Raw genomic sequence first — 143451 nt, forward strand, 5'->3', positions numbered from 1 at the left:
CAATCCTGCAAACTTTGGAAGCCAATCTTAGCCAATGAGGATGGAATATGGAAAATTGGACAGATGATCACATGACTATAGAGATACTGTGTACCGATTTGCATGATGTTTGGATCAAATCTGTAGGAGTAATACCAAATAATGGGTTTTGCACAAATCGGCCTCCTGGTGGCGCTATAACAGGCCCATGTGAAAAATTTGGGGCAGAGGTTCTGAATTGGCATCGAGGGAGTGTGTGTGCACACTTTCGCAGCGACCGGGCCAACGGTGCCGGAGATTTGGTGCTAACGGACGGACAGGCACACGGACACACACACAGACACGCACACGGATGGACGGACGGAGGGTAAAACATACTCTCTCGCCATGCCTTTCGGCCTGGCGGAGACAATAAGCCAAGTGCTTTTATGAGCGATCCAGTTTAGAGGACCTTGTATTGTGAATTGTACTTCCATGTACTTTTTATGTCTTTCTAAATAAAGTATTCAATCAATCAAACTAGGCCACTTTACTGCCGACCAGCGTGTTTAATGTAGGCCTACTTCTAACGTTACCAGTGATGGACTACAACTAAGTACATTTACTTGAGTAGGCTATGTACTCCCTACATTTTTGGAGGGTTGTTGTTTTTTGTTTGTTTTTTTGCAAATGGAGTGGGTTCCATTTGTACTCTCTTCCAGAGTTAAACGAATGAGGATTATATTGTGAAGCTGTTTCTGAGGTGAGCTCTCTGTAGCCTGGCATTGGCCAGACTGATAACATGGATTCACTCACAAGTTCCTCCTCCACAGTATCGTGGAGGAGGAACTTGTGAGTGAATCCATGTTATCAGTCTGGCCAATGCCAGGCTAAGCTCTATGGCCTTGGAGAGGATGGGTTCTCTGTCTTTTCAAATCTAAGTAGTTTCACTACAACAGAGGTTTGTCGCTATTCTTTAAAAAATAATTTCGATGAGCTCCCTCAATTTTAGTGGCTTTGGAATCCAGTATGAGATTATTTGTCAGCATCTCATAGATGCTGTGCTCTGTTTCAGCCACGTTGTCTGGGTCTAAAACTCTCTATAATAATATTGTTTTTCCAAAACAATCCATCTTTGTTCCAACATTCATTGTGTGAGGGGGGCTTGTTTAGGACAGTACTTCTCAAAGTTGGGTCCCCAGGGGCCCAGCCAGAGAGTCCCCAGCAAAATGAGTTTATAGCATTAACCCTATTTTATTTCTTCAGATTTTGAAAAATAGTAATGCAGAATCTAGCACTATCTGCATGAAAGAAGACTGTGCTGCCTTACATTTTACAGCTAGTGTGCAGTAATTGCATCAGTGGATGTTATGTATTGACGTCTATGGTTTTGACACATCAATTTTTTTTAATCAAAATGACTTCAAGTCGTTTCTTGACAACGAGTAACATGAGGGTTAGCTGCTCTGTATCGAATGGTGATAGACAGATACAAGCTGCTTGGATATTTTTGTGTTATCTTTTAGCATAGCTTTTGTAACTGTACTGCTGTACTGTTTGTTCCCAAACTTGCCAATAAAGTATTCTATGTTTTCTCTAAAGGATGCTGACACCTTGTGGCGAGTTAATGGTAAGTGCATCTGAATGTACACGAGAGTGTGAATGAGGCAGACAAGAAGGTAAAGAGTTACACAGTCTCTTCCCTTTATTGATTAATTCATGAAAATATAATAAAATATTTGTGCATTTTTTCAGTGCTGATGGGAGAATTCAGGCGGCTTTCGTCTCCAGTTGGATTCTGCTTCACTATTTGGCTGCAGAGAGAGCGAGAGGGAGAGAGGGAGGGAGGGAGAGAGAGGAAGAAGGGAGGAAGGGAGAGGAAGAAGGGAGGAAGGGAGAGGGCGGGGGGGGGGGGGGGGGTTGATTTGATTTATTTAGATATCATGTTAAAAGAAAAGTACATGAAATACATTTCACAGAAATAACACATCAAGGATAAAACCACAATAAAGACTAAGACTTATTTCCATTGTGGTCCTTGGTCTTGCACAGACACACATAACAACAAATAACAGACATTGTTACATAAGACACTCTAAAAACTATAAAACCATATAAACCATAAAACTAAAAGCTGATTCACAACCTGAATAAATACAAATAAATTAAACAAACAATCATGCTATATACCGCAACATTTTCTAGAAGCCATGATTTGACCATTTTCTCAAACAAACTATTGCTCTTTTGGAGCATGCTCTGGGAGAGACAGAGACAAAGACGGAAAGAGACAGATAGAGATAGGCAGAGTTCCAGGATATCAAAGTGCTACCATAGTGGTCACTTGTACTTGACACCCTTTGATAAAGATAACAATGATGGTCATGAGTGTCAAGTTCAACTCAGGAGTTGTTCAGTAACCGTTTCACTGTCATTTAATATAGGCTACACGCAGTTAAGTCCTCTCCTCTGTGTTAATGTGTCCATTTGTAACTGTGTGAGAGTGACCCTTACAGGTGGTTACATTTGCACACGCTCAAGGAGCACTTCACCAATTTTCAACCTTATCTTCATATAATTGGTCCTCAATAATGCTCATTATGAGATGGCACATTGTCCGTCTACTCACTCTGTGTCTCATTGGTGGACTATGGACAGTTGGGAAACCTGCCTACCAATGACATCACCAATGGGGATTCTAAGATAATAAAAACTACAGCCTTTATCTTCCTGCCAAGTCATGAATAAAAACTATTTTTGAAATAGTTAACCCAATGTAACAAACCTGCCTACTGATGATGTCAATGGTAGCCGAACCAGTTATATGAAGATAGGTTGAAAATGGGTGAAGTGGTCCTTTACATGAACACATTTACTGTGTATTCACACACTTGTACCTTTTTGGCTCTCCTCCACTATTTCATGGATGATCTCTTCCAGTACAGGGGCCATGTTTTCCAACTGTTTTGCTGACAGGCGAACAGAAACCTCCACCGTTTTATCCTGAACACACATACACACACACAGACGCACACACACATGGACACAAAGGTGACAAACAGATTCATTCAACAGTGTGTGTGTGTGTGTGTGTGTGTGGGGGGGGGGGGGGTTGCGTGTGTGTGTGTGTGTGTGTGTGTGTGTGTGTGTGTGTGTGTGTGTGTGTGTGTGTGTGTGTGTGTGTGTGTGTGTGTGTGTGTGTGTTGGGCCCCCAAATAATTGGCAAAAGGCTACAATTTGATGGATAACATAACATTAATAGACTACAAAAAAAAAAAATCTTTGAAAAAAATAGTTTTCATTGTGATACACCGATATGGGAACTTAAAGTAGGCCTATACTGTTAGTTCCATTGACCCAAGCCAGGACCCAGTTGATTGCTTGATCATTAAAAACTGAAAATGCACACGGCCCAGTGGGTCCACCCATCTGACCCATCTGAACAACACAGCCACAAACGCTTTTTCGATTTTCAAGTGGGCCCTGATCCCAAAAAGGCTGAGAAGTTGAGAACCGCTTCTGTAGAGTGCATAATGTATGTGTGCATGTGCAGTGTAATATCACACCACACACATGTGTGTGTCTTACAGGATGATTCCCGCCAATTTCTGCCTCAGGAAGTTGCTGGATGGTGACGTCTTCAAACTGACCGTCCTCTGACCGGGGCTCCATGACTTTTTTACCCTCACGCTCCTGAAACACACAACACACACACACGCACGCACGCACGCACACACGCACACACGCGCACACACACACACACACACACACACACACACACACACACACACACACACACACACACACACACACACACACACACACACACAGATGTTGTAGATGTTGCGATCGTTGACACTGCGTTTCACAGAAGTACAATAACATGTGTCTGCTTCTCATCTATTTCAGGATTCATTTTGATTACATAAAAGAAAAATAGAAAGTATGGAAATAATATAAAAGATTATATAAATATTAAAATGTTATGGTGGAGTATTTACAAGATATTGAATTCAATCTAACCACTTAAACCTTATATGCTCAGTTGACCGGGGTCACCCAGGGCTCTATATTCGGTCCACTCCTTTTTTGTTACCGCAGCACCAAATCTCTTTGCTGAAAATAGCCCATCTACAAGCTTGTAGATCCGTCATTTTAACTGAATGATCAACCCAGAATGGGGATAAATAATTATTTGGTTGCCTTGGGGTGTATATTTGATTTCTTCTGTACAATAAATACTACATCTTGAGCGTCAATTTAATTCAAAGAATGTTAAGGACAAAATGTGTCTACACTCTCAGAGTTAAGTGAATGCTCAGGATGTTTGCTGTGTGCTTGCAGTGTTCCTCTTACTTTCATCTTGATCATCTCGTTGGGGCTGAAGAAGGTGATGTGTCCCTCTGTGCTGTCAGCCAGCATGGCGACCAGGCACACCAGTCCTACACAAACCACAACTACACTGTGCATCTTCATTCTGCTGGGTCCTGAGGATGCACACAGACACACACACACACAGCACATTTGTAGACTTGTGTTAACCACTTAAAGACTTTAGTAAACTGGACCTGAGTTAGCTCTGTACTTTGGACCACTACTTTGTCTACATGAATCTCTTCACCAAAAACAGACGATCTACAAGCTCACAACGTGTCGTGAGCTTGTAGATCAGCTATTTTTGGTTAATGTTCCCCCCAGTATATAGATGCTGGGGTCCAAGTGGTTAAAGTGGAAATTCAGTTTCAGCTTCACCCAGATGATGGCTGCTTAGATGGTCAGGATAAGTGGATATGTGTCTTGCTCAGGGACACTTCGACACATGGGCAGGCCGGGAGGAAAACCGGTGACCCTCTGATTAGCAGACGGCCTCTATAGCAACTAAGCTACGACCGCCCCTAAACAGATGCTACATAAACAGATATGCATGTGTATGCATACAAGCACACACGCACACACACAAGCACGCGCACACACACACACACACACACACACACACACACACACACACGCGCACACACACACACACACACACACACACACACACAAACACACACACACGCACACGCACACGCACACACACACACAGGCCCATTCATATTAGCACATTTAAACCCAAATATGCCTTATATATTTGCTGTACAATGATATATTTTTTACATATTTTGTTGAATAGTAAAAAAAAAAAGGAAACAAAACAAAAAAAAAAATTTGAAAATAAATTGACATTTTGTGTCTACAATGATGATAAATTAGGGACACCATGGTTGAAGGGTTTATTGTGAATAGATTTTCCCATACAAGTGAGTGAGTGAGTGGCATACTGTAGAGGCTAAACCACTTCCAGAAAGTAATGAATGTTTGTTGCTGCTATGAAGAGAAGAAGCCAGGAGATAACACTCAAACTAGGTCAGCGTGCATTACAGCATTTGACACAAGATACAGCGTGACTCAAACACTACTGAGCCCACCAGAGTTCAGAAGGGGTCCCATATCATTATGCAATGGAGGCTCCGAAGGAGGGAGTGAGAGATAGAAAGGCAGTGATTGAAAGATAGATACTGTACAGAGAGTGAGAGCGAGAGAGAGAGAGGGGGGGGGACTTTTTTGCAATACAAGAGTGATAAGAAATTGATGAGAACTGCACTTTTAAAACTCATGCTTACAAAACTCTTCCACTGTACACAAAGGTGACAGAATAAAGAATAGCATTACAAACATAGTACACAGGGAGAAATAGAAAGAAAGAAAGAAAGAAAAATATACTCACGTGCTGCCGTGTCAAGCCTGGGTCAGTTGCTTAGGGAAGTGTGTTCAAAGGAAGAGCTGCTGGTGTGAAGAACAACTGTCCCCCGAACTGCCTTTATATCAAGTCTTCTCCTGATGCCTGGATTTTACTGTCCTCCCTGACATCCACTCCTTCAAGTCCTCTATACTACACCACTATGGAGACACAGATATTCCTCTGGAGTCCAGCTTGTGTGTTTATGACTGTAGTTAGCTGTCCACTCTGCGTCTGCCCTTCCCTGACGGGGGTTTTCTCGGACAGGACACGCTAGTATCTCACACTATACTGTACTGTATGTCAATGTATTTCAGCGGTATCTGGATGTTGTTCAGTGGTTTCGTGGGTAGATATGCAATCTACTTTTGATTAGGTGTAATACTTTATTGTTGAAATTTGTGGACAGAATGTTGCATATAGCTACGGTATGTTGTATGTCACAGTGGATTTGGATTTGGCAAACCAGGGAGTTAGTGAGCCTTAAACGCTGTTGGATTTCCAAATCCACCTTTGAACAAATCCATATATAAATAAATAAATGTCAACAATTAGCAACAAAGGTCTTACTGTGTTTAAAAATACATTACTGGGAAATATTTTCTGCATGAGTGCGTGCCTGCGTGCACGTGTGTGTGCCGTGATTTTAAAGGGAACATGCAAAAAAAGGAAAAACATCATCTGCTCAATGGGAGGTCACTCATAAATTCTTAGCTCTCGAGTAATATCCTGCATACTGTGACATTTACGACCTGCCAGTAATTTCCCTTTTGAGCAAACAGACCCACATGCCTCCATTCCTTGGGAACACATGAATCTCTGGAGAGCCGTTAATGTGCTCTTTCCTGATATGACACTTAAACGGTTCCCCGCATGCTGTTGAAATGTTATCTCATGCTCTCTGGCCAGGCTCAGATGGTTGAAGGCACGGCAACATGGACAGTTACTTAGTTATTTGTTGTAACCCGGCCTTTCTGAATGAATGGTTACCACTGAAATATTTAGCATAACGTCACTGTCAGGTGGAAACCTTGTATGTCCAACAACGTTCCTTTTTTATTAAAAGAAAAGTAAACAATTGTGACAATAGCAGAGCTACAAGCTCACAACGCGTTGCATTGCAACGTGTGTAGATCTGGTGTTTTCACTACTTTTGTGTGACACTCTTGTATGATGAAATAGGGCATTAATTTGCGAAAAGACATAAGAATAGATCATTCTTTGATGGCTTGCCATGGAACGTTGTGTTATCAGTGCCTTTGCTACCCTAACAGTATGACATATTGAGAGATGCCAGTGATCTACTCACACAATTACAATTCCAACCATTGCAAATGTCCACATTACTTTTCAGTCAGAGGCGTTGACCAACTGACCAAGTAACTTTACGTTTTACAGCCAGTACGTGGCGTGGGATGTGCACAGTGTCAGTCTGCATGCTACACAGTGGTGAAACACCACATATGAACAGTCAAACAGCAGATATAATGAGCAAATATACAGTGAGTCTACAGTGAACATAAGCAGTATACAGTCTGTACTGTGTAGACCATGGGTCTTCAACAGGGGGTCCGGGACCCCTAGGGGGTCCTCAGAGTTACTACAGGGGGGCCGCAAAATCTTTGTGTGATAGGATTTTCTTTTTACATTAACCACTTGAACCCTAGCATCACTATTACTTTTAAGAACTATTAAGAACTTTAGGCAAAAATAGCCGATTTACCAGCTCACATCGCCCCGCGCTGTGAATTTATCTATGAAATCTATGAAAAAGTTTATTCCGTAAAACAATTGTTTGTTTGTTTGTTTGTTTGTTTGTTTGTTTTTTTGTTTATTTTCAATTACAAGAAAAGATTCAGTAAAAAATGTGAAGGAGAATGCCTAAAAACCCTCCAGGGGCTTGAAAGTGGCATTCTCCGGGAATATTTGTACATTTGTAGGAAAACATTACATCAATGTGGAATATACACATTAAATTACATTAATTACAAATTAAACATTTTATAGACATGTAATACAGATGAAGAAACAAAACAAAAAATATCAATATGGACAATATAACAAAGAAAGAAACAGCAAAAACATATTGGAACAATAAAAGACAAAGGAACAAAAAGTAAACCTCTAGGGAAAATATTGTTATATTATATTAGGCAGACCATATACCATATACATATACTGTAGAATGTATTTGGTGGTTAAGAGAAGCGATTTCAGAACCTTCTTGAATTGGTGAGAAGACAACTCCCATAGATGTAATGGCAGAGAATTCCATATTTTAGACCCTCTGAATCTTATATTAAACTGAGTTTGAGAGGTACGGTCCTTTGGGGGTCTGAGGTTATTTGAGCTGTGTTGGGTAATTATGGACCTGAAAATTATACTCAAATATTATGATGAAAAAAGGAGGGAAGGGTTCTCCCCAATGAGCCATGAACAAATAGACCAATTTGAAAATGGTTCACTTGGTAAATACTGAGGACACCTAATCGAATAAACAAAGGCTGAGATGGATGTACACAACTTATTGTTCTTACAGCTCGTTTCTGAAGACAATATATGGGCTCAAGTTTGGTCTGATGAGTACTAGCCCAGACTATATTAGAATAATGAATACACGGATAAATCATAGAATAATATAACATAGTGGCTACCTCAGAGCTAATCAAATGACGGGTTTTACGTAAGATACCAATACTCTTAGCAATTTTTGTGGATATGGCCATAATATGTGATTTCCATTGTATACAATATGTAGTGGGGGTCCCTGCTTCATCTCTCTCTCTCAGCTAGGGGTCCATGACGCGTCAATGTTGTCAGTTACTGGGAAGTCGGAGGTCAAGAAATTCCACAGAGTAGGGAGTTAGAATCTCAAGAAGGGGAAGTGTACCGGATTGCCTGATTGGGTCATTATTATTAGGAAATGTGCCCATATAATCACATGTGTCTGCTCACTCATGCATAAGATACAAATCAGTTAACATGAGTTTAATGGAACATTGGATAAAGTAAGAGAACAGAATAAGGGTAACCGTGGGATAGGAATAGCAGTGGTTCTTTTTGTTGCTCTGGACCACTCGCATATTTCAGTTAAATAATGTCTGGGCTTGATATGATTTACATGCAACAAATCAAATCAAGCCCTTAACAGTCATTATTTCATTTCAAGCTGACAAAATACTGCTGAAAAGTGAGTTTCTAAATCGTTTTGAATGTTAGGAAGTGTGTAAAACACTGGAAGTTTAGCATGTTCTACCTTCATGAAATCATGTGCACTTTTGCTGAGATCGTCATTATCCAGGATGTCCTTTTCCATGGATGGATTCCTGAAATTCTGTGGTGGGTTTTTTGTTTTGTTAGTTTTTACAGTCATTCGATTGTCTCTCAACTTCCTTCTCACCCCCCTTATTGGCTGGTTTCATAATAATTGCAGTGGCCTTTTCAACTCCATGAGGGCCTTTCCTTCAGCTTGTGTCATGTTGTATGTATGTAGGATGAGCGTCGTGCTTGGTACAGACATGCGCAGAGCAAGTTCTGTCAGGAAACTCAGTGCAGTTGTTGGCGGCCGACCTACTCATCCCTGCTTGCTTTTGCTGCTGCTCTCACCACTGCTATCTTGCTCAAACACTGCTACATCACCCTCCACCACCCCAGCTACCACCTGTCGTTTTGGATCTGCTGCTTGTGTACGGGCCGGGGGATTCAGAGTCCCTATGGTTGGGAGATGCGCTTTATCAGAGTGCCTAAAAGCAGATCCAATTCATTGCCAAACCATAATAAATATATTGCTCATTTTATATTCAATAAGAATATTTTATCCATTGACAAGTTGTCCTGACTGAACTCTGTATTCTCCTTTCTTGTTTAGGGCTGCATTAATGTCTCTCTCCACCAGACGGCAGTATGTATTAAGTGAGACAGCCTTGCAGGATATCAACACATATTCATTGACAGTATGACTGTCATACAGTTGGTTGTGGGTAAAGAAATAAAATAAAAACCTAGGCCTTCAGTTCACGCTGAGCTGAAATGTCCGTGTGTGTAAAACATAGCCTGATTGAGATATTAATCTAGGAGTGTATCATCATCTTTATCTCCTGTCCTGTCCCCTATAGGGGCTCAGTCCAGGCATTGTCTTAATCACTGGTTCTCAACTTTGGTCCAGGGAGCTGTAGGCTCAGATTTTTCTTCTGGTACTTTAAAAAAGAGTTATATAAATAGTTAAGAAAACGACAGTGAACCAGAGCGTGGGCAGAGAGATTGCTCTTAAGACAATAGGCGCTGAAAGCTGCTCTGCTTTGTAGACTGCACAAAACACCCAGATTCTTTTCAACCTGCAGCCAAAGTGTGATTATTGTTTGGACACCCCCCCCTCAAGCAACCCTTAGGGCCTGGACCCCACTTTGAGAATCACTGCCCTAAGGCATTCTTCCTAATTAAGACTAATTGTGCAGAATTGTCCAAGCTTCATGTGTAATATAGATCAGTCACTCTTGTCAAGTGTCCATCTGCAGCTGTCTTCAATAGTGTTCGACCTTTACCCTCAATCAAATATTCATGCTGTTGACATGGAAGTGGCATTAATTAAGACCCGATTCTACAAATGTCTTCTAAATCCTTAATAGTTTTCTAAAAAACGTATGTCGCTATATCAGTGGTTCTTTTTCATACTAAGGACCCCCAAAATTGTATGTATTTGGCCGCCGACCCCCATCTGAAAATGTTTTGTGCCAGGGACCCCCAGGAGCAAAGACTTGAGTTAACGCTTGCTTTAAAAATATACCGGTATTCAAAGATTTGCAAACATCTTCCCAATTGTTCAAAAATAGTAGATCTACAAGATCATAGCACGGCACGAAGTGACACGCTATGAGCTTAAATATCTGCTATTTTTGAATAGCCAAAGTTAAAAAAATGCTTTTTAGCCAAATCTAAAATGACACAGATACTTTCCCGGTCTTAATGGGTTAATTTAGCTTTGTACACCTTGTATGTTGATGTCTCAATGTGTGTGTGAATGGAAAGATGGCTAGCAAGACACAAAATATGTTTTGGCTTACATTGCATCCTGTATTCTGTTGTCCTACTACATAATGGAGTGCCATAAAGGAGCACTTCACTCATTTTCAACCTATCTATCTTCATATAATTGGTCGTCACTAATGCTCATTATAAGATAACAATTATTTCCGTCTACTCACCCTGTCTCTCATTGGAGGGCTATATGGACAGTTCAGAAACCTGCCTACCAATGACATGATTGACATCATCGATGGGCATTCCAAGCTAATAGGAACTACAGCCTTTTTCTTCCTAAAAACCTAGCATACTGAAATAGAAGCCATTGTTCTTTTATTGATATGAAAAAAGAAGACGTTTAAAATGTTTGAAATGACCAAACCTGCCTACCGATGATGTCCCTGGTAGGTAGGTTTCTGAACTGTCCACAGACCTTGACACAGAGTAGACAGACATCGTGCCATAATATGAAGATGGTGCCATAAGATGAAGTGATTATATGAAGATTAGAGTTATAGGTGAAGTGGTCCTTTAGGAGTATTTTTGTTTTGGTCACATCATTCTGTGTTCTGTCCCAGGGCCACTACATCAACACTAGCCCTGGTCCAGAGCGTTAGTGAGTTCTGGACCAGGGCTACAGTACATCAACACAAGAAGTGTGTCAAGCCAGTTTTGGGCTAAATACAGTCACTATCAGTAGTATCTAATTGTAATTGTTAAATATCTTTATTTGGGGTTCTTTTATGGGGGATTTGGCCAAATCCAGAGTGTTCATTTAACTCAGAAAATGTCAGAGTTCACTTTACCGTGCAGGTGGAACATCGATGTGAAATTGCAGCACATCTGGATGGAAGTTCCCCCGGTGCCACCTCACGTCCACAGGTGTCTCAGGCAGGAATCACCGGATGTCTCGTCAGTGACGCACGTCTAACTGCGTCATGGTGGCACGTGAACCAATCCCCTCTCATCATCTGACATCCCGTGTCACTGCTAAAGCCAGCAGTTCAACTAAGTCAACAACAGCGGGGTCACCTTGTCAAACTCTCCCTGAACAAGGTACTCGACCTGCGTCTAAAACCACAGGAAAAAAAGAGCGTGTCAATATTTTAATCGATTCATTCACCAGGAAACGCCTGATTGAGAGGTATTAGAGGTATGTGTGGCGGCCAGTGCCGGAAGCTGTGTGTTTACTCCTGCGGCCGCCCTGACCCAAGAGGTTAACCGGAATGGGTCCGTGCGATGGTCAGAACAAAACATGGTTTGATCTGATGCTCTCACTCGCTGGTAACCGGAAGTTACTCTGGGCACCATTTGTTTTATATTTATTTAATTTGTATTATTACTTTTTATTTACATTTATAGTATGAATTGGGGGCCAAATACATAATCTTTTTTGATGACAATTCTACAATTGCTACAAATTGCTACAGACCTGTGGATATCCAGTCATTTTGGGCATAAACAATAAGTTCAAGGGTAGATTTAGGCCTGATAATGAGGTAGCATTAAAACAATTGTACCATAGGCCTGATAATGAGGTACCATTAAAAAAAAAACGGAAACAATGTTACTTTAGGTGCCCGCTCTACCTGTATTCCTCTATGCTGGCACCAGACTCATTGGCAACAATGCCATTGCCAAGGATTAAAGAAGATCAATGTGAGCATGTCTAACGGATTTGTTTACATTTGTACACTCTCACAGTTAAATTACCATTCTGTGGAGAAGGTTCGGTAAGCCTGTATGGTGTGTGGCGTTCGCTGCGCCGCGTGTCTTCAGTGTGTTTATTGGGTGGCCATGAGAGTCCGGTGGTGGGTGGGTGATGGTGCAGGACAGGTGATGTTTGAGGGTGGAGGAGGAGGGTGCGGAGACGGCTGCGTGTGAGGGGATGAGAGGCAGAGGCTTCCCAATGGGGTCAGCTCTGTTTGCAGATGATAATTGGAATTTAGTGGATCTTATACGCATCCGTTTGTCCCCCCAAAGACCACTCACCTGACCACTGGGAATGAAAGGAGCCAAGAGGTCAGGGTGGACGTATTGTGACGCAGGCTGTGAGGGAAGCACTTTGGTCCCGATGGGAACATATATTGAGAGCTTGTGAGGATCACTAGAATATAAGCTGCACTATAAGAGGAGGTGAGAGATACTTGTTGGCTGCAGAAAGACAGAAGTGAAGCGATCTCGTCGAGGCACATCAGGGTACGCCTGCAGAAAACCAGAGTGAAGTGAATTCCTTGAGGAACATCAGCGGACACTCACAGGGACAAAACCACCAGATATACGAGCAATAGCTGGAACTATAAGGTAAGGTACCACTGACCATCTGAGCAGCCATGTGAAGCAGCTGGGACTTAACAAAGGGACTTAACAAAGGTCCCCCCTTTCTCTCTATAGGTGAGAATATGACATGTGTATCTGGGCTTGTGTTGCTGCTGGGTGTGCTGCTGTGTCTGGGGGCTCAGCTGTCCCATAGCCAGCACTGGTCCCATGGTTGGTACCCGGGAGGCAAGAGGGACCTGGACTCATTAGCCACTTCAGAGGTAGGCCCGTCACGATTATCACATAATCGTCTGATCACAATTATTTGAGATACTCGCAATTATTTAGCAAAATCGTCATGATCGTTACTATGTTGATTTTTTTGGTACAATTTGAACATGTTATTTCCACAATTAGTTTTAACTTATTTTGAAAGTAAACTTCAGTCATTTCTTGGTATAGGGCTATTTTAGTTATTTGACATATCTGTCCTATTGAATTTGTCTTTACGGAACCTAAAAGGCAAACAGAAATGTAGTTTGTTTTGTAATATGTATTCAATGTCCAAAACACAATTAAATCGTTAATGGCAATTATTTGTGTGACAATTAATCGTCAAGTAACATTCATGATCGTGACAACCCTACTCAGAGGCAGGGCCCTGGGCACATTTATACTTCATCTTAGAGAGAGAGAGAGAGGCAGGAAAGGCAGGAGAGCAAGGGGGGGGGATGACAAGCAGTAAAATGCCTTGATCAGATTCGAACCGGGGTCACCTTCGAGACGGAGCATTATGTGTTCTGTTCTGTTCTGTTCAGTTCTGCTCTGCAACCCCTTTGGGGAGGGCTTGATAATTGAACTTTACCATGATCACACAAGTACATACAATTAGAGAATGTACAGTAAAGAATGGCAGAATGTCTTTCTAACAACAGTTTAGACAATCATGTTATTCCAGAACAAATCATATATAACAATAAACTCGTCTTGGAGCGGGGTACCAGATACAGGCACCTATCCCTTATGCCTAATCTTATTAGGCATTTTTTGGTATTTTGAAAACCATTTAAAAATAGGGAAAACAGCTGATCTAAATCTACATGTTGTGAGCTTGTATTTTCACTATTTGAAAACGTTTTTCAAAATACAAAAAAAATGGCTAATAAGATTAGGCATAAGGGAAAGGCGCAAGATAGGGCCCAAAGTCTTATCAAATGAGGGCCTAATCCTAATGCATATCAATTTGAGGGTTGTTGACACAAAAAAGGTTGAGAACCACTATTACAGAGGACCCATCTTGATTCTCTACCAGATTGCACAAGCCTTCCCTTTACCTAACCTGTCTTCGTTTTCTCAGATTTCAGAGGAGATTAAGCTGTGCGAGGCAGGTGAATGCAGCTACCTGAGACCCCAGCGGAGGAACATTCTGAGAAACATGTTTGTAAGTGAACACATGAGCACTGGATAATCACACTTAGGGTTGGGCCAATATATCGATGTTATATCGACGATATCATGATATGAGAATAAATATCGTCCGGGATTTTTTATATTGTAATATCACAACATGGCATAAGCGTTTTTTCTCTTCCTGGTTTTACTGACTTGAGCCTTATTTTATACTTAGACAACTTGTAAAAATTAGAATAGCCGATAAGCTAATGATGTCGGGTGAGCTTGTAGAGCTGTTATTTTTGCTTTTTTTTTTTAATGCATGAAAAATTTAAAAGAAAATGGATATTATGGTCACAATACAATTTTATCATGACAATATCAATGAGGTATTTGGTAAAAAATATATAGAATTTTGTTCATTTCGCCCAGCCCTACCCTGCATAAGTGAAATAATAGCATAATAGCTAAACAGAAGAACTACATCTAATATTGTATGTGATAGGCTCTAATATAATTATCTTCACAGTTGGACGCCATGGCCCGGGAGTACCAGAAGAAAAAGTGATAACTTCTCTACCTTGCTTTTCTATCTGATCCAAATGAGTTGATCAGCTCTCCACATATGTTTTATTTTCCCCTTGCATATCAAATTAATTTTGGTCTTTGCTCTAATCTATTATGAGTCAATGGTGTGAAATAAATGTGCTTTCCAGCATTCTGTGCTATTTGCTGTTGTAACAAATGTTTCAAAATATGTTATCCTGTAATAAAGTATTTATTTTGTTATCTATGTGTCATCTTTGTTGATTTGGCTGAGTGTAAAACAAGTGAAGACAATTCATAAATGCTCAATCTAATTAGGTCTATCATTTGGAACACATAAGTTTCATGCAAGGCCTCTTTCATGAGCCAGTTGGAATAAGGCCTTTATGGTTATTTAAATTGGGGTAATATAGGTACGGTAGGCTACTGAAGCACTGAATATTGTCAGAAATGTTTGAACTTGGGCAAAATGTGTGGTGTGCAAGTCCAAGTTAGGTCTCAAATAATCTGAGATCATTCTGAGTCTAGTTTCAAGTGGTCAGAGCAAGTCACCAGTCAAGTGTTGGAAGTCTTTCAGGGCTCTGAATGCTGACTGCCAATTAAAATGATATGGCACCAGCTCTAGTGGATGGATTTTAATTTAACTTTGCAAGTGCTGCAAAAGGAAATGTATATACATTCATTTGCACACTATACTTGTAATTCAAATATGAATCGTGATCACAGACTAGACCGGTCTGGTAACTTTGCTTTAAAACAGATTTCACAGATTTATTGTACATATATTTTTTTCCCCTCTTTTTTATTTTTTTGTTGTACATAGTGTTATTTTTTTTGCTGTTTATTTTGTAATGATATTTGAACTGTGGTGCCACTATATATGCCTATGAATTGAATACCAAGGCCCTCATTGGAAACAAGTCCGCAAGGACTTTTATGAACGGACCTGTTAGACAAAGTATTTTAAATGTAACTGTGCTGTTTTACATTTTTTTGCCCAATAAAATATTCAATCAATCAATTGAAGGGATAGCCCCTTGAGATGCAGCATCTCATATTTGAGGGGGTCCCATAAAAACATGAACAACAGACATAGATACATACAATACAAGTACACAGATACGTTTAATCACAGATAGCTTGCTCACCCTCTCCCACCAACCATCATCACACCATCAGCTGTTAATGAACAGAAGAGAAAGAAGGGTACAGTACAAATACATCAGTGTATCCCTACAAGTACAGTCAATTTAGAAGCATTAACAAGTCTATCATGTACTGTCATTGTGGCATAATTGTGTGGAGGGTGCATGGAGGCCCTATCATACCAGCTGGGTACAATATACAGAAGGAAATGGCGCCAGTAATATTGAATAAATTCCAAAAACAAAACAAAAAGACAGCTCTATCAAATAATAAGAAAAAGCAGTCTTTCGGTCAAAGTAAAGACTCAACTCTGTCTCAAATCCAGACTAGGAAACATAACCAAAACCAGTAAAACCAGCTCAATTAATCATTTTCACAGCAGCTATTTTGAAAGGTAAACACAACTGATAATAATAATATTAATTATGCATATATTTCATTTAGGTGTCACTGTGTGCCATCTTGGGCACCTGCTGTACAGGCAACTGCTTGCACACAGAAACAAACACACCTACAATTAACATTATTACCTTCAGCTGTGTTTACCTGTCAAAATGGCTGCTGAAAAGGGTTCATATACTAGAACTCATCTAAGTCTTGGCTGTATGAGGTAGTGTGAAGGGCTGAATATCCTTATCTTTTTGAATGACCTCTGTTCTCTGGGTGCAGTAAACAGCTGATTGTTGTGTATAATTTGGGAGTACAGAAAACGGTCATGGACGCAATAATGAAGGGGATGTCTAAAGCAAAGGATGGGGTCGTGGCAGCAGCAAAGAAAACCAAGCAGGGAGTGACTGGTGCAGCTGAGAAAACCAAAGATGGGGTTATCTATGTTGGTGGGTATTAGGAAATCAATCAATCGGTGAATGATTCTAAAAGTCTTTAAAAATATTGAAATTATAGAAAGTGGGTTGAACTTATCACAATGAGCTATTATTGCCACAATAAATGTGCATTCTGACACTCAAGTGACAATTAGTTTAATACTTTTTGCAATTTTGTGGGCTGTCAATTTTGTGCTTTAACTGCAGCTTCATTTGCATCTATCAACAGGTACCAAAACAAAGGTCAAAGTCACAACAGTTGCAGTTGCTGTGGCCCAAAAGACCGGATTGGCCAAGAAAGAACCAGCAAAACAAGAAGAGGATGCAACAGCATTTCAGAATGAAATAGAATTGCCAATAGATGCTGCACCGGTCCAGAATGCAGTAGGGTCACCAGTAAAGGATGCTGCAGCAGTCCAGAATGCAGTAGGGTCACCAGTAAAGGACGCTGCAGCAGTCCAGAATGCAGTAGAGACACCAGTAGATTCTGCAGCAGTCCAGCATGCAGTAGAGACACCAGTAGATGCTACAGCAGTCCAGAATCGTGTGCAGAATGCAGTAGAGTGACCATGACAATGCTGATGCTACATTTGAGAACTCTTGATGATAGAAATGTAACCCAAGTGTTTTTTACCAAGTTATGTATGATGATAATTGTACACCAGTGTATGTGTGTACGTGTGTGTGTGGGTCTCTTAATATTTGTATCTGCCACCTCTATTCCAGCTGTTAACACTGACTCCCTCCCAGTGGGAATGCAGCCTAACTCCTGTAGGAGGTATGTTTATGAGTTCAGCATTGTGGCTTTGATGTAATAAATACTATAAATATTCCACGATTCCCAAATAAAAAGCATTTGTCTATATAAAATGAACAGTGTACATACATTATTTCTTGAAAAGGAAATCTCTACTCTTGTACAGTATGTGTATATTGCCACTGTTATGCAATGGACTATACAATGTTGGAATATACAATCCATCAGTGGCGGCTGGTGGATTTTTCCCCGGGTAGTGCAACACCAAACATTAAGCCAATAACATGTACTATGTTATCACACTCGTTTATGTTGATAGGCCCTGCCCTAGGCTAGTAGTCATTCATTTGTGAAAGACAACTAATGAGCTATGATTATGCAGTACTACACCTTTTTGTACTTAGGCTAATAAGCTGCTGAGGGTAACCACCGTGGGGTGCAGTGCTCTGCCCTTCAGCATCTCTATGATCAGAGGACAGCGAAGAAAGCAGCAATTTAAGATCGCAAGAGACTCAACTCCTAACCTCAGCACCTGCTTCGAGGTCCTTCCCTCAAGTAGGAGATATGGTGCCTCTCTATTCAAGAAGGCAAAGGCCAGTGGCAGTTTCATCCCCTCTGCCAGTAAGCTCCTGAATAAACATAAACCCCCTAATACCTGATCCACCTCACCTGGTCGAACTGAACTTGCTGCCCCCCCCCCCCCTCCACATGAATATGCACACGCACACGCACGAAGGCAGGCGCCTGGATGAGCTGGACTCGGTGTGCTATTAGCTTCCATGGACATGCATACATAGTGTACATGCACACACACATGAAAGCATACACAAACACATTATGGGCGTTCCAAGGTGTGGAGAGGACATTGCTTTCTTTTAAAGACCCTTTAACATTTAGAATTAACTTACCTTTTATAGAATTTAAGTACTTTGCTGGGTGTTTTAATTGAGGTGTATATTTATTGTCTTGTCTTGAATGTATGCATTGACTTGAGCAAAACGATTTTTAATAAAAGACGATGGACATGATCTAATCTAATCTAATCTAATAAAATGCTGCTGTATTATGATCCATATCCCTTCACTGCAATAACAACAGACAAAACTTATTTTGTTTTATAAGTTAGGATATATTATTTTTTATAATCTATGTACACATTACTTAATCCTCTATCATACAAACCAAACCTATGATGTAATAAATACTATAAATATTCCATGATTCCCAAAGCATTTGTCTATATAAAATGAACAGTGTACACTATGCAATGGACTACAATGTTGGACTATACAATCCATCAGTGGAGGCTGGTGGATTTTTCCCCGGGTAGTGCTACACCAAACATTGAGCCAATAACATGTTCTATGTTATCACACTAGTTTATTTTGATAGGCCCTGCCCTAGGCTAGTAGTCATTCATTTGTGAAAGACAACTAATGAGCAAAGATTATGATTATGCAGTACTACACATTTTTGTACTTAGGCTAATAATAAGCTGCTGAGGGTAGCCACCTTAACCCATAACGCTCTGTGGGGTGCAGTGCTCTGCCCTTCAGCATCTCTATGATCAGAGGACAGTGAAGAAAGCAGCAATTTAAGATCGCGAGAGACCCAACTCCGCATCTGCCTCGAGGTCCTGCCCTCGAGTAGGAGATATGGTGCCTCTCTATTCAAGAAGGCAAAGGGCAGTGACAGTTTCATCCCCTCTGCCATTAAGCTCCTGAATAAACATAAACCCCCTAATACCTGATCCACCTCACCTGGTCGAACTGAACTTGCTGTCCCCCCCCCCCCCCCCCCCCCCCGGCCCCCCCACATGAATATGCGCACACACACACACGAAGGCAGGCGCCTGGATGAGCTGGACTCGGTGTGCTATTAGCTTCCATGGACATACATACATACATACATACATGCACAGCCACACACACATGAAAGCATACGCATAACACATTACACAAAGTGTGGAGAGGACATTGCTGTCTTTTAAAGACCCTTTTAAATTGAGAATGAACTTGCCTTTTATAGAATTGAGGTACTTTCCTGGGTGTTTTAATTGTGGTGTATATTTATGTATTGTCTTGTCTTAAATATATGCATTGACCTGAGCAAAACGATAGGATAGGTGGGCACTGGGCAGCACTGGGCACTATAGGACATCTGGGCACCTCAATGTAAAATTGGCTATTTTGTCCAAAATGCTAAAACATTTAACATTTGAAAAATGGGCTTAAGTAATGTAAAGTAGCCTATCCATGATGTGAACATGCACGGTACATCATTATCAGACTTAATTGTATCCCACAATGACTGGATATACAGGTTTTGTAGCAATTGTAGAAATATTTGACCTTAATTGTCGAATGTTTAAGCATGTTCTAATCATGTATACTTTACTTTACTTAAAAAACATTTTCCGAATCTTTTAATTTTTAACATTGTGGAAAAAATACATCTACATTCTATAGCAGATTATACATTCTACTCACAAGTCATTATCATTAACTATATAATATTTACCGTGTCAGTTTGATAATTTAAAATATATGTAGAATGTATTTTAGAGTTATATTTATTCAAGGAAGATCTAGGTTTGGGAGAGCGCCCTCTTTTGACAGGCCGCGCCTGCAATCCACAGCTCCTGTATTGGCAACTTGCACAAAAGCACTTAAATAAAACACACCTACAATTAATGTTAATTAACTTCAGCTGTGTTTACCTGTTAAAATGGCTGCTGGGTCCATGCAGGAACTCAGACTCTGCTGTAACTTGTGGATTGAAGGACTGAATCCCCTCCTCTGAGAACAGAAACTTGCATTCAAGTCAAAAACAAACTGTAATAGGCTAAACAGCTGTATTTAGTCAGAAAGCAGCCATGGACTCATTAATTAAGGGGTTCTCAAAAGCAAAGGATGAGGTCGTGGCAGCAGTGGAGAAAACCAAGCAGGGAGTGACTGATGCAGCTGAGAAGACCAAAGATGGCGTTCTCCTTGTCGGTGCGTATTAAGAATCAAAATATAAATCAGTAAATAATTCTACCAGTCTTAAACCACTTGAACCCTAGTCCTAGCATCCTTCTTCTGGGGGGGGGGCACTGAAAATAATCCCATCTACAAGCTCACAATGCATAGCACAGAGCTTGTACAGACTAGTAGAACAGCTATTTTCAGTTGAGGTTTGGTGTAGAAGAGGGTAAAAAGGGCAGACGAAAGAGCCAAAGGTAAACTTTAAGTATTGAGGGTTTAAAGTGTCATGAAACCCCAGGCTGGTTTTTAGTTTGTTTTCTACAGCAGATTGAAAACATGGCAGGCTAGTAAGCAACACAGCTGCACCAAACAAATTAATAAGTGTTAGATTTTTATTGTGTCCAGAGCCAAGGACATGCATGCCTATGTTCAAGCATGATGGAAGGTTTGACACACTTAAAATCTAACCCACCCATTATTCTTGATTAGCTGCAGCTGTGTTATGTCACTGCTTTTAAGGTCCGTGTTATACAGCCTGCCATGTTTTACCCTGCTGTAGTTTTTAAGTGGAAAACTACGAAATCGGGTTTCATGACATGCCACAATCACTATTGTCATGCAGCTAAGTTAAAAGTAGTTCAAACAATTGAACTGATAACGATAAACTTTTACCACAATTAAGTAGATTTCAATTGATGTAGATTTTGACACTTGATGACCTCAAATGACAAATTCTGCTTTTTGTAGTTGTGTAAATTATGTTTCAACTGTGCTTCCTGTACATTTTTCGACAGGCACTAAAACCAAGGATGGAGTCACAACAGTTGCAGATGGTGTGTCCCAGGTGGGCGGAGCAGTGATTAACGGGGTTGCTGCTGTGGCCCAGAAGACTGTGGAGGGGGCTGGCAATATTGCTGCTGCCACAGGATTGGTCAAAGAGCCATCAAAACCAGAGGAGGCTGCACCAGTCCAGAATACTGCGGCGTCACCAGTAAAGGACTCTGCAGCAGTCCAGGATACTGCGGCGTCACCAGTAAAGGACGCTGCAGCAGTCCAGGCACCATTAAATTACGCTGCAGCAGTCAAGACACCAGTAAAGGACACTGCACCTGTCCAGACTGCAGCGGAGTCACCAGTGAAGGAGGCTGCACCAGTCCAGAGTGCCACAAAGTCACCAGTGAAGGAGGCTGCACCAGTCCAGAGTGCCACAAAGTCACCACTGAAGGAGGCTGCACCAGTCCAGAATGCAGTGAAGTCGCCAGCAAAGGACGCTGCACCAGTCCAGAGTGCCACAAAGTCGCCAGTGAAGGAGGCTGCACCTGTCCAGAGTGCCACAAAGTCACCAGTGAAGGAGTCTGCAACAGTCCCGACTGCAGTTGAGTCACCAGTAAAGGACGCAGTGAAGTCATCAGAAGAGGCTGCTGCGCCAGTCAAGTCCTCAGTAGAAGGGGCTGCACCAGTCAAGTCCTCAGTAGAAGAGGCACCAGTCCAGAATGCAGTGAAGTCACCAGTAAAGGAAACTGCAGCAGTCGAGAATATATAGTCCCCATTAGAGAATGCTAAAGCAGTAGCTATTAGAGGATGCCACAGCATTGCAAACGTAGTAGTCGCCATGGTGACACTGATTCTACATTCATCTACGCCATCTTTTTGTGTACTGTATATTGTCACTGTTGTTTTGGGAAGTGCTAAGGTATTCATGTCTATTTTTAATACTGTTACCATTCCTGGCTAAACAGAATAAATATGTAACAAGAGCATGGAATCAAATTGTGGGTTTACCTGAGCTGTTTAATAAAATGACATGACAATGTTCAAGTCTCATTTGATATTTCCTTGATCAAAGTGTTCTGCTATGCAGTCCAGCAGCATTGCCAAAATGTATGGTATTATTTACTTAGTTCAGAAGTGCTATGCACACCAAAGGTGCCAGAGACTTGCTTTATTGATGACGGGAGAGATTGAAAAACGCATGTTTCCGCAGGCAAGCTGCCTTATCAGGATGAAACTTTTTTCACCAAGGTCCAAGAGTTTAATAACCTTGAATACATCCTGTGCTTTAAATATCCCTTTCTCAACAAATCTCAATGTCTTGTGACTATAACTTGAATAGGTCAACAAGAAAATCAACATTTAACGGCACAAATCTTGTATGGGGGTTCATGGCACAAAATATTTTCAGATGCATGTGGCCGCGAATATTGGGGCTCCTTGACATAGAAACTAAGCACTGCTGTGACTATCCAAGACCCTCTTTTCGCAGCATTTCGCTCAGGCTATAAAGCTTTATTTATATAGCACCTTTCGAAACGAAGTGCTTCACAGATAAGCACTTTGTAGACCCAACTATATACAAATAAACATGGACAGTCAGTGTAATTTTCTGTATGCCTTCATACTTGATATGCATCAAATCTCTCATATTGTACTATAATTAAATGATGCAGTCCAAGCTTTAGAAATAAAACTAGCCCAAAATGGAAGTTTGAACTCATCAAAATATATTTGTTACATTATGTTTATTTAATGCATATCAAGTAAGAGTTTTTTTTACACATTACACATTACTATGATGGGAGAAACGCCGTGAAAAGAGTTGTCTTTCTATGTACTTGGCTATGTGCGCATGCGTGAGCTTTTTTTGCCACAGCATATCCAGTGGCGTAAAGTAACTAAGTACATGTACTCAAGTACTATACTTAAGTACACTTTTGAGGTATCTTTTACTTTACTGGAGTATTTCCGATTTACAACACTTTTACTTCTACTCCACTAGTAGGCCTACATCTCAGAGACAAATATTGTACTTTTACTCCATTACAATTATTTGAAAACTTTAGTTACTAGTTACTTGCTAGATTAGTAGATTTTGAATATTATTACAAAACATACATTAATCACCTCGATCAGGCATATATTTTGGGCATTTGAAAATAGACGATCTACAAGCTGACAATGCAATTGAGCTTGTAGATCTGCTATTTTCATAATATTCGTATTTTGAAAACTTTAAACGGAACTTTCTACATAAGCAGTACTTTTACATTTTGTACTTTAAGTATATGAATACCTTTGTGTTTTAACGCAGGCCTACACATTTAGAATTCCGGACTTTTACTTGTAACAGAGTATTTCTACATTGCAGTACTTGATACTTTTACTCAAGTAAAGAAATGCGAGTACTTTTTTCCACCACAGTTCATAATATGAGCTAGGGAAAGATGGACGCCAGTGTCTGCGCTCCGCAGGCTGATAATAACAGTATTACTACTGCCCCTAACGCGGCCTCGTTACGAGACGCCTGCAAAGTAATAAACACTAACATAGATAGTGCCCAGAATGAAGGTGAGTTTATTTAGAATGCGAGAAAGAGACCAAAAAAACCCGAGCCGTCTACTCCTAGCGATGCTAACGTTAGCTTTCTAGCTAATTGGCTAGCAGTGCTAGCTCCTTAGCTAAACACGCTAACGTTAGCTAGCTAGCCGTCTTGTGTCTGTTGGGGTTTCGTGAACTGAAAACCCTTTTTATTTCTCCCACTTCAACCAAGCCTACCTCTTAAATTATTAGCATTTGTCATTTTGAATTGTTATAAATACATTTGTTCTTTCAGTTTGAAAGCCGGCTTTCTAGGCTGCAAGGCTAACACTGTAAAATCCTGAGCTTTAATTTACAATTTCGAGGATGCTTTCGGGCCCATGTTTGCACTCTTAAGGGTTAAATGAACACTCAGGATTTTACTCTGTAGTCTCAAACTCAGACCCAATGTCAGGCTGTCTGGCAGGCAGCTTAGCTGGTCCTAGCCTTGGATCAAGACTATCATGCAGACTCGATACAATACATCTATGATAGTCTTGATCCAAGGCTAAGTTGGTCCCTGTTCTCAGAATAGCTAGACTTTAGATTAGTTTTTCCAACATGCAAAGTAAGTACATCAAGGTGTGTTTTAAATGTATCATCTGGATTTCTGAATGAATCAAACACTTAGGCTGATGAAGACATTTTTCATCAGAAACTTAATTGATTCATATTAGAAAAAGTCACTGTGGGTCTGCTTTTTTAAGTGATTATTACTGACTGCATCCATTTTTACCATCTTTGTAATTCAGAATGGCCTCAAACAACCCCAAAGTCAGTGATAGAGCAGCCTTCATTATGTGCACTTTTAACACAGCACCACAAGATTAGAACGCAAAAAGGGTGCAAAAGTAGTTTAAGCTGCTGTGGTCATATTTATGGTATTTGCTTCATCCTAAAATGTAGCTTATTTTTTCAGAACGCAGTCAGGGATTTACCAGCTAGTTGAAGTACAGATAAGTAATGTTTTACAGAGCATAATGCACTGGATCAGTTTTACTTTACAACCAGTTGAGTGCATTGAGATGCATCCCTCCCAACATAGTCAAAGTCAAGTGCTTCTTTGCTGCGCTACCATATCAAAACAACAGGTTAGCCATTCACACAAATCACAAGATAACTTCAATTATTTTTCTCTCGTAAACTACTGTGTGTGGTAAGTATAGTATTTACTTACAGGAAGATTATGTGAGGATTTATTTGTGTGTGTCTGACCATATTGCAGATGTTGGTTAAAACTGAGCCTTTACTTACAAGGTACATGGCCAGGACAGTAGAAGCCTAATATTTAATGCTGTATAATGTTAAATTTCAAGTAGTTTTCCATCAATTAGTAGTTTTCCCCCCTGTATCGTAAAATAGCAAGATTAGAAAGTCCCTATCTCCTATTTTTAACTATGAACCAACTATTATTGATATGATTGCGTAGTTTATCCAATCGTGACAGCTAGGTGCCTCAATTTAAAACATTGTACAATTGTTAGACTGACATTGATTCATTAGATTGCTTAGCCTTGTGCCTATCCTCAGGGGGGTAACAGTTCTGTTAACTTGATCACCCCCATTTAGCTTTCTGAAGACTGGTCTAAAATGACAGTGCCTCCATAGTCTACAGCAGTGGTTCTCAAACGTTTTCCATGTCAAGGATCGGCAAAATAATAACTTCATCATGATCACAAGATTTATGTTGTTAAAATGTTTCCAAAATATTCCCAACTTTTCAGATTTTGTCAAGAGGTTTTGAAGGCCGATGTATGTAGGATTAAAGTGGTTAAACTCATTTGATGCTATATTAAAGGTAGGGTAAGTGATTTTCTTTGGTTATAATAAGTGTTGAATAGCGCTATATTCTAATAGTACTCATTGCTATAGAGCGTTTATTCAGTAATGGGAGTCTCCATGTCTCTCCAGCTCTATTAAACTGAAAATTGATTTTCAGGTCGGGATACCAATTGTATCCAATCAGGATAGAGAACTCAGTTAGGATACAGATTAAATAAGTGAAAGTGGAAGAAATGACAGAAAAAATACAAAATTGGAGCTGGAACACTATAAAAGTTGATAAATGGGTATTCTCTCCCGATTGGCTGAAATTTTGTCACCTACCTGAACATTTATTTTCTCTTTATTAAAGGGATGGGGAGACCCTGTTACTGAACAAACATTATAGCAATGAATACTATCAGAATATAGTGCTTTAACCTTTTAACAAAAAACCTTTAGTTGTAACCAAAAAATATCACTTTGTGCTGGGGATCGCCTGGAACCCCCCTCAAGGACCCCTGGGGGTCCCTGGACTCTACTTTGAGAACCACTGGTCTACAGTACCGTTAGAGTTATCAGTATGAGGAAAAAAGCCAAAAGACTTGCGATATTCATTAAGAAAAATGATTGTTGATGTAGAATCTTTTTTTAATATTCTTTACAGGAATGAGTTTACATCAGCGGACAGTTCCCAAACTTTTTAGCTGGAGACCCAAAAGAGAAATTTGAGAAACAAACTAGTGACAATAGCCGATCTACAAGCTCGGCTATTTTCACTACTTATTAAGTGTTTTTTTCCCCCTCTAATTAATGGATTTTGTTTGTATTTTTTATATACATATATCATCTTTTTAATGGAATTCATTAGAAAAACGTTTGAATTAGTGCTTGAACTTATGAAAAATTGGGATTTTTTGGGGGGAAATATTTTGAAAATCCTTTGAAATAATAAACAAAATGGAGGAAACGAACAATGAAGGGGTATTTACTCGCGAGTCGTCGCAACCCATAAAAATTGGTCCCCGACCCACTTTTTGGGAAACAGTGGTTTACATGATCTAATAAATAATTAATTGTATTTTAAATGACAGCATAATGAAGGCTTAGGGGCGCACTTTACAAAATAATTGTTGGCTTAGCCTAATTCAATGCAGGATGAGAAGACTGGATTAGACGGAAAATGTAACATGTCCCTTTTAATTGAGGAATTTAACAGTCCTATATTAAGATGTAAAAGGTTTTCAAGTAAAGTTTTGTGTTACAGGTACAGGAGTCTAGATAAGGGTACACAGATACTTGGAAAACAATCATTGTGTGGCCAATGTTTCAAAACTATACATTTTGTGATATTCATTTGAACAAATTCCCCAAACACACACGCAAACACAAACACTGCTAAAATACATGTATAGACAATTAAAGCTATTTATATATTATTGATGAGAATTTTGGAAAAGTGGTCTAATGAATTCCTAATATGTTAAGTTAGTAGTTGTTATGCACTTTGTTCCATATGACCATGACCATGAACTGTTACACGGTAGAAACCTCTTAATTTACCCATTCTGTAACTCCCAAGCGTGCGAATGGAACCAAATGGATCCCTACAGGTCCATTTGGTTCCATTTGTACATCCGCATTTAATGAACACTCAGGATCTTACTGTGTATTCACTGTGACACTGTTTTGTATGTTGACAGTTTCTAGTGCCACCACAGGAGACAGTGAGCAGGAGCTCCTGAAGGGTCTCCTCACCGATGATTACTGCCATGTGTGCGAGGCCATTCTGCTGTTTGAATCTCAGAGGCAGGCCCACTATGAGGTGGGACACTATGAGCTAGCCCAGTCCTATTTCAAACAAACGGCTATTTTCACTATTTTTGCATGCCACCATTGTACTGAATTATACAGGGCTTAAAGGGATTGTGCACCCCTATGAATTACACACCCCATGAAGCCTTGAATTCATGCAGATTTCCTTTGTTTTTGTCGCATTCCTAAGCCAATAATTTGATGACCGGCGGAAAAATGCTAATGTCTCCGGTAGTAGAGACTCAAAGTTGACACTTTGAGTCTCCTGGTGGAGCCAACGCCAGTCATCAAATTATTGGCTTAGGAATGCGACAAAAACTAAAATTCTGAATTCAAGTCTCCATGGGGTGTGTAATCGATTGGAAAAAAAACATTTTGGGGGTGAACTGTCCCTTTAAGTGGCTAATCGTTCTAGTCATATTATCCATTTGTTGATATATGACCTTTTTTTAAATTATCACATAATCCTGTTTCTCGATTAATCAATTAAACCTACGATTAAGTTGGCTATTGGTTCTAAATTTCTGTTTCAATGTATGCATGTATAATTTCTCAGCCCTACTATGAGCATTGTCAGAAATCCGATGTTGCAGATGTTTTGTTCCTTAGACGATAGAACCTGTAACATACTGTAACCATTCTTGTCTCCTGTGTAGGGTAAAAAACATGCCCAGAAAGTCAGGCTGTACCTGCAGACCAAGAGAGCTGAGAGGATGAATAAAGACTCTGTTGGCGTGATGATGATGGTTGGTATTGCATCATCGCTCTGTTGCATTTGATTTCTCAACCACGTGTGTTGTCTTTATGTAGAGGAGCTTGTCCCTCGTTAAACCAATTCTATGCCTTTTGTTTTGAACAGAGGACACTGGCTACAGACAAGGATCGTTTCTGTGAGTTATGCAACATGGTGTTCAGTTCCCACGTGGTGGCTCGCTCACACTACGATGGCAAGGTCCACGCCAAAAACCTGCGCAAACAAGGTCTCCAACCCCCAGGCAAGTGCAGGTTGAATTAATTTCTACTTGAATTGACATCATACTAGGTCAATGCCTTTTGGGAACGCATGCCTCTTGGGTTATGCAAACACATTGTACCCATTGTCAGAGCACTTAGTGCAGTGCCCATTAACAGTGTTGGAATTTCAGTATTGGACAACCGGTGGTCAAACCAAATTCCGACTCGGCACAACACACCCTCGGTTCCACGGCGCTAATACACGCCAAGTCGATCGGTTATACGTTATGCATGAGATAAACACGCACACACATATTCCATGTATTATAGATATATTCAAATTTGACTTTGTTGCGTTTCCGTAGTTCACAGTGGCGATGAATGGTGCTATCGCCATTTATTGATGTGGCATGCACATTTTTACATGGCATTAATGACCCCCACCCCCATTGCATTTATAGACAGCCCATTTCCAAAGAACCTGGAGATGACAGCTCCATCAGCTCTGACCCAGGTTGCGGACCAGAAATTTGCCAGAGATGCAGCAGAGCCCCAGGACCCTGTAGCTACCACCACGTCCACCTCAGAAGTGGATCTCAAGGACCCCGGCAAGTACTGTGCCATGTGTGCTGCCTCGTTCAACAACCCCCAGATGGCCATGCAGCACTACAACGGACGCAAACACCAAAGGAATAAAGCCAGGCAGGATCTGCTCAAAGAGCTGGGAGAAGACGCTGAGCAAGGTGGACCAAACTTATATAATTTAGTTTTAAGTCAATGGTTCTCAAAGTGGGGGATCCCCATGGGTCCTTGAGGGGGTTCCAGGGGGTCATTAGCCAAATTGGTTAATATAGCATCAAAACAACTTTTAACAACTTTAACCCTATATATACATTGGCTTTTTGAAAATGGCCGACATACAAGCACAACTCTTGTAGAAAAAACTTCCCTGGAACAAAATATTTTCAGATGGGGTGTCCGCTGCTAAAAACATATTAATTTGGCGGTCCTTGACATGAAAATGTTTGAGAACCACTGGTTTAAGTAATGAAGTCAAAGTAATGTATATAGGTGAATGAAAGTGCTTGAGGATTTTGTTTTATGTTTTCTCAAACCCTCTGTTTTTCCCGCTGTCTCGTGTGTAGCCAACTCCCTGATGTGTCAGATATGCAGCGTTCAATTCTGCTCGGTGGAAATGTTCCAGGCCCACATGCAGGGAAACAAACATCAGACCAAGTAAGCTCAAGGAAATGGACCTTCAGGACCACTCATTGATATGGTGCAATTAGCGGAGAAATTCTCAATAACTGAAATGCCAGTCCTTTGTTACTTACTGTACTCAGTCAATAGCAACAACAGAATAAGCTGTTTGTCATTGCAGAGAATATGTTTCATGGCCGAAACCCATATACTTTGCTCTGCTGCTCATCCCACAATTGGATGTTCCTTACAAATGGGGCACCATTTAAGAGGGAAATAAATATGCTTTCTAATGGTATAGAAAAGGTATTGCCGAGAAGCATTGTTACCACAGAGAAATGATGTACCAAGTAACAATTTACAGCCTTTTTGCTTTATGTTTATGACACGCCCAAACTAGTGGCGCCAGGTTGAAAGTGGTTCATTCCTGTTAATGCTTTACCTCCACCAGGGAGAAGAAGGTCAGCGATCTGCACAAGTCCCAACCCAAAGTCTACAACTCCTATGATGACGAGCTGGCCAATTACATCCGGGTCCAAAAGGCCCGCGGACTCATACCGAAGACCAACGTCCCTCTAGGTGACAGACATAAGGAGGGAGAGGAGGGGGGTGAAGAAGACGAAGGTGGTTTTCTGCAACCCACCAATCTGAGGCCAATTCTCCCTCCGGGCATCCTCCCTCCTCTTCCTCTTCTCCACCCAGGCACCAACTACCCAGGAGGAGCTACCTGGTGCCCTCAGTATCCAGGCCCCCTCACTAAATATAGTTACCGGGGAGAGTCCTTCCCTCCTGATGCCCAGGTCACAGGTCACTGGTCACCGGGCCTCACCAGGCCGAGGCGGAGGCGCAGAGAACGCTCAAGCTCTTCATCTTCCTACACGAGCTCCTCCTCATCTTCCTCATCTTCCTCCTCCTACAGCAGCAGCAGCACGAGCGACAGCGAAGACAGACGTCACCAAAAGAGGAAGAGGAGGATGATGATGATGAGGAAGAGGAGGGGGGCGCGAGAGGAAGGTTCAGCCGAGGAGGAGAGGAGGAGGAGACAACGATGGAAGAGGGTAAGAGGCGACGGCGACTCGGAGGAGAGGAGAGGCCGGGGGGAGGAGGCACAGTCTGAAGGAGAAGAGAGGAGGAGGAGGAAGAGAGAAAGACAGAAAGACGGAAGAGAGAAGGACAGAAATCCCAGCAAGAGGAGAAGGCCAGAGGAGGAGCGATTGCGGGGGGTGGAGGGTGAGGGTGAGGAAGAGCGAGTGGATAAGGCGGCAGAAGTGGAGATTGCAGACGAGGTGGCAGAGGAAAAAGACGGGAGCGGGCTTTTGGCATCTACAGCTGAGAGCGCCGTTGATCACAGCGAGAGAGAGCAGGCCAAGACCTTCAAACCCAAACATAAGAAAGAGAAGAGGAAGGGGAAAGTGGACACCAGGACAGAAGAGGAGAAGCTATGGGACGAATCCATCCTTGGCCTTTGAACTCCAGTTGCACACCTGGTTTAAAGGGATATTTCACTTTAAAACATGTTTAGGGTCATGATAATGTCTACTCAGGCTTTTGTTAGCACCCCAGACTGGTTTGGGAAAATAAATAAAATAAAAAAGCAATTGGAAAAAGTACGACCCCCTCACGCATTAGAAGGAAAATATCAGTTACCAGAATCAAAGACAGGTGTTTCTGAAGAATCTATCATAGTTCAAATTGAATTTCAAGTGAGAATCAGTTTGTATAGGAAGGAGGCGTGTCTGATCAAATTTATATCAAATACTGAATCAAGCAACTTAAAAACTGTCTGGGGTGCTAATAAAAGCCTGAGTAGATGTTAAAATGACCCCAAACATGTTTGAAAGTGAAATATCCATTTAAAAGGATCCCTGGCTAATAAGCAATATGTCTTAATACATTATAATTGCCCTCTATAACTAAAATTAAAAACACTTTAAATATTGTATTTATTTTATAAATAGTTCATCTTTTACTCAAGCGGGACAAAGTTGATGATGTCATTTGTCCATATGTGGTCCAGCCCTATGGAATGTACAGAATGCATGTGCTAATAAAACATTATTTAAAATATTGTTTTGATGTTCATATTAGGAAGTATTAAGTCGTTTTTTTTATTAAGACATGCTAATAACATTGCTTAGGGCTGGACCACACATGGACAAATGACATCAACTTGCGACGGGCGTTGTCCCCCTTGAGTAAAAGATTAACTATTTATAAAATAATAAATATATTTCAGGTGTTTTTAATTTTAGTTATAGAGGGCAATTATAATATATTAAGGCATATTTGGTTTATTAGCCAGGGATCCATTAAAGTGTTGTTTAGGCGTAAACACAAAGTTAACGCAACGCATGACATTTCAGAAGGAAAAAAAACAGTAACATTTAAAGCTATACTAAGTTAATAAGAACACTAGTAAATAAGAACTATATACACCGATAACATAGGAAAGACATAATTCTCAGCAGGCATGCTAGCTGGCTAGCCATGTTTTGTTCTTTTTTGTTATGATTGAACTGAGTTTCAGCTCGTGTTGGGGCTGGAGGGTCTTACATACCTAAAACAATGTACTGCGTCTTTCCACATGAGTATACACGCTGTAAATGGCTGGTATAATATCCAACACCCAATATGAACTTATTTTTTAGATTTTCTCAAAGCAGTCTTTCCACTTGTCTCAGAGTAAAGCCATTTTCAGTTGTGCCACTGTCTTCCTGTGATTTCATGGCTTGTGATCCCTTTAACAGCCTGTGGGTGGTGCTGTTGAACTTGAAACTGAGTGTGTCTTCTAAAAGTAGTTCAAGATCTTTCAAAACATTTTCAAAAATAGCAGATGTACAAGCTCGCTTGTAGATCTGCTATTTTTGAATAGCTAACGCTAAAATCTAAAATGACAGGGATGCTTTCCTGGTTTTAATGGGAGGATTTGTCTGTATTTTTGTGCACTTAAACAGCTCAAATAAATATGATTTATAGATGAGGCTCTTGGGCACTATTGGGGTGTAGTGTAATGTTAATAGTTCATGCAAGTGTTGGAAAAACCTGTTCTATACAGGTAATGTTTTGCCTTAATGCATACTTTTATATGAGACCACGAGAGTGCTGAGAGATGCCATACACGGTTTTATTCACATGCAATGTGTTTTTGGGGTTAGCCAGGTGCAAGTGTTGAAATGAGGACACAACACACACTCAAAATGACATTTTCAGATGCATGTAATGCATAGCAATAAGGTGAATGGCGATAGCTGGAACAATGCTTTTTTAAATTATATATATATACGATTTTGGGTCATTTTGGAAAAAAATACGTATACAGTAAATGGTCTTCCGTAGTTTAGACTCTAAACTACGGACATTATGATTCATATGTGGTGTACAGTCTTCCACTGAGATCCTTCATACCAGACTTGTTCATAATCAGTGTCCATGCCATGGCTTGTTGAGACAGGAGAGTTCCAAGTTGTAATAAATGTGTCTGTAAAAAGAGAAGTTGATGTACTCTTTGCAAAGTTGGTAAGAAAATATCTTAAGGATATTTTTTTTTTCCAGTCTTATCCCACTGGAGAGAAATTTGGGAGTCGGGTTGGTATGAGTACAAACAATACACAGACATTTAAAACTGTACAACAGGTGGAATACAGTCCTCAGCAGCAAACAAGAATCATGAGGCTCATAATGAAACATGGCAGACACCAGACGGCATACACAGTCATAAGAATGGAGGACTTACTCATTTTGCCTTTTAGTGGTGGAAAGTTACTAATTACTAAGTTTTAGGTATTTGTATTTTACCTTATACAGTACTTTACATCTCAGAGGCCAACGTTGTACCTTTTACTGCACTATAACTATTTGAGTTGTAGCTTTTGTTAACTAGTTACTTTGCAGATTTATATGATTAATACAAGACATTCATTAACTGATCAATAATTATGTATTATAGGTTAAAGCTGCCCAAAGCCACAAAATAATATAAAATCAACCCAACCTTTACCAGCTGCAACATTTAAGTGTTAAACCCATGAATGCATTACTAATAACAATCCAATAATGTGATTGTGAGATTTTGCATGAGTAGTTTTGTTCGGTACTGTAATGTTGATGCAAATACTTGTGTACTTTTATTTTAGTAACATTTTGAACACTCTAACTTGTTTTTATACATTGTGGTATTGCTTAAAGTTACATTTGTCATTGCAGGTTTAACTACTGTTAAAAATCAAAACATCTTCCTCCTCCTGTAGCCAACAGTATTGAGATCTGAAAGGAAGACGGACCCTTGAATGACAAGCTTAAGGTGCATTTTGTGTTAATATGTGGAAACAATGTTTATATATATATATATATATATATATATATATAATTTATATACTTTATTATACTCAACTACATATAATTTATATACTTTATTATACTCAACTACATCTCAGAGGCAAATTTGGCCTTTTTACCCAACAATTACTGTATTTGACAGCTTTCATTATTGGTGATGTTGCTATAAACATAATTAACTAATCAATTATGTATTATTATATGTTAAGCTAACCAGCAGCACAAAGTAATTAAAATAAGCCCCAGCTACAACATTAATGTGATGTACACATTAACGCATTAATAATTACAATTCAATATGATAGCAAAATGTTCATTTTGCATAATGAGTACTTTTACTAGTATATCTTGATGCCAATACTACTCAAGACACTTTTTGAATAGAGGACTTTTACTTTTATATAGGAGAGTATACAGGTATGTTCTGCATTAAAGGAGTAGTTCACCCAAAAAAAATACTTATTTTCTATCAATTACACACCCCATGAAGCCTTGAATTCATGGAGATCTTTTTGTTCTCATCGCATCCCTAAGCCAATAATTCGATGACTGGGTGGCTGCTTAGTAGGAGACTCAATTGAGTCTCCTCCAGTCATCAAATTATTGGCTCAGGAATGGGACAAAAACCAAAAAAATCTCCATGAATTCAAGGCTTCATGGGGTGTGTAACTGATAGAAAATAAGTAATTTCTTGGTTGAACTACTCCTTTAAGTAGCAATCTAATATAGCCTACTTTAAAGGAGGAGTTCACCCAAAAAATGACTTATTTTCTATCAATTGCACACCCCATGAAGCCTTCAATTCAGGGATTTATTTTTGTTTTTGTGGCATTCCTAAGCCAATAATTTGATGACCGGGTGTATTTCCGGTAGGAGACACAAATAATCAACTTTGTGTCTCCTACCGGATACATTAGCCGGTAGGAGACGGGAATCAAATTATTAGCTTAGGAATGCGACAAAACCAAAAAGAAATCCATGGATTCAAGGCTTCATGGGGTGTGCAATTGATAGAAAATAAGAAATCTTTTGGGTGAACTACTCCTTTAACCATTTCTCTTAGTCTTCATGGAAGATGCCCTGAAATGACAACATAGCAGGAGCTCCAACTTCTGGTTGGAGTGGTTCTCAAAGTGGGGTCCTTAAAGGGGGTCCCCAGCGAAATGAGTTAATATAGCATCAGAATTAGTTTAACCACTTTAACTCTACAGTATACAGTATATACAGTACATTGAATGCCTGGCTATTTGAAAATAGCCGATGTAGAAGCTCATGCGTTGAAAATTTTGGAATATTATTTCAAACATTTTAACAACACGAATATTGTATGAGGGTCAGCCAAACACACAATTTGTCCTTGACATGAAAATGTTTGAGAAACACTGCTTTAAAGAAATACTGTGCTGTAGATGTGTGGCATAAATGGCTTTTTATGTGCTTTTGTCTTAAAATGCCAAAAGCAATGTGCGTGACAGTTTTGAAACGTTGGAGCATCAAAGCAGAGACACCATCAAAGGCGTTGGAGCCCAGAGAGAGAGCTGTAGAAAGCTGCCGTGAAGTGAAGCCCCCCGAGATGAGATCTCCTGTTTTCAAAGAATCCTGTGGTCGCCGTCTTCCATGTCACTCGAACCCTCGACCCCCGTACAGCTACACACCGCTCCCACATCCTCCACTTTCAAGACCCCCCCCGTCTCACCATTCTATACCATCAACTAAGCACACACATTTCACCAAGAAAATGTTAGAATACAGTGGTTGTCAAACGTTTTCATGTCAACGACCCCAAAATGTATATCTATTTGGCATGTGAAAATATTTGATGCCAGGGACCCCCACACAACATTTGTGTTGTTAAAATGTTCCAAATTTGTCATATTTGTTTGAAAATAGATCTACAAGCTTGTGATGTGACACGTTGTGAGCTTGTAGATCAGCTAATTTCAAATAGCCAATGTATAATGTATATGGTTAAAGCGGTTCAACTGATTTTGACGCTCATTTTGCTGGGGACCCCCTGGAACCCCCTCGAGGAGCCCTGGGGGTCCCCGCATTGAGAATCACTGTTATAATTTATGGTGTCACTTTTTTTTTTTTTTACTAATTCAATTTTTTTCACAAACTTCTTTAAAAGAAAATAGGTCCCCTGAAGGAAGTCAGATGATCGAAATTAGCCATTGATTGGAAATCTTCACAGTAAAATGGTAGGTTTGAACACAGTAAAAAAAAATCCCCACAATTAAAACTGGGGATTTTACTGTGTAAAAGATTTAATGTTCTGTCTGATATTTGGCAATCCACTGATTTGACATCACCTCTTAGGTAAGAAAACAGCCACAGGTGAGAAGAATACTGTTGAGCTAAAGAATATCTACCTAATGAAGCATTTCCCCCACTAAAAGTATAAGAATTTGTTATTCCGTTTGTTGACATACTAACTACACAGTAAATTGTGCAGTGTTAGGGTAAGTGATATTTTTTGGTTAAAAAACGAATATGTTTTTTTTGTTAAGTTGGTTAAAACTCTATGTTCTGATACTTTCACGGAAATTGCACACTGCGTTCATGTTGTGCGCACGTGTGTAGTGTTGCTTCTTTGCCGTGCTCATACGGACGGACGGACACACAGACGGACACACAGACACGGTCAATGTAGAGCGGCTGGCACCGCTAAAAAGTGCTTTTCTTCAAGGAAATGAAGAGCCCAAGTGAACATTTATTATAAAACACTATTTTATTTTTGTGTCTGAATGCAGGGAATTACGTTTGCATAAGATGCAAAAGTCAGACTAGATAAAATACATATGATATTCTTGATCCAAGGCTAGGAATTACAGGAAGAAACAGACACGTGCAAAAGATGACATTATATAGTAATGTTGTCTCTTGATATTTTAGATTTTCCAGGGGATGATTGCGTCCATGAGCACCAAGAGGTGATGGCTTCATTTCAAAAGGACTTTGAATGGTGCAACTATAGCTCAATTGAAAATATAATATTTTGAACAAAGGCCTTTGACACTGTTAAAGTTTGGGCACTAAGCATTCCGCATCTCCTTGCCAATCTTGTAGCTGTGGTCGAGGATCTTGCTCCAGTCAATCTTGGTGCGTGTGACTGGGAGCTGTCTACGTAAGTCTTTGAATGTGGTGTCGGACATGGTTTGATAGTTCTCACTGATGGCCGTCTGGTATTCATTCTCTGCATCTTCAACAATTATCACAAACTCCTTTGCTGTTTGATTCTCGTTAGATATGGTCAGTGCTTGCTGCACATCTTTACGGCTGACAAGCTGGACATTTCCATCCTCATAGTAATGTACCTGTATTTTCAGGACTCCTCTCACTTGCGCTTTAGATTGGGAAATGCTAAACTTCCATTCAGACCGACATCGACCGTTCCAGAAGTTTTTAGGTTGAAACTGACGACCCTCAATACACACAATAATGGTCTGCTGGCCATCACTCGTTTTCCCATAAACAGTGCAGACTCCACTAGGGTAGTGCTTCTTGACGTAGGCCCTCAGTGCAGCATCACAAGCATCTCTCCATGGCCCGAGGGTTGCCTCGCCTTCATGGGGCTGGGGGTCACTGGCCTCCTTGCTCAGGTGGTCAAACTTGAAGGACACCTTGTTGTATGGATCAAAGAAGCGCCCATTGCCCAGGTCTCCATGCTCCGTGATCAGCACCTGATCTTCATAGCCATCAATTTTGGCAAGAGTGAACTGATCCATGATGTATTGAGTGAACACAATCAGATGCACACACATCAAGGAAAGACTGGATACTGAAGGTACCAACAAAAACTGCACTGAATGTGATTTCTCTAATGGGGCAGCAGGTGAAACTAATCACATCAATTGGCCCTGGTTAGGTGGGATGTACCATTAGAAATGGGGAGAAGAAAGGGCCATAATACTGACATGGGCCGTACCATTAGAAAGGGGGGCAAACAGTAAGGCCTTTTGAACAAGCTTATTAGGAGAGAGCCTGATACAGTTGAACAATTAAGTAATATGGTGGCTACAATAAATGAGGGTAAACAAAGAAACAAAATAAGACACAAAAACAAACATGTACATTCCACATCCATACACATATAGACACACAATCTAGTAATGTATCTTAGTTTATCTCTTCATTTAGAAGATATTATCTTGTGTGTGTATCTTATAAACTGTTCATTTGTTTACATGTACATCACTCTGCTTCGCTATGAAATGAGGCATATAACCATTTGTTTTGTTATAATTATGTACAACTTGGTAGACCTCTGGGTCATGCACCTGGGCAAAGGAACACGTGAGATCAAGACCTCGTCCTCAACGCTACAAACTGCACATACACAGTCAAATCTTTAGTGTCAATTTATCAAATTAACTCAGGGAGTATACAAATGGAACCAAATGTACCTGGAACCAAATGTAGTATGTTAAATTGACAGAGGTCAATACTGTCCTTTTTTTGAACATGTGCTACCATGTCAATTATTTACAGTTTTAATGTGTGTGTGTGTGTGTGTGTGTGTGTGTGTGTGTGTGTGTGTGTGTGTGCGCGCGCGCTCGTGTATGTATATATGGCCGGCCGGTCCTCCCTTAAGCCAATTTTAATATAGGATATATATATATATGTATATACTGTTTATATATACTGTATATATTATTTATGTATTGTAAAAAATAAAAAATAAAAGTATATTCCGATCATTGCTATATAAAGTGTTTGTTCAGTAACCGGGGTCCCCCCATCTCTCCAGCTCTTTAGTATTAGGCCAGGATACCAATTTTATCATTTTTCTTCCACTGTTTCCATTAAGACAGGCCTGGAATGGAGTTGTTTTTTCAAAGACTGATATGCATTTATGAAATATGTAACATCAGTTTAATATACTACAGTTTATTATTATACTTTAGCTATATTATATCATATATTTTCTATAGCTTTTTTGTATTGTGTATGCATTCATCTGAATCATTGTACTCTTCGGTGTGTGTGTGTGTGTGCGTGTGTGCGTGCGTGCGTGCGTCTGTGTGTGTGTGCGTGCGTGCATGTGCATGTAGGGACAGAAAGTTATGTGTCTGTCAGCAGTTCTGTGCATGGCTCATGGTCTTCTTTGATAGGCTGAGTGCATGTTATCATGTAGGGGTGTTACCCTGACAACCCAGGGCCCTGTCGGTTCAGTTCCTCCCATCCTCTCTGACACACAGAGACCAGGAAAAGAAAGTAGCATCACAGACCTCCAGCTCACACACAACAACACACAGACACACACACACAGACACACCAGCCACCTGCCACCATGACCCCAGCCATGCTCTCCTGGACAGTAGCAGCTGCATTGCTCTGGGCATCAGGTAAGACTTGAACAATTTCTGTCCATCTGGCCTCCATACGCCTGGTCACGGCACGGAGCTTTTGCAAGACGTATATCGCCGTTCTACTCTGACACTGCTGAGCGTATTTTATTTGAAGTTAAGGTTACATTTATGTTTCAAATCTAGACAATATAAAAGTAAATGTTCTGGTGAAAGTTATGTGTATGTACACTTTGCTACACTTTAATTTAAAAAGTGTATTTTTAACAAGGCCAGCAGGCCTAAAAGAAATGTCAGTGTTACAGGGATGATAATACTCTGTCTGTGCACCATACTGTCCCATGATAATAGATATATACTGTAATATATTGATTTATTATATGGATCATATATTTCACATTAACTTTATGACATTTTATTTGAATTGGTTTGCATTGCAATGCATCTCATTGGGTCGAGTTTGCCCATTGTGATGAAATCGTTTTACCATTTTAAAAACATACTTCCCAAAGTCCTAATTCTAAGAATATAAATTTCAGTCACAACTTTTTAACATTTACATGTATGTTACAGTACATTGTGTCAAAACATTGCGTAAATCCTCAGTCTCAGCCGCCCGTTTCATAATGTCATGTTCAGTCTCTGTAGGCCTCCTGATGAATATTCTTGCAAAACTGTGCTTTTGATGTTGATTATTTCTGTTCCATATTGCAAAGGTTTAAGTTTTTCCCCGATATTCCTTGACATGTGATTAGGTAACCTTGGTGCTCTTAGTTAGAGTAGTTTATAAGTTTTCACTTTAGACGGTCAAGTCTCTACACTGAAATTCCATTCATATAACACAACCCTTCTGTCTCCTTTCACAGCTTCTAGCCAGAGCCTGTCACCTGTCCTGTCACAAGAACCGGTGACTGTTAGCTACCCTGCCAACCTGACTACACCCAGTATGGTTTGCGACTGTGCCACCTACACATGTGAGTCTGTCTCCTGGTTCCGTGTGTTCCCTCAGAACGGCAGCGTTCTGTTCCTAGTTACTTTCAACAAACTTTCCCGCGTCGTTGCCAATGGTCCAGGGATGAACATCCGGCTCAAGCTCACCAGCGCAAAGAGTGGGGCGTCCTTTACGCTACGCATTGAGAAGGTGACCATGGAAGATGCAGGGATCTATTCCTGTGTTCTGAAGACCAAAGACAAGGTGGAGGTGTGGAAGTCAGGATTCCTTCTCCTACCCGGTGGTTAGTATACTAAATTGTAAAACTGAAATGGGCTTGAAATTAATGTATCTAATTTGACCTGACCACCATACACTGGACCTACTTACCAACACCTGGCACAGTAAAAAACCCTTGGATCAGTGGTTCTTAAACATTTTCATGTCAAGCACCCCCAAAAATGTTGATCGTCTACAGAAACACAATTGGCCCGTGTTCGGGGAGGGAAGCTAGGCGGGGAGGGAGATATTTGTCTCTGCACATAGTCCTACGGCTGGGGTGGCCCCTGTCAGCAGGGAGTGTTGGGCGGGAGGAGGAGGGCGAAGGCTCTACGTCCTCCCGGTGGGGACTCCTCACTCACTGGCAGGTGATCAGTAGGATACAAGCTCAGCTTCTACAAGCTGAGCGTAGATCGGCCATTTTTTAGTATAAAATATAGTTAAAGTGGTTAAACTTATTTTGATGCTATATTAAAGGAGGAGTTCACCCCAAAAATTACTTATTTTCTATCAATTACACACCCAATGAAGCATTTAATTCATGGAGATTAAAAAAAAAATCGCATTTCTAAGCCAATAATTTGATGACCGCCGGACAGATGCTTATGTATCCGGTAGGAGACTCAAAGAGTCTTCTTTGAGTCTCCTACCGGAGAGACCACCGGTCATCGGATTATTGACAAAAAGAAAAAAATCTCCATGAATTCAATGCTTCATGGGATTTTTTATTGATAGAAAATAAGTCATTTTTTTGGGTGAACTACTCCTTTAAGTAATTTAGCTGGGGACCCCCCAGGAACCCCCCCAAGGACCTCTGGGGTATCCCCCGACACATACTTTGAGAACCACTGTCTTACAGGTCAACTTTCAGAGTTAAACGATCACTCAAACAAAGACTGATGAAGACATGCTAATGTAGAGTGCATTTACTGTGTGTGATACTGAGGCAGCAGTGTGCTTGGTATTGTTAAATTACATGTAGTCGGATCATAAAAATGGCTACATCTGACTGAATTCAGGCGCCAGGTGTTTGATTGAGGACATTTTCAAAAATGCAAGATAGAGATCTAGCACAGAGATCTGGCCTAAAACTGATACAGCATGCTGTTATAACTGAGTATGGAAAGATGATGGTAGCATGACTGCAAGATCAAACTATATCGGCTCTATCCATTCTAATCACAACATTTTAAACGTGCTGCCAAGAATCTCTTAAGCATTTCTAACTTAGTTCATCTCTTTACTTGGAGGAAATGCAGACATCTAACTATGGCAGATTGTGTCCCAGAGATTTTCATTATGTTAGAGTTTCACTTGCTCTTCAAGGTTTTTGTATATCTGTCTTCAACAGACATGTGTCCGGGCAGCTCAGTTGGTAGAGCACTTGCCTTTCGATGGGTTTGATCCCTGATACCGCCAACTCAGCGTAACTCAGCATGGCTTGGGTACGCAGGTCATGCAGTACTGGGAGGGAGCTGATACTAGGTGTTGCGCTCCACCTCAGTTATCCATCTCCCAGGGTTCTAGCGCATTGTGCAACAGGGATAGATTCCCACACTCTGATTGATACCAACAATAACCCTCTCTGACTCACTTAAGACTTAATGGACTTTTTTGTTGACTGCATTAATATGGCGCTTTTTTGAGTCTTTCTGACCAATGCACTGTACTTCACATTCACCCATTGACACACACCAACCGTGAAACGGCATTACACATGTGTTTATGCAGTTCATATTCACACACCGACGGCGGAGGGACCCAAGCAACAAGGCACCAGCCTGCTCATCTGGAACAGTTAGGGGGTTCAGTGTGTTGCCCAAGGACACTTCGTCATGCAGCCAGAAGGAGCCGGTGATTGAACTGGCCCAGACGACCACTCTACGCCCTGAGCAACTGCCGCCGTTGTGTACTTGTGCAATTTAACCCATTGAAACCGGGAAAGCATCTGTGTCATTTTAGATTTTAGCTATATGTATAGCAACATAAGTTTTTCAGAAAACTCTTAGGGTTTAGAACAGTGGTTTAGAACAATGGTTCTCAAAAATAACAGATATGAGCTCAAAGTGCGTCACTTCGTGCCACGCTGCGAGGTCCCTAGCATAAAACATTTTCAGATGGGGGTCTGGTCTGCGCCATATCATTTTGGTGGTCCTTGGCACGAAAACGTTTGAGAACTACTGATTTATAGAAGGCATTTGTAGAATCAGCCTCAGGTCTTAATAGGTTAATATGCATTTCACTATCCATTGAATTAAACCTCCTATTCTTTTGACTATTTGTATTTTCTGAACAGTGACACCCCCAACCCAGCCTCCTCCAACAAAGTCCCAAACGGTTCCTTCAGTTTGTCACTGCAATACAAAGAAGAAGGCTTTCCAGAAAGGTGAGTAGATACAGATTATTTCTGTTTATACAGCGTTCAAAAGTGTACGCAATCTACCTCTGGAGTTGATATTTTTGTAACCATCTTCTTGCAGTCTAGAATGTTGTATTTTTGTGCATATCCAATATTTCATTCTCTATGTGTTTTTATGGTATGGTGTGTTCCAGGGGGCTGTGGATCTATGGTTCTGTGGCCATTGGTTGGCATTCTTATTGGCCTGGCTGTCGCTCTTGTCTCTACACTGTACTACTTCAGCCGTGAGTAGTTCCTAACCTTCATGTAATAAATAGTATATTGACGCTGTCGGGAGGAAGCCTTGTATGTACAAAACCGTTCCTTTTTTATTATTAAGAAGTTGTAGTTTTTTTTAGGTAGTGAAAACAGCCGATCTACAAGCTCACAACGGAGATGTTTCTCTCTGACAGCAACAATATACAGTGTACTATAAGCTGCTATCTGCCAGTTGTATACTCATACTTGATGAGTATAAATCCATATCACCCTGTCCCTGCCCTAATATTTTACATATTGCACTATTTAGTTGAGAGAGAAGGAAACGGTAGGCAAAATGTGTATTCAATGATAGCATACAGACACTGTCATTAAGAGCACATTGTACTCTTACAGGGCTACCCAGAAAGTGCCACCACCGATTTGTGAAGTAAGTATGCATGTATACTGTAGATATTGTTTTCCACCAACTCTTTTCCACCCCCCACCCCTCCCTTTTTTGTTTTGTTTGTATGTATATACAGTATAGTCCCTGTAACTGCCAACCGTTACTGTTTGGTCTTGGGGACGTAACAGCCGTTTCTTTTCACCTGACAGTTAGGAGTTTCACCGGGAGGTGGGCATAGCGAGTTCGGAGGAACACGCTATCCCTCCCAGTTCTTCTCCCTGCTGAACACACCAACCAATAGGACTCTCTAGTGCAGAGACAGATATCCCCCTCCCCTGCCAGTTTTTCCCAACCTCCAACTCGGTCAATTCTATTGGTTGGAGCACACCTTGTTCCATTTTTAATGCTGCACCTGGTTACTTTCTTCACCCATTGAGACCTGAGGCCGATTCTAAAAACGCCTTCTAAAACCTAACATAAGTTTTCTGAAAACGTTCAAATTCTTACTAAAAAAATGAATACAAAATGATGTTGGTATATGTAAAGCAACAACTAATGAGACACAGAGGTGGCTCCCGGATTCAGAGGTATAACAACGTATAGGTGGCAGCAGGTCTAACCATGTTTGTTTCTCATTCAATAAGGAAAAGGTAGATGCGCTGATACAATGAATCTACACGGCTGAGACAAAGTATGTGCCCAATTTAAACTATTACATTCACACCTAAAGTATATGCAAAACATTATAAAAATGACTCCTTATAATGTTCTCTACAGACTAAGTAAAATTACAGTGATGAGTCTGACTATGTTGTACATCAATATTCACTATTGTCATGGGATATGGTTGGTACAGTAAGTGATTATGACCAATAAAGAACATCCTGAATCATTATTACTTTAATGTTTGCAGTGGCTGGTTGACATGCTTCCCAAACAGAGAAGACTTGGAGATCTGAAACCAGGCCACAGGAACGGTTACACAGTGACAATCTACAGTATTCTATCACTTTCTATTTGCTGTGACATGTGTAACCTTTATAAAGCAGTGAAAGTTTCATACATTTCTGCAATGTCTATACAATGTAATATGTTTTATCTCCTGTATTATATGTATTATATTACAAATGTGGTTGTCTCTGATTAGCCAGACGATCAGAGATCTCCGCCTACTGATATGTCTGTGGAGATCTAAATTCAATATATGGGCAAGAATAGCAGCAAAAATGTCCGCTAACTTGATTGATTGATTAAATACCACAATAATATCACACATTATTTGCAGGTTTGTTAACAGTAGAAGTAGTACAGTCAAAGGTCATGCTAAAAGGATAGCACAAAAAGCCCCAGGGGGCTTGTTTCCATTGGTCCATACACAACTAACAACAGTGCAACTAACGTCCCACTGAAATGAAAAAAATAAATAAAAATCATATCACTGTCCCAATATGAAGTACCAGCCTGAAGTCTTTGCATGGGTTCTATGCCATTATTTAGCTAGTTAGATGGGAAGTGAAAAAAGGAGGGAATCTAGTAACAGTAGAGCCCTGGGGGACCCCGGTCAACTAAGTAAAGTAGTAGTACAGTATGTAAGGTGCGAGTGGTCAAACCTCCAAATTGTTGCCATCCAGTTTTAGCCCCTACATTGAATTTAGATGTGCAGTATGTTATATGCATATACAACCCTTATTTGTCATGTCTGGTGACTCTGGAATGTATTTGAAAAACTATTTTATTTAGTTAATGCCTGAAAGAATTAATAACTTTTATTTATTAGCAGTAAATTATGCTTGTGAATTCACTTGACAGAAACAACAGCATTGTTTTTCATGTGTGTATAAGCATCTGTTATGTTACAAATATCTCTCTTTGCTCTTTGTGTTGCTCTCTTTTAGTTTTTTCATATTTTTTATTCTCAATGTATTTGTTGAGGTAAAGTGTAGAGCACCTTGTTAGTGTTCTATTCACAGGGTCATTTGCTTTTGGAATAAAGTCTTAAAACAAATGAAACCTTTTTGCTAACTGCACTAATTATTTACATCTGAAACACTCTGGACATCTACTGTATATGGGTGGAGATTGATAGTGTGGAGGAGTCGTTTCAGATTTTTTTGTGTGCCTATAATGACAGGCTCAAAACAGGGATGCCAGGTGGCTAATGAATGTCAAAAGAACAAAAACAAAGACAAACATATAACAAGTACTATAATAGTCTCCTGTGTGAGCAATACAGAACTGTCACATACCCAAAGTGTCTGGCTGCAGGGTGGCTGGTAAGAACCGTCTCAGCGAGATGAGCAGATCAGCCCTCTGGAGTGTTGACAGGAAGTGGGTCCAAAAAAAAAAAGGAAAAGGGTAAAAAAAAACTGTATCTGAATTCGCCGCTGAATCGTCACCCAGAAGGAATTCAAAATAAAGAAATTTTGAAAGCTGATTCTAAACGCACCGTCCGAGAAAAATATTAATAATAATTATGATAATAATGTCGGACAGGCCTTTAACCGTTCGAAGGACCAATTAATAGAGTCAATATTGAATTAACTTTATAATAAGATGTAAAAAGATGGTTTGGTACTAAGACCCCCAATACCCGTCCAGTCAACACCCAAAGAAATGATAGTCAGACACCTGGTAAGTCAAAAATGATCAGTCTATATTTGCCCGAGCGTGTACACAGAGACAGTACAAGTTACAGACAAGAATAATAATCACACTGAAGTTTTAACAACAGACCATGTTATTTATACAGAGTTGGACATCCATGGCATCAGATATAGGTGTATTCTTCTGATTGGCTGTAAGACCCTCATACGTAGAAGGAAGTCATCAGAATGGACGGCGCCTGCTGTCTTAATAATAAGTTGTTGTTCATCTTATGGTGTCCTTGTGTACAATTCTTGGTTCCATAAACAAGTTATCCCTTCGATATCATAGGGCATATGGCAGGTTTTATCTGTGATAGGGTGACAGCTGACAGAGTAAATTAGTGACAATATCCCGGTCATACAGAGATATAGGTCATCATACAGAGATACCGGTCATCAGGACAGTTAACACATCATTTGACATTAAATCACAAAGCGTTGACCAAGTTTACTGATTGGAAACATATGGGTCAAAATAACTCTAACAGTCTGGTTGCAGACAAGACAAAACGTGTCTATAGCGTGCTTAAAGGGATAGTTCACCCTCTAAATAACTTTTTTTCTATTGATTACTCACCCCATGAGTAATCCACCCACGAGCAGTGGGTTCCGGTAGGAGACACAAAGAGTCTCCTTTGTGTCTCCTACCGGAACCCACAGCTTGTCATCAAATTATTGGCCTAGGAGATTTTTTTTGGGTGAACTATCCCTTTAACGTCACATGTAGAATTGTAGATGGACGATCGTGGTTTGAGATGCACTCAGCGTTGATCTAATTTCAGATTAATGTGCAAACCATGTTCAGAGGTGGAGAAAATATACATAAAAGACAAAGGTGATGAATTTGAAGTCAAATGTGAAGACCCCAAATGACACCCCTCTTGTGTTCAGTGGTTTAAAATGACAGAAAATTTATATTCTAGTCTAGTGTATCCAATTTCAATCACTGCTGCTGAAATGAAACACAGTAATGTGGTTCCTAAAGAAGTTTATTATGTATGTTCACGTATTTCACACATTTCTTTCTTCAGCAATTATAATCTACATTGAACTGTCACATTTTACAGAAAGCACAACGTACGTGTGTGTGTGTGTGTGTGTGTGTGTGTGTGTGTGTGTGTGTGTGTGTGTGTGTGTGTGTGTGTGTGTGTGTGTGTGTGTGTGTGTGTGTGTGTGTGTGTGTGTGTGTGTGTGTGTGTGTGTGTGTGTGTGTGTGTGTGTGTGTGTGTGTGCATATGCATATGTGCGTTCATATGTGTGAGCATGTGCCTGTATGTGCAGTAAATTCTCCAATTAGTTCAGAAGCCTTGACAGAGATGCCCTGTCTGTGGATAAAATGTGAGGAAATTGATTATACACGTTTGAACCTTTTCATAACATTACAGTAATATCCTGTGTGTTAATGTAATGGAGTTTTGCTGTGCTGTGTTCAGTTATAATTTACACGTATGAAAATGAGTTTATGAGTACAATAAACTGGACACACAGGTGTATGTGTTTGGAGGAAACGAGACAGAGCTGTGCTTCCAGTATCAATATTGTGTTTGACGGAAGTTGAGTAGGTGTAATGGGTGGGATTGTTTCTTCCTCTACTGTGTGAATAGAATGTGTTCTGTAACCTTGCATCACAGACTGTTCATCTTGAGCAACACGACACATGCAAGCTAATTATTATATGCATCCAACTTTATTCATGGGAATTGACCTAATTACATAAAGTAACTACATGGTTTCAGGCTATGTCTTGTCTCTATGTATCCCAAACCACTATAGATTAAATGTTCACAAAGTACCTCCTCATAAAGGGGTATATTATACATATTATACACACACACACGCACACACGCACGCACGCACGCACGCAAGCACACACACACACACACACACACACACACACACACACACACACACACACACACACACACACACACACACACACACACACACACACACACACACCTGTGTAATTGAATAGGGTATAGGAACAAATGTCTTTGGTGGTTGTTCGGGTCTAGGCAAGCGAGCAGGACCCCTTCCTGTGTGTGTGTGTGTGTGTGTGTGTGTGTGTGTGTGTGTGTGTGTGTGTGTGTGTGTGTGTGTGTGTGTGTGTGTGTGTGTGTGTGTGTGTGTGTGTGTGTGTGTGTGTGTGTGTGTGTGATAGAGAAAGAGAGAGACGGGGGCACAGATGTTATCTCTCTTTTTTCATTGCTCTTTCAACTTTGAGCTGTTCATCTTCTCTGTGAAACAAACAGACCACAGAGAGACCACAGACCTCACCACACGCACAGACACACACAGAGAGAGAGAGAGAGAGAAGTTGCACTGTGTTCTCTGTTGTGTCAGTTTGTCAGTGTGTAATGTGTTTTCATGCCATTAACACAACGCACAAAAATATTTTGTTCATCTTTTTTTTTGTATATCGTTGCTGTCGGGTGGAAATATGTCCAAAACTGTTACTTTTCAGGATTCAAATTAAAAAAATATTAAAAAAGCAGATCAAAACACATAGCAATGCGACACGTTTTGAGCTTGTAGATCTGCAATTCCTGCACTTTTGTGTGACACTGAATAATGAAGTAGAAAAAAAACTAAAGTTAAAATATGGAGATAAGAGGTTTCTGCCTGACAGCCATGAAGGTGTAAAGATGTACAGACACTATGAAGAAATAGTAATAATACAATAATAGAAAATGTCAGAGCCTGAGGTATGATTTCATTTAGAGTGTGTTCATACCGTCAATATGGAGCGTAAATTAGGCATAGGCTAATCCTCAATCATTTTATATCGTTGCTGTCAGGCAGAAATCTCTTATCTCCATACTTTAATTTTTTTTGTGTATTTTCGTAAATTAACGCCCAACTTGATCATACTACAGCGTCACACAAAAGCATCAAAAGTAGCAGATCTACAAGCTCAAAACGTGTCGCTTCGTGCCGCATTTCGAGCTTGCAGATCTGCTACTTTTGCTGTTTCCTTAAAAGTAACAGTTTTGAACATACTGTACAGTATTAGGTTACCATTATTACACCCCAGAATCCAGCTTTTGAAATTGTAAATTGTCCCAATTACATGTATGAATACAGAAGGTGAGATGTAAGTGAATGGAAACAGTGACTATAGATTGATTACAATGACATTGTTTACTGCTGATGTTTTAAGGAGACGTGTGTAAATTCTTCACTGCTGTGTTCTACAAATAGGGTTGGGTCGTTTTTAGGGGTTGTGAGTAAATATAAATAATGATTTATGTATAACAGCAGTTTATCAGCAGGTACTAATGTTTTTCATTCTTTAACGTTGAGAATTAAAATGGATTGATGAGGTCAGACAGGGTTGATGAGGTCAGACATGAGGTTGTGAAGTCTGGGCAACATTTTGTGGTATTGAATTAAAACTCCCAAATGATACATTTTATGTATGTATATATCTATGTATATATTTTCTTCCATATTTTGTGTGTACACATGCGGTCTGTTAATGTATCTATACTATTTTGATGTGTTTCTGTATCCTTTTTTAAATAATGTTTTGTAATGTTTAAATAGTTTATTTTTAATTTAAAAAACTCATTTTTGGGGGGGAAATAATATTAAACACTATATACATTTTATATAGAGTGTTCACTGGTGTCACTGTTCAACAAATACAAGAGTGTAATAACCTGTGTATTATACAGTATTATAAGAATGTACTATTTACTTAATCATCATTAGCATTTATTAAAAACAGGCAGTTAAGAATGATGACAACATTTACAATTTCAAATATCTTGATTCAGAGGGACTTAATTTAAGGATTTTATTAATATGAATTAATTCATTCAGAAGTTATTTGTTGAAAGATGAATAACAAACCCTTATGTTAGGCTCTAAGTATAATGATTTCATTGCCTGCAATGTTACCATGTGCATGGGACAATTAAAAAAAAAGGTAAACTTTTACCAAGTATAATAAGAAAGCTGATCAATTGCCAACATCAATAACCACGTAACTGCCAATATAACTCTGAGGGAAATAATGTTTTCTTACACTCTCAGTCTCTCAGAGTTAAATTAACACTATTGAGTTTACTAATAATTTGCATGTGTCTATGTATTAGTTCCCTCACCAATCATTTCTACTTACTGCTCTTGATGCTCTTTGCTTTTCATTTCATGCCTACATTTCCCACAATGCCTTGAAGCAGCAGAATAATGACAGATGAGCCCATAGGAGAACCAGGTGATGCTCTGTTTTATGGACTCACAAACACACGTTTCAGGCTGGAGACCCCCTGTGTGACTAAGACAGGGCAGCCCATACTGTAGGTGCTGTCTGGGGGACATAACATGGTGTGTGTATGTGTGTGTGTGTGTGCTGTGCGTCAGTGTGTGTGAGTGACTCAACCCTGTAGCAGAGTCATGCAGGTGGGTTAACTGATCAACATTCTGACTGGGTCTTCCTTCCAAACAGAGTCTCCCTGTAGACGTCTTCACGAAACCTGAAACTTGTCACATTTCCTCTAGATTTGAATATTAAACGAATACATACATACATAAACAAGCATAAATACATCTATTTGCTATAGATTTTCAAACTATAAAACTAAATACAATATGTAAATATAACATAAATAATATCACAAATACATGTTGAAATGTCAAAATCACTTATAACACAACAACAATATGAACACGAAGGGTTGGCAGCATAGGAAAGGGGATGCAGGGGAGAACATGAGCCCATATGATGCAAGAGGAAAGACTTTCTTTATCTCTGGTAGTCCATTCTCTCTTGCTCTCTTCAGCTCTCTCCCACTCATGGAACAGAAAATCCGCCCACAGCGGTGTTGAATGCTATATTGTAGCCTATTACCAAATATATGAACTTTCCATCGCCGTAGAGGAAACATGATGGGCCAACAACAGTTGCGCCATACTGTAGGTGGTGCAGCTTTCACAGACAATCTGAGGAGAGTTTCTCTTTTCATACAACTGCTGGATCCAGTCATTCATGATAACTTGCTGTTCATATTGTGACACATGGTGTTTGTGTCTGTGCTTTGTGGGTTAGATGCATGTGATGTTTGTTTGTCACTTTGACAGAAATGACCTCATATGAGATTGTTTGTGCTTTATTTTTTATTTTAATGTTAATTTCCTTTGTCTTATAGGTGCATAATAGACCATATTGATTATAGGATGTATACTTTTCAGAATCTTTTTAACACATAGGGAGGCAAGATGAGACACTTTTTGCATTGTGTATTATCACAGCCAGAAGAATACAACTTTCAATAGCCTACAGTAATGAAATACATACTTCAGGTTCCTATGCACCCCTAGCCCATTAAGACCTGAGGCCGATTCTACAAATGCCTTCTAAATCACTAGTTCTCACACAAGATTTTTCAAAAATGTACAAGATGTACAAGCCTGAAGATCTGCTATTTTTGAATAGCCAACGCAAAAAATCTAAAATGACACAGATGCTTTCCCGGTTTTAATGGGCTAGAAAAGAAAACATTTTGCCTAGATAATGTAGTTCACAAATTATTGATCGTTGGGGGGGAAAAATGTCTTTTGCCACTTCTGACCCACAGTGTGCTGTAAGATCATTGTACAAAAATGTTCCTAACTTCCCATTCTATAATCTCCAAAATTAACGAACAACACAGGTTTTCTCTCTCTTCAGAAATGATATGTGTAAAAAATCCATGTACAGACATTTAAATTAATTAATCGTATATATTTTCAGGTCATTGATTTAATTTTCTCAACTTTGCTCAACTTACTCCAAACCCTTCTTCTTCTTACCCCATATAGCCACAATCCACAACAAGACAGACACAACATTATCTCATCTGCTCTATAACGTTGTAACTAACATACAGTAAACACTGATGTGATTCCACACTTACACTCACTCTCAGACAGACTCAATTAAATCACTTCACATGGAAAAACTAAACTAAATAAACAAACCATTTTGGCTCCAGATAAAATAACAATAATAATAATAATTATAATTATAATTATAATTATAATTATAATTATAATTATAATTATAATTATAATTGGTACATTCATTATGTTCAAAATATGATCAAACCATCACATAGCTGCTGTAATGTGAAGAACAATTATATTGCATATCGTTCAATGGATTCCTTGTAACAGTACCCCTGCACAACAGCAGCCATATAATGGTATTCTGGAGTTATTCAATGTGATATGTGTCCAAATTCCCCAGCTATTATGAACACAATACCAGTGGTTATCAATTTTTTTTAATTTCAAGGACCCCCATAATTGAGAGCATACAAATGGAAGGACCCCCACACATATACATACCTGAAAGGGTCCATTTAGAACCCCCCCCCACCCTCCCCCGCGCTATTATCCTACACCGAGACGAGCATCGTCATCGTCAAGACTTAAATCCTACAGTTAGAATTGACAAGGCGTACAGCGTGTATCCGTTTGCCACCTAATGGCACACCAGTAGTGCAATTGGCTTCAAACTTTGCACAAATATAATGCATGCCATGGGAAATCCAATAAACTAGGCCTGTACCTTTCATGCCCTACTCACCCTACTCACTTTCAAAACTGCCCTAAAGATACACCTTCAGGAGGCTGCAATTCGAAAATGGCCCCTGTCCAAGTCTTAACCTACCCCCCCCCCTCCCCTTTTTTTTCTTCTTGTACATATTTTTCACTCTTCATACCAGCAACCTGTAAGCTGATTGTATGACGTTCTGTATAGTAGTGTGTATATCTGTCTGTCTCTTATATGTCCATCATGATTTGTGTGCATGGGGATCTCATCTTAAACAAGCTCAGTGCTTAATGAGTCTTCCAGTTTGAAACATACACACGACACTGCCTGCAGGGGGGCGTTGTGATCAATCTAATTGAACAGCATGAGACTCCCGAGTCTCAAATGAACAGGGTGGGTTTGATGTTGTTACGTATTTTCATGAAAATAGGTCTTGTACAAAAATTGTTTGTAGTTGATAATCTATGGAATACATGGGCAACTGACGGCCTATAGGGGCCACATGCAGCCCCCACGCCCCACCTCCACGTAATGCAGCCAGCAGGTCAATATCCTTACATATTGCTGTTCCAAAGTTTATTCTATATAACCTGTTTTAATTACTACAGTCCATGTCATTGTATTTGTTTTACCATGATACTGACCATGGTACTGACATGATTCTGATGATATTGACCATGACACTGACATGATACTGACCATGATATTGACCATGATACTGACCATGATTCTGACATGATACTGACCATGGTACTGACCATGATACTGACCATGATACTGACCATGGTACTGACCATGATACTGACCATGATACTGACCATGGTACTGACATGATAGTTACTGACCATGATATTGACCATGACTGACATGATACTGACCATGATACTGACCATGATAATAACAATGATACTGTCCATGCTACTGACATGATAACGACCATGATACTGACATGATACTGACATGATACTGACATGATAACGACCGTGATACTGACATGATACTGACATGATACTGACCATGATATTGACCATGATACTGACATATACTGACATTATACTGACATGATACTGACCATGATGTCACAGGGATGTCAGGCCCTGTCACTGGGCTTGACATCCTGTGTCAGGGCTATAACATGGTACCATGGAAACATGGTAATATGACAGGGCCATGACAGCCCTGCCATTCAGTGCTGTGAGAGGGGCCTGATACTGACATGACAGGGCCTGACATCCATATACAATTCTACTGATAATCTTGACAGGCGTTTTCTTTCTCCCCCTGGGAAGTAGGCTAATAATTACATATAATCACATACTAACAGTCCAATTTATCTGATATTTGGAAATCGATGAGAAGTTTTCTAAATTATATTTAGGCAACACAATCCACAATGAAAAAAATATATATATATTAATTTAATTTTAATTGGGTGTGAGGGGCATTAAAGTTCCTGGATATTGATTAGGGGGCACTGGCCCAAAAAAGGCTGAGAAACACTGATCCAGTCCTTTGACCTTTCAACATCTGACATCTGTTTTGGGCATTCTACTGATCATTTCCATCACGCTTCATGAAGATCCAATCATCCATTCTTGATTTTGACCTTGATTATGACCTTGACCTTTAAGACCCAAAAGTTGATCATCTCTTCAAGGCAAACTATTGATCATTTCCACCAAGTTTTGTGAAAATCCATCATCTGTTATTTAGGTATAGACACAACCCGTCACAACACGTTGTGAGCTTGCGTGTAGATCTGCTATTTCTTCTTATTTCTTATGCATACAAAATATATTTATTAATTCAGAGTTTTTGGGGGGGATTTATTTTTGGGGGAAATCTTCTAAATTATCTTTGAAATAATAATAAAATGTATATACACGAACCATAAAAAAGGGAATATTTACTCGCGACCCATATAAATAGTTCCGTGACACTGCTGTAGAGTGATGCTGTAGGCTACAGAATTGTGCTATAGGCTTGTTGATGACAGTGTGTGGTTTGATGCTCTAGTCTAGTCTAAAAGCAGGCTGTCAGAACAGAAATGTTTTAGGGGGGGGCTCCATTTCAGACATCCTGCAGACCCTGCAGGAGTATTTCTGCAGATCTGTTGCAAGGATCCCATTTGACATGGTAGAAAAAAGGGTCACAGGTGAGGCGTGGTTACACAGCTCACTAATTTGTTTCAAAGCATTCTCTTACTGACACCCCCGAGGAGTTTGAAAACGATGGCTTTGAACAAATTTACAATGGCCAAAAAGTGGATTTTGACGCTCGCATTTCTGTTTTACTGTCAAAGTAAGTTTTATTTAACATTTCTTCATAATACAATCTATAACTTGTCTTAGATCATAACGTGGCTTAAATGTATTCCATATCACACACACACACACACACACACACACACACACACACACACACACACACACACACACACACACACACACACACACACACACACACACTTTTTTTTAAACTTTACTCAAGTATTTCCATTTTTTTTTAATACTTTCACTTTTACTCCACTACATCTCAGAGGCAAATGCTTTACTTTTACCACTACGATTATTTGAAAACTTTAACTAGTTACCTTTAGTTACTGATACTTTTGATTATTATTACAAAACATACATTTACCACTTCAGCCCTATTTACTTCGGCTATTTGAAAATATACGATCAACAAGCTCACAATGTCACACGTTGTGAGCTTGTAGATCTGCTATTTTCAAAATATTTGTATACATTTTAGACATAATGATAACTTGAAACGTGAAACGGAACTTCTGCATAACAAGTACTTTTACTTTTGGTCATCTAAGTATATTTTGGTGCCAATACTTTTGAACATTTACTCAAATAAATTTTGATCATCAAATTTTTACTTTTAACAGAGTATTTCTACATTGCAGTATTGATATTTTTACTTAAGTAAAAAAAAAAGTGTACTTTTCCCAACACTGATTCTCGCACACCGTTCAGAAATGGCTTCCGGAGCTCCAGACCTTGAAGAGAACGCAAAGGTCTCCATTCAGTGTCAGCCACCTGAGGCTGGGCCTATCGTCATCTGGCTTCGAATGCAGGACACCGGCATGCAATTCATTGGATCATTTACCAACAATGGCATGCCAAAGATGACCACACCCGACTTCGAGTCCATCTTCAGTTATGATCCTAAAAAACCAAATGTCTTAGTGCTTAGGTCTTTTAAGAGAGACCGTGACAGTGGCCTGTACACATGCGGGTCATTTAACAAAAATGCCATGAAGTTTGGTGATGCAACACGCCTTACTGGAAAAAGTAAGTTTTTTACATCAAAGGTTTTGTATTGTAAAATAGTCGGATAAAATACTTTAAAGCAGCACAATGTAACTTTTCTGTTCTACCCCGGATTTGAACCCCGTTTCCTGTGCGAGTGCTGCCATTTTTACCATTGAGCTAATAGAGCCTGCCTGCTTGCTCGGGGGATAAATTTTATCTTGACCATCAGGTCAAAATTTTAGTCAGATCCTGTGTCTAGGTGAGACATGACCTTTGACACGATCTAAATAAGCACAAGGGCCGTTCACAGTAAGCACTGTAACTAGAATGATAACTACAGTATATCGTTCACCATTGTCTTTGTTATAGTTGTGGTGTGATCCACTTTAGTTAGAACTTAGAATGATAAAAAAAAATGTAAATGTTTTTTGTTATAGTTAAAATACCAGTAGATTTTACTATGTGTTATCTTTCCTCATCCTACAGACCCAGTACAAATGACACCACCACCCACCACCACCACCACCACCACGGACCTGAATACATCCACATCTGCCATGCTGTGTGCTTGTGAAACCAAGATACATGGTACATGCACAACAACACATCACTTTCTACAAACCTGTCAGTCTGGCAAAGCTTACACTGGCACCAAATAAACATCCCTACATCACTCTTTATTTTGAGGGTGCAAGTAAAAAAAATATGGCAAAGTTTCGATGTCAATACATCTTCGTCAGGTCATGATGTATTGACATCGAAAGTGCTATATAAATTGTATGTATAATTATTATTATTACTATTATGATACTGACATACTGACCATGATACTGGCCATGATACTGACATGATACTGACCATGCTACTGATATGATGCTGACACATGTCACTGACATTCTGACCATGCTACTGACATGAATCACATGATACTGACCATGATATTGACCATGGTACTACTGACATGATACTGACCATGGTACTACTGACATGATACTGACCATGATACTGACATGATACTGACCATGATACTGTCATGATACTGACCATGATACTGACATGATACTGACCATGATACTGACCATGCTACTGACATGATACTGACCATGATACTGATATGATGCTAACACATGTCACTGACATTCTGACCATGATACTGACATGATACTGACCATGATACTGACCATGATACTGACATGATACCGACCATGATACCGACCATGATGCTGACATGATACTGACCATGATACTGAACATGAGGCACTCTGCAACCTGATTGTGCATGTTGATGTTCTGTATATGTACAAATGATGGTATGCATTTTGAATTTGTATTTATGATAATAACTGTCAGTGTCTGTTCTTTATATAATCACAGGAGAGACCCTGTTGAGCACTGGTTGAAGAAAATGATGATTTATGTATTTTATGTTATTTTAAAAGCCGTTAAAACAGGCCAGTCAAATTTGACCGGGAACACTGAAGTGAGGAGGGTGCAGCGAACACTGCAGGAGGGTTAAGTAAAACAATGTAGTACTTTTTCTACCACTGATTATTTGTTTCTTCCAGTGAAGGTCAATGCTCTTGTGTGGTGTGAGCCCGTAGTGCTGGGAGCGCTGGCTGGAGGCTGTGGCCTTCTTCTCTTGCTCCTCATCCTCACCATTTGCTACTGTAATCGTGAGTCTACAACTTGTAATGCTACTTAGATTGCTCCCATTTACATCAGTGCATCCCAACTGACAGCCTTTTTATGATGTGTAGCCTAATTTGTGTAATCGTAGGCCTACAGGTGTTTGATTGAACTTTGTTTGATTTGCTTTAGGAATAAGAACAAGGCGGTGTCCACACCATTACAAGAGAAAGTAAGTTATTTTACTGTAAAATGTATTAAAGTCTATTTTTTGTACACTGACCAAAGTGATCATTCAAGTATATACTGCACTTGTTTTAAGTACATTTGATTTATTTATCTAAATTTGCCGTGTTTAGTGACTTAGGCTGGGTTACACCAACATGGATTAAATTAACCCTGATTTAGATTTACAGTAATATCTGAAATGAACATAAACCTTCTCCAGGGGTGGTTTAAATATAACGGAATGTTAATTCCGTTTTAGAATAGGTTTTTAAAAATAATTTAATATAGTTTTTATTTCTATTTTACTGCGATTGCCAAATGTTTAGATTGAACCAGGATACATTTAATCTATATTTATAGGTTTAAAGTTTGGTGCAACAGGATTAGTAGCTAAATCTTGATTTAATCCAGTTTAAATTTAATACCATGTTGGTGCAACCCAGCCTGCTCTCTGAAATATGCAGTTTTATCTAAAAAACTAAAACTGCTGTTTATCTCACACAGGCCACGGATGACAGCTCCGACAAAAAAACATTCGATTGCCATGTAGGCACACAGTTACAAGCCTGTGTAAAATATGATATTCCTTCTTTCAAGTGGATCCAAGGCACTCACTTTTGAATTATTTTGCAATAATATATTCATGATTAAATGCTGTTAACAGTGTCTTGTAAATTCACGGTGGACTGGCGCAGCAAAAATATTAACAAGCCATTTTATGATACAATTTAAAAACAATGTTTGACAAGCAAAATATTTTCTTCATATATAACATGTATATCTGTTCATATTTCTGAACATGTTTTGAAATACTTTGCTGGCTCTAAATCTGTAGGCATGGTCTTCATAGATGTGTCAGGGTTTTATAAAGTGTGTTTGTGAGTGTGTATAAAAACAACACACTTATTAAAAAAACATTGTTCATGGTCTGCAATCAACATAATGCCAGCTTCACTTAGCCTTTTAATTGTAATACAGACAAGAGCTTGGTTTGCATAATTTTGCTACATTTTATTTTGTGTTTTGTTTCAAATGAGACATCCTCCATTTTTGAAAATGTGATAGTTTGTGACATCATGACGGCTGCCGTGAAAGATTTAAAGTTTATCAAATAACTAATTTTCTTTTGAAATATTTTGTAATGAACATGATGTAAGCTTCTTCTATACATATACTCTTTTTTTAGTGGTGGTGGTGGGGGGGGGCTACAATATATAAACTGTAAATAAAATACATCTCAAACAATATTTCTTATGTAAATACAGTGATTTTTTTGTTCATTTAAATGTTTTTGTTTTCTTTTTACACACATCATCAAACCCAATCATTTCTCATCAGTCTTTCAGGGCCATGGCATTAAAATGTAACATTTTAGACGCACAGTTCGAGCACAAACATGTGAAACAAGTGTTAAGCCCCCACAGTGAAAAGGAAGTGGGCTTTGTAGAACGCCACACATGAGAAAAAAACGCTAAACCAGGAGCACATCATATTGTTTTGACAAGCTGGTATCTCATACGGTTGAGTATAATTCCTCCACTGCACAAACAATAGTAATAAACTCTACACATCATGAATGCTCACATAATATTCACAGATTTGTTTTTATTTAATTAGCATTCCCATATCCAAAATAACTATCTTGCCTTTTGACTTTGACGCTTATACATATCCTTAGAAAAAGAAGATCTTAGGAAAGTACAAAAGTAATTGATATCGCTTTTGACTTCATGGCTGAAAGTGAAATTATACAGTGTAGCGCAAATATCTTTTATACAGTATACAAACTAAGGTAATTTACAGAGCTCGTAATCACCTAGGTTTACCACTTTTAAGTGCACTTTTGAAAATCAATACCTGCTATTCCTACAAGGCCATGAAAACAGGAAAAAAATACCCTTCCCTCGATAGATACAGAAAGCAACCAGTAGATCTCATGTGTACAGAATCAACCAGACCACGTCATGTAAATCCTTTCAGACATTTGTTTTTTTTAATATTTTGTAAACTAAGTGTTGTCATCCTTATAAAGCAGTCTAAGCTGTACACTAGTGTCGTAACGGCATCTGGAACACGTAACAATAGAAAACTTGGCATTTCTGTGTACATCAAGATTGCACAGACATCCCGATCGCATACACCCACCATACGCTGCCCTCGCCTAGCTGATACTCTGTTCAAATGTGGAGTGTTCATTCATTAACTAACCACTTAAGCCCCGTTAAGATATTTGATAATGTTTAAAATATTTTGCCTATAATGATATGCCCAAAATAGGGATGCAAGGGATTCATCAACTATTTTTGCTGTATACTTTTTTGTATTGCTTCAATACTGAGGCCACATCATGGAGAAATTAAAGCTACTGTAGTGTATCAGCTATGGCAGCGGTTCTCAACCTTTTCTGGATCAGGGCCCACTCGAAAATGTTTGCGGCCCACCCATCTGACAAGATGGGTGGGCCGCGTGCATTTTCAGAGCATATTCTGGCTTGGATCAATGGAACTAACATTAAAGTTCCTCTTTAATGTTATCACAATGAAAACTCAATTTTCAAAGTTGTAAAGACAAAATGCCATGACATGTTTATGATTAAAATCTTAGTGTTTTGCCAATTATTTTGGGAAGGGGGGGGCCCTTGCTACATCCTCACGGCCCACCAGTGAGCCCCGTTCCACAGGTTGAGAACAACTGAGCTACGGGGAAGAGTCACAACTCTGATTGGCAACACCTCCTCCCCCCCACACACACACACTCAACACAACCAAAAACCCAACAGGAAGTAAAACAGTCCATCACACTACCTCCCTACTATCTCTCTTCCTCTACCTCCTCGTCCTCTCACTTGAATATTACCTTTTATTTCACTCTCTCTCCAAGGATAGAAACTTCTTTCCATCCCCCATCCCCCATGTGCAAAACCTAGCACAAAAAGTGTAGCACAGAGTGTAACACAGTGTGTGTGTGTGTGTGTGTGTGTGTGTGTGTGTGTGTGTGTGTGTGTGTGTGTGTGTGTGTGTGTGTGTGTGTGTGTGTGTGTGTGTGTGTGTGTGTGTGTGTGTGTGTGTGTGTGTGTGTGTGTGTGTGTGTGTGTGAGAGAGATCTTTCTGTCATCCAGTATACATTCTCCACCATTTAAAAAAATAGACTCTTCATCGAGAGAGATGTTCCCTCAGTAGCTCCTCCGTGTGGCTGGGGAGATGAACTGCAGCAAGACCCTGAAATGCATCACAAGACACAGCGGTCAACAGAAATTCTTGACCCCAAACGCTGAACCCACTTCCATCATTATCTACAAATCAGCAGTTATCTGAACTTGCTTTCTTACCACTCTATTATACAGGTGGCAGGAAGCTTGTTTTAATAAAAGTATTATGAAAACGGCAACACTAAATAAGAAAGTGATAACTTATAGACCGGATCAGAATGTTTGTAAACAAACGTGTAGAACGGTATTTTCGTGTGGAATGTCCAGGACATTAGCTATGTCTAGTTTGTCAAACTGTGGATATTTTGAACAAAATAATGTGAACTCAATCCAGGGGCGGATTAACCCTTCGTGGTGACGGTGCTTGGACCCGGTTTCGTGCCCCCCGCTGACCTCAAGCCCGTTGGATAAGCCACCACTGACTGAATCTCTAATAGTCAATAACAATATCCTGTCCTGTTCTTCCAGAAATAAGGTTAATGAATAATACAGCTACAATGCGACACTGCTGTATCTACGCAGAAATACATTATATAGGCTACATTATAAAATACATTATATATATATATATATATATATATATATATATATATATATATATATATATATATATATATATATATATGACCAGTTGCTTTTGAATGATAACACTACAATGGATAGTAAATAAAGATGGGAAAAATACTTGTTCACCCGGGTGACCAGACTTGACATAAAGCACTTAATTAACATTAACTAGATCAGACAAACCACATGAAACACAATTTGAGGTAATTCATAAACTACATGTGGCTCCTGGAATACGTAGCAAATGTGGTGGTTCATGCCCTGCAGCATGCAGGAAATGCCAAAAACAACCTGGCATTTATTTTCATTTAATGTGTGAATGTCCACTGATCGCAACATGTTGGTCTTCTGTTCAATCAGAGATTGAGACATTTATTTGAATTAAACCAGTACTTACCTAGAGGTCTAGCTGTGTCCTCCCTTCTTTGTAGATGTGGACACCACATCTGTACTGAGCTGACCAGAGAGCTGGTCAACAGCAGATGGATCCTCTGCATGTTGTTTCTGAAACACCAGGGCAAAGGTCAAACAAGACCAGAAGGGAAGACACAGAGCGCAGTTGTAGTGATGACTTAGATAACATGGAACAGACATAGATCAGACATAAGTGACGTACACAGCAGGATTTAGGCAAAACAAATGATAAGCGGAAGCAAGAAAGAAATCCCATGAAGAGGCGAGCATGCTCCTTGAGTACAGCCATCCAATTATTATTAATATTATTATCATTATTATTATCATTATTATTATCATCAGCATTATTATTATATTGTTCTCTTTTATATATATATGCTAAATAATAAGCAAACAGATTAATTTGCTCATAATATTGCATATCCACTTGGATTGAAGCTTTCATGCAGCAGCAGGTCATTTGCTTACTTTTGATTTTGACCTTGACTTGCCCTTTCCCTGGAACAAAGTGGGACAACTTCAGTGTAAACACAAGTTGGAACTTGGGACACATTTGAACTGCTTTCAACCTGGTGCCCCTATTTGGGCATGCCACTATAGGCGAAAGTTCTCAAAATGTTCAGAAAAGGCATTGTGAGCTTGTAGATCCGGTTTTTTTTTTCAAGCATAGTAGTATAAAACAGGGTTTAAGTGACTAAGAGACTGATCTTTGCAGTACATCTTTACAACGATAGAGGGCACTGTGACATTATGAAAATCACAGTGTGGATGATCAGTCTCTTTTACCCAGACTGAGGGTGCGTTCGGAAATATAGCACTGGCCAATACAAAACTAATAGGCGAGTGCGCATTTCCGAACGCACCCTAAGATCACAGTCTCATCAGGTTCTCCTTGTACCTTTGGTTTGTCTCCCTTAGATTTGAACTCTGGGACGTTGGGGACCAGGGTGTCTGACAGCGAATCCAGAAGTGGACCCGACATTGGCTGAGAGAGGGGGAAAAAAATCATAACTTAACAAACATGTAACATTTACTGTATCTATTAACTCATTCAGTGCCACTGGACGTCTAAGACGTCCGCTAATATAAGCCCTGAGTGCCACAGAACGTCTAAGACGTCCAATGAAAAAAATAAATCTAGATTTTTTTGTTTTTTTTTGTTTTGGAAAAACATGTTCAGAACCCAAGATGATTATGAATTTATGCTGTATTCATGTGTGGGTGCAGTAGGTACTACAGTTAAGGGACCAACTTTGTAAAAGGTACAGAGTCAAATCTGGAGTGTATTTGGGTTTGATATCACACTTCCCAAGGTACTCAAATAGTTGAAAACCCTTTTATAATCAGCACTGTAATCTATATAATAAGCATTATGATTACTGGGTGGGAATACATATCAGCTAGCCAATATATATATTTTTTATCAGTTAACCAGATACTGGCGAGCTGATACCATTCATTTACTTAAGCAAACAACATACTAACAAGCTTCCAGTGGAATACACATAATGCTGATTAAAACAAGTTTTTCTACTATTTCACCAGTACCTTGGCCAAATATGAAATTCTGAAATAAACCTTCCCATATGAGAATTTAGAGTAATTTACATAAGAGTTTAAGGAAAAAGCTGATAACGTTAGCTAAATTAACGTTTAGCTAAATGCTCTTATACCTTCAAGGGTTCCTGGTCCAGTACAGGAGGGATCAGGTCTGGAGTGGCTGCAGCACATGATGAGGCTGGTGCTGGTGCTGCAGGTTTAGCAGAGAAGTCACCCGACAGCAGGTCCAACGCATCTGCATCACTCATTGACTTCAACACAGAAAGACAAAGACGCTGGATGAAACATCTCTTACATTGGCTGATGAAGGATCAGAGCCAAAACGCGTCCTTATCGCCATGTTGCCTCTTTATTTTTCAAGTAAAACAAAATAAGTTATATTTTTGGTTGAAAAAAAAAAGTATTTTGTTAAAAGGTTAAAGCTCTTATATTCTGAGAGTAATCATTGTGATAGTGTTTGTTCAGTAACAGGGGTCTCCCCGTCTCTCCAGCTCAATAATAAACTGAAAATGACTTTTCAGGTGGGTTGCCAATTTCAACCCATCAGAAAGGAGTACCCATTTATCAGTTTCAATTTGATAGTATTCCAGTTCACATTTCATCTGCTCATTTCTTTTTTGTCATCACTTCCAATTTCACGTGTTTATCCTGTCTCCTGTTTGAGTTCTCTCTCCTGATTGGATCACAGAGGTATCCTGACCTGAAAAAACATTTTCTGTTTACTAAAGAGCTGGAGAGACGCGGAGACCCATGTTAGTAAACTAACACTAATAAGCATGTTTAAGGTCAGTCCACTGCTCTTTCTGTCTGTGGGAGGTTCTCACCTGCTTGGGAGTGGCATCTGCCTTGGCCTTGGCTTCTGCCGCCGCCTGCAAATGCAAATGGTAAAAGACCTGTTGGACTGGGGAGGGTATATTCAACATCCAAATTCACTGAAAAGAGGTCAGTACATACTGTACTGTACCTGATTTACCACAGTAGAACATGCTGTAATCTAATGAGGTACAGTAGATGTCTACCTTGCGGTCTTCCTCGGTGGGTCGATACTCTGCGGGCAGACTGTCATCTCTCTCTCCCATCTTGATCAGCCTCTCTTCCATGGCTTTCTTCTCCTGCAATAAACCAGACACAGAATAAAGACACAAGACAATCAAAGAGTGCCGGAGCCTTTTTATGACCTGCCAGGCAAAAAAAAGCATCAAATCTCTGCTTTTCCTTTGATCTTTACAGACATTCTCCTTTTCCAAAGCAGTCGGTTACCTCGACCATGTCTTTGGTGGGCACGGGGGCGACGGGCTCTGGGGCGGGTGTGGTGTCCATCAGGGTGTCTGACAGGGCGTCTAGGGCGTTTGTGGTTCCCGATGACAGCTGAGAGCACAAGCATCCACACGCAAACATTCACACGCACACACACAAACATTAGTCTTGGTGTACAGTAACTGTAAGATTGCAGACGGTCCACATACGTAGTTGCAAAGGATTCCGTTTTTGTGTGTGTGTGTGTGTGTGTGTGTGTGTGTGTGTGTGTGTGTGTGTGTGTGTGTGTGTGTGTGTGTGTGTGTGTGTGTGTGTGTGTGTGTGTGTGTGTGTGTGTGTGTGTTATCCGTTTTAGCATTATTGTATAACTGTACCTCTGTACTTTTTGTAAACTGTTAATAAAGTATACTATGCGATCAATCAAACCTGGCGGGACGTTTCTGTGGGGTGACTGACAGCAGACTTGACCGCAGGAGCAACAGTAGGCGGGGCCACGAAGTCTCCTGCCAAGGCATCCAACGCTGAGTCAGCACAGAGCTGAAGAGCACAGTAAACAGAGCACAGCAATGAGTGAGGATCATCAATCTAGTCCAGTGGTTCTCAACCAGTGGTCCAGGGACCACCAGTGGTCCTTGGGGGGGTGTTCCAGCTAAATTAGTTAACATCGCGTCACAATCATTTTAACCACTTAGCTTTGGCTATTCAAAAATAGCCGATATACAAGCTCATAGCGCGGCACTATGAGCTTGTAGATCTGCTATTTTTTTAATCTAGAAAATGTGTGCATATCTTTGAATATATGTATTTTTTAAAGCGAACATTTTTAACTAAAATCTTTGCTTCTGGGGGTCCCTGGCACAAAACATTTTCAGATGGGGGTCCGCAGCCAAATTTTATCAATTTAGGGGTCCTTGGCATGGAAAAGGTTGAAAACCTCTTATCTCCATGTTCTAATTTTCTGTGTTTTTTTCGTAAACTAACGCCCTACTTGATCATACCACAGCGTCGCACAGAAGCATCAAGTAGCAGATCTACTAGCTCACGCCACGTTTCGAGCTTGCAGATCTGCTACTTTTGATGCATTTGGAATTTGAATCCTGAAAAGTAACAGTTTTGGAGATATGAGGTTTCCACCCGACAGAGATGCCATCAATGACATGTCTATCCACCACATTATATGATCTGTGACCTCTGACCTGTGCTGGAGGTGCTGAGGGGGTGACAGCCTTGACAGCAGGAGCAGACGAAGACATCATGAAGTCTCCAGACAGGAGGTCCAGAGCCTCACCAGTGTCCATAGAGGGCTGGGGAGAAGGACACGTTATAAACACATCAGGTTTCATGATATCATCGCTATCTCCATATTCTAACTTTTTGTGTTTTTTTTGTAAATGAACATACTACACAGCATCACACAAAAGTAGCAGATCAGAGCTTGTCGATTTGCTGCTTTTGCCGTTTCTGAATTTGAATCCTGAAAAGTAACTGTTTTGGACATGAGGTTTCCACCCGACAGAGACGATATGCAGGTTTGTGACTGTTAACTCTGTCATCGTGCAGGCGTGCCTGCGTGTTGATATTTATGAGGGCCCAAGAGGGCAGCACAATAAAAGCAAATGCACGCAGAATAAAAGATGAACTCAGTCCATTCAGAGGACGTTCTGTTCAATATCCAATACAAAAAGTAGCTACATGTGTGATTTAATGTTGTACACTTATTTGGGGCGTATTATTTCTTATTTCTAAGCCTTTATTGATAATTGAAAGTGGAGTGAGACAGTAATTGGCCGGAAATCTAACCGGGGACTTGCTGTAAAATCGCGGTGTTATACTATGGCCAAAACAGGCCATGCATTTAATAATTTTATACTTTACGGAAATAAATACAAAATTGTGGTAAATAGCAGATTGTGAGCTTGTAGATCAGCTATTGTTGCTATTTTTCAACAAACGTATACAGATTCTGACGATTATGCATAAATAATTGCGGTTATCAAATAATTGTGAACAGGTGATTAAGTAATGATAATTTGTGACAGTCTCACCTCAGGCTGTAGAGCAGGCAGGTCTTTCAGTTTGTCTCCTGTAAACCTGTACTCTGGAGGGAGGGTGTCCTCCCTCTCTCCAACAAGAACACCCTTCTCTGAATCCACTTTCCCCTCCTGCTCGCAGTCACACACATACACACACACACACACACATACACACATTATAAATAAAAAGACAAATGGACCATGACGTATTGTACATTTTGTGCCAGGTACACAGTAAAAGTGTTAGTTTAATACTGAGAGCGTAAAAATGGCACTCAGGATTTTAAGCGACGTGACAGCATGACAGTGTTTGTGTTCCATACCGAGACTATGTCCTCGGGTCTGAGTTTAGGGAGTTCAGGTGCTGGTTCGGGAGCTGCCAGTGTGTCACCAAGCGCGCTGAGGGCATCCAGAGACATAGAAGCATCCTGAGGTGAGAGGGAATAATTTGTAATATACTGTAGCATTTTAAAGCCTTAAAAACAGGGCTCAACCGTAAGTGCAGACAAGGTGTGTGAGTTACCTCATCAGTAGTGGGTTTGGCAAGGGCAGTTGGCGGTACCGGACAAACTGTTTTCTACAGAAACAGAAAAGAGCAGACACTCAAAAAACACATTCTGAGACCAGTCTGTAATGAACACCAAATAGTAAAATCCTGTGTCAATTTAACACTGAGAGAGTAAAAATGACCCGACATTCTGTAATGATTCCAATTATTTTCACGTTCCTCTACAGCAGTGGTTCCCAGACTGGGGGTCCCCAAATTATTTTGGGGGGTCCCCAGATGATTAGCTTATTGTGCAACATTGTTTTCTCACTCAACAGTAAACAAACCAACATACAGTATACAGTATATCTGGGTATCTGTAGTCTGCACATTTCTAATGTGACAATTGAATGACTTCTAAGACCTTTTTAATTGTCAAATATTACGCAAGAAAGAGGCAAACACTGTGAAGGTGCCAGGCGTTCCAAGTGCGTGTAAGGGTGGGGGGTCCCCATTTCAAATATGATTATTTTGGGGGGTCGCGGTTTGAAAAGTTTGGGAACCCTTGCTCTACAGAGTAAGAGAAACTCCTATAGAGTTGCACATTTCCACACCTTGTTAAGCACAAATATTCAAACAGAACTTCAGTCTTCTGTTACCTCTGGAGTCTTCTTGGTTGGAGGAGGCATGGGAGCCTGGACAGAAGAGGACTTAGATGGAGCCACGAAATCTCCAGCCAGTAAATCCAGAGCTGACAAATCCTCTACCTTGGCCTAGGAAACACAAACAGTTTTCAGTGATAGATCACATTATTTATAGATTATTACTCTGCCACCACAATGTGGAATGCCCTGACATCATCCATTTAATGATGTCAGGGTGATGTGAATCACTGGATTCTTTGTAAACTGGCAAAACTACAAGTGGAGATTCCCATTGAAATGAGGGGTGCAGTAAACAATGCAGTAAACTGCTGCCCTTTTTATTTTTCTCCTCTGTAAATATAGCTATTTGTATTTGTTGATGACATCTATTAATGTGTTAATATTCTATGCTCTGTTGATGAATTGAATGCATAGGACCACAAAGGAAACAAGTCCCTAGGAGTTTTTTGTGGTGTCCTTTTAGCCTAAATAAATGTTGTACTGTACTGTACCCTGTTCTGTTTAGACTTTTTGACTAATAAAAATATTCAATCAATCAATCAATAAAAAAAAAACACAGCCAGATGGGAAATAAAACAGTAACAATGCAGTAAAGTATAAGATTAATACGTACTGTAAGTGTATTCATTTATTACGTACTTACTTTTCATCATATCATTAAAAGTATTCCTGACACATTCATAATTGACAGATCTTCATGAGAGGATTCAGTGATGGTTAATAATCACCTGTGTAGGGGGAGGTGCTGAGGGGGTGACAGCCTTGACAGCAGGAGCAGACGAAGACATCATGAAGTCTCCAGACAGGAGGTCCAGAGCCTCACCAGTGTCCATAGAGGGCTGGGGAGAAGGACACGTTATAAACACATCAGGTTTCATGATATCACCGCTATCTCCATTTTCTAACTTTTTGTGTTTTTTTGTAAATGAACATACTACACAGCGTCACACAAAAGTAGCAGATCAGAGCTTGTCGATTTGCTACTTTTGCCGTTTCTGAATTTGAATCCTGAAAAGTAACTGTTTTGGACATATGAGGTTCCCACCCGACAGAGACGATACGCAGGTTTGTGACTGTTAACTCTGTCATCGTGCAGGCGTGCCTGCGTGTTGATATTTATGAGGGCCCAAGAGGGCAGCACAATAAAAGCAAATGTACGCAGAATAAAAGATTAACTCAGTCCATTCAGAGGACATTCTGTGCAATATCCAATACAAAAAGTAGCTACATGTGTGATTTAATGTTGTACACTTATTTGGGGCGTATTATTTCTATTTCTAAGCCTTTATTGATAATTGAAAGTGGAGTGAGACAGTAATTGGCCGGAAATCAAACCGGGGACTTGCTGTAAAATCGTAGTTTTGGCCATAGTTATACTATTTACTATTCATCATATAATTAAAAGTATTCCTGACACATTCATAATTGACAGATCTTCATGAGAGGATTCAGTGATGGTTAATAATCACCTGTGTAGGGGGAAGGGCTGATGGGGGGGCAGCAGGTGCTACTGAGGGGGACATGAAGCCTCCAGACAGGAAGTCCAGGGCCTCACCGGCACCCATGGAGGGCTGGGCAAGCAAGGGATAAGATAGGCACTTCTGTTAGTACGTATATACAGTACATGTATATCATATCACATCATTTCAGCAATAGTTTATGAGGTGGAGTATGTTATGATGGGTAAGACCATCAAAGCTGTGTGTTTATTCAGCATAGCATAGTAGTTATTGTGCTTTTTATACAGTACTTGTACTGTAACTTCATATTGTGAATTGAACACTGAGATATTAAGGTTTGAAGAGAATTCGAATGCTGCTCTGTTTATAAGTGTTGCTAAGCAACTCTGGAAATTAGAACAGCTGTTGTAGAGCATCATTCGAAAGGCCATATCATAAGCTAGTGCTACACAACTTAAGTGCTCTCAATCTATGTTTTTAGACTTGTTACAGCATGTGTCAGGTGAGACATTAAAATCTGACTGACAGTTGTATATCTAACTGAAAATGGTCTGTCACTTAAGGTGTCTCACCTCAGGTTTGGGAGCGGGCAGGTCTTTGAGATTGTCCTCTGTAAACCTGTATTCTGGAGGGAGAGTGTCATCCCTCTCTCCAACACGAACACCCCTCTCTGATTCCACTTTCCCTTCCTGTTCACCGACACACACATATCACAACAATTAACAATAGTATGCAATTATAAGCAAAAAGTCAAATGGACAAGTTAACTTTGCCTTCCTAAAGTCCATGAACAGGTTCATCACCCCAAAGTACAGGTCGAACCCTAATTTTAGATGTCAGGGTGTTCCAAAGACAGCCCAAGAAAAACATGCCACAGTATGTGAGGTTAAATATTGTTGTGCAGATTAAAATCGAAGGTGAACCAAGCTAATGCAGGGTCAATAAAGGGTGTTGCATACCGAGATTATGTCCTCGGGTCTGAGTTTAGGGGGTTCAGGTGTTGGTTCTGGGGCTCCCAGTGAGTCCCCAAGAGCGCTGAGGGCATCCAGAGACATAGAAGTACCCTGAGGTGACAACAAGAGACAGTAATAAACCATCTGGTTTCAATACGGGACTAGCTGGTATACTAGTGTCAAAGTACAGGAGTAAAAATGTGTTTTGTGATTATGTATAAACCATGAAGTGACATATTATCTAGCTCTATCTCCTGTCTCACCTCGTCTGTCTTGGGCTTGGTATCCACAGGGGCTTCCAGTCCAGACATGAGACAGAAGTCGTCAGCAGCTTTATCCACCTTGGCTTTCTTGTCAGCGGGAGGCTTCACAGGACTCACCACCGCAGGGCCTTCAGGTTTCTGGAGCACACGCAGGAGAGAAAGATGACACATGACCTTTAACACGTAGTGCCAACATGGGCCTAGCTGTCTAGAACAGGTGTTCCCAAACCTTTCAGGCTGCAACACAAAATAAGCATATTTGAACTGGGGACCCCCCACCCTGAAAAGCACTTCAGGAATTGTAGGAGGCATTTTGTTTGACTCGGTTCCACAGATAAATATTGTAAAAATAGCCGATCTACATGCTCGCAATGAGGCATTGAGAGCATCGGCTATATTCCAAAAATGTTGCCACTTTCTTAGGTAATATTTGACAACCTGGCCAATGTTTGACTCTTTTTTTATAATATAGTTTGTTGATTAATTTTGTTTTATTATTTTCATTTTAGAGGTCTTAAAAGCCCTTAAATGTGCAGATATACCCTGTACTGTATACACTTATACTGTATGTTGGATTGTTTACTGTTGAATGAGAAAACGACATGCACATTAAGCAAATCATCTGTTGACCCCCCCCCCCAAAAAATAATTTTGGGACCCCCCCTCTGTAAGTATCAATCGCAGCTCAACTCGTGCTGCGAGATGTGTATTTTGATTGATTGATTGATTGATTGATTGAATACTTTATTAGTCAGAAATGTAAACAGCACGTGGTACAGTAAGACATATGAACAAAAGAGATGGGAAAATACATTTACCTCTCCTTGTGGTCTCCTGACAGTGTAGCAAGTAAGTAAGTCCCACAGCCATGATGTGCAAGTACACCCCCTAGACATGACGCTAGTATGTCACAGGGACTTACGCCCAATCCAACCCTTGATGCCGAGTGCCAAGCAAGGAGGCATTGGGTCCCATTTTTATAGTTTTTGTTTGGTACGACCCGGGCGGGGGATTGAACCCCGAACTCCCAATCTCTGGGCGGACACTCTAACCACAAGACCACTGTGTTTTGTCAGTAGTAGCAGGATTAAATCAACCACTAAAGCTTATCCAAAGTCTACCACAAGTCGTGTGATTTTAATAATTTATCATGTTATCATATGAATAAGTCATTACAGCATTATTGTTGTGCTGTGTATTGTTCTGTACAGCACTTTGGTACAACAAGAGTTGTTTCTAAATGTGCTTTATAAATAAATTTGATTTGATTATTGACATACTCGTTAAGGGCAATACTAGTTGTTCTTCATTATCTGATGTCCCAGATCGCCTGAGTTCACCCTATATCCATGCATTCTACCATGCATTCCATGCATTCCACGGCACGCTACACACAGCTGTCAACTTTGGAAAGAGTTCGCATGATTAGTTAGGTCCAGATGTTTACTGTACCTTGTACGGAGGTGGTGCAAAGTTCGAGAAGCCAGCAGATGAGGCGCTCTCCATTTTCTAAAGATACCAGGAAAAATAAGAAATGACATACAAGTTAAGTATAATTTATACTTTGATCCAAAAACGACCTACATGTATTTTCAGTTAAGTACAGTCAACACTTTTTTCACTTGAAATGACAGACAACCATATTGTATATTCAAATTTAATTATACATTATCATTATGATCCTCTTGTCAACATAGGGTAAAAGACACACAGCAAAACAGATTTGTAGAGATGCCTTGGTAGTGTTGTCATGACTCATGAGCTAAGTGTTACATTCTAACTTTAACTTCTAATCAAAGGTTTGGAGACTCTCCAACCTTTTCTTTCTGGGGTGGAGCTGGACCAAAACCAAATGACAGAGAATCCATGGCCTCATCTGTGCTCATTGGCTTCTGAGAATGACAAACAAACAATATAAATAACCAGAAATTAAACTGTGTAAAACATATCCTAAGTCACAAAAGCAGGGCAAACCGACCCGATAAAAATGCCATGTAATCCACTAGAGGGCACATTACACCAAGTCAGACATACAGGAAAGGCCTAAATAATCCAAAGCAGACATACTGTATGTAGCAACAGTGAAGGAAGGGGAAAAACACAGACACACCCATTGCATTCCACAGAACCTAAATCACAACTAAACTCGACTGAATGAAAACATTCGACGTATCATATCGCTTTGATGTTGCTACTTGAGAACTCACACTAGAAACTGTCACATACAGTACAAAGAAGCAAAGAAGCAAAGAAACATACAGATTACATTTACAAAGTAGGCATTTATGCAGACAAACTACTGTAGGATAGCAAGTAAACATCAAAACTACAACTAGCATCTATCTAGACAACATGCTATCTATTGCATACAAGCAAACAGCATACATCTAAATTACATACATAGCATATATGTTGGGTGGAAACCTCATATGTCCAAAACTGTTACTTTTCAGGATTCAAATTCAAAAGCAGCAAAAGTAGCAGATCTACAAGCTCAAAACATGGATCTACTACTTGTAATGCTTTTATGTGACGCTGTAGTATGATCAAGTATGGCATTAATTTACACACGGTAAGTTAAAATGTGGAGATAGGAGATTTCTGCCCGACAGCAACGATATGTGAACAAGATAACATCTGTATTACATAAGTGGCATGTAACATGTATCTGAATAGGCAACAAGTACTGATACAGAGATAATAAGACAAAGTAGGCGTAGCCTCCAGTCAGATCAGAATGGGTGTGTGTGCAGTACAGTGTAATGTAAATAGTGGGAGTATGATGGGAGGATCATGTAGCCTGCATTTGTGGGTGGGGCAGCAGTGGTGGAAAGTAGCTAAGTGCATTTACCCAAGTACTGTGCACTTCTGAGGTACTTTTACTTCACTTGAGTATTGTAATTTTATTGCAATACTTTATAATTCTACTCCATTACATCTCAGAGGCAAATATTGTACTATATAATAATATAACAATTTGGTCCCCACTCCTTGGGGTGTTTCTTTTATCACTGTATATTTTTGCACATACGTGAATTCTATCCTCTGCATTTTATCCATTCTAGGAGCAGTGAGCAGCCGTCGGTGTGAAGCGCTCGGGGAGCAGTTAGGTCTTGCTCAGGTTGACAGTTTTGGACACATTGTTGAGGGCTGGAATCAAACCTGGCACCTTTGCCTTCCCAGGCGGGCTCTCTAACCATTCAGCTCCACTACATTTATTTTGCAGCGCTAGTTACGAGCTACTTTGCAGATTTAGATTATTAATAATTGATCATATTACTCATCTAAAATCTTGAAAATAGCAGATTTACACGCTCACAACGCATTGTGAGCTTGTAGATTATGTAGAATGCTCACTTCAGAATCATATTATGTTATTGGACTATACTTATTCATCATGACCACTTAAGCCCTATTTTTAAACTACTTTTGCTACATTTTATGCTAATACTTGTGTACTTTGACTCAAGTAACATTTTGAATACAGGACTTTTACTTGTAAGAAAGTATTTTTACACTGTGACGTTACTACTTTGACTTGAGAGCAAAATTGTTGTACCTCTCCCACCACTGTGCAAGCGGTTGGGACTGCCTGTGTGAATGTGTACGGTTAAGTGTGCAATCGGGTTGGGCAGAACAAAAGCAAATGGGTTCAAGGTGGGTCCTCTTTTTTTATTTGCTGAGCCAACACCCCACAATGCAATGCAACATTCCAGACTCTAGAGGAACCAGAAGATCATAGGATCATACTGTAGAAATGGTATGTCTGCCGTGTTTGTGTGTGTGTGTGTGTGTGTGTGTGTGTGTGTGTGTGTGTGTGTGTGTGTGTGTGTGTGTGTGTGTGTGTGTGTGTGTGTGTGTGTGTGTGTGTGTTTTCTGTATGATGAACGTCACTTACAGGCTCATCCTTTGGTTTGACATCTGGCTGAGCTGGTGGCTAGAAAATACAAAGCAATACTGAGAGTGAATACACAAGTTAGCAGAGTTATCATAGTTATCATTTAAAACTAAATATACTTAAATATAGGGCATTGGCATTAAACGTAATGTACTGTATTGCAACCCTAATACATATAACCTTCATTCATACAACTTTCAACTGTATTATTATAAGCCTTACTGTGAGCCAAGGTTACTACAGCACCACATCTTAATTCTGCCACAGTAAATCATAAATTCTCATTATTTTCATCAAACAGTTGAACAAATTGAAGATTCAGGTAGTATACTAGTAGCCTGGTAAACCCTCCCTCCGGAAATCTCATTTCCATTTGATTCCAGGAGTGAGTCTGGCCTGATCGCCCATTCTGCAATATAGAGACACACGGCCGGAAGCGGAAGGCCTACAAATCCACGCCCACTTTTGACACTCGGGGTCCGTTAGAACGATGAACTGCAGCTCTCAATGCAATCTCTATGAGAGGCATTGTAAAATACCGTCATTTCACTGGTTAACTACTGAGGCTGTAGCGATTTTTTTTGTGTTCTAATAATCTGTCCCATTTGTTTAATTTGTCCTTTTTAATGTCCCATATCTTTCATCTCGATATACTACCCACAATATACTATAATATACTCCATCAGTATGTCAAAACCGCTAGCATCGGAGATCTATATCGCATGGTATATACGTCACGGACGCATCCCTTGAGGTTTTCAATACCCAGAAAACTGGCGAAAGTGGCCGTTTTCAATAAAAGACATAAAGACAGTGATGTCACTGAAATGCCCGTCTGCTGTCTACCCTCTGCTGTGTTAGCATTATGGGTAACTCGTTAAAGTGGCAAATTAAATGTGAAACACATCAACTATTAAGAAAACAAGAAGATATGTTGACAAAGACACTCCATACATTTGGAAACATATTTTTATTTAAATCAATATCGTCTTCAGTTAATGCAGGATAATTTTAAAAGTAGGCTAACTTTCATATCCTCTCATAGGGAATGCATTGGCAGCTGCAGTTCATCGTTCTAACGGACCTCGAGTAGCGGCGCTGTCTCAAAAGTGGGCGTGAAATTTGTAGTCCCCGTGTGTCTCTATGGGCTGGAGTTGGGCGGGAGTAATACCGTTGACTGACAACCCCTTCAGCCAATGATCGTTTTTCCCCTTCAGCCAATCAGCAGTTCACCAGACTAATGTGACGGGACTTTTGAGACGGCCATGCCCAAAATGGGTTGCCTTATTCGGATACATGCGTGTCACTGCCCGCCCCTACCGGTTCTCTAAATTTTTATTTTTAAATAGGCTCTGTCATGATTAATTGACCACATATATGAAGTTAAACAACTAAATTCTATCCAAACGATATCTTATAAGTAAATTCCGTGCCTCAAAATAGAAGTTTGAGAGCTTTTTTAAGTAAAAAAACAGCGGAGAAAATAGTGGACAGAAAAGATGGCTGCCTTTCGTGTTTTGTCGGCTGCATTCAGGCTGCACTCTGTGCCATTCGGGCTCACTCGAACTCGCCACCTGATTGGCCAACTGTCGCTGTCAATCACAGAACGATGTGCGACGACGCTGATAGGCTAGTTTTTTTGGTAATGCGCTAGAAACGCCCATACAAGCCATCAGGCCAGACTCACTCCTGGAATCAAATGGAAATTAGATTTCCGGAGGGAGGGTTTACCAGGCTAGTATACTAGCACAAAGAGTCAAAGGGGCTTGAAATTAACTATGGCTATTGGCTACTATAGTTCCATTGGTCACTCAGAAGTTCCATTAGCCTAACAGCTTCATTTGTGAATAGTTTTTCATGTGTAGACCTGGCAATGCTCACAGTACACTGTTTGACACAACAAGTGGTATTATACTGCCCTTTGTTTTCATCTGCCTACAGCAGTGGTTCTCAAAGTGGGGTCCGGGGACCCCCAGGAGTCCTTGGCGGGGTACCAGGGGGTCCCCAGCTAAATAAGTTAATATAGCGTAAAAATAATTTTAACCACTTTAACCATTATTGTATACTTTGGATATTCAAAAGTAGCAGACATACAAGCTCGAGCTTGTAGATCTGCTATTTTCAAAGAGCTGATATCTGCTATTTTCAAAGAGCTGATAGATAAAGGGTTAAAGCAGTTAAACTGACATTTTGATGCTATATTAACACACTTGGCTGGGGACCTCCTGGAACCCCCTCAAGGACCCCTGGGGGTCCCCGGACCCCACTTTGAGAACCTGGTATAAATGGTATAAATATGAACCCAGTTCAAGACATTCCACACACAGATAGGAAGAGGCAGAGGAAGAGAGAGAGAGAGAGAGGGATTTAGGGTGAAATAGTGGTGACTGACCATGTCTTCAAACCTGTAGCCTGGCGGGAGAGTGTCATCTCTCTCTCCACAGAGAACGCCCTCCATGCAGTTGATGCCATGCTGTCACACACACATGCAATGCACACCATTACACACCTGATGCATGTCAGAGTTTAACCACTTTAACCGACACACAGAAAATAGCAGATCGACAAGCTCACAACACGCTTCGACGCGTTGTGACCTTGTCGATAGGCTATTTTCTGCGAAGGCCTTTCCCACAATAACAGAAAATACGCTAGTATAGAGCCCTGAGGGACTCCATTCAACCATATGGGGTTTAAGTGGTTAACCAATTAAGACCAATTCATAATAAAGGAATAGCGAAAAATACGCCGATTTACAAGCTCACAATGCGTTGCGTACTGTAGCAACGCGTTGTGAGCTTGGTATCTGTTATTTTTTACGAATGTTTTGAACATGTCTTAAATGTTTTGCCTATAATGACATGCCTAAAATAAGGACATCAGCGTTAAAGTGATTTAAATCCTCAAGCCATAATTTCCATGTCCTCCCTCCCTGGGGTTCAAACCCGGGTCTCCTGCACGAGAGACCCAATTTCTACCGCTCTTCCAATATGGCATCCCACTTGGTCAGGGGAGATATTTTGCTATGAGCTTCAGTGCTAGCGCTAGTTGTCAATCCTACCCAGGGTCTATATTTAACCAGTGGAAGAGGGAGACCACCACCAACCACTGCAGATCTACTAGTTGTCTTAATATACTCTACCATACAGATGGGTTAAAATAACTTTTTATTCATTAAAATAAGTTCCGGATTACAGCTTTAATGTAATCTATCATATATCAACTCGACTCAAGAGCGCGCACACAAAACACACTTCATATTACGCCACACAAATGCAGGCTGGCACACACACACACACACACACACACACACACTCAAGCATGCATGCACGCACATACGCACACACTGACCTCTGTGACCTCTGGCCCAGTGTATACAGGCTGTGGGGGGATGAGAGGTTGTGAGGGTGATAAGCTGCTGGCCAGGGCATCAAAGGGGTCCTCAGAGGGTGCCTGTAAAATACATGCAACACATCTCAGCATGCTGTAGTCACACACACAGACACTCACACTACCATGCTTTTCAAAGCATATTGTGATGGGTGTGGTGAATCTTACTGTACCTCTTTGGCTGCCTTGGCCACCGCTGGGGGAGCAACCTCGACCTGCACCTGCAAGCCAGACCAGGAGAGTCAGCATACTAGGGCGATATGACTCCAAATCAATAACGCCATTATTTTAAACTTTTGCTTGAGAGATGAAGCAGGGACCCCCACTACATATTGTATAAAATTGAGTTGCAGATTAAACTTTTTCATAGATTTTATGGATAGCTTCATAGACTTGTTTCTGTCAGTGTTGTGTAAGTTCATGTTTTTTTCTTTGTGTCTTTTCTATTCATATGTTGGATTCATGTTAATGGCTCTGTACTTTTTCTCCATACACCAAACCTCTTTGCTGAAAATAGCTGATATAAAAGCTCACAATGCTTGTAGATCTGCTATTTTTGGCTAATGTTCCCCCCAGAAAACGGATGCTAGTGGTTAATGTAAAAAAAAAAAAAACATTCCTATCACATAAAGATTTGGCGGCCCCCCTGTAGTAACTCTGTTGGGGACCCCTGTTCTAGACACTTTTGCTCCAATGTTAATACTGCCTATTGCACAACACTGTCTATTGTGCATTATTACATACAGTAGAGAGCAAACACAGTGCTGACGGTGCACTTGACTTACAGTATCAGGAGTACCAGACAAATGTACATCACCATTGACAGAGGTTTTAACTACCTTGCTCTGTGAAGGTTTAGTCTCCTCTGCCTTTCCCTGTCCCTTTACAGAAACACTTGCGGTTGCAGCAGCTGAGGCAGACTTTGTAACTTTAGTGGGATCGACTTTGGTAGGAGCCCCTTTAGTGCGATCCACTTTGGTAGGAGTCTCTTTGGCGGGATCCACTTTGGTAGGGGCCCCTTTAATGGGATCCACTTTGGTAGGACTAGGAGCCGCTTTAGTGGGCGGCACTTTGGTAGGAGCCTCTTTAACGGGATCCACTTTGGTACGAGCCCCTTTAGCTGTATCCACTTTGGTTGGAGTCCCTTTGGCAGGATCGACTTTGGGAAGATCGGCTTTGATTGTTGTGGTGGCAGTGGTACTCTACAACGCAATGCATTTTGAGGTGATTATAGATCGAGTATAAAACAGAACTTGGGATTCATCATGGTCACAAATTAAGCTAGCATTATGATGGAGGAAAAGGACCATGTGAGCAAGCCTTTGAGCATCCACCTTCAGCAATCCCCAAAGCCACCAACATGATGACAGCCGATGACGTAGACATGCAATGAAATGTGGCGGAGAAACACCTCTCCTGCTCCCTGACAACACCTGAATCCTGGCAGCTGTGGTTTGAGTGGGAGGCGGTGCAACAGCGGCACACACAACAGCAAGTGTGGGCACAGTACTAGCTACAGTAAAGACACTCCTTCCCAAACAGTCAACTCCAGCGTAGAGAAACAAATACAAAAAGGTAAAGTGTGAAGCGGAGACATGCTTCCAAAGAGATCTCCTGCAACAACACATTCAGAGCGATGACGTCCCCCCCAAAGCAAGGATCATTCTGCATGACAGCAGCATGCAGTCTCACACCAGCCTCTGTGGTACAAAGTGGATGGAGGGTAGGAGAAAGAAATGGAGCAAAGACCGAAGAAAGCACGGGAAGTTTTGAGCAGAAGAGACATGGAGACAATGTAGTTTTTTTTTTTAGATCTCTCCAACGGTGCTCCTGTGACAGAACTCTACCTTGGCTGTGCCTTTGGGAGACTCTTTGGGTTTGGTTGAAGCGGTGCTGCCAGCGGTGGCTCCGGTGGCAGGGGCTGCTGGCATTGCAGCTGTGGCTTTGACTTGGGATACGGCTGCAGTCTACAAACAATGCAATGATTACTAAACATACAGTATTGACACAACGCAGAGGGAGCATATTTAAAATATCTCTCAAAAGATATGTACAGTAAAAGAGGAAATGTTGACTCTTGCTCAAGGTGACAGTAGAGCAGGATAAAGAGGTGTCAATCATTTGCATTCGTTTCAGGTATGTATTTACTGTTTGCCCTGTGTTTTATGTGGCCAGGGCAGAGATAGTCTGACCCTTGATCAGCCAGTGGTCAACCCCAACAGATATAAACCCATTTAGACCTGAGGCCGATTCTAAAAACGGCTTCTAAATACACAGTTTTCTGAAAAACGGTTGCTATTATATATAGCTGTCCCGGATTGAAAATATAAAGACGTACAGTATAGCTTACAACAGGTCTAAAAGGGTTAAACCACTGACTGATCAAACCGGTTAGAACAGGAGTGTTGAGCTTCAATCAGACTTTCAGGTCATCGTGAAGCACAGACCAGCACTCCTGGTTTAATGAATAAGAAGCGAACGAAGGTCAACGGTTACCTTGGGGATATCTTTAGTGCTGCCCCTCGCCTCTGCTGATGCCATGTCAATGACTGTAGTGTTAGGAGTGACAAGAGCAGTCTACAAACCAAGGAGCACGTGTTGAACACATGTTATGAAAATGTTATGAATATTATGTACAGTCAGCTCACAGTACAAATACAGCAGCGTTCACCGCAAGCACGACCGCCTCGTGTTGAGAAAGAGCAGGTTCTCAGCCAGCGGCCATTGTGAAAAGACAAGAAGTGGGGATGTCTGCACCCCGGAGGAACCCACAGAGAAGAGAAGGAATGTTTTACAAAAGACTGGGATGAAAAGAAGGAGAAAACAAGCATCATGGAAGAAGGGTTGTGAAGTCAAGAAGAGTTGCCACGTAACCCAGTGAACACCAACAGTGATGTGTCCAAATGAAGGATGAAGTGTTACTGTAGTGTACAAACACCAAACAGCCCAAAAAGCCCCACAAGCCACTTAGCACCCACAATATAGTGTACCTCGGGCATTACTTTAGGTGTCACCTTCCCAGTGGTCCCTGTTGTCCCCCCAGGCTTTGCAGCCATGCCTGATGCTGATGATGCCTTCTGTAACATATCAAGTAATGATATCACATCTTCTAATCAAGTAACGATAACTTCTGTAACACATTTTAAGTCTTTTGTTTTGGTCAAACAGTGTTCTCTCATTCCTAATCTCTGCACTCATCTCCTTCGGTCCAAGCTAACTTCAAGTGTGTAGTTGACAGAGAATGAATGATCACAGCAGGGTAGAGTGTAGGGTAGAATGATCACAGGGTAATTAGTCTTGTTAATTGACGACACTCCTCAGTAGAGAGTTATGTTGTGTGTACATTTTGTCGTCACTGCCATAATAATGATGAAATGTGAGTGACGCTGCGGAGCCCCTCTCTTTGCAACTAGTAGTTGGCCGAGGTGTCACAAAGGTCAGCTTCTAATGAGAGATAATTATAACTCATGGGGATTTTTCATTGAGTCACACAGGATTTGCTTGTTTATGAACAAGCTCAGAAAAGAATGACACATAATATGAGTATATCAACCTTCAATGGGAAACAGTAAAATCCTCAATGTTATTACATTTGGGTCCATTTTAACACTCTCAGAGTTTAATTAACACTGGAGATTTTGCTGTGCAGCTTGGAAGAGTTGCTGCACAACAGAACTATTTACTTTCACTGCTATTCAGTTTGACATTTCTGGCCCTGTGGCGCACTTGGCTCAGAAGCTGCTGACTGACCTCTACTGAATAGAAGTTAATTACGAGCAATAAAGTTTGAAAATAATACGTAAGTGGTCTTATCTGACACCAATTCAACATTGAACAAGGGTTAGCCTGCAATTGTGCTCAATTTATACATACATTAATTGCTACATACAGTACAGTACATACTTAATCAGAAAAGTTAAAAAGAATTCCTCACATCATACCTTCTTTACGCCTTATGTCTGTTTGAACTATTTACCACTAAGAATCAAATGTGTCGAGTCGTTTCTACTGAGCCTGTGTGTTTAATGACTTGAGTGAATACTAACTTCCTTAAGGCGTCTGTATAAAAGTTTTTTGTGGAGGAGCAATATTTAGAATCATGACATAATAGAGACGAAAACTCATGATACATTATCTCTGTGAATGACTCTCCTTAGAACTGGAGTTGGAAAGCATTTTTACAAATGCCTTGAAGACGTCTGTTCAATTCTGTTTCTGTTTTGAAAATCCACAAACCATCAAAAGAACAAAGCCATGTGTTTTCACTCGAGGTCATTGTTGCAGGCTAGCAGGGGTTAAACTGCTTTCCGCCGACCGAGACGTTGGGTGTTTCCTCAAGTGTTTGAATGGAAGGAAAAGGAAAGTTTTCTTTTCTCTGCGTTGCAACTTAGAGGATGCAGCTAACCATGTCCTTACTGGACTGAGAAACTATGGACTGAGAAACTATGGAGAATGCTTAGCACGCTAAGCTACAACAGGAAAGGATGTAACAATACCTATGTGACCCAGATAAGATAAGGGGAGGTCAGGGGACGTCAGTTTGGAAATGGTATCACACTGAAAAAAGTACTTAAAGACTATTATGGCAGTACATTGACTGACCACAGGAGGTGGACAAGTGGTTGTTTAAACCACAGCCCTATACTATACTATGCTGTACTGTACAAATGAGTGAAAATAGCCACACTCACAAAGTTGTAGATCTGCTGTTTTTGTAAATTTGTAAAAGAAAAAAATAATAATAATGTGACCAAAATAGGGACGCCGGGGTTAATGTGTTTAAGAGAGCGAGAGAGATGGGGAGAGAGAGACATGTAGGAAGAGAATAGGAGGTGGGGTAGAGAAGGATAGGAGAGGTTATGCAACATGTGAGATGAACGTGTCGTACCTCAAACTGTGCAGGCTTCAAGGAGGAGACCTGAGCTGCTGCTGTGGGCGTGGCCTGGCTGGGCTGCGACTACAGAACATAAGACAGAGAGAGACAGAGAGAAGAGTTATTACAGTGCACCACCAAGTCAGTCATAATCATTTCAAGATCCACTGGAGCCACAACGAACAACAATCCGGGCTCGTTGACATGGCACAGAGCAGAACAAAACATTCCATGCAGCTCATTTCTGGATGCAGAGGGAAATATGCAGAGAATTTCTGTTTACCACAGCTTAAATTTCAGAGAAAGATATTATATATAGAAACACTCTCCAGTATCTAGATATACTGTACTGCATTATTCTAGAGCCTGACCGATGCAGATGTTTTGATCTATATTTTGTGGGATTTTTTTTCCTAACAATAAATACATTTGTGAAAAACTTTAGACTTGATTAAAGCTTCTATTTGAGGACATTTAATGTATACGCAAAGAATAAGCCCTATACACAAAATAAAAAGTTGATCTACAAGCTCTCAACGTATCGCAATGCAACATTAGATCGGCTATTTTTGAAGGTTTTTGAAAATGTTCTCCTATAACGACAATGCCCAAAATAGGGACGACAGATTGAAAAATCGGGACACATCGGCTGCATAGTAGCAATGTTGTCCAAAAAGTCAAATCATTACTGATATATCGGTCTGGCTCTGTATAATTCACTTATCTCCCTTATTACACACTGTGTCACACACTATGGCCCTGAATGCACAATGAATGTTTTATCTCAAACTGGCAGTTTTCAGGCACTAGAAGAATCAAACACTACGCTTTTAGAGCAAGTAATCTCTATCTAACCGGGCAGGATGGGATTTTGTATGACAGTGGCGAGAACAATAAGCCTATGTTTCATGCTGGCCCCTATAGTCACCTTAGCAGTTTAATGGGATACTCCTCAGTCGACAGCCAGTACGGTAACAAAATCTTAAAGTAGTCCAGTTAGCTCAGTCGGTAGAGCCTCTTGACCACAGGTCATGGGGTCTTAGCGCTCTGCGAATTTCACATCTGTCTCCGAAGAGCGCCTGCACAATTGGCCTTTGACTGAGGAGTGGTGTGGCCATTTCTCACAGCCAAACATAACATTAGAGGAAACCTACTGCCTCTAAATGTTTTATAAGAGAAGTTATGTAACGAGACTAGAGAGAATTCAAACACATTGTGCAATATTAATTTAGTGGTGGGTCGGTGTATGTATGTTGCATGCATGCTCATGTGTGTCTATGCATGTGTGTGCAACCATGCGTGAAGCTGTTGGCAGGCCACAGTAGTCAGGTGGAGTCCTGCATTTGGCAACAGTATCACTCCTGATATGATCCATTCACAGCATGTACAGGGCAATAAGTCTCCCCACCCATTCTTCACCACTGGGTCAGAGGCTACTGTAGTTAGTTTCACCACCTAATAAGACAGGATGCTAATACGGCCACTTATCTAAGCCATTCTATAATTCTGCAAAGACAAAGACAATGCAGTGGATTTTTATGGTGCTGTATTCATTGTACAATTAGCCTTTAATACCCTGTTTACTGGGTGTTCTATTCTCATCTCAGCTGCTTGTAGCACTGTTTTGACAGTGACACTGATATGACAAGTAATAATGGCAGAATGACATGGGCTCTAGGGTGGTTAAATGCAGTGGAATGATCCCTCAGCTTATTTCAAGTATGAGTACAGCCTGCATTTTGGAATCAGCACTGTGTCACACACTGGCTCGATTCCCAGTACTGCTGCTGATGCTAAGAGTTCATCAGAAAGTAAAAGCTGTGAATGGTTTGCTGTGAAACCATGCAGCCACAGTATTAAAACAGTAGTGAAATGGTATAATACCGTGTTCTGTTTTTCAGAGGCTTCATGTGTGTGGAAAGAAAACAAGTAGCTGCCATCATCAGCACACCACTTCTAACCTTGTTAAATAAACTAGTCTTAAGCCTCCGGGTGTCATAACCTGTCAAGCAAGCTTGGACACACGTAAATGTAACACTCAGGTGATGGTATGAAAGGTAAAAGCACTGCGTGTGCTTGTATGCGTGCATGTGTGTGGCAAGTTCCTGCATTTTCAGGACCCCATTTCTAGGACCCTAGTTAATGACCATGTCGAATGCATGTGGAAACGAAACAAAAGTAGATTATAGCCTAAATGATTGCCACCCTATCGGTATAATGCAGCTCTGATGGCACCGAGTTGTCAGAGAGGCCACTGCTTGGCTCATCTGCCTTGTCCTCCATTGGTGTCAACTAGGGTCCTCGAAACCCTGGTCCTGAAACTGTTAATATGTCATAGTATTGGAGTGTGGGGTCACTGGGGTGAGGACATGGTGGGATCAGGGTGTCAAGAGGAAAGGGAAAGATAGTGTGTGCGAGTGAGAGCATTTTTGGGCTGACATGATTTCCTGCCATCTCTGTATAGTAGAGCGGATAGTAGGAACAATCGTTCACTTTGTGATACAAGCGTGAAAATTGGCATGAACATTCCTTTAGGTCAACTCTTTGACTTTTTTAATCGAGCCACTCAAAAATCCAAGATGGCGGCCATTTTTCAAGATGGCCGATACCTTAGTGGGCAGTTAAGTGATATGATGGTTTATTTGGTGATACAAGCATGAAAATTGGCATGAGCAGTCTCTGTGGGTCACTTGACAATAGGCCACCCACAGCTACTTGAAATTTCAAGATGGCGGCCATTTTTCAAGATGGCCAACACTTTAGTGGAGCATTTAAGTTATATAATGGTTCATTTGGTGATACAAGCATGAAAATTGGCATGAGCAGTCTCTGTGGGTCACTTGACAATAAGCCACCCACAGCTACTTGAAATGTCAAGATGGCGGCCATTTTTCAAGATGGCCACCACCTTAGTGGACTAGTTAAGCTTAAGAAATCATTTAGTTGGTGATACAAGCATGAAAATTGCCATGAGCCGTCTCAAAAGGTCATTTGACAAGAAACCGCCCACAGCCACTTGAAATTTCAAGATGTCAATCTTTAAATGATACCTTTTCTCATAGAAATGTATTGGGTTCCTCAAAAAGCTCTGTCAAGAGAGGTTGTTTGACTGTGTTTTGTCTGACTCCTCGCCCACGACCTGTCCAGTTTGGTAAGACCTGTCAGGAGTTGCCTCCCACCGGCATAGCTCTCAGGGTTCACTGAGGTAGGCCTAAACAAGCTCCCTTACCACGACAAGGTAACAGTCACAAGGGAGGATATATATATATATATATATATATATTGTTTTTTTTAAACTAACAGCCATTACATGTGTCAAATAAATACTAAGGGGTGGGGAAACAAAAAATAAGATGAATAAATTAGCACAGTTGTGGTGCTGATAAGCACAGTTGTGGTGCTGAACGGACAGTGCTCCAAAATTATGAGTAATGGCTAATACTGAATGGCAATAGCCACGGAACCATGACAAACGATACTAAGGAACTAAACTGAAAATGTGCTTCACTGTTAGATATGGCAGTGGAAGGCAGTGGAAGCAATGTTACAAAGTAACAACTGAAAATTACACAGTAATAGACTAGATAAAAAGTAAAACATGATGCGTCGATGTGACGAGGGGAAGCCGAGCCATAGGCCTCCACTTGAAAACACAGAGGACAACAGGGAATAACTCTGGCAAAATAAACATGCAAATAGGTTCTAGCAGGGGCAACTACATAGGCATGTGAAACTGAGTCCATATCTGAAGCAGTTACACCTTCCAGTACATGCCTTGGAGCACCCACATTTGGTCAACTCCCAACAACTCTCCGCAATAGGTGGAAGTGGAGTCCAGAAGACTTTCCACTTCTCGTCCTGTTCCACCCATCCCCAGTCAGATGGGCTCGGCATTTGTGGATGTCGCTTCAATGCCTGTCCCCACACGTATCCAGCCTCATAAGAAGCATGTTTGGCATGCTCTTTGAGTGCTGCTTGAGTTGGTGGGATCAAGTCATATTGTCTTTGCTTTCTGGCAAAGAGATCAAGCCTGGCCTCGTTCACAGTTGTGACATCGCTGGACCGGTCATACATTAGATCTTCTTGGCCTCTTGACATGGATATCTTTGGTATCTTCAGTGTCTTCAGCAGATGTAGATGCTCTCTTTTGGGCCCTTTCCAGCTCTGTGTTGTTGAACCTAAGTTTACAGCTTGAATTATATTTTGCTCTGTTTCTTGTCGATGTGCTTTCTATGCCATCACCTTCATCTAGTCGGGTTGGACTAAGTAAGATAGGCAGAGCATTGATCTTATGAAATAATGGAACATTTCTTGCAATGGTATCATAACCAGTACGATCGTGCTCTCTGTTGAATAAACTCGGCTGAATGAGTTTTTCCTTGGTGACCTGCTGACAAATTAAACATCTGTCCCAGTTAGTTTTCACAACTGTTATGATGGCTTCTGCCATGTCTGCAGCATAGGCAGAGGCCGAGGGTTTATCCTTTTACCACCTTTTACCAAGCACTTTGATGTATGGGATACAACTAAGTTCGTGCCTTAACCCTACACTTAGTTCGATCGTTCATCCAATGCCATTTAAATCCTGAGCGATCTGTACACCATCCGGTTAACTAAAACCCCATTAACCTTGGCTCGGCTCTCCCGTGCTGGCACAACCTGTCAATTCAGGTGCGGCTATCTAACTGTTTTGGGGTAAATTAGACAGCATTTGGGATACCAACTTTCAATTAGCTGACATTGAACCCCACTCTGAGTTTAACAGCAGTGATATATCACCAGTGTGCCCTGGTAGTGCAGATATTCACTCTTATCTAATCTATCTATGATCAACAAATCAACACAACTATATTGTGATGTGTTAAAAGTTGTTCTTTAGCATAATAATAATAATCGTATAATCGTCCTTAAAGAAAAAAAAACATACATTTCTATGAGAAAATGTATCTTTTGAGGATCCAGGGGGCGGCCATCTTGAAAATAGAAATGTAAAGTGGCTGGGAGTGTTTTCTTGTCAAGCAACCCTTAGAGACTGCTCATGCCAAATGTAATGCTTGTATCACCAAATAAACCATTATATAACTTAATTGCTCCACTAAAGTGTTGGCCATCTTGAAAAATGGCCGCCATCTTGAAATTTCAAGTAGCTGTGGGTGGCCTATTGTCAAGTGACCCACAGAGACTGCTCATGCCAATGTTCATGCTTGTATCACCAAATAAACCATTATATAACTTAATTGCTCCACTAAAGTGTTGGCCATCTTGAAAAATGGCCGCCATCTTGACATTTCAAGTAGCTGTGGGTGGCCTATTGTCAAGTGACCCACAGAGACTGCTCATGCCAATTTTCATGCTTGTATCACCAAATAAACCATCATATCACTTAACTGCCCACTAAGATGTCGGCCATCTTGAAAAATGGCCGCCATCTTTGATTTTCAAGTGGCTCGATTAAAAAAATCGATAAATGACCTCTAAAGATGATCTGTACCAAGTTTCACGCTTGTATCACCAAGTGAACGATTCTCCCAAAATATTGCTTTTATCCGCTCTACTAGTACAAGATGACAGACTGTGGGAACTTATATTTAGAAAAGACTGTGCCATACAGACTGTACAGTGAATGTCAATAAATATCAATGAATCATTGAGTTCAACTAACAGCTGATTACACAGATTACGCACAGACAGACTGGTGATGAATTTGACACAGTTCATGTCCCAACCAAACCCAGCTCAGTGACAGAACAAGTGAGTCAACTCTTTCCTCTTGTCTGGCTTCAGCAATATGCAATATGCCAGGATTCTCTCATTCCTCAAAGCCATCATTTGTACTTCCTAATTAAGCCTAATGTATACAATGTAGTGCATTTAGGACAACCTACAAGCTCAACACATTGCTTGCAGATCTTTTCTTTTTGGAAAGCCACAACGGAGTCTAAATTAAGCTTTACTACCTTACTGGTGGTGAGTGCCCAAGATGCTTGGCCCTGGGACATTCTCTTCCTGGTGCGATCAGATGGAGCTGATATAAACAGACCAGTAGAATGTCGGACCTCCACAGAAATTCACCCAATTAGGCAAAGGTCCCCTAAAATTCTTTCTCTTTAAATAATTTCAATCAGATTTATTGTCACATCAATACAACAAGTAGCAACATGCAGGCAGTCAAATTATTATTATTGTACATTTGATCTCAGTGATCTGCATGCTCTCTAATGGAAACAGGTGTATCTCTAAACAGTTGTGTACTCCTTAGTGTTTATTTAACTGCATTTAACTGTATTACTCTCAGAATTAAATTAACATTATGCTGTGTATGCCTGAGACAACGGTAGACTGTTTTGGAAATTGTGATGAGGAGGAAGTGAGGTCACCAGTGCTGGGAGGCAGGCGGAGGAACGAGAAAGGATTGATCACACTGCCCCACCTCTTTGGGGTGTATTGATGGGTGCTAGGCAACCAACATAACTCTGCTAATGACTAAAGAGAAGTAAGTGTCAGTCATGTGAGCACAGAGTACTCTATTGCTATTCTTTATTTGATGTGTATTGCAATTGGTCTGTGATGTTTTTTTATTAAGACCATTTTTGAGCATAACAGAAATGTCCACTCCACTCTGAATGTGATAATATTATCAAAACCATGGTATTTTTGTCAAGTGTAAAAATGTCAGCATGTTGTGCTAGTAGAGGTGTGAGAATGTGCCAACTGGCACTAAACACTCTTAGAAGGAACACTGGTATGCTGGTATGCTGTCCAACTCACTAAGTGAGTCGCTCGTGAGGATATTCACAATTATCCCGATAATGGACATTCACCACCATAAAATTAGTGTTTTTATCTTCTCCCATTCCTAATCTGTAGTTACTGTAGCAACATTTTTAAAACACTTGCATGTAAATCTGAAGATGCATTTAAAAATAGATTACTGTAGGTAGGCCTTCTATTGTTTTCAATATCACAACATAGGTTGTGATATTGATATTGGGTTGCATTGATGGGTGCTAGGCAATATATCACAACATAGGTTGTGATATTGATACGGTTGCTCCATGTTTACTTTCATATCTCTGGTCAAATTAAATCATGTCAGCTTTCACACAGGAAGCAAATAAACCACACCTTCCTCTTAGGAAACCAAACGTCCTGAAACACAGGAAACTATTCTTCCTGCAACAACCTAATAAAGGACCAATATCAATCCCAAAATCCTACAACTGTCCCTCTAGATTAGTGGTTTGCAAACCTTCAAGGAACCCCATAACTCTGAGAGTGTACAAATGGAACCAAATTATCCATCTGGTTCCATGTGTACACTCTCAGAGTTACAGGCCTGTAAGGATCTATTTGGAACCCCGTTAAGGAACCCTGATGGTCCCTGGGCCCCGAGAACCAATACTACATCTTACATACTGTTGCACATGCTGGTCTCACCTCACAAGCATCGTTTGCCAAACACCAGCTCACCAAGATCCCCATGTTAGATAGTTAAAGGCTCTGAACACTCACTCATACAGGTGTATTCAGTTACTCTGATTAGACCTTCTCTCAAGGTTGTGTGGGGGCGACTGGGCGTCCACTAGGTTTGTTTGACAGCTCCCTCACTCTCCTGTTGCACCTCTTATGGCCCTTGTAGAGTCCAGTCCAATGGCAAGTTTTTATTGGTCAATCATTTTTAATGCATCAGGAAAACACGCAGGAATCAAACTGGGTTCACATGCGTTCACATTCGGAGCACATGCTCAAGAAGTCTTAAATGTTCATCGTAGAGTTTAAATGTTCATCGTCAGTTTTATATGTGTGGGAACAAAATCTGACTGTATGCAAGGGGTTTAAGGAATAAGGACAGGCCAATTTACAAGCAGACACATGCTGATAGATGTAAAATAAACCAGAGTTGTAGATCCACTCTACCCCAAAGGAGACAAGACAAACATATAGTAACATTCTTACAGTGGACCTTATACATACAATAACACAGACAGACAGACAGACATGCACATCTGAAACTCGTCACCACATCCATAAAACAACAGCACTTCAAATCACTCTCTAGGATTTCCATTGTGGGTTTTGCAAAGGATGACTATAAAAGAAGCTCATGGGACAGGGACACAGACAGTGAAAGGACTCACTTGTCTCCTGTGTGAGAGTCATACAAATGTGATCTTTGACCTCCAACACCTGTCTCAGACATCTCTATGGTCCTCTTACACCTGTCCTGGAGTACTGACTTGGTATTAATAGAGCTGGACAATACATTAATATAATATCAATATTGTGATATGAGCCTAGATATTATCTGGGATTTTGGTTCTAATATCGTGATATAGCTTAATGTTGTCGTTATCTTAAAGATGCATGGATGCATTACAGAAAAGTTAGACAATTTACCTTATCATCCTTATTTTTGTGACATCATAAAATAGTTAGCATAGCTCCGCCCAGCTTCAATCTGACTAAAGTAACAGAAAACACCTGCATGAGTGTTCAGGGCCTTTAATATTTGACCCTCTAAAAAATAAGTCTCAGATTTTTCAGTTGAAATAAAAGGGAAGTTAACTTGGCAAACAGGGTTTTGGCAACCCATGTGACTGCAGACCTAATAATCTGAGAGCAGCCCACAAAGGAACAGAGGTTAAGTGGCGATGCGACAGGAATATCCCGTCGGACCCCTCATATATACATTCCATGACCCAAAGGGTCAGAATGCTGTCCCTCTGCAGGCCATAGGTACAAGCCACAGGATTCCTTTTACCACAGCAAGCTATATATACTGTAGAAAGAAATGCTCTCCAATGGGGGAACTGGATTCACTACAACTTGACCAGTGACCTGACCTGCTCGGTCAAATCGTTAGTGTTGCTCCATTTAACCCATTAAGACCCGAGGCCGATTCTACAAATGCCTTCTAAATCCTGACAGTTTTCTGAAAAACCTATGTTGCTTACATATCGTTGCTGTCAGGCAGAAACCTCTTATCCCCATATTTTAACCTTTTGTGTTTTTTCGTAAGTGAATGCCTTACTTGATCATACTACAGCGTCACACAAAAGCATCAAGAGTAGCAGATCCACAAGCTCAAAACGCGGCGCGAAGCGACGCGTCTTGAGCTTGTAGATCTGCTACTTTTGATGCTTTGGAAATTGAATCCTGAAAAGTAATAGTTTTGGACATATGAGGGTTCCACCCGACAGAGACGATACATATAGCTAAAATTAAAAATGACTTTTAATTAGGATTTTACTGTGTGGGCTATGGGTGATACAGTTCAATATCTAAACTCCAAACACATCAGAAGAAAGCTTATTATGTGATTTGCGGACAGACAAAATGTGTTTCTTTTCAGCTACAGTGTGTCGGAGCATTAACACACCCATCCTGGCACTGGTGCACAAACAAAGGATCTGTCTCATCCCACAACTATTACACATGTCTGTGCATTTATGTCACAAATGGATGTGAGCACACACACAGGGACAGAGACAGGTTGGGCTAGCTATAGTGAACCACCCAGATACCATTCAAACAGACATGTCTGTATGAATGCCTGATGCGTTCACAGTCGTGGAAAAACACAAACTAATGCATTGTAGCACAGACAGGTGGATATTCAGGTACAGTAGCTCAGGTACCATTCATCCCTCCCTGTGGTACCGGTTACGTCCGTGGATGCATAAGATCTACTCCTGTATGAGAGCTACTGTGTGAGTAAAATAAAAATGACGGCGCCCTTACAATTACCATCACAAATCACCCTACTGTAAGCTGATAGGGGCGGTGTCATTTCAATGAAACACAAATAGGCTGTCATCATTATTTGTTTTGTTACAGCCAGGTGAGGAATGCTCACCTGTGCTATGTGGTAGCCACATGTTAGCTTCAATGAATCGTGTTTTACAGCATGTTGACGGGGTAAACAGAGCTGAGGGTAATTAATTGTGGGTGTGATTCATTTATGTGTTTCTGTGAACAAGCATGGACAGCTCCTGTACTGTTAACTTCATGCACAGACAGAAACACATACAGTACATGTTAACACACCTACTACAATTAATGTAATTGTACACCTGTCAAAATGGCTGCTGTGAAAAGGGCCTGTTAGGGTGACATGTTGAACCATACAAATGCTGTAGGCCTACATACTTTCTGATGCTCCTCTAATGTGTGTCATATGTAGGCCTACTGCTAGTTCTTTTATTCAGTTCTGTGGTGTTTTCCCTGACAATGAAGTAACAAGCTCACAGGCCTTTGTTTGTGTTCAAATGATTTTGAAACCAACTTATCCAAGCACTTACTCATCCAGCCAGGTAACAGACAAAGCATTTTGATGAAATAGGCAGCCTAACATTTCAACTGCTACTGTACATTTGGGTTATCACTTATCAGAAAACACAGACAAAGGTCTGAGTTTCATTTACAGTACTTGGAACATACCACGCACCATTTTGGTACAATGAACACGACCATGAGACACCTAACACCCCCCACCTCTCTGTGAATACCATCCATTCCATGAGATACACTTATGCGCCGTCGTGTGACGGTGTCGCAGAGAATAGCAAACCAACAAGCTCACAACGCATTGCGGATGTGACGCGTTGTGAGCTTGTATATGTCGGCTGACTCGGCTATTCTCGCCCATTATCGGCGCGCGACACCGTCATGCGAAGAGGTATGTATCAGGCTTTACTCTAATACTTAAGTGTGTTTCCTTGCTCACCTGAGCCCCACCCGACCCATCTACCATGCCTCTTGTGACAGCAGCATTCCATCATGCATACCACGGCAGGCCGACCTTAAGTACAATGTTGTGAGCATCATACTGTAGTTCCGTGCTAATTGAAAACCACATCCATAAACAAACACCCATGCAGCCCAATTGTGGTGGGCAGTTTCATCTTAAAAGTGCACTGCAACAAGTTCAATGCACACATTTGTTAAAGGACCATACCGGTGGTCTGGCTGCTCTGGCATGTTTAGCTTATTGACTACAACTCACCAAAACATGCATGGTTTGTTTTGTCAATGTTTTCCATTCATTTCTGTACGGTATAAATAGCAACTTGCAGAGACTTGAAACTTGCTTGAGATGGGTAATACTATACACTAAATAGCCTAACTTTGCAGTTATTTCCTTTTTTGTTTGCCAAAGTTATGTTATTGTTGTGTTTTTTTAATGCACTTTAAAGTCCAGATAGATTTTCTAAACGGAAAATAGTCCCTGGAAAGAAGATTAATTTACAAATTAAATTCCAAATGTTTTGTTTGTTTGTGCCTACATTGACAACATTTTTCAGTTCATTTGTGTTTTTAAGACTTTCACCGAAATGTAAAGAAACTTGGACAATCGCGAACCTCTAAACATTAAGCAAGCTAAATTGGCTATGTTTATGTACAAACTGTATATGGCCAAAGATTTTTGGCTGGTATGGTCCTATAAGATGTTCATGTTCAACCCACTGAGCAACACAGGAGCACACTTTTCTCATGCAGGCATATAGCCATGATCAGAGTTCATACACGACAAGAGTCTCATACAGTTGTACCTGGTTGAAATTAGGTCTGGGCTCAGGAAGGGGACGATAGCGGCCATAAGTCTGTTTTTTTAACAAGATATGGAAAAGATTACAGTCAAGACAGGAGTTTTAATAAGGGACAGACAGGACAGACAAGCAGACACATAATGTAGGCTGACAGACGTAAAGTAAACCACAGTTTAGACAACACAAACATTTAGAAACATTCTTACAGTGGACCTCATACACACAGACAGACAGACAGACAGACAGACAGACAGACAGACAGACATGCACATCTAAAACTCATCACATCCATAAAACAACAGCACTTCAAATCACACAGTAGGATTTCCATTGTGAGTTTTGCAAAGGATGAGTATTACAGAAGCTCATGGGACAGGGACACAGTGAAACTAACTTATCTCCTGTATGAGAGTCATAAAATGTATTCGGTCAAAGATAGTGTGATATTTGATTTTGTCAGTATATTAGTTATCCAGCTCAAGGTGTCCTATAAGGTATTTTACTGAATGACACTTAGCATGACATGGACCCTGCACATCTCTGCATTCTGTCATGCACACAGCCTATACTCACATACAACAGCATCCTTTCCACCGACCGACCGACCGACCGACACACACACGTTGTTTTTGCAAACTTTTGGGGAATTTGCAGTGACTTACATTCATTCCATATCTCCTTACCCTAACCATAACAGATTTAACCATTACATGAACCCTATGAGACTGCAGTCAAATCAAACTGGGGACACCAATTTTGTCCCCAATGTCATAAGTCGTCCCTTTTCTCAAGTGGTTTGATGTCCAAAATCTTTACCCAAGAGTGGCATACAGTATGTCAGGAACACATATGCGTGTGTGTACACACACACACACACACACACACACAGACAGACACACACACACACACACACACACACACACACACACACACACACACACACACACACACACACACACACACACACACACACACACACACACACACACACACAAAGATGCCAATCAGCAACAAACTGATGGATGTTATTGTAGTTGTATACAGTCAACACCACACTGACAAAGTTGATGACCTGACACCAATATCACCATGACAGCACTGTTTCTAGAAAGGCTGGTTACGTCTATTGCACCACCATGGTCCGAGTACATTCTGGCAGTTGCAAGTTACCGAGTGGCAAAAATAGACACAGCAACTTTTCTGGTAACCTAACAAGTCTGGTAACCTGCATGTGTTTCTAGCACATTACTCTACAGACCACGCAGCACTACAGCAGGCTGACGTGGACATTGATTGGAAGCATTTGCAACCTGTGTCCATTTCAACGCCTCCATAATGATTTCAGTCAGTGTGACAAATGCTCATGTGGAAACTCTGTAGACTTGTGCTGCTGGCTCTGTCAAGGTTGCCACGTTATATGACTGGTAACATAGATAGGTCAGATCAATAAAAACCGTGGCAGATAATGCCAAGAGACTGTCAGATGCGAATCAACTTGCAATAATTTGTCTATCAGCAGTGAGGTTTTCCCAGCTGGCCCAACAATAGCGACTTAAGCCGCAACTTGGCTTCTTTGGCCTGGTTATGAAAACTGATGACTAATGCTGGGGCCCCACCCCACCCACCACAAACAGACGCATGTGCAAATGGGCTGGCAAAGAGGCCAACGCTGTGTGCCCTCCTAGTTTTAAAATAACATTGGCACCATGACTAAATGGTTACCGTTGGGAGTGGAACATCACCTCAGCAGATGAGAAGAGTAGCCAGCAACATAACTCAAGTATCTAAAAGGGTGACAGTCTTCATAGTGAACTGTTTGATTTATTGCAAAGCTGTGCAGTATGCGGGTGTAATCATTACTGCTGTTGCTGTAGTGAAGACTGCAGAAGCAAAACAGACAAATGGCTGATTCCTAATAGAGAATTACGTGAATTGAAGCTATAGGTGGTAAAACGTTACTGTAATATCTTGTCTATGGGATGTCTTTAGGTCATAAGGGCTACAGTTTTTCTAGCTAGGTGTGTGGTATGGTCTGAGAACATGCGATTGGTTTTAGTTATCAGCCTGAACTCAGCACAAGTCATTCTGCATATTATATTATGCTATATTATTACTTCTTTTCTTTTCACTACTGCTTTCACAATATGGATCCAGTGGTGGTTAGTTGTGTCAACATCAAAGACATACAGCAGGACTGAACTTCCCATTGTGTGGTGCAGACATTGTGTTGTACTGTACTGCTGGTGCTGCTACGCCACCTGAAATACAGTTTTTAGCCACACTAAACTACAGACACAATAGTCTAACTCTAAGAAGCTCGCTGGAGGCAGAATCAGTCACAAGAGTCCTCACATGAACCCCTCTGTCTGTCTGTGCTGCTTCAACATTCTGTATTTGCTTCAACATACTGTATTGTCGACAGAACTGTGCTCGAACAAGTTTATAGGGAGTGTCAACCTACACTAAACCTGTACTGTAGTGTATACCAACCGACAGTTGCCTACTTGCAGTTTCCTATGGCATAGATTAGAACATGCTAATAGTGTGTTTCCTCTTTCATGTCTCTACAGTACGTACACAATAAGTTCAGATGTTTCCTGTCAAAACATCTCCTGTCAGTCTAAAAGCCATCAAACAGCCAACACACACTCATGTGACAGTTGAGAAAGCACTCAAAACACACACACACAGGCACATATTATGAAGATAAAAGGGTGGATGGATACATACCATAAGTTTGAGAGTTTATCCCCTTTATATTATGTTTATGTGTATTCCCAAGACACTGTCTGGAGCACAGATAACCTTAGATTCCCTCTGTAGAACCACTGAAGTCTGTAGAGTACTGTGTGTCGCACATACACACATGCAAAATTCACATAAACACACATACACACGTACACACCACAGCAGACACTTGCTGCTCCTCCCATTGGACCCAACCCAACAAGCCCCTCCCTCTCTCCCACAGAGTTGTCGACCAGTTTCCACAGGATTGGACAGCCAGACACGCAGAGCCCGCCCCCTTCTCATTGCTGGCCAGGAAAAACAAATAAAGAAGTCAGTTTGCATGTGTAAGGGAAACTTTAGTTCCCGGGTGAGAATGAGGGGATGTCATACATACCTATAAGAGACATGGTTATTGTAGTGACATTATAGAGGTGGGAGGGTTAGCCTTTGTGAAGATACAATTAAAGGGTAAACATTGATGTGTGGGGGGTTTGCAGCAGCAGGCTTGTTTGGCAGCGCCTGGGTGTGTCTGGACCAGTCATTGCTTAGGAATCTAGACTGCAGAGCCTCTTGAACAACAGAGAGAGAGAGAGAGAGAGAAAGAGAGAGAGAGAGAGAAAGAGAGAGAGAGAGAGAGAGAGAGCGTGTATGGAGAGAGAGAGAGAGAGAGAGAGAGAGGAAGGGAGAGCATGTGTGGAGAGAAGAGGAGAGAAGGAAACAGAGAGAGAGAGACAGAGTGAGAGAGAGAGAGGAAGGGAGAGTATGTGTGGAGAGAAAAGGAGACCAAACCTCACCCAGGCCCTCCATAGAGAGAATGAAAATGAAGGCAGATAGAGACAGGCAGAATTCTGTGATTTTAGGAGAAGAAAAAAAGGAGAGAGAGAGAGAGAGAGAGAGAGAGAGAGAGAGAGAGAGAGAGAGAGAGAGAGAGAGAGAGAGAGAGAGAGAGAGAGAGAGAGAGAGAGAGAGAGAGAGAGAGAGAGAGTCTGCACTGGATTAAAATGTTTATCGCAGGCTTAGACATGCCCCTCTCTGTATCTCTGCAAGTCTCTGAAATTAATATAGTAGCTACAGTATAGCCTCAAAACAGAGGAAAGAGACAGGAAACAATGAACATTGCGTTTGGACAGCAGCCAGCGGTTATGTAAGAATGTGTAAAAACCTCAAACCTCGATTTATTTGATTCTCTGACCATTCAGTACTTGGGTGGGTCCAAGGAGCAAAAGTCACTGACTGAGTCATTAACATCAAGTATGGGCCACTGTTCTGCACTCGACACCTCAACATTAAAGGAAAGTAGGAAACATCTTGTGTTTCCTTTCCTGTCCATGAAAAAAATGTTTAGAGGACTCCAGAGAGTGTGATGCCCTCTTGTGTCTAAGAATATGTATGGCATGTATGCACAAAGAAAGAAAAACTGCAGGAATAAGTAGAGAATAGCAGAGCCGTCTGGGAGAAATGCGGGGCCCTGTGCGAAGTCGGGTGCGCGCGCGCAGCGCGCCCCCATCCTCGCGCGCGCGAAGCGATTTTTTGGCGGTTTTGGGCGGATATTTCAGAGTTTTTGGTGGTTATTTGCGGTTATTTCTTTTTATAACTCTTAATAAATGTGATTCTGTTCACTAAAAAAAAAATAATAATCACACCATCGTTTTTTACTACCCTTCCTGCGGCCCTGCTGTGTAGTTTTTGATACAGCTGTATAGAAAGTTATGCTGTTGATGTTGCATGCATGATAGATGGATCAAGATGTTCCAGCAGCATTTGAATAAATGAATGAGTATACATGACTCATATACTGTATATAGTATATGAGAATACACAAGTAAAAATGGGTATAGTCCAGCTGTATCACTGGGTGCCAGTGATTTGTGTACAGTATGTGCAACTATATAGGGTTGTGTTTTTGATATACTGATGACAATAACCATAATTTTTTTAGATTTCAGAAGCTCATGGCTGAGTGATCTCACCATTCATATTGCCTTTAAAATATCTGCAAAAATAAAATAAGGCTTTACACTTCCAGTAAGCCTCTTGTGTACAGTGGATGTGAGCCATCGATACATTTTAGAAAAACAATCCCTGCTGGCTAAAGTCTCTATCTATGTATGCTTCCTAGAATGACTGAAGCCAATCACAACAAGCATTAGCTGGCTAATGACCAGGATACAATCTCTGTACAGATTCACTTATCAGTAACAGTCATATCACAACATAAACCATTCAACTCTATTAGTGGTTCTCAATGTGGGATCCGTGGACTAGGGGCCCTATCTTGCGCGTCGCCTTACCCCTTATTCCTAAACGTTTTTGGCATTTTTTTAAAGAACATTTTAAAACAGTTCAAATAGCCGATCTACAAGCTCACAACGTGTCAATGTAGATCGGCTAGTTGAATAGTAAAATATGGTCCCACTCCCTCGCAAGATTTCTTATAGCACCAAAATAATTTTAACCACCTTAAACAGATTTTATCATTCTGCTATTTTGGTAAAATCATGAAAAAAAATCACATAAATTTGGAATAATTCTGACAACACAACATCTTTTCAGATGGGGATCCGCGGACAAATACATAACATCTTGGGGTTCCTTGACATGAACATTTGAGAATCACTGAATAGACTCGTGCAAATACAAGTCCAGACAGCCACAACATGTTATATTTACTTTAAACAATATGTGAGGATTTGTTCATGTTACTCCAAAATATTCCCCACTTCTTGAAGGTATCATTAAGTTTCATAACTCAGATAATCTAAGTGCTACAGTATGGAAGATCAATAAAGTACTGTAGAACTACATCGTCATCCTAAATAAGGGGGGTCAGGGGTACAGCAGAGTATGGGACCTCAGTGGTTTCATCTTGAGATGCAGGGTCTGTCTTGGGTCCACATTCCTCCAGCCATATCGTATCAGTCTAAAGATATCCTAAAAAGGACAAGTAGTCATACGACCATTGACCTCGCAATGTTACTCTGGCATAAACAATGCCATGTGTTGTCCTGGGAGCTCGCTGGATAAATATTTAACGTTTATAGTGCCTGAAAGACACTGAAAACTGGGTTATAGAGAGAGAGAGTGTGTGTGTGTGTGTGTGTGTGTGTGTGTGTGTGTGTGTGTGTGTGTGTGTGTGTGTGTGTGTGTGTGTGTGTGTGTGTGTGTGTGTGTGTTTGTGAGAGAGAGAAGTTAAGCATGCATGCTTGCTTGCTTGCACTTGGAAACGCCTAGTTGCTCGGTAACACAATGTTGACAGCCAATGAGCTTAAGCAGACCGTAGCACCACCCATCCCCCCGAGACTGTCCAATCACAAAATAACATGAGTAACCAATCAGTGCAAGCAGGCAGTTCCTGCTCTACACTGAACAACATTTAGTGCCAATGAAAAACTCATATTCTCTCATAAAACAGTATGTGCATTGAAAACATACAGTATGCCTGGAATGGTTGACAGAGATAGTTTACTTTATGGGAGTATGGGAAATGTCTGTATGTGACAAGAATAATCTACAGTATAAAACACATTTACCAATGTCCAGTCAAGTACAAGTCTCTGTAAGCAACTTCGTACACCACTGGTTCTCAAACGTTTCCATATCAAGGACCCCCAAATTAATATGTATTTGGCAGCGTACCCCCCTACAAAATTTGTGTTAATGTTTAAAAAATAAAAATAAAGAATCCACATCGCTCACGTTTTCGAGATTTTCTGAAAATTGCAGATCTACGTCACGTTGTGAGCTTGTACGAATGTAGAGTAAAAGTGGTTAAAGCTTTGATTAGTTTACAGTAACTAATTTAGCTGGGGACGCCCTGGAACCCCCTCAAGGACCCCTGAGGGTCCCCGGACCCCACTTTGAGAGCCACCACACCATCAATATCATGAAGTATCTGTCAGCACTACAGCCTCTACACCACTAAATATACCCCAGAGAATCCCAGTGCCACTCCAGTTCTATATTTGAAGAACAAACAGTGACCCACCCCTGTAAACACATGCACACTCAGAAACACACACTCACACACACACTTAAGTTCATCAAATATGACATCACTGTTTCTGATGCATCCTGGTTGCATCCTGGTTGTACTATCAGTGTGCTATAAATCAAGTGGTTCTCAACCTGTGATTTTGGAGGGGTCCCCAGATGACAGTAAAGTGACAATTTAAGGACTTTTAAGAACTTTTTAAAACCTATTTTTGGGTTAGGGTTACAGTAGCCTGGCAGCGCGTCGCGAGTTCAAGTCCCGATCCAGACGGCCTTTGCTGCATGTCACTCCCATCTCTCTCCCCATTTCCTGTCAGCCTACTATCCTATCAATAAAGGCATAAAAAGGCACAAAAAAAAAGGAATCAACAAACTAGACTATAAAAACTGACTTAATAAAAAAAATGGCTTAATTAATTAAACATTGGCTTAATTGTCAAATAATAGAAGAAAGAGGTGTTGCAAGGTGTTGTGAGCTTGGAGATCTGCTATTTTCACAATATTTATCTGTGGAACCGAGTCGAACTAAATGTAATGGCTCAACTCCTACATTCCAAGTACTTGTCAGGGTGGGGGGTCCCCAGTTCAAATATGATTCTTTTTGGGGGGTCACGGCCTGAAAAGGTTGAGAACCACTGCTATAGATCATGCTTGATAGATTAACTGAATCTGTATTAAGGCAAAATACACACCAAAACTACTGATGTTGTTTTTTATACTCACTTTAAATCAGCATCCTACTTTTTCACCATTAGTTGTAATTTCCTGATTTGCCTCCCATATGTATCAGCCACTCTGTGTCCTGTAAGTAAGAAAGTCAGTAGACTTGGGAACCGTTTGTGGCCCATAGCACAGCAGCCATGATGTACAAGTACACCACCTGGACATGACGCTAGTATGTCGCAGGGACTTACAGTAGCCCCAATCCAACCCTTAATGCTGAGTGCCAAACAGGGAGGCAGTAGGTCCCATTTGGGTAGTCTTTGGTATAACTCGGCCAGGGATTGAACTCCGACCTCCCAATCTCAGGGTGGACACTCTGACCACAAGGCCACTGAGCTGGTGTCCTCTGTCCTGTAAGCTAGGGTTATTCCTGGGTCAGCTGGGTGACCATGCCCCCAACCAACCATGTTTCTAAATTTAGCAGTGTACTCTGCCTGGTTTGTTTACCTGCCTTCTCTGTCCTACACTTGCAATTCGGAACTTTTTGTACTTGATCAGAAACTTGACTTAGTATGACAGCTGCAAGCTATGTCTTCCCCCCAGCTACCCGCTTAAATAAACATACTATCTCAAATGTTTGCCAGATGCAAAGTAAGAGTTATACTACTTATAGCTACTGTTAGGAGTTGACAGCAATATGCACATACTATCATAATATTTACTAGCTTAAGCAAGTTGCTGTAGCGTGTTTATGAAAGTAACATCTCTGTGATATCACATTACAATTTCCTGTGTCTGTTTGTTTGCTGTCTAACTTTCAGTTCCTTTCCGTACCTGGTACGGTATCAGGCTACCATCTGGCTACCATCAGACTGCTGGACAAGGCCTGATCACCGCCTATCACCCAGGCTGGCCTGTCGACTTTCATTGTGTTTCTTGTAGTGTATTATCTTATAGTTGCCTGTTTTATGTTGGGGACTACGGATGGAAACTAGCATCCTTGCTAAATCAGGTGCATTTACATTTACATCATGTGTTGTTCATAAATATACACTGTCCTGTCCAAATAAACTAATAAAGTAAAATAACTCGATTTTTTTACAGATTGCTTTTTTTTCTTTCTTTCTTTTTTTCTCCCTTTTAGTGGATATGTTCCTTTGTGTGGACTTTCCCCGTGGACATGCCAATGTTTTACCACCTTATGCTTAACCTCATGTACATACTGTATCTGCTGCTCTTATGTTATGTGTATATATGTAGGGATTTCACGACTAGAGATTTTTACTGGTCAACTAATTTGACCCAACTGGTAGTCCGATGTTAACCTATTAAAAAATAAATAATAATAATAATAATATTTTTAAATATTGTTATTAGATTTTTTTGCCATTGTTTTAATGCCATTACTATTATTATTATCCTCCTGCCTTTATTGTCTCCGCCAGGCCGAAAGGCATGGCGAGAGAGTATGTTTTCGCCCCTGTCCGTCCGTCCGTGTGTCCGTCCGTGTGTCCGTGTGTCCTGTCTGTGTGTTAGCACCAAATCTCCGGCACCGTTGGCCCGGTCGCTGCGAAACTGTGCACACACACTCCCTGGATGCCAATTCAGAACCTCTGCCTCAAATTTTTCACATGGGCCTGTTATAGCGCCACCAGGAGGCCGATTTGTGCAAAACCCATTTTTTCCCATTACTCCTACAGTTTTTAACCAAACCTCATGCAAATCGGTACACAGTATCTCTATAGTCATGTGATCAACCCTGATCTGTCCGATTTCCCATATTCCATCCTCATTGGCTAAGGTTACCATCCAAAGTTTGCAGGATTGGTCCGTTTTGAACAAACTGCCTCAAATCATGAACGCAGCTTGCCATTTCCATAAAATTGCACACGCACATTCCCACTATGCCGAGGAAGAAATGGCACTTAAAACTTTTCACATCAGCCTCATGGTGGCGCTATAACAGGCCGATTTGCATTTTTTACTATAACTGCACCGATCTGCGTGAAACTTTGCACGCCTACTCCCTAGAGGCCAAGGAAAAACATCTGCACTGCATTTTTCACATCTGCTTTTTAGAGCGCCACCAGGAGGCCGACTTATGTCAAATACATTTTTGGATATTAATCCTTCAGATTTTATCCAAACATCACGCAAATCGGTACACAGTATCTCTATAGTCATGTGATCAAGACGCATCTGTCCGATATTTCATATTCCATCCTGATTGACTAAGGTTGACTTCCAAACTTTGCAGGATTGGTCCGTTTTGAACAAAATGTCTGAAATCATGAACGCGGCGTGCGATTTCCGTGAAAATTTGCACGCACATTCCCACTAGGCCGAGGAAGAAATGCCACCCTTTTCACATTGGCCTATTATAGCGCCACCAGGAGGCCACAATAACTTACCTGACCTGGCGGAGACCTGTGCTCCGAGGAGCACTTTTTCTAGTTTTTATGCTGTTTTAAGGGAAGCGCTTCTGGCACAGCAGCACAGCAGCGTCTCTAAGGATCCTCAAAAGGGGGTTATTGCCCAATAATAGGCTATTATTGGGCATACTTTTGACCCCCTTTTGATAAAAAATAAAGGCAGGAGGATAATAATAATAGTAATAGCATTAAAACAGTCGACTAGTCGACTAGTTGGTGAAAGCCCTAGTAGATATGTTGATGATATTTTTATGTTCTCTTTGACATGCTTATCCCCCCCCCCTTTTTCTTCTTCTCCCTTTCTGGAAAACAACAGAAATGATGGACCTTACGCAAAAACAAATTTCACCCACTTCTTTACACTTGTAAACCAGTGGTGTGACAATAAAGTTTATTCTGAAAGTAGCACCTCTGTGATATCACATTACAATTTCCTGTGTCCGTTTGAATGCTGTCTACATTTCGGTTCCTTTCTGTACCTGATCTGGCAAAAAAACATCTGTCAAGAGCGGTAGCTTTTGCTGAAGCATGCATGACGAGCTGCAAACAGACACAGGGAACAGAATGTCAGAAAGAGTTTGTGTTCAGCAACACCCATAGTGCATTCTCCGAGGCCCTGGAAGCTGTCCCAGACGAGATTCATTTATATAACCGGCCCAACGGAGATCCAGTGAGCATGTAAGGATTAGATCAGCAGCCAAACTGACAGTGAAGCGACAAATCTGAAAGCGGGACTCTTTCACTGATGCTGCCTAACAACCCACTGCCAACGGAATAGCTCACAGACACTGATGTGTGATAAATAAGATATAATGGAGTGGGGGTGCATTTGTACAGTATGCATCATCTTCACATGCAGAATGCATGTGTTCTGTAGAAAATAGGGCTGGGCGATACGAACAGAATCAAAAATAGATATTGTATTGTGACTTGTATTGTAACTTTTAGATCTGATACTTTAGCTATTTTTAAACATTTTTGAAAGCATAAAATAAGGGTGATTAAGTGATTAAAACCAAAAGACAACACTAATTGCCATATCTTGGTAGTACAGTATGCAAAATTGCAGATGACAATCTAGTCGCATATCACAACACTTATACATTGCCCAGCCCTGGTAGAAAATATAAATGGCAATGCGTACTCACACTGCACACAACATGTTGACTTCCTCTCACATGCTCAGTGCTCTAACACACACCCAGCCTCAGGCTGCCTGTGCTGCACGTGCTCAGTACTGTGCACTGCCCTCCCCTCTCCACACACAGCTGACCCATCCAGATGAGCAATAAAGGAACAGTGTCTGTATGGTGATGAATATATCTACAGCGTTTAAATGCATTACACACAGAAATGTCTCCCATCTCAAGAATTATGTTCGGTTTGTATTGTTTGCGTTAATTTCTCTTTTCTGTAAAACTAAATATTTTATGATATATACAGCAACTTTGCTGTATGCAACCCGCCTGGGAAGCAGAAGTTCAATTCCCGGCTCCGGCAATGTGTCAAGTGTCCCCTGAGCAAGACACTTAACCCCTAACTGCACGTGAGACAGAAAGATTGTTACGTCTTCACAGGAAATGGCACTGTGGGGGGGAGAGCAGATCATTGTGACACCATTGTCCATTTGTCATCACTGGACGTTAATGTGATGGTTTTGCACATGGACTTGAGATTCCCCAGTGGCTGTTTCCTGTCTGCTTAATGAGAGCTTAACAGATGATGATGACCATGATGATGATGGTGGGACAGGGTGGGAGACAACACGTCACTGTCACTAAGTGTAGAATGCACTGGAAACTCCCAAAAAGGAAGCACAATACACAGCCTCCCACCAAAGCAGTGCAGATAGGCTACACCAGGGGTTGGCAACCTTTTTGACATGAAGTGCCATTTTTTTTTCTTCTTGATAGTCAATGTGCTTATCAAAGTTTAATTATGACACCACATCAACATAAAATATTTACAACAGATTTTGATTGTCCATATGCATAACCTTTATTTATGTATTTATTCATTTATTTTTCTATATATTTTCTTCCTCCCCAGTCAGAATTCAGAGTTTGAATGAATGTAGAATTATGTGCAGGATGTAGCTTACATACAGATGTGAGGGGGCATTTTTATCAATGTGAGGGGACATTTATTTGACTACTTTGTTTTTTAAATATTTTATTTCAAAATCAAAATCTTCTCTCTCACACTCATGCCAGTGTGCCAGTGATCACCCTCCCCTGTGCCAATGTTGGCACCCGTGCCTAATGTTGCCTACTCCCGGGCAATACAGTCAAATCCCCAGTGTTTATTTATCACAGTTGTAACTCTGATAGCATACAAATGTACACATTTGTACAGTATGCAGAGTTAAATTAACCCTCAGGATTTCAGTGTGTTTCTCTGTGTGTCCATGGTGCTCTTTTTAAAGCGATACCATTCATCTAACCTTTTACACACAACTGTGACTCACACACTCGATTAACTCAACTGATAACCAAGGTAAAGACAAGTGAATAAACAATGATGTCCTGTTTGTCCACCACAGTGACAAATGGACTTTCTCTGTCAGTTACACAGGCGCGCACAGATCATTATGTTCAGCCTATAGAACAAAGAACATTCCTTTCATGCTATTTTTAACTGCTATGCAAACCTGCACACCTACAGTGTAACACACCAATTCCAGCAAGTAATATAAAATCATAACCTGCTGTAGAACCTCTCTTAATAAAAGAAAAATAAGTTGCAATATGCTTATTAAGCAAGTCCTTCCTTGCTCTCAAAGAAAATTGTTGTTGTTATTATTATTATTATTGTTATTATTATTATTATTATTATTATTATTATTATTATTATTGCTACAAAAATGTGTGTGTGTACTTGTGATGGTCGTTTCTGAAGTCAAGACAAGCAGGCACCCCAGACTTCCTGCACCACTGAAAGCAAACAAAATGTCCTGAACAACACAGGCCTTGTCCGGGCCTTGAATTAATATCTCACCAGTCACAGCAATACACACTTCAACTGTGAACGGCCAGAGGTTGACCGGGAGACTCTCACATTCCAGTGCTCTCTCTCCTCCCAGCCCAGAGAGAGAGAGAGAGAGGGAGGGGAGGGGGACAGGGAGGAGGGAGGAGGGAGGAGGGAGGAGGGAGAGTCCTGACTTGGATCCATGCCAGGGCAACTTTTCGGGAAGACATGCCTTCCTGCATAAGTCTTTTGCTAAACATACAAAACGCATTTCGCAAAACCAACAACCCATTCACACAAGGGATCATCACAAAAGGCACACATCCTACCGTTTGCAAAAAAACTAAACATGGACACAGGCAGACAGACAGACAGACAGACAGACAGACAGACAGACAGACAGACAGACAGACAGACAGACAGACAGACAGACAGACAGACATTCAGACAGACCTGCTGTTCCACGGCCACATCCTGGAGGGCCGGGTGGTCCCGTGGCGGGCCTCGGATCCAGCTCAGTAACTGGCCCATGTTGGCTGAATGTGTCTCCGAGTGTCAGTGTGCCTGTGTGCTGCTACAGTGTGTGAGCGCCAGCATGCTCCAGACATAACGTTGCAGAGCAGGGAGGAGGGGGGTGGGGACAGTGGACGGGGAGGCGGGGACACTGTAGAATGGGTCATGGTCAGGGAGCAGAGGGGGGCGTGCTCAGGGAGCAGGGGGGGGGGGGGGGGGGGTAGGCTCCGGGCTGGGAAGGATGAGGGAAACGTTTATTGTTGCTGTCGGGCAGAAAGCTCTTACCTCCATATTCTTAGTTATTCTTCATAACTTTTTGTGTTTTTGTGTAAATGAATGCCCTACTACTTGATCATACTACAGCGTCGCACTCAAGTATCAAAAGTAGTCGATCTGCTACTTTTGCTATTTTTTAATTAGAATCCTGAAAAGCAACAGTTTTGGACATGAGGTTTCCAACCGACAGAGACGATGTACTTTGTTTATTCGGATGTAGCCTAAAACCCTAAATAACACATTTACAGGTTTTCAACTGGTTTTCAGAGTTTTGGGTGAAAACACATTATTTCCATCATAGGACGAAATATAAGTCGGCGTCGAGAGGGAAGCAGGGCGATCACTACCGCCTGAGCTTGAACTGTGAGCTATAAAGGGAACCGACCATGGACAGACACGCACCTGACCCCACAACTGAGCCACTTCTGGTTGAAATGGATACGGCTGTGAGCACGGCCATACATACAGTACACACGTATGCAGCTGCACATGTGCACAGAAATACGCATGGATGGACAGACACAGAGAATGGCAGTCTGTTTACAGTACATCGTAAAACAGGCACCATGTACCTACATTTACAATAAGATTCCACCATCAAAACACACAGTAATAAAAGTTGAGGAACCAGCATGACTACAGCATATAGGGAGGGGCAAGACTTCTGTTTTACATTACAGCTGTGTCCAACTTTCTGCCAAGGGGGACCACGTTCGGCTGAAAACTTTCCTGACTCTGTATTTTCATAATCACAGGAAGCTTGCAGAGGCGAATGAAAAAGGACATTGTGTACACACACACACACACACACACACACACCCCCCCACACACACACACACACACACACACACACACACACACACACACACACACACACACACACACACACACACACACACACACACACACACACACACACACACACACGCACGCACGCACACACATGCATGCAATCATGCATGCATGCGTTGCAGCTGGTTTATGACTAAGTCATAGCATTGTAAATCAAATAGCTCTGATCCCACATGAACTAGAGTGCATACCACCACACCAGAATCTAGGGAGGTTCTTGGGTGTGCAGTCGTCATCACAAATGCTTTTAAAAAGGACTTGAGGCAAAGTAGTCCTGTCTAAACTTTCATCTATCTTATAAAGAGAAAAACATTTTATTTTGGTCTGTGTTTGTCGCATGATCTATTGAGCAAACCACATGAAGTATAAAGAGTGTAATGAAAGAAATACATTATACAGCACCTTTTAATCTGAAGGCACACACATTTAAGTTGGACTAAAAGCACTGGTGTGAACTGTGAAGGACTCCCCATAATACACGGTGAACAGGGTGGACAAGTTTTGTCATGCAAGTCAAGCCACTCCCATAGTTACTTACAGTACACCAATATCACAGAACACAAGTGATGACCAAATAATGGGAGTGCAAAGTACAATTCCAGTCATATCTCTGCAAGTGAACCTCAAGCATGACTTCAGTGCGCTGCACGTCTCGTCAGGGAGTGCTTGGGTGGAGTGTGCAGACAATGCCGTTGTTGACAGAGTCACTGTGATAGAATCAGCCCCCAAAACCCAGCCCTTTGTGTGAGTAGCAGGCTACAACACAAAAGTACATAATGTGTACATTCACACAGGTTGCTGCAATAGTGCTGCAAGTAGCAATTATTTTCTAAGCGATTATTCTATCGATTAATCGAATAATCAAGAAGCATGTCTTTTTTTCATATATCAATGAATCGACATGAAAATATTTATTATAATTCGTCGTTAAAAAATTGTAGAAATAGCTCACAATTCGGCGCATCACGATGCATTGTGAGCTTGTAGATCTGTTATTTTGCTATTTTTTACATTTATTTTTCTGTATTTAAAAATGAAAACAATAAAATAAAATCAACATAAAAAAGTAGATTATGGTAAAAACATTCAAATCTATTTAATTGATTATTCTATTAACTGTTGCACTCCTGCTGTAAATTAGTTGAAAGCAGCCTAACTAACGTGGTGCAGCTTTCCCATGTGCGTACTGCTCTGTTGCTTAAACCCTGCCACATGTTAGGGTAACAAACGTCATAGGGCTGTCATTGCACCCCCTGTAACTCCATACACAGAGTGCGAGGAACCGTTCTCTGTATGACACCGAGATTGTGAAAGAACTTGCATGGGACCTGCAATCCGATACAGAACCTAGATAGCACCAGACTGCGTAACCGTTGGCAAAATAAAAACGTCAACACATAGATTCATTCCAAATGCTTAAAACAGACAGGCTTGGCATGAATCTATGTCCATGTTGACCAAACACACGCACACGCTCGCACACACAAACACACACGCGCGCGCGCACACACACATTTACACACCCACATTTGCATATGCATTGATACACGCACAAGCATGCATATACACACATACACATACAAACGCACAAATACAATGTTTGCATTTCATAATTCCTACAGAACCCAGAGTGCTACTCAGACACACCTGTTAGAAGTGGCATCTGACCAAGCCTGTTTTACCAGTTACCATGGGAACCACAGAGGCCTTGAAACCAACCCTGGACTTAATCTTTTCACATATTTATACAAGGTGTTATTTATTATTGGAGATGATAGTCAGGTTCTCTCTCCCGCCTGGAACAAATTGGCAACCCACCTGAAAATGGATGTTCTGTTTATGACAGTTAACTGTTACTGAACAAACAATCTGTATCAACAATTACTATCAGAATTTAGAGCTTTAACTTTTTCCACACAAAAAAAAGTTTTGTTTTAAACAAAGAAATATCACTTACACTACCTTTAAATTACTACTTTTAACTAATACTATACAGTGTAAACGTCATAAACAACTAAACACATTAAACCTGTGAGTCACTGTGATAGAATCCAATCAGAACTCAGTGGAGTTCCTCAGAACTCCCAGGATGGCCAGCCCATTGACTGGTACAGTGAGCAGGGGTTCTGAAACCATCTCCTGAGGTGAAGCATAAAGCTCCTTCATAAATAGCATCAAAGGGTTTTAAAACAGAGGCTGAGGTGTGCATATTCAACGTGTGCCCAAAAATCTAAAATTGGCAGTACAGTAGCCCGCACAATCCTTGCACCGAAAGAAGATTTATTTCTAAAGAGGGAATCGATTATAGGATCAACCTTCATTGTACGGCAAATAGCTTGTAAATCGTCTATCTTAGCTATTTCTTTATGTTCTAAATTTTGGGGATATTATACATACATACAACATTTTTTAAATGTTTGCCTAATGAGATGCCTAAAGTAGGGACACCAGGGTTAATGGGGTTATGTGCCCTTTTTTAAATTAGCAGCATGAAATTGGAAGGAAAGGTTAGATACTTGTATTGGTGTACGTACATGTTCAATTATAATATAGTTTAAGTTTAAACTAGTGAGTAGCTGAGCTTCCATGTGATCCCTGTTCTGTATGGTAGAAGGAAATCATACATTTGGTTTTGCTAGCATTCAGGATCACTTGAAATCAGCTAATGCACGCAAATATGGTATTAAAAGACATCTGTAAGTATGACAGGTAAGATACTGTAGATCAGGTTTGTTATTATTTATTAGTTAATATGTTTACCTATTAGTAGGAAAGAAGGTTTGTGTGTGTGTGTGTGTGTGTGTGTGTGTGTGTGTGTGTGTGTGTGTGTGTGTGTGTGTGTGTGTGTGTGTGTGTGTGTGTGTGTGTGTGTGTGTGTGTGTGTGTGTGTGCGTGTGTATTTATGTATCATGCATGAGTAACTGGACTCCTGAGGTTCTGTTCGTCACTATATTTAGATGCATGTCACACACCAGTCGCCACTCAACGGGTCACACTAACCTACAATCACTGTCAATCTCTACCCCATACTGGACTCTCACAGGACTTACATCATATTCCTAAATGACTTAAAGTTAATCTCTTTTTTAAGTGGGCACCTTAAGGTCCTTACACACCGGGACGAATTCTTCATGCGAATAAATACGTGTTTTTTTTAAACCTTATAAAGTCAATGCAAGCGTCCACATCAGTTTCGCGAAGCGAAAAAGCGTCTTTTAATTATTCGGAACGAGTCCGAATTTTGCGTATATTCGCATATTCGCCGGTGTGTAAGGACCTTTAATATCATGTACATACGTAGCTGCTGCTTTGTGGACCTACAGAAGTGCTACCACCTTTGTGCCTAACCTTATGCACCCTACCCTATGTATAATCTCATACAGTACCAGCTGGATTATGCTACAGTATGTATATAATGTATATCTTTCCTCTTCCTGAAAACAACCAAAACGATGGAGCTTACACAAAAACGAATTTCAACCTCTTTACACCTGTAAACCTGTGATGAGAAAAATAATGTTGATTCTGATTCAGATTCTTAAGTCTTACTTTCATAGACTGGCATTTTGTTTTGCTTAGTTTTTTTGTGTAGTTTTTGTGTATTTCCTTGCATTATTTGGTTATTTGGTAAAGATTACCCTGTTTTGGAAATTAGCTGGTATATGAATAAATATAGTTTACTATGGCTACAGTAGGTCTGTGTGCCCGACGGCTATAATGGCCGTATAATTCTATTTTAGAGAAAATATATCATTGACAACCTACACAGTAGATGAAAATACTATAGCACCCAAGCAAGCGGCACAACAACTGCTGTTACTAACAAGCCTGGAAGCAGGTGCAAGTCCCAGAGAGCCTTGTGAAAACCACACCTCTGTTCCGAACGGAGAGGTGCTTAACTCATTCAATCCGGGAACGCATCAGTGTCATTTTAGATTTCTTTTGGCTGTTCAAAAATAGCAGATATACAAGCTCATATACAATAGCAGATATACAAGCTGATATACAAGCGCAGATATACAAGCTCATAGCGCGGCACCGAGTGCCGTGTTATATGAGCTTGCTTGTAGATCTGCAATTTTTTTAAATCTTGAACATTTGTGCAAATCTTTGAATATATATATTTTTACAGCGAACATTTGTAACTCAAATCTTTGCTTCTGGAGGTCCCTGGGACAAAATATTTTACAAATGTTCGCTTTAAGAAATATATATTCACAAATGTTCAAGATTTTTCAAAAAATAGCAGATATACAAGCTCATAGCGCGGCACTCGGTGCTGCGCTATGAGCTTGTATATCTGCTATTTTTGAATAGCCAAAGACATCTAAAATGACAGAGATGTGTTCCCGGTCTAAATGGGTTAAGAGATGTTTAATCCACAGACATTTAACACCTGGTCAGTGGTCAGTCACACACATTTTAGACTGTAAGGTCACACACTGGCTCCAATTCAAGCCAGCAGGTTTGTCCGTGCTCACTAGAGGGAGACATACTCATAACATTCTACCACCAACGTCAAGGAGATCAGGCTCACTGCTTTCATGGGTGTCATCAGCCCTGAGGCTGTGACACCCATGAAAGCAGTTGAGGGTTGGATGTGTGGATAGAGTTAGGGTTGGGTTATTAACCCTATAGCGTTGGATTAGGGATAGGGAACATAGTGCTGAAGGAACATAGACATGTTCCCCTTTCATGTAGTGTACTTCCTCCAGGGGTCATCAATATGTCCTTACACGGACACATGTGTCCGTACACGGACACATGTGTCCGTGGCAAGACTTGGCCTTATCTGTGCCAAATGTTTGATTTTGTTTTTACACACTATTATAATGTTCTTATTTTGATCATAACACCCAATTACTGAATGTCAGTCTCCAGGTTTTCTTCAGATTATGTATGACACTGATTTGCTATGACACCATGTAGTGTATGGTACATTAGCTAATGAGTCCACTGGTGCAGTGGTTCTCAAATTTTTTATTTTCAAGGACCCCCATAACTCTGAGTGTGTACAAATGGAACCAAATGGACCCGGGTCCATTTGGTTCCATTTGTACACACTCAGAGTTACAGACCTGTAATGGTCATTTAGGGCTAGCTCTTTATGTGTTTGTCTATATTGTATGTCCATGGCAAAAATAGAATTTTGTCAAAAATGTCTACCACAAGCCAGACGTCCTCCAAAGTATTCAAAGGTAAATATTTGTTTTGGCAGATGTCTGGTATGGCGGGCAGACAGCATGCGAAGGAAAGGCAATTACAAGAATACTTTTCTTTGTTGTGACAGGAGATGCTTGTGATGGGGTTGGGGGAGGGGGGGAGGGGAATTTCACTCAGTACCTTAGCATGGTGCGTCGCTGTGGGCTTGCTAGTCTGATGGCCTCCAACTGGGGTAGTAGGGTCTCCATGCTGCACACAGACACACAGACACACACACGTAGGGGAGAGCTGGGTAAGTTGATCCACAGGGTTATGATTCATTTATGCTCCGTTAATGCGGTGCAGCACCGCGAAGATAGACAATCTACAAGCTCACAACACGTTGCTTCCGCAATGCGTTGTTGTGAGCTTGTAGATCTCAGGATGAGCTGCCCCAACTAATTTAGTTGGGGACCCCCTGTAACCTTCCCAAGGGGTCCTTGGGAAGGTTACAGGGGGTCCCCAGCTAAATTAGTTAATACTTAATATAGCATCAAAGTCTGTTTAAACCACATTACCCCTATTTTCACGTTGTGAGCTTGTAGGTCTGCTATTTCCTGATAGAATAATTCCCATGTCTGAGGGGAGTAGATCATTGTAACTGTAAGGTGACATCACATCAGCTAGTGTTTATGTTTGTTACAACTTGAGCTTATAGATCAGATGAGATACATGGCGTACCATGTATTTGTTCACATTGTGAACAACTGGCTTTGAGGAAAGTTGATCCTATATTCAATGATAAAAAATGATTGTACACCATCTATCTTCGATTAATTGAATACACAGGACCCCCAAATGAAACAAGCCATAGGCTTTCTTGGGTTATTCTTTCAGCATGCTTTTGTATGGAACTGTACCTCTGTGCTTTTTTTTACAAAAAAATATATTCAATCAATCAATCAAACCTGGATTTATAGAGAAAAGCTGTGTTTTCTTTTTACTTAAGTAATACTTTTTTCACTGATCAATAATTTGTGAAATACATTATCTAGGCAACATGTTTTTGCTTCTAAAAGGGTGAAGGCCTACAAGATGCTCAAGTATTTCATTATTGTAGGCTATTGAAAAGTTGTATTTCTGGCTATGGCAACGCAAACGTAAAAAGTGTCTCATCTTGAATTTCCTATGATAAAATCACCATTTGACAGCATGTTTTGCCACTGAAGCTTCAAGCAGGCTATTGTTGTGTCAGCTTCCCATTCCTTCAGGAAGCACTGATCTCAACCATTGTGTCTACAGTTTATTAGTTTAACAGCTGAAAATCATTGTTTTAAGGGTAGACAAAATAAATACATTCCACACTGAATGAAATAAATAAACAATACACCAGCATGTTTAAATAGTACACAATGCTCAACTCAAGCCAATGAATGCAATATTCAAGCCAAAAGAAATAGTTCAATAAGGGCATATTCGGGTATCAGAGTTGAAATAGTGCCACTTAAGTTAAGTGGCTCTATTACGTTAAGAGACTTAACCCAATGGCCTGGCAAATAAATGGAACTGCTTGGGTTATGAAATACTGAGGATAGTGTATAGTATACAATCAAATCATATCTCCTATCTAAAAGTTAATACACACCCAATGCCAGCCAGGATATGGGCAAAGCCCTAAGTGTATGGCTGTGTGCCACAATGCCAAATGTGTATTGGAAAATGACAAAGACAAATGGCAGTCATTCAGTCCCATTAACATTCAAAGCTTAGCATTGAAAGCTCCCTCATGAAAACAAAACGACATCATCACAACTTATCTCTTTAGAGCTTTACTGTTTTTATCCTGTGTTAAAAAAAACCAGATTTCTTTCTATACAGCTGCCAAGGTGAATACAGGATGGACTTGATTACATTTCCCCAGAGGGTAAAAAAATCCTAATAATGAATATTAAACAGATGGCTTATAGCCATGTACTCACAGTCCACGTCCAATACGCTGCATACGCCATGGGGGACAGTCTGACAAGAGGAGACGAATTGCTCGAGGAGCAGAAGGTGATTTTTTTTAAACTATCTTAAGTGTGATCTGTCTTGACATGTAATAATTGTCACTCTCTCTTTCCCATGCGTCCCACAGCCATGCACCACTCCCCACAAAAACTACATGGAAAGCAGACGAAGAGATACTATACTACTGATCACAGCCTACAGTCGCACTTTGAGGAGAGGACGCTTAAGCCTTTCTTCCGCCCAACGTATGAAGAATCACGCATTCACCTTCCTAACTTCCAATGTGAAATCACTAACAGCATACATTGCGCAACTGTTACTGTACGAGGATGTCTTCTTAGTTCTTCCCCAAGTAAATACACATATAAGTTTACTCATGCCACCATGTTGTGATAATAACATGCGATGTAGTAGGCGTAGCCCAATTAGACCACCAGTGGTGGGAAAAAATTACTCACATCTTTTACTTAAGTAAAAGTATCAATACTGCAATGTAGAATTACTGTTACAGGTCGGAATTCAAAATGGACGTGAGTAAAAGTACAAAAGTATTGGCATCAAAATGTACTTAAAGTACCAGAAGTAAAAGTAGCCTACTCGTCATTATGCAGAATGTCCCGTTTCAAGTTTTCAAATGTATAAATGCAGATCTACAAGCTCAGATTAATGTGCATTTATGTGTTCGTCACTTTAATGTTGCAGCTGGTAACGTTGGGACTGGTTTATGGGTACAGCTATATATATATCCGCACATACACATACTGTGTATGTTGTTGTAAATAATCTAAATCTGAAAAACTGTCAAATAATTGCAGGGGAGTAAAACGTGCAATATTTGCCTCTGAACTGTATAGTGGAGTAGCCTATCATGCTTAAATAAAGTATAAAAAGATATAGATAAATAGAAGAAAAACATATTCAAGTCAAGTAAAGTATTTCAAAATAGCTTACAGTACTTGAGTAAATGTACTCAGTCATCCACCACTGCACAGTGCACGCATGGTTGATAGCACCTAAAGCAACAATAGTATTTAAAACAGACAACCATGCCAGTTTGCCATGCAGTTGCCTGCACTCAAACGTCCAGTTTAAAATGTCTGTTTTCTCTAGAAGGAAAACTTACCCCTTTTGTTTTTTTGCCATGGGTTCTCTTTTTGTGAGGCATGTTTCTGTGATGTCAGGACTGAACGTTTATTCCCAATCCGACGGTTAATCCTCTGGAGGGAATAGATGTCGATACACGCCTTTAAATATAAGATATCGCCCCTCCCGCAAAGATTGATTTGATTAATGCAAGTGGAAGCCTGTATCTTGCTCTTTGTGGTGTGTGTGTGTGTGTGTGTGTGTGTGTGTGTGTGTGTGTGTGTGTGAGTATATGCGTGCATATGTGTGTGCGTGCGTGCATGTGCGTGTGCGTGTGCGTGCGTGCGTGCGTGCGTGCGTGCGTGTGAGAGAGAGAGATAGGGAGATGAAAGAAAATCACGGTTACAGTGTAACTGTTACACTGCTGGTTTGTTGTTCCTTATTTTGTCAGATCCTCCAGACTGGGAATCACTGAAGTAAGAAAAGTGAGAGAATCATAAACCAGGAATAGAACCCAATTATTCTAATCGCTACTGTTATCAGGGTTTGGACGGATCGAAACGCCCCTCTCTCTCTCCATGGAACAGTTGACTCACTTGTGGTCTTGGCTCATGATGACCAACGGTGTGGTTCACTTTTGTTTTGATCGTAGCCAGCCTGGATGGTAACACAGCACGATGCTGCCCTCTTGTGGCATTCAACATAAATTATTGCTGCTGTCGATGTAATCTCTCAAATCTGTCAGCAGTCAGCAGCACCACTGCCCCTAAACATGTGTTGAGCACCACCTCGTCAAGCACCAGGGTGAGTTCACACTGCAACAGCAGCAGCCAGCTGTGCACCAGTCAGCTGCTGCTGCACACTCCAAACGGGGCATAGATTGCTGGCGCTTGGGGACCACTCTCGACCGTGCTGTCAGGAAAGCCACCTCTAGACACCTCTAGACTGATGTCAGGTAGATGTTGCAGCTCATCTTGCCAGGTGAGCCACGCGGCCCACGCCTTGAGGGTGTCCTCCGGCAGGGACGGATCATCCCACTCTCTCTCTCTTTGTCCCACACGTAGCCTACTGCACAATGACTTTAGCCTGGCTGTGTGGTGAAGGGAAACTATAGGAAGCCTAGAGCAGTGGTTCTCAATCAGTGGTCCGGGGACCACCAGTGGCCCTTGAAGGGATTCCAGGTGGTCCCCAGCTAAATGATGGAGAGTTGGTCACCAAATGGACCCTTATATAGATCTTTAACTCTTGAGAGCGTAAAATGAAACCAAATGGACCCTCACGGGTCCATTTGGTTTCATTTTACGCTCTCAAGAGTTAAATGACTGTTAAATATCTGCATTGCTTAATTTACAATATGTCTACACAATTAGAGAATGTAAAATAAGTGTTATTTTGATCAACGTTTGCCTGTTATCTCTCCTATGGTACCAACATCAATACAGCATGAAATTGTGGACAAGATCTTGTCCAACGATAACAAAATATTATCGTTGGAAAAGAAGCAAGCACTCATCTTATAATATAAGTCTTGAGTCTGAGAGGCTAAATCTCATCAAACGGTGGTCCGTGGCTCAAATGCAGAATACATAATGGTCCTTGAGATGAAATGGGTTGAAAACCACTGGCCTAGAGGATCATAAAGCTTTGCTAGTGTGCTGTGAATGTTCCTCATAGATAGTTGGCGGGGAACGGTCAGTGAGGCGGCACTTGTAGCCAAGAGTGTCCGAGGCACGTCATCTGTCATTGACTCTGTGAGCCATAACTCACTAATCTGCGATTGCCTCCTTCGGCAGTTGGCTGATGACTTCTGGGACATTGCTAGTCCACTGCCGCTGCTCAAACCCACCTGTGGCTAACAGCATCTTCAGTTTGTCGACCAGCTGCATGGCTACTGTGGGTAGGACACCATAAGAGAGGCTTTGTAAGTGGTTCTCCACATAGAAGTACTGCTCGATGGCCACCCGGACATCCTCCCCTGGCTGACTGGGATCTGCCACATGCTTCTGGAGTGTGAACGTTGCGCAGAATGGGCTACAGGTGGCACTGGTGCCAAAGGGTAGGACCTGACATTCGTAAATGGTGGGTGGTGCCTCTCTGTGCATGTCTCTCCACAAGAAACGGAGCAAGGGCCTGTCTTCAGGCAGCAACCTGACCTGGTGAAACATGCCCTTAATGTCACTGCTTTTATCTTATTAGGATTAGTTTTTAGTTGTCACGATAGTCAATTTTGAATCAAGTTAACTTTTGACTTATAGGAGGTATTAGTGGTCAAGGTAACCGATTAGGTCTCATATACACAATACTATTGTTTTACATTATAACCAGGAGAATGGTGAATAATGGATAAAATCCATTGTGACAGAATAGAATACTATTCAGACTTCTCTTTAAGGAAGGAATTAAAATATTTATTAAAGGGTTTTACGATACAGGGTAATGATCAGACAGTATAATAGTTGTTACAAATTAAAGAGATTAAAATAAAATAAAATAAAAGTCCCTTTCAGTAATCTCCCTACCAGTCTGATTCTTGATAACATAATATAATTTAGATATGTGGATAAAGGGTTGCGCAGGCCCTTCTCGACCTTGACAGCCTCCCACTATTCTGGCTTGAATAACTGGAGAGCTGGGGGGTTCCTTTTTAAATCTTCCCAAAGGAGGTTTGGCTGACTTTGAGTCCTTTCTGAACCTGAAAATATCCCAAGTATGGCACGATAAGTCATACTCATGAATATTTCCAGACACAGCTATTCAAGCCAAAAGACGGACAATGCCAGAATTTTTTGCTGAACCTGATTCTGAAAATATTCCAAGTATGGCAGTAGATGCCTCCTCGTAAAGACTCATCCTCCTCGGGGCAGGAGTGCCCGTCCCTCCTTGGGGTACGCACCCGTTGTGCAGCACTTTTATAACCCCAGATGACCTTGTCAATTAGTACAACCCACCTTATTCCTTCTACCTATCACCTGCCTCTTAGTCATCCTCATTAACCATTACATCATCTCAAAACGGCTTTCTCCCCCCAGTCTCCTGACCTCCAAGTCACTGGCTTAAGTCAGTGTGTCAAATGTTATGTGAAGGTGACAATGTTCAAGATTACTATGACGCAGACACCATGGCCTTGCACCTGTGTCATGCTCAAAATCCCACCACCTTGAACTGGATTTAAAGACCTCAACTTGTTTCTCCACGGCATGTTATTGTATCCGAACACCATTTCCACTGTATCCATACGCCGAATGATGCATATAGCCGAACTACAAGCTGATGAACTGTGCAAAAGTAGCCGATCTACAATCTAAGAAACCAACTTGGGAACAGGAGGGTGCATACATGTCGCTGCTTTGCGACAATACTGAGCTGACAAACTAAAAGTTAAACTAATCAAACACACCTGGCTTAACTAAATTAAACACACCTGGCCCTATAATAAGCTGCCAGTCCCTCCCTCATAGGCTGAACATACATTATCATTATGCCACGATACACACAGTACCCAAATAACTAAATAGAAATCACACTCTCAGTAAGTTTTCCAGTGCTTTGCTCAAGCTATGGTTAAGTTGTTGCGCTACCCTGGCATGTATTAACTAAATATTTCTCTCTGACAGATTTGTCAGGTTTCCAGGATGCTGCATGTTTGACGGATGTCAGGGATAAAGCCTGAATGAATGCATTGACATCTTTGAGTGATGACAATAGAATATTGTGTCAGTGATTGCTTTCAGAGACACATTTCAGTTGACCTTCTCACTTTCTGATAGCAGCGCAAACCTGACCATGGCGTGACAGATAGCTGGATGACACCGGATGGCATTTGTACGCCCTCTTATGACACCAGATGCCCTTTTGACTGTATATTTGTTGCGGTGTGTCACACAGACACAGTGATCGCTAACGGCGCAACAAAACACAACTGTAGATCAGTGGTCTTCAATGATATTCAGGCCAAGGACCCCTTAGCTGAGAGAGAGTCAAGCAGGTATCCCCACTACATATTGAATAACATTGTGTCGCATATTAAACTTGTATTTTATGTTGTGTTTTTTGTTTAGAAAGCCCTCCATGCAACTTGATAAGAGTAGAGCTAGCTCACCATATTTGGCTGATTGACTCATCAATGTCTGTTGACCGTTGAGAGATACCCAGATGACCCCACTTGAGAGAATCACTGCTTTAAGCTCGACAGACAGTTGATTTGCTCAAGGGTTCCAGTGTTTCTGAGACGGACACTCAAACTCTCAACAATAACAGTTAACTGCTTATGACTACTGGTAGAAAACACACTTTATTTTAAACTTTTACGATAAATAATTTCAGTTTTTCTTTTATGCCATAGTTATTCCAAGTCTTGGTTAAAAAAAAATATTTTTGGTCTATCGTTTTGATACTTGATTTAATTAATTTGTAGCCCACAGTATATCATATCAGTATAATGTCAATGGATTGTTCAAATTCCATTATGCATTGCAATATGACATCCATCTGAAAAAGATGGATGTTCATGCACTTTCAATGTAGTTGTTACATTTTTACATTTACATGACATTTTCTGAATAATGTGTTTGCCTGTGAGATTGTCAGATTTACAATTGCTTGCTGACAGACAGACAAATGATCTTTACGGATGACAAGGTGGGGGGGGGGGAGTTGTCATGACAACCAAACATCCTTGTTGAGCGTCATGTAAGCTGCAGAAATACACACAGAAAATGTTGTGATGTTTTGAATATCGTTGCTGTCAGGTTGGAAACCTTGTATGTCCAAAACAGTTGAATCCAATGTTATTGTTAATACTCTCTTGTTAATACCTTTCATTGGTTAAATGTGTATTTTAAAACCTCATTTCTCAAGACTGCAAAATCTGTCAGCACCACTGATCTAAACATGCAATGTTGTTGTTAGTAGGAATAAATACAGAAACACCCGGGAGGATGTGGACTAAGAAAGGGGAGGACACTCTAAACCACTTTCACGCGTTTGAGCTTGTAGATCTGCTATTTTTGCTACTTTTGTGTGACACTGTAGTATGGTGTAGGGCACTAATTTAGACAAAAATAGATAAGAGGTTTCTGCCCGACAAGCAGCAACGATATGTTTATTGTGATGATAACATTTTAAATTTTCATAACGTTTCTACGAAACATAATGCTTTTACTTTCCTGCAAAGCAAATCCATTTAATGTGTGCCTTCATTTGCAATTCATTATCATGAAACTGGACAACTATGTATTACCAGTGTCTGAGTGCAGAGGGCACAGTCTGCATAGAAATATTAATTACTGTAATACATGTTCGTGAATGTTGACTACAGACTGACAGTGTAAAGCTTTTGAACGATGCACTTTCAATAGGAAGTACAGCAAACATGGGTGAATCACTGTGTCTACTTCCTGTTTGGATGGCTCTCAAGTTAATAAGGGCTTGTGTACGTACGTCATCTTCAATTCCATTTCAGAAGGGACTTTCCTTTAGCATCCACCCCCCTGTTGGCCAAAGCTGCTGTTGGGAGCTGGAAAATAATGATTAGCTGACGACAATGCCTAGACCTGTGACCACATGCGTGTGTGACGTATGCTTGCATTGATGGCACTTGATTACACTTGAGGGTGGGTGGGTGTGTGTGTGTGCGTGCGTGTGTGTGCGTGCGTGCGTGCATGCGTGCGTGCGTGCGTGTGCGTGCGTGCGTGTGCTTGCGTGCATGTGTGTGTGTCCCAGGGGAATAAGGACCAGAAGTGTAAAAGTGAGCACTCTCAGCCTGTTGACAGCCATCAGTCCTCTCAGACTTAAAGACACAACAACAAGAATCAACGAAGGAAAAAAAAATGTGATTCTCTCCACTCAGCAGTATTGTCATCTTCTGCTACAAACACTGACCATCTTACTGGAACGTTCCACAAGCGTCAGCTGCAATACAGTATATTTCTGCCGGTTGGTCATACTGCCATCCAGCTGCTTATGTTGTTCCGCCGGCCCCCCTGTGCCTGAGTGAGTGCCTTGGTTAAAGCAAACAGGTGTTGCTAGGTAGAGGTGGATTATACTGCAGATCTGGTCCAGACCTGTTTGCACACCACCATTATGACCAAAGGTATCACCAACGCTATCTCTCCTCTGATGCATTGTGCGTTCCAGAATGAGCAATCCAATATTTTGACAAAGGTTTCACCTGTCCTCTGGGCTAGTTTTAATCAAACGAGTTAGCCACGTTGCAGTGACTTCTCCAGTTTTGAGGGATCTTTTTGTGTGTACTTACAGGACCTGCCTATAACCTTTCATTCGTTGTCTTTCCAGTTCTCACAAGAGGATCACTGTATTTGTATGGAAGAAGGGCATGTAAACACTTAATTACGTAATTAATAAATTGGTAGACTGATAGAGAGATTGATTATTTTGGCCTATTTGGCCATGTTCTTTACTGGTTTTCCTACTATCTGAAAGGCAGGACATTATCTGTGTCTCTTGGTCATTCGAAATCTGAAGACATTTCCAGTGGGGTCCCACAAGGGTCAGCTGTCAGTCCACTACTGATAAACTATATGTTTCCTCAACACAAAGTATTCTACCATAGATTACTGTAATGCCCTCTGGAAAGACTGCCACCAGACTGTTCACTGGGACAAGAAAAGCTGAACACATTACTCCTTCAATCAATTAATTGGCTCGTGATTCATTAACAAATTGATTCCAAAGTACTGCTTTCTGTTTACAAAGTTCTAATTGGTTTAGCTCCTGAATACATGTCTGACCTGCTCAGTGCTTATAAAACAACCAGACCTCTCTCAAACCTCTCAGACCTTCTCTGTGCCAGAATAAATGCAGTAGTAGAGCGGATAGTAGGAACAATCTTTCACTTTGTGATACAAGCGTGAAAATTGGCATGAACATTCCTTTAGGTCAACTCTTTGACTTTTTTAATCGAGCCACTCAAAAATCCAAGATGGCGGCCATTTTTCAAGATGGCCGATACCTTAGTGGGCAGTTAAGTGATATGATGGTTTATTTGGTGATACAAGCATGAAAATTGGCATGAGCAGTCTCTGTGGGTCACTTGACAATAGGCCACCCACAGCTACTTGAAATTTCAAGATGGCGGCCATTTTTCAAGATGGCCAACACTTTAGTGGAGCATTTAAGTTATATAATGGTTCATTTGGTGATACAAGCATGAAAATTGGCATGAGCAGTCTCTGTGGGTCACTTGACAATAAGCCACCCACAGCTACTTGAAATGTCAAGATGGCGGCCATTTTTCAAGATGGCCACCACCTTAGTGGACTAGTTAAGCTTAAGAAATCATTTAGTTGGTGATACAAGCATGAAAATTGCCATGAGCCGTCTCAAAAGGTCATTTGACAAGAAACCGCCCACAGCCACTTGAAATTTCAAGATGTCAATCTTTAAATGATACCTTTTCTCATAGAAATGTATTGGGTTCCTCAAAAAGCTCTGTCAAGAGAGGTTGTTTGACTGTGTTTTGTCTGACTCCTCGCCCACGACCTGTCCAGTTTGGTAAGACCTGTCAGGAGTTGCCTCCCACCGGCATAGCTCTCAGGGTTCACTGAGGTAGGCCTAAACAAGCTCCCTTACCACGACAAGGTAACAGTCACAAGGGAGGATATATATATATATATATATATATGTATATATATATATATTGTTTTTTTTAAACTAACAGCCATTACATGTGTCAAATAAATACTAAGGGGTGGGGAAACAAAAAATAAGATGAATAAATTAGCACAGTTGTGGTGCTGATAAGCACAGTTGTGGTGCTGAACGGACAGTGCTCCAAAATTATGAGTAATGGCTAATACTGAATGGCAATAGCCACGGAACCATGACAAACGATACTAAGGAACTAAACTGAAAATGTGCTTCACTGTTAGATATGGCAGTGGAAGGCAACTGAAAATTACACAGTAATAGACTAGATAAAAAGTAAAACATGATGCGTCGATGTGACGAGGGGAAGCCGAGCCATAGGCCTCCACTTGAAAACACAGAGGACAACAGGGAATAACTCTGGCAAAATAAACATGCAAATAGGTTCTAGCAGGGGCAACTACATAGGCATGTGAAACTGAGTCCATATCTGAAGCAGTTACACCTTCCAGTACATGCCTTGGAGCACCCACATTTGGTCAACTCCCAACAACTCTCCGCAATAGGTGGAAGTGGAGTCCAGAAGACTTTCCACTTCTCGTCCTGTTCCACCCATCCCCAGTCAGATGGGCTCGGCATTTGTGGATGTCGCTTCAATGCCTGTCCCCACACGTATCCAGCCTCATAAGAAGCATGTTTGGCATGCTCTTTGAGTGCTGCTTGAGTTGGTGGGATCAAGTCATATTGTCTTTGCTTTCTGGCAAAGAGATCAAGCCTGGCCTCGTTCACAGTTGTGACATCGCTGGACCGGTCATACATTAGATCTTCTTGGCCTCTTGACATGGATATCTTTGGTATCTTCAGTGTCTTCAGCAGATGTAGATGCTCTCTTTTGGGTCCTTTCCAGCTCTGTGTTGTTGAACCTAAGTTTACAGCTTGAATTATATTTTGCTCTGTTTCTTGTCGATGTGCTTTCTATGCCATCACCTTCATCTAGTCGGGTTGGACTAAGTAAGATAGGCAGAGCATTGATCTTATGAAATAATGGAACATTTCTTGCAATGGTATCATAACCAGTACGATCGTGCTCTCTGTTGAATAAACTCGGCTGAATGAGTTTTTCCTTGGTGACCTGATGACAAATTAAACATCTGTCCCAGTTAGTTTTCACAACTGTTATGATGGCTTCTGCCATGTCTGCAGCATAGGCAGAGGCCGAGGGTTTATCCTTTTACCACCTTTTACCAAGCACTTTGATGTATGGGATACAACTAAGTTCGTGCCTTAACCCTACACTTAGTTCGATCGTTCATCCAACGCCATTTAAATCCTGAGCGATCTGTACACCATCCGGTTAACTAAAACCCCATTAACCTTGGCTCGGCTCTCCCGTGCTGGCACAACCTGTCAATTCAGGTGCGGCTATCTAACTGTTTTGGGGTAAATTAGACAGCATTTGGGATACCAACTTTCAATTAGCTGACATTGAACCCCAGTGATATATCACCAGTGTGCCCTGGTAGTGCAGATATTCACTCTTATCTAATCTATCTATGATCAACAAATCAACACAACTATATTGTGATGTGTTAAAAGTTGTTCTTTAGCATAATAATAATAATCGTCCTTAATGAAAAAAAAACATACATTTCTATGAGAAAATGTATCTTTTGAGGATCCAGGGGGTGGCCATCTTGAAAATAGAAATGTAAAGTGGCTGGGAGTGTTTTCTTGTCAAGCAACCCTTAGAGACTGCTCATGCCAAATGTAATGCTTGTATCACCAAATAAACCATTATATAACTTAATTGCTCCACTAAAGTGTTGGCCATCTTGAAAAATGGCCGCCATCTTGAAATTTCAAGTAGCTGTGGGTGGCCTATTGTCAAGTGACCCACAGAGACTGATCATGCCAATGTTCATGCTTGTATCACCAAATAAACCATTATATAACTTAATTGCTCCACTAAAGTGTTGGCCATCTTGAAAAATGGCTGCCATCTTGAAATTTCAAGTAGCTGTGGGTGGCCTATTGTCAAGTGACCCACAGAGACTGCTCATGCCAATTTTCATGCTTGTATCACCAAATAAACCATCATATCACTTAACTGCCCACTAAGATGTCGGCCATCTTGAAAAATGGCCGCCATCTTTGATTTTCAAGTGGCTCGATTAAAAAAATCGATAAATGACCTCTAAAGATGATCTGTACCAAGTTTCACGCTTGTATCACCAAGTGAACGATTCTCCCAAAATATTGCTTTTAGCCGCTGCACTACAGGTGCATTTAGTCATCCTACTCTCTCTCTCTCTCTCTCTCTCTCTCTCTCTCTCTCTCTCTCTCTCTCTCTCTCTCTCTCTCTCTCTTGTGGGGGGTGCAGTAATAGTATTGATGCAAGAACAATGGCTTCTATTATAGCAGGCTAACTTTCCAGGAAGAGAAAGGCTGTGGTTTCTATTAATCGGCATCATGATGTCATTTGTAAGAAGGTTTCTGACCTGTCCACATCCCATCAATGACAGGCAGATTGAGTAAGAGGAAATTGTGCCATTTTATAATGAGTAGAAAGAACCATAGCCTATAAAGATAAGGTTGAAAATAGGTGAAGTGCTCCTTTAAGTCAAGTTTACAGCCGCTTGTAGATCGTCTATTATTGCAATTTTGGGGACATTTCTTAATAATAAAAAACAAAATCTCAGCCTACAATGACATGCCCAAATTGGGAGACGCCCAGTTGAAAGTGGTTAGTTCTCCCTTTTTTAATCAAATATGTAATAGTCCATTCATATACGCTGACTGTCATTCGGCCTATATGATTGGCCAGTGTACATAGTGTATGTTTTCAGAACTGTCAAAAATGACTTCACTTTTAATCACTTTAATCCCCCAACTTTCATACAGAACAAAACCTGAAAGACCCTCTCTTCTTCATTGTTAAACACTCAGGATTTATGCATACTGAGGATTTCAATAAAAGCTTCCACTGCATTGAGGCAAGGGTCTTTGTTGATTAAATGCAGTCATTAGTCAATACAGGTTAAAGAACTAGGACCACAACCACAGGTAACTGCTCTATTTTCATAGCCTATAACAGCCTGTTATAACAGGTTATAACAGCATCCTGACTGTGACTGATGGTGTGTGTCGTATACTGTCCTGAAACGCATCACAACAGCATCGTTCTGTGTCTACTGTCTTCCGGGAGTGGTCTATAAGGAGCTGTCCACATGTCTCGGTGCTGAATCCTGCATTGGACTCCTGTTTAGTCCTATCCTCCTGACTGATGACGTACGATTGCATCGCAGGGCGTCACGAGTCACGACCTGGCTCATCATTCATTCATTCCACCATGCGGGCCAAAGTCACTGAGCTGTTTGTGTCCTGAAGAACATTTCATCCGCGAAGTTTAATTTGTGGCCCATATGGTCGTCAAACAGAGCAAGGGGGTCATTGGTTTATTAAAGTATAAAATGATGACCGTGTCTAGCTTTAAAGAGGGGGGGGGATTTTTTTTCATTATGAAATGGCCTATCTTGCAAGATAAGCCTACGTGGGATGTAGCCAGGCTACATGCCACTGAATGGTGTGGTTGCAAAACATTCACACGAATAGTTCCGACGAATTTGGGGAGGGGAAATAGCTGCACAATGTGACATCTTGGGAGTGAGAACGGGTTACTATCAGTGGTGGAAAGTAACTAAGTACATTTACTTACTGTACTTAAGTATAACTTGGAGGTATTTGTACTTTACTGGAGTATTTTGAATTTTCAGTACTTTTACTTCTACTCCACTACATCTCAGAGGCAAATATTCTACTTTTTACTCCACTACATTTATTTTAAAACTTTAGTTACTAGTTACTTTCTAGATTTGGATTATTATTACAAAACATACATTAACCACTGTATACATTTCGGCCATTTGAAAATAGCCGATCTACAAGCTCTCAATGCACAGATGCACATTGTGAGCTTGTAGATCTGCTATTTTCAAAAGATTATAATACATTTTATACATTTGAAAACTTGTGAAATGGGACATTCTGCATAATGAGTACTTTCTACTTTTGGTAGCCTACTTTAAGTACAAAAGAAAATTGAATTCTGGACTTTTACTTGTAACAGAGAATTTCTACATTGCAGTATTGATACTTTTACTTATAAGTAAAACATGCGAGTGCTTCTTCCATCACTGCGGGTTATTATGCAATAGGCCTGTCTTAAAAAATGCAGCATACATGTGCCTCATAGAAACCTCCATGAGACCTCACACAGAAGCCTAATTCCTTCCTTTGTCTCCAAATTGAAATCGTCGTTGTTTTTGCTTTCTCACCGTCTGTTTTGAAAACGGTGAGAAAGAAAGACAGAAAAGCCCCGAAGGCTCTAATCTAATAGTGAGAATAGTGGGTTATTTTTAGGTGGATCATTCACCCTCCCATCAGTTCAGACGTATTACTCCCAAGGGACTTGGAGCTCACATCCTCCTATACCACACAGGTGGGAGGACGACACAGCTTGACGTCAGAGCACCCGTAATTTGACGTGTGTGTACACCCCCCTCCCCAGTGTTGCCAAATTTTGCATGAGAAAATAAGCCCAAAAGAAGCGACTGTATATAGGCCACATCAGAGCAAACCTATAAATGTCGGCTATTTGAAAATATATGATCTACAAGCTCACAAGGCGTCGTGATGCAATGTGTTGTGAGCTTGATAGATCTGCTATTTCCCCAAACAAATCTTGAGGGGAGAAAAAGTGTAAAATGTGGAATATCTTTGAAACATTTTAACAGCAATGAAAATTCAGGCTGAGTGTCAGGCTACAATTGTCGTACAATCTGCACAAATTATAATTTCAGATGGGGGGGTCCGTGGACAAATACACATTCATTTGGCAACCAAATTGGGTTTGAGAACCACTGGTTCAAACAATAATCAAAGAAATTGGAAGCAAGCCACTTTACAGAAAAACAAGCCCAAAGTCGCTTATAATCAGTAGACCTGGCAACACTACGCCCCCCCCCCTCCACCACAGCTCGCTTTCATTTCTTGATGGAATAACAGGCATTATTTTCATGTCCTCTCAGCTCCCATCCAGCTGTTTCTTGTAGGGGGGAAACAAGAAGAAGAAAAATAAGTATTTTGGGAGGCGAATTTATTTATATAAGGCTTATTTATTTACCTATTATTAAGGATTAAATTAATCTCATCCTGTTCTAGACTTGGGCATTTCGGCAGTGTTATTGTATAGGCTATTTTTGTATCATTATTATTATTTATTTATTTTTGGAGAGGGAAAGAAGAAGAAAAATAAGTATTTTGAGAGGCGAATTTATTTATGAGGCTTATTTATTTATTATTAAGGATTATATGAATCTCATCTTGTTCTGGACTTAAGCATTTCGGCAGTGTTATTGTGTAGACTATTTTTTTTCCCCCTCTTTTTTATCTTGAATTTTTGATCATCGAGATGGAAGTGATCAGATGTCGTCCAGTGGTTGTGTTGTGTTGCTGTGTGGTGGCGGCTCTGCTGTCGGGCTCCTCCATGGTGGACGCTGATGGGTCGGACAGAGTGTATGTCAACCAGTGGGCTGTGGAGATCACCGGTGGCCAGGAGGCTGCCGACATGGTGACCAGAGAGCTGGGATACGAGCTGCTCCGACCGGTAGGTTGATGAGGAGGAGGAGGAGAGAGAGGAAAATCACCAACCAACAAACCATTCGGTCCTGATTATTCCACAAAGTAGCAGTCTAGCCTATAATAAGCTATAGAGTGCAACTGTGTCGCCTGGCGAAAAGCGCTTATATCTTCAAGCCGTTGGTTGGTTTGACTTGGCTTTGTAGCCAAGCGACGCTGTCGTACGATGCAGTATACATCCCTTATACCAGGGGTCTTCAACGTTTTTTAGACCAAGGACCCCTTTTAGCTGAGAGAGAGATGAAGCAGGGACCCCCCACACTATGTCTACATAATGTATACATTGTGTTCATTTGAAACGTATTCATAAATTTCATAGATGGCTTCATAGACTTGTTTGACATGTCTTTTCTATTAATATGTTGGATTCACGTTAATGTGTATATTCAGACAGTTAACCTTTTAAAACCTCTATATTTAGTCAAATTGACCGTTGGCTCTGTACTTGGTCTGCCCATCACACAAATATTTGGCGGACCCCCTGTAGTAACTCTGAGGACCACCTAGGGGTCCCGGACCCCCTGTTGAAGACCACTGCTTTATACTTTCCGCGAGATGCTTTGTTTGATCAGCTTTTATATATTTCTTACTGCTTAAATATTTCAGTCTGCATAGAAAAGAACAGGGCTTGTGTTGAAAGTGAATCAATAGCTGCTTATGAATAGAATATGCAGATGGTCATTATGGGATATGGGTGATAAAATAAGCCTATATTGTCACATCAGGGTAATTTTCTACTGTGATGCAAAACAACAACAAATGTGTTACTATTGTATAATTTCCTGTTCTTTGATTGTGTGGTTGATAATGTCAATTAACTGCAAACTCATGGCTTTTATGATAGCCCAAATTATTATATTCAGCGCTTTGTCATCCTGTAAAAGCACATAGATTGGATCAATCTATTACTCATTGTGTACACACACCTCTGATTATACTCAGAACAGAGTATCTTTTTCTTTTTTCATTTCCCCAATCCTGCACCTTATCTCCTGTTCATACGGGCCTGTGTTGTGCAAATACAAACACATTAGATGTGCATGGATCTTTGCACGACCAGCTCATTAATTCACATGAACCTGATGCTCTTAAAGACAGTGGTCAATGATTAACTGAGCTTTCACGTGTCCTGGCCGCTGTGATATATACTGTACTGCATGTTCTTATACCACTGTCTTGTTCGTCATTATCATCATCATCACCACCATCTTCACCACCACCACCACCATCATCAGCAGCATCATCGTTCTGCGGTTCAAGTGTCATATTATGCAGCTTCAATGGTCCAAATTTCTAATTGACAGACGTTGTCTGTTGTTTCCTGTTCAACTCGAGTCTTTAGAAATTAAAACCTGCCTTTTAAGCCTGACTGTAAAAATCACTGTTCATGAAGATCAGTTTAGGCTAACAGTCCAACAGGTTGTCTACCTGTAGCTTCTCTGGGAAATGCTTTCTACTCCTACAGCTTTGCTGCTTTTGTCCTCGACTCTTCTCTGCGTCAATGGAGTGGCCTGTCACTGTCAATAGGCCAATGTCATTTATTTTACAGTAAATCAAATGGATAAATTCACACAGGGGATTCTTACAGCCTGAACTGTACTGCAAGTCATTTAGAAATGAGATATGACTGACTGGATGGATCTGCCCATATGACCCATCCAGACATTTAGTAATTACAGTAGAAATGCTGTGTATGGCACCACATCATAATGTTTTGGTGCTTGAACATTAAGTAGGCATATTATCTGATTTAGCAGCAGTTAAATGTAGCTCCTGCCACAATGTAGTGTCATGCGAGAAACATTATAGATCATGCAATCACAGAAAGAAAACATCAATGTTTATATAAGTGAAAATACACATTTTAGACTGAAGTCCTTGCGTATAATTTCTTGACAGGATGCAGGATGAACATGTTTTTTGCAGCCCATATATGTGACTAGATATCCCTTCCTATATAAAATATATCACTCTGTTTGTCTTATCTGCAGATTGGAGCCATGGAAAACCTTTTCTTGATTAAACACAACAGCCATCCTCCCAGAATGAGGCGAAGTGCCCAACACATCACCAAACGGCTCACAGAGGATGATCGGGTAGGTCTGATTAGACAAAGTGAAATCCTCAGTTTTGGACCCAAATCTAACTCTGAGGGTGTAAAAAATGGAAAGTACAAGACCCTCACCGGTCCATTTGGGTCTATTTTTACACCCTCAGAGTAAAACGAACAATGTGGCTTCCATCACGCCAACAAGCTTCCCCTTGTTGGCGTGATGACACGCGTGTCCCTCCCCTACGTAAACATGACAGTAATAATGACATATTAAATCCTCTCTGATAGGTGTTGTGGGCGGAGCAGCAGTACGAGAGGCAGCGTATGAAGCGAGCATCGTTGCGGGAGTGCAGGGACTGTCCAGTGGACAAACTGTTCGATGACCCCATGTGGAACCAGCAGTGGTATCTGGTATGTTCCTAACACCCTTCAGTCTAAAGCCTACTTCATACTTTGCCTCTTCTTTTTGTTTGTTGTAGCCGCTATACCACAAAGCATGCAGTAAGTCTAAATGCAGAAAATTATTATCTCAAAATAGTCTCGATTTTTACCATAGCGTGTCTTCCAGACTTCCAGATCTAAGTTTAGATTAGTGAGTCATTATGTCATAGCAAAGCTCTGTCTTGACCTTCTGCTCAGCTTGATTGCATGCAGGCAGTCTGCACCCCCCCCCCTGGGACTGATCTGAGCTCTCTCACTGATGATGATGCACAGTACACAGGCTGGGAGGAGCTCTCATAGTCTACTCTAGTCAGTGTGCTGCTGCTGCCTGGCAGGTTTCTCTTTCCTGGTCCTCACAAGAGAAAGGGTTGTTTATTGGTAAAAAAAATAAAATAGATCACCATCACCTTTATTTCAGCTCGGAGTACAGTTGAGGGGCAGGCCCTCATTTTCAAAGTAGCCGAGATACAGATCACAGTAATCAACAGGAATAGACATTCACATACAGCAACATCAAAATACATGTATCAGAAGACAGAAAACACTCAAAAAAATAAAACACTCAAAGAACCTAAAACAGATAAACCAAAATTCAATAATTCAATAAAGCAGTTACAATCCTGAACAAAAATGTTGGAAACCATGACCTAAAGATGGAAGTGATCAGATTTTTAAGGACTTCTGGAGCTCATTGCAGGCTGATGGAGCACTGTGGGTCTGGTATTGAGTAGGGTTCTGATCCAACATAGAACAAATATAAGGGGGAGCATTCCTGAGAACATCCTGTACAATAGAATATACGGTATGCATTGCATGTCCTTACCAAAACTGCCATTCGCTTAATTGCTGTCACCTGTCAGTGGCTGCCAGTGTGGGGATCAAGAATGTTGGACAGAACAGAGCATCCTGCATTAAGATCCAATTTACCCCTGAAAGGGCTTCTTTAGCCCATTGAGGCATTAGGCTGGTGCATAACAATGGATTGTCACAGCTGCGCTTCCCCTACAGATCCATTACCAACACATTCCTCTTTATCCCCGACTTTTGGATTAGAATCACCATGCCAATACCCCACTAGCTATGAATTACATCATTTAAGAATGGAATTTGTTTTAACCCTGAAATGAACTCTACCCTGAAATGAACTATAAAGCTACTGTATGTCCAGCATCCGCTTATGCACAGCGACAGCTTAATGGTAAACACATTTTTCATGATTCAATCAAATTGTTTTTTTTTACAGACAAAGTCACAGTCAGTGGCTGAGGACAATCTGCTCCCAGCTTTTTGTTTAGTTTCTTCCTCAAACTCGATGGAAACAATATTAGAACCAGAACCAATCAAATGGAACCAAAGCGCAGGAAACCGGGTTCAAAGCCGGGGTAGAAGAGGAAAGTTACGTAGTGCAGCTTTAACTCCACTGCTCCCATTAGATGGTCATTGATGCAACAGTAACAACAGCACTATGTGGGTCAGAGGTTCAGAACACCTGTCATCCGTGTGTGTGTGTGTGTGTGTGTGTGTGTGTGTGTGTGTGTGTGTGTGTGTGTGTGTGTGTGTGTGTGTGTGTGGGGGCGCGGGCGTGCGCGCGTGTGTGCGTAATGCGTATACATGTGTGCGTATATGCATGCGTGTGTGTGTGTGAGAGAGAGAGAGAGAGAGAGAGAGAGAGAGAGAGAGAGAGAGAGAGAGAGAGAGAGAGAGAGAGAGAGAGAGAGAGAGAGAGAGAGAGAATGTATCATGTATTATTTTCTCTGCGCCATCACTAACTGGATATGAGTCACAGGCTGCAGAACATAAGGAACTAAATTGACATGAATCATTTTTGTCCATTTGAGCTGACGACACTAATGTAAATTGTTCTTTGAGGACTGTTTACTCTATTTCCGCACAAGACCCAATTTAATGTGGGGCTTCTCAAACTAAGGACAGAAAATTGCCTTCAGGTTACTCATATCTATGTATCTACAGTGTGTGTGTGTGTGTGTGTGTGTGTGTGTGTGTGTGTGTGTGTGTATCTACAGTGTGTGTGTGTGTGTGTGTGTGTGTGTGTGTGTGTGTGTGTGTGTGTGTGTGTGTGTGTGTGTGTGTGTGTGTGTGTGTGTGTGTGTGTGTGTGTGTGTGTGTGTGTGTGTGTGTGTGTTTGTGTGTGTGTGTGTATACAGTATATATATATGTATATATGTATATCTATATATATATTGAGAGAGAGAGAGAGAGAGAGAATGAGAGAGAGAGAGAGAGAGAGAGAGAGAGAGAGAGATGGATATAGATATATAGATATATATAGATATATATAGATATATATAGATATATAATGGAACCAAATGGACCCTTACAGGTCTGTAACTGAGACAGTTATAAAAAAACGTAGGAGTTTACCGTTTATGTATGTGTATGTGGTGATTCGCAGTTTAGATCAGGCCAACAGGTCCAGTACATGACGGCTACAAGGGAATGCATGTGTGGCATCATGTGGCTATGTGAAGGGAAGAACTGATGTCAGCTAGGATTGACAGCATGATGGTTGAGTGGAGTTTATGAGCAAGGATGGAATCAACTCTAGTGTGTAGTACAGTAGTTCTTAAAGAGGAGTCCGGGGACTCCCAGGGGTCTTTGCCACGGTTCCAAAAGGAGGAACAGTTTAACCATTTGAGCCCCGTTTTATACTTCATCAAAGTGCGACTTAATACGTATCAATTTGGGGGTCTTTGACAGGTTAATATTTGAGAACCACCGATGGTGTAGTTAGTAGATGTGTGTGTGGAGAGGGGGAGAATGACGTGGGGACGTAGGAAAGGGCAACTTGAATGTGAGGGGGACTTAACAGTGTTGTAGGTGACGGAAGCAGCAGCTTGCTGCTGTGAAAGATGTCACGGTAGAGATGAAGAGAGAGAGAGAGAGAGAGAGAGAGAGAGAGAGAGAGAGATGAGACTATACAGGCCGGATGAGCAGAGCGTCTCATTCTTTATCGGCCGAGGCCATCGTTCTACTCGGAGGGAGTGACTCATGCTGTAGTTGTACCTGCTCCCTACGTGGCCGTGTAACACGTGTGTGTGTGTGTGTGTGTGTGCGTGCGTGCGTGCGTGCGTGCGTGCGTGCGTGCGTGCGTGCGTGCGTGCGTGCGTGCGTGCGTGCGTGCGTGCGTGCGTGCGTGCGTGCGTGCGTGCGTGCGTGCGTGCGTGCGTGCGTGCGTGCGTGCGTGCGTGTCTTTCTAAGTGCACCCCATAGCTGTGCTGTTGTCACTACATGTTTAAACACCTAAGAGTCAGTGTCTGTGTGTGCAGAGTCTGTCCATTGAGTGGTTTGTCTTTACAGTTGAACTGTGTGCACAGGGGGGGGGGCTATGGAAAGGCCTGCTTAGCCCCTATAATAGTCAGCAAGTGAGTCATTTGACGCTGTCGTGTCACAACAAGCCAAACCGTAGACGTCATGTGCCAAGACAGCAAGAAGACATTAAAACATACAATACAGTAGGGACAGGTTGGAGGTTTGGAGAAGAGATGGAGTTTGCTGCCTTTCTGATGATAACATGAGATAAGAACAAAAGATCAACAGATCAATAGAGGCGAAAGAGTGAGAGTGAAGTGAGATGAAGAAAAAGATAGATAGATAGGATGGATGGATGGATGGATGGATGGATGGATGGATGGATGGATGGATGAATGGATGGATGGATGGATGGATAGATAGATAGATAGATGGGTAGATAGAGGGGGGGTTACATCTCAGTATGAGTCACATCTTGGGGTGGAGCCCTGCAGTGTGTGCATATTGCGCACAGAGCGGCTCGGCTTCTTTATTTAGTCGCGCCTCCTGCTCTGAATCATCCTGTTCCCCAGGCAGACATTTGGGCCTCTAACACTGTACAATTCAGAGTGTTCCTTTAAGATTTGAACCAACAAATGGAACCAAATGGTCCTGTAACCGTTCGGTTCCATCTGCGCACTCTCAGAGTTGAATTGCTGTAACACTCTGGATTTTAGTGTGTGTGTGTGTACTGTGTACACATCATTCCTTGCGTCCCGCTGATTATCCAATTTATGCTGGTTTTGTTGCCCCAAACATCGCTTTCACAATAAATACCATATTGTCTCTGTCTGAGACAAAACCATGTATGTACAAAATTGTTACTTTTCAGGAAATGCGGGAAAAAAAAGAAGAAGCTGTGTTTCAATGGATCCAATGTAGTCATTATTTAGTCACAAGCTGTTGTTAACACTTTTAATTGGTTCCATAGCTTGAAAAATCTGCTATTTTCACTACTTTTGCACGAAATGTGGAGATACAGGGTTTCTGACTGACTACTCTACATGCTCCCTGGGAGTTGCAAGGACTGGAGTCTCCTCTCTCTCTCTGCTGGGTGTCCTACGTAGCTGTCCTGTCTCCCACTGTCAAAAATCAATCTAAAATAAATATATTGATAATTTAGGCCTAAAGTGGCGTACATACTAGACGGAGATGGGGATTGACGTACGTCGGGGGTGAGGAACTGGTATGTTCTTTACGTCAGTGCATTCAGTGCATTCATAGTTTGACACGTTTCTTATGCGTGATTAGGGCCAAGAGGCTATTCATCCTCCAGAGGGAAGCAGTGAACGTACGTCAGGTACGTCAGGTTGAGCTCAACCTGACGGATGACATAATCGACGGACAAACCCCCCATCCCCCCTCCCCTTTTTGGTCTCCCCCTCCGTTCCTTATGCTTACTTAAGGGTCTTATGTCGAGTATGAATAGGCCTATAAGATGTGTCATCAGGAAGGAAATGGCAACCAGGCGTTGCAGCCAAGAAGGAATTATAACAGCAAGAAATTGGTGGGCACCACGTGGCTGCTTGTGTGCTATACCACTGTCTCTCATTTTTGAGAGAGAACAAGTTGATAGTCAAATTGAAATGTATTTACACATAGACCCCCATTTGAGAAGATTTTGTGCCAGGGACCGGTAGAACATTTTTGAGCTTGCAGATCTGCTACTTTAAATTATTTTGTGTGACGCTCAAGTATGATCAAGTAGGGCATTAATTTACAAAAAAATAAATGTTTCTGCCCGACAGCAACGATAAACAAATTTTGCTGGGATCCCCCCAGTGGCGTAACGGAGGGGCAGCAAGTGATGCGGTGCGGGGGGGCCACCAGCAGGGGGGGCCCCGCCTGCGCTGATACAAATATTTTTACAGCAAAAAAAAAGAAAAAAGTTGATTTATATTGGTCAAATAGACCCGAATTAGACCCGAATTAGACCCGAAATTTTTCGTGCACGCGCGCGGGTTGTGCACGCACATGCATGTACGTGGGCCTCACGTGAAACCCCCGCGATTCTGCGTTACGCCACTGGATCCCCCCCCCCCCAGAACCCCCTCAAGGACCCCACTTTGAGAACCACTGTGCTGAACTTCATTATTAGAGCCTGTGTGTTGGATGATGAAGAAAAGACTACAGAGATATGAGGCTTTGTGCAGCTGTCGGCCTCCAAGTGGCCGGAGGAGTGGATGATTCCGGGACAAAAGAAAAGCCAACAGGCTGGTAATGGATTTCTCCAAAGGTCAATAGGGAAAAGATGGCAGGCGGTGTCAGCCGGCCAAGCTATAGTTTGGATGCAACCTTTTGTGTTTTCAGCATGCTTCATTGTTACCTGATAACCACCGAGTGTGTTCAGACCTCTGACAGCTCCGAGGGGCCTGTGCTCAGCTGTGTGGAGTGGGCTATAATGTCTTTGACACACCGCCATTATCTAATTCAGTCCTATATACTTCAGTCCTATATACTTCGTAGTACGAGGAATAGCGAAAATAGTTGCATCTACAAGCTCGCAACATGTTGTGCACGTTGTGCACACGTTGCGCTATTTCCACGATAATAAAAAAAGGACAATTTGCCCAATATAGGGGCTGTAACTCTTTCACTGCCAGACTTATTTCTGGCTGTGTTTGCCCAGTGCCAGGATTTTGCGATTATCTTACCTTTTCAAGTAGTCACAGAATATTTATCTCCAGTATAATTGATCCCCTGATGGTTGCTAATCACTGAGGGTTTTCAGATGTGGTTTAACAAATGTCAACGAGGTCATTGTGACCTCGTTGACATTTGTTTTTTTTTCGTTTATTTTTTAAGTGAATGGAGCAGCAACTTTTTGGATAGCGTTATCTCCTAGTTCCTTTGAGAAAATCGTCATTTCCGTCATTGGCAGTGTGGGCCATTGCAAAATCGGATGGGAATTTTCGTCCATGGCAATGAAAGTTAATGTGGTTAAAATGGCTTTGTGTGTCATTTTGAATAGTTACAAGGCCTGGGAATAAAACATTCTGTATGAAGGTTTCATTGAGATATTACTGTCCAATTATGTGCACATGACCACTGGCTATGTTGTTTTCAGCTCCTTTTCAACCACTTAAACCCTCTGGTTTTAGAGAACTGCACTTGAGTTACAACTGTACTTTGACCACTTCTTTCGGTGTAAATCTCTTTGCCAAAAATAGCAGATCTACTTATTGCTCGACAATGTTTTGACAATGTTCCCCTCAGAATAGTCATGCCGGGGTTCAAGTGGTTAAAAGTATGTTGTCAAAATCTGTCCCGATTCTGAGCTCCGCCACAGATTGTTGACTTGCCAGATTTGTTGAAGCACCGTGGCATCTGGCTTTGACTGTTCTGGTGCTTGCTTTGACTGATCTGCCTAATATAATATAATAACATTTTCCCTAGAGTTTTACGTTTTGGTTCCCCTGACTTTTATTGTTGCAATATGTTTTTGCTGATTCTTTCTTTTTTGTAACAGTGTCCATATTGGTCTTTTCCGTTCTGTTTCTTCATCTGTATGACATGTCTATTAATGTTTAAAGGAGCTACACCATGAATTTAAAAAAAATATTTGATATTTAATATCATATGGTGTATGTCCCTCAAACCTTTTTCAAAAGGTTTGAGCCTAAATCATCACTCAGATATACTCATCCCAAGTCAATTGTCTCTGGCTTATACAGCACTTTCAGCTGCAATACCAAAACGTCCTCTTGGGCAGGGGGGGGCTACTGAGCAATTCTGTTAATACAAAATTCTGTTAATAAAAAAATATATAAAAAAAGAAAAATTCTGCATAAAAAGAAGCATCTAAGAAAAATACAAAATCGAAAAAAAAACACTTTGAACATTTTTGAACAATTCCACCAAGTGTTTGAGGTGCCTGTTTCACCCACTTCCGGGGGGCGGAGCCAAAATCCGAGCCCGAAGTATTTGTTCGTAGACCCCCACTTAGGGGGGGTAGAAAAAGTTTCGGAGCGATTCGGGCACTTTTCATTTAACATTGGGTTTGCCATCAAAAATGTTTATGACCTCATAAACATTTCCATTCTGAGATCGCCTGTTCAGACACGCCCATTCTGGAAATCCATGAAATGAGAAGGAATGACTGAATTAAAAAAAAAAACATTTTTTGGGGTACAAGAGACACTGGGGACCCCAAAAAATACAAAAAAACAAGAAAAAAGTGATTTTCATGGTGTAGACTCTTTAAAGGATCTACAGCATGAATTTTAAAAATAATAATAATATTTAATATCATATTGTTTATGTCCCTCAAACATTTTTCAAAAGGTTTGAGCCTAAATCAAGCCTCAGATATACTCATTCCAACTAACTTCTCTCTGGCTTATAAAGCACTTTCACCTGCAATACCACATTGTCCTGTTTGGCACGGGGCGCTATTGAGCCAGTTTGTATGCATGTTATCTCCTGGTTCTGTGTGGAAAAAGTAAAAAACGGGAGGGATTGTACCCTGACGTGACGTCACGTCAGGGTGCAAATCAGTTTGAAGTATTTTCTTTCTGATTATTGTATTGATGACTTTTTCGATTAATCAAATAATCAAGAATTACGTTTTTCTAATCATTTTTTATTTATTTTTTATGTATCAACGAATCGCCGCAAACATTTTGTCAGGAATGAGTACGGAGGACCCAAAAACAGGCGATAGGAGGCACAACGGATGAACTTAAAGTGTTTATTAAACTAAAGCAAGGTACTTCCAAGTAGGGAAGGGCAACAGACAGATGGGACATTCAGATACAGACTCGCACAACATGGGATTTACGGACCAACCACAACCTGATGCAAACACAGGGCTTAACTTGAGACAGGGATAACAGGACACAGGGGAACTCAAACAGAAAATCAACACTAGGATAGGCTAACGAGCAAACAGAACACAGGTGACTAGGGTTACAATAGCCTGGGATCAATAACTTTTTCGGGTTTATGATCGGGTCAGGAGCGGAAGCCAACCCTACGTCACCAGGCGCGTCATTCGCGTCATCAGGCGGCCGGAACCCGCAAGCCTGGGGCATTGTAATAGGGCCTACCTAATAAAATCCTTGATGCGGCGTAGTTTAGCTTATTTTTAAAATACAAAATAAATATAAATGTGAGTATACTTTCCGGAGACTATTTAGCGTCTGTCTACCTTTGTTATCCCACGGGGAAATTCTATTCCATTCAAATAGGGATTGGGAACCAAAACAAAGCGGCTCCGCAAAACCGAAACCTGCAACACCCGGAAGCTTTTTTTTCCCAGTAGGCGTGGCCTATAATACAGGGAGGAGGGTTACAATAATACAGGGAGGTGAGACAAGGCAGGTAACAGCAAACAAAGGCAGGCAGGAAGACACAGAACATTACTACAAAATAAGACACCCAAAACCAGGGCAACAACATAATAACAGAAAAACAAAACCAACAGAACAGGAATACAAGACAAATACAGAACATACTGAACAGGCCTAAACCAGCCTAAAGAACAGGCCTTAAGAGTCCAAAACTAAACAATTACAGTCACAGTCCAAGGGCAGAGGAGCGACAAATTGTTGAATAGATTTTTTAAAGAATCAACAAATCTATCTTATTAACCGCTTCACCCAGTTTTATAATTTAATTGTACACCAGTTTCACATAAAAGTAGCAAAAGTAGCTGATGCTTTTGATTGATTGATTGAATACTTTTTAAACTTTATTGCTGAGCAATCATTGCTATAGTGTTTGTTCAGTAACAGAGGTTTCCAGCGCTTTAGTTAACAGAAAATACAGTACATTTTCAGGTCATGGGTTAAGTTAAGCATCACAATCATTTTAACACCTTTTTATTTATTTATACATTGGCTATATTAAAAATAGCAGATATACAAGCTCACAGCACGTATATCTGCTAGTTTTGGAAATTTTGGGAAAATATCAAAAATGTTATAAATATTTAAAAAAATATAGTATTCTCTTCTGGGGGTCCCTGGCACAAAATATATTTTGAGGTGGGGGTCTGCGGCCAAATATATATCAATTTGGGGGTCCTTGACATGAAAAAGTTTGAGAACCCCTGCTTTACATCTTCCTGTGTTCTTATTCGTCTTTCCCAGCAAGACACGCGGACGTCCTCCTCGCTGCCTAAGCTGGACCTCCATGTGATCCCCGTGTGGAAGAAAGGCATCACAGGGAAAGGAGTGGTCATCACCGTCCTGGACGACGGACTGGAGTGGAACCACACCGACATCTACTCCAACTACGTAAGACACTCATTCTTACATCTACCCCAACTACGCACTCATTCCTTTTTCATTTCAAGGATCCCGAGTTTTTATATGCATTAGACCAGTGGTTCCCAAACCTTTTATCTCAAGACCCAAAAGAGAAATTAGACGTTTGCCCGGAACCCAAACTAGTGAAAATAGCAGCTTTACTAGCTCACAACGCGTCGCTTTGCACCGCGTTGTGAGCTTGTAGATGTGCTATTTTCACAACTTCTTAAACTTTTAATCAATTTATTTATGGAAATTATTAGATTTTTTTCATTTTATTAATGAAATACTTTCGAAAAATGTTGGAATTGTTTTTAATTGATGAATAGTTGTGAAAAGTTGTCGTGAACTTTTTAAAATCTTTTGAAATATGTATATATATATATTTTTATGAAGGAAACGAAAAAAGGGGAATATTTACTCACGACCCATAAAAATTGGTTTGCGACCCAAACATGGGTCCCGAGTCGTTGGGAAACAGTGCATTAGTTCCTCAATGTTAATGTAACTCTGAGAGTGTAGAAACTCAACCGAATGGACCCTTTTGTACGCTCTCAGAGTTACAGAGGGGGGGGGGGCATTTGGACCACTGGTGGTGGTCACCAGACCCAACGCTGAGAAAGGGTGACGTAAGACACCGTTTCCGTAGCAACAGCGCCGTCGTCGTGCCCCCCGTCGTTCCCATAGCAACCCCGGGCCGGTGACACCTCACAAGGCGATTCATAAAGACACAGATAAATGCAGTATATTAAATTATAACGCCTCCAAGGATTTCTGCAATCTGGTCTCCTAGACACGTGTCCAAGGGTGAAGCTCTCTGCAACAGTAATGTTTGCTACGGATGGCGACGCATGATGCAGTTATCTGTTTGTAGATCGAAAACATTTCCCCTTTTTCAAGGATGTTTTTAGACATTTTGAAGGTTGTCACCTACTTAAAATTGAGGAGGATTTTTTTTTTCTTTCTAT

At 40.9% G+C, this 143451-nt stretch overlaps 8 protein-coding genes across 33 annotated transcripts in view; 5 read left to right on the top strand and 3 right to left on the bottom strand.

Annotated features, from left to right (window-relative positions):
* Positions 1-1654: 1654 nt before the first annotated feature.
* On the bottom strand, positions 1655-5953 carry mlnl (motilin-like). The gene is made up of 5 exons (XM_080423357.1): positions 5726-5953; positions 4315-4445; positions 3547-3651; positions 2856-2961; positions 1655-1772 (listed from the first exon to the last, which is right to left on the bottom strand). Exons 2-5 carry the CDS (start codon positions 4432-4434, stop codon positions 1765-1767), a joined length of 339 nt encoding a protein of 112 aa, XP_080279483.1. The 5' UTR covers positions 4435-4445; positions 5726-5953; the 3' UTR covers positions 1655-1764.
* Positions 5954-13158: 7205 nt separating this feature from the next.
* On the top strand, positions 13159-14975 carry gnrh2 (gonadotropin-releasing hormone 2; the record flags this gene model as incomplete). Its single annotated transcript, XM_080423542.1, has 3 exons — positions 13159-13296; positions 14373-14456; positions 14937-14975. 3 exons carry the CDS (start codon positions 13159-13161, stop codon positions 14973-14975), a joined length of 261 nt encoding a protein of 86 aa, XP_080279668.1.
* An 8887-nt stretch (positions 14976-23862) lies between these two features.
* zmat1 (zinc finger matrin-type 1) lies at positions 23863-33154 on the top strand. Its single transcript, XM_080423915.1, has 7 exons — positions 23863-23991; positions 27465-27586; positions 28233-28322; positions 28436-28575; positions 28996-29273; positions 29676-29766; positions 30182-33154. The coding sequence occupies exons 1-7, from the start codon at positions 23868-23870 to the stop codon at positions 31197-31199; spliced, it is 1863 nt and encodes a 620-aa protein (XP_080280041.1). The 5' UTR covers positions 23863-23867; the 3' UTR covers positions 31200-33154.
* A 3946-nt stretch (positions 33155-37100) lies between these two features.
* LOC308082412 (F-actin-capping protein subunit alpha-1-like) lies at positions 37101-37793 on the bottom strand (the record flags this gene model as incomplete). The annotated part of the gene is made up of 1 exon (XM_080424150.1): positions 37101-37793. The coding sequence occupies one exon, from the start codon at positions 37791-37793 to the stop codon at positions 37101-37103; it is 693 nt and encodes a 230-aa protein (XP_080280276.1).
* Positions 37794-39273: 1480 nt separating this feature from the next.
* On the top strand, positions 39274-45555 carry cd8b (cd8 beta). The gene is made up of 7 exons (XM_080424058.1): positions 39274-39413; positions 40241-40609; positions 42881-42970; positions 43138-43227; positions 43598-43631; positions 44234-44280; positions 44503-45555. Exons 1-6 carry the CDS (start codon positions 39359-39361, stop codon positions 44241-44243), a joined length of 648 nt encoding a protein of 215 aa, XP_080280184.1. The 5' UTR covers positions 39274-39358; the 3' UTR covers positions 44244-44280; positions 44503-45555.
* A 9416-nt stretch (positions 45556-54971) lies between these two features.
* Positions 54972-59757, top strand: cd8a (CD8a molecule). The gene is made up of 6 exons (XM_080424311.1): positions 54972-55076; positions 55760-56077; positions 56525-56626; positions 57604-57711; positions 57857-57896; positions 58397-59757. Exons 1-6 carry the CDS (start codon positions 55007-55009, stop codon positions 58440-58442), a joined length of 684 nt encoding a protein of 227 aa, XP_080280437.1. The 5' UTR covers positions 54972-55006; the 3' UTR covers positions 58443-59757.
* cast (calpastatin) lies at positions 59478-117358 on the bottom strand. Of its 26 annotated transcripts, XM_080424301.1 has the most exons (33): positions 117168-117358; positions 114236-114304; positions 82936-83004; positions 81038-81124; positions 80544-80624; positions 79895-80014; positions 79020-79249; positions 78887-78989; positions 78221-78268; positions 78009-78110; positions 77050-77130; positions 74658-74696; positions 72577-72651; positions 72212-72268; positions 70760-70897; positions 70503-70607; positions 70116-70232; positions 69553-69654; positions 68812-68922; positions 68078-68191; positions 67455-67508; positions 67255-67359; positions 66944-67060; positions 66095-66202; positions 65325-65435; positions 64902-65009; positions 64661-64753; positions 64466-64510; positions 63755-63892; positions 62980-63066; positions 62550-62579; positions 62065-62171; positions 59478-61110 (listed from the first exon to the last, which is right to left on the bottom strand). In XM_080424301.1, exons 1-32 carry the CDS (start codon positions 117207-117209, stop codon positions 62073-62075), a joined length of 2985 nt encoding a protein of 994 aa, XP_080280427.1. In that variant the 5' UTR covers positions 117210-117358; the 3' UTR covers positions 59478-61110; positions 62065-62072. The 26 variants fall into 26 exon arrangements, with proteins under 26 accessions (XP_080280427.1, XP_080280426.1, XP_080280425.1 ...); XM_080424300.1 differs by having other exon boundaries at positions 78887-79249; positions 81062-81124; positions 117168-117357; XM_080424299.1 differs by having other exon boundaries at positions 78887-79249; positions 81050-81124; positions 117168-117357.
* Positions 117359-129882: 12524 nt separating this feature from the next.
* pcsk1 (proprotein convertase subtilisin/kexin type 1) overlaps positions 129883-143451 on the top strand; it is a 28340-nt gene continuing 14771 nt past the window's right edge. The window contains exons 1-4 of the mRNA XM_080423337.1: positions 129883-130397; positions 132421-132525; positions 132771-132893; positions 142325-142471. Coding sequence (XP_080279463.1) covers positions 130203-130397; positions 132421-132525; positions 132771-132893; positions 142325-142471 — 570 coding nt within the window. The 5' untranslated portion in view covers positions 129883-130202. The remainder of the gene's footprint in view (positions 130398-132420; positions 132526-132770; positions 132894-142324; positions 142472-143451) is intronic.

This window comes from Gymnoscopelus braueri (genome assembly GCF_963280865.1).
Source record: "Gymnoscopelus braueri genome assembly, chromosome: 3".
Taxonomy (NCBI): domain Eukaryota; kingdom Metazoa; phylum Chordata; class Actinopteri; order Myctophiformes; family Myctophidae; genus Gymnoscopelus; species Gymnoscopelus braueri.

What these genes read in the sequence shown, in the direction of transcription:
- cast (XM_080424280.1), bottom strand. Translation starts at nt 117,209, where the DNA reads ATGCCTCACAAAAAGAGAACCCATGGCAAAAAAACAAAAGGG. An exon ending in TGAAGCCTGCACAGTTTGAG is followed by an intron (nt 81,125 to 82,935) that starts GTACGACACGTT and finishes GATATGTTACAG; the next exon opens with AAGGCATCATCAGCATCAGG. An exon ending in CTAAACCTTCACAGAGCAAG is followed by an intron (nt 78,269 to 78,886) that starts GTAGTTAAAACC and finishes TCTGGCTTGCAG; the next exon opens with GTGCAGGTCGAGGTTGCTCC.
- cd8b (XM_080424058.1), top strand. Translation starts at nt 39,359, where the DNA reads ATGACCCCAGCCATGCTCTCCTGGACAGTAGCAGCTGCATTGCTCTGG. An exon ending in TGCATTGCTCTGGGCATCAG is followed by an intron (nt 39,414 to 40,240) that starts GTAAGACTTGAA and finishes CTCCTTTCACAG; the next exon opens with CTTCTAGCCAGAGCCTGTCA. An exon ending in GAAGAAGGCTTTCCAGAAAG is followed by an intron (nt 42,971 to 43,137) that starts GTGAGTAGATAC and finishes GGTGTGTTCCAG; the next exon opens with GGGGCTGTGGATCTATGGTT.
- cd8a (XM_080424311.1), top strand. Translation starts at nt 55,007, where the DNA reads ATGGCTTTGAACAAATTTACAATGGCCAAAAAGTGGATTTTGACGCTC. An exon ending in AACACGCCTTACTGGAAAAA is followed by an intron (nt 56,078 to 56,524) that starts GTAAGTTTTTTA and finishes CTCATCCTACAG; the next exon opens with ACCCAGTACAAATGACACCA. An exon ending in CCACACCATTACAAGAGAAA is followed by an intron (nt 57,897 to 58,396) that starts GTAAGTTATTTT and finishes TATCTCACACAG; the next exon opens with GCCACGGATGACAGCTCCGA.
- mlnl (XM_080423357.1), bottom strand. Translation starts at nt 4,434, where the DNA reads ATGAAGATGCACAGTGTAGTTGTGGTTTGTGTAGGACTGGTGTGCCTG. An exon ending in ACGAGATGATCAAGATGAAA is followed by an intron (nt 3,652 to 4,314) that starts GTAAGAGGAACA and finishes TGTGTGTTTCAG; the next exon opens with GAGCGTGAGGGTAAAAAAGT. An exon ending in AAATTGGCGGGAATCATCCT is followed by an intron (nt 2,962 to 3,546) that starts GTAAGACACACA and finishes ATGTGTGTTCAG; the next exon opens with GATAAAACGGTGGAGGTTTC.
- zmat1 (XM_080423915.1), top strand. Translation starts at nt 23,868, where the DNA reads ATGGACGCCAGTGTCTGCGCTCCGCAGGCTGATAATAACAGTATTACT. An exon ending in CTGTTGGCGTGATGATGATG is followed by an intron (nt 28,323 to 28,435) that starts GTTGGTATTGCA and finishes TGTTTTGAACAG; the next exon opens with AGGACACTGGCTACAGACAA. An exon ending in GGAAACAAACATCAGACCAA is followed by an intron (nt 29,767 to 30,181) that starts GTAAGCTCAAGG and finishes TACCTCCACCAG; the next exon opens with GGAGAAGAAGGTCAGCGATC.